This window comes from Pieris brassicae, chromosome 8 (genome assembly GCF_905147105.1).
Source record: "Pieris brassicae chromosome 8, ilPieBrab1.1, whole genome shotgun sequence".
NCBI lineage: Eukaryota > Metazoa > Arthropoda > Insecta > Lepidoptera > Pieridae > Pieris > Pieris brassicae.
The window spans coordinates 18195536-18311599 of NC_059672.1; the positions used below are offsets into that span (position 1 = coordinate 18195536).

At 33.6% G+C, this 116064-nt stretch overlaps 8 protein-coding genes across 17 annotated transcripts; 3 read left to right on the forward strand and 5 right to left on the reverse strand.

Annotated features, from left to right (window-relative positions):
- Positions 1-27849: 27849 nt before the first annotated feature.
- LOC123713370 (toll-like receptor 7) lies at positions 27850-32129 on the reverse strand. The gene has a single exon (XM_045666993.1). The coding sequence runs from the start codon at positions 31873-31875 to the stop codon at positions 28123-28125; it is 3753 nt and encodes a 1250-aa protein (XP_045522949.1). The 5' UTR covers positions 31876-32129; the 3' UTR covers positions 27850-28122.
- A 2614-nt stretch (positions 32130-34743) lies between these two features.
- Positions 34744-48236, reverse strand: LOC123713772 (UDP-N-acetylglucosamine--peptide N-acetylglucosaminyltransferase 110 kDa subunit). Of its 2 annotated transcripts, XM_045667612.1 has the most exons (10): positions 47905-48236; positions 47056-47266; positions 46084-46267; positions 42093-42161; positions 40601-40797; positions 38877-40515; positions 37852-38143; positions 37497-37677; positions 36633-36737; positions 34744-36400 (listed from the first exon to the last, which is right to left on the reverse strand). In XM_045667612.1, exons 1-10 carry the CDS (start codon positions 48038-48040, stop codon positions 36241-36243), a joined length of 3174 nt encoding a protein of 1057 aa, XP_045523568.1. In that variant the 5' UTR covers positions 48041-48236; the 3' UTR covers positions 34744-36240. The 2 variants fall into 2 exon arrangements, with proteins under 2 accessions (XP_045523568.1, XP_045523569.1); XM_045667613.1 differs by lacking the exons at positions 47056-47266; positions 47905-48236 and adding an exon at positions 41207-41309 and having other exon boundaries at positions 46084-46118.
- A 401-nt stretch (positions 48237-48637) lies between these two features.
- LOC123713773 (protein inturned) lies at positions 48638-61865 on the forward strand. The gene is made up of 13 exons (XM_045667614.1): positions 48638-49078; positions 49291-49463; positions 49658-49761; positions 49882-50775; positions 51635-51873; positions 52587-52677; positions 54308-54485; positions 55393-55618; positions 56177-56273; positions 57133-57215; positions 57291-57467; positions 58490-58633; positions 61576-61865. The coding sequence occupies exons 1-13, from the start codon at positions 48978-48980 to the stop codon at positions 61679-61681; spliced, it is 2613 nt and encodes an 870-aa protein (XP_045523570.1). The 5' UTR covers positions 48638-48977; the 3' UTR covers positions 61682-61865.
- An 824-nt stretch (positions 61866-62689) lies between these two features.
- Positions 62690-70628, forward strand: LOC123713463. 2 transcript variants are annotated; one of them, XM_045667134.1, is made up of 11 exons: positions 62690-63031; positions 64652-64795; positions 65123-65221; positions 65431-65646; positions 65968-66120; positions 66325-66550; positions 67456-67763; positions 68514-68637; positions 68908-68961; positions 70189-70242; positions 70493-70628. In XM_045667134.1, exons 1-11 carry the CDS (start codon positions 62816-62818, stop codon positions 70531-70533), a joined length of 1635 nt encoding a protein of 544 aa, XP_045523090.1. In that variant the 5' UTR covers positions 62690-62815; the 3' UTR covers positions 70534-70628. The 2 variants fall into 2 exon arrangements, with proteins under 2 accessions (XP_045523090.1, XP_045523091.1); XM_045667135.1 differs by lacking the exons at positions 67456-67763; positions 68908-68961; positions 70189-70242; positions 70493-70628 and having other exon boundaries at positions 68514-68587.
- LOC123713464 lies at positions 70539-71793 on the reverse strand. The gene has a single exon (XM_045667136.1). The coding sequence runs from the start codon at positions 71684-71686 to the stop codon at positions 70802-70804; it is 885 nt and encodes a 294-aa protein (XP_045523092.1). The 5' UTR covers positions 71687-71793; the 3' UTR covers positions 70539-70801.
- A 794-nt stretch (positions 71794-72587) lies between these two features.
- On the reverse strand, positions 72588-88931 carry LOC123713350 (exportin-4-like). Of its 2 annotated transcripts, none has more exons than XM_045666959.1 (15): positions 88638-88931; positions 88286-88564; positions 87077-87904; positions 86389-86555; positions 85596-85763; positions 83842-83948; positions 83039-83195; positions 81031-81190; positions 79641-79801; positions 78780-78910; positions 78411-78562; positions 77756-77925; positions 77012-77111; positions 75055-75237; positions 72588-74866 (listed from the first exon to the last, which is right to left on the reverse strand). In XM_045666959.1, exons 1-15 carry the CDS (start codon positions 88686-88688, stop codon positions 74393-74395), a joined length of 3288 nt encoding a protein of 1095 aa, XP_045522915.1. In that variant the 5' UTR covers positions 88689-88931; the 3' UTR covers positions 72588-74392. The 2 variants fall into 2 exon arrangements, with proteins under 2 accessions (XP_045522915.1, XP_045522917.1); XM_045666961.1 differs by having other exon boundaries at positions 74458-74646.
- A 1257-nt stretch (positions 88932-90188) lies between these two features.
- LOC123713410 (acetyl-CoA acetyltransferase, mitochondrial) lies at positions 90189-93269 on the reverse strand. Of its 5 annotated transcripts, none has more exons than XM_045667054.1 (4): positions 92803-93269; positions 92274-92459; positions 90932-91950; positions 90189-90474 (listed from the first exon to the last, which is right to left on the reverse strand). In XM_045667054.1, exons 1-4 carry the CDS (start codon positions 92857-92859, stop codon positions 90204-90206), a joined length of 1533 nt encoding a protein of 510 aa, XP_045523010.1. In that variant the 5' UTR covers positions 92860-93269; the 3' UTR covers positions 90189-90203. The 5 variants fall into 5 exon arrangements, with proteins under 5 accessions (XP_045523010.1, XP_045523011.1, XP_045523013.1 ...); XM_045667055.1 differs by lacking the exon at positions 92803-93269 and adding an exon at positions 92684-92792; XM_045667057.1 differs by lacking the exon at positions 92803-93269 and adding an exon at positions 92708-92730.
- Positions 93270-94555: 1286 nt separating this feature from the next.
- On the forward strand, positions 94556-110089 carry LOC123712985 (sodium-dependent transporter bedraggled). 3 transcript variants are annotated; one of them, XM_045666425.1, is made up of 15 exons: positions 94556-94674; positions 95000-95047; positions 95519-96566; positions 97280-97410; positions 99826-100107; positions 100639-100829; positions 101301-101438; positions 102613-102847; positions 103186-103403; positions 104368-104562; positions 105378-105590; positions 105771-105838; positions 107134-107260; positions 108084-108277; positions 108426-110089. In XM_045666425.1, the coding sequence occupies exons 3-15, from the start codon at positions 95566-95568 to the stop codon at positions 108799-108801; spliced, it is 3369 nt and encodes a 1122-aa protein (XP_045522381.1). In that variant the 5' UTR covers positions 94556-94674; positions 95000-95047; positions 95519-95565; the 3' UTR covers positions 108802-110089. The 3 variants fall into 3 exon arrangements, with proteins under 3 accessions (XP_045522381.1, XP_045522383.1, XP_045522382.1); XM_045666427.1 differs by lacking the exon at positions 94556-94674 and adding an exon at positions 94728-94746; XM_045666426.1 differs by lacking the exon at positions 94556-94674 and having other exon boundaries at positions 94765-95047.
- Positions 110090-116064: the final 5975 nt, after the last annotated feature.

Here is a 116064-nt window from a genome sequence, read left to right on the forward strand (position 1 = left end):
CAGATTTGTATGACACATATGTATGAGATAACAGAAAACAGAACAGTTTCTAATCGAAACCAAAGGTAAAGCTTGTATAGCAGCCGTAGCCAAGAATATAAGTGATTACTAAGCAAAGTAAAATCTCTCATCCTCTCAGTACAATACTCAGCCAGCAGATACAGTGACAAAGAAGCGCGGAATGTATGTCAACTGAGTATCTTGTTAAACAAAGTCGACAACCCGGCTGTCAGCATTTTCCACAATCCTATTGTATTTTAAAACTATGTGGTATTTCACCTGGAAATATAGTTACTCTGTCTTTAATTACAACGAACCCCAATTTCCCTTCTATACCTAAATAAAACTGATTCGCAAAATATATTTTTTAGGGAAAATCCCGAAGGCGACTGGACCAAGAGTATCATTTTTATTTATTTCTTGAACTTGAATATATTTAGGGAGAGAGAAAAAATAGTTTTATTCAATAATAAGGTTCTTATTTCTTAAAACGAACAGTCTTTATGGGTCAGCAGAATGTCCCATATGTTGGTATGTAGCTACTAAAAAGGTGGGCTGAGTAAAAACATATAAGGGGAAACAAAAGTCGACGGGGCAGCTAGACAATAGACTATGTTTAGTTCTTTGCTTAGCTTACGCACGATAAATATACAATTTTAATAATGAGATACTCTTTTTCTCTAATGTTTTCTTCTCTCTAATTTATCTGATTCACAGGATTCCTATAAATAATTATTCCTAACAATTGTGCACTTGAATTCACATCAAGAAAATCTTCTTCTTTTGCTTATCCGGTACATTTTTGACAGAGCGGTCGTGATCGCTATGTAGTAGTGGTATTAGAAGAGGCAGATGTGATGCGCTTCACCACGTTCCGCCATTGTGGCCTATTAGAGGTATTGCTACACTCATTGAGTGAACCTCCTTCGGCAGACTTGATCTGGTCAGACCAACGCGTAAGTGACTATAAGAAAATCTATTTGTGCCTAAACGGTGGCTGACACTATACCTAACGAAAGAGATTGATGATAGAAAAAGTACTTCAAAAGTTTCTTCAAACTCACAAAGGTTATAAATAATGTTTAAAAATATACCAATATCAAATATCGGGAAAATTACTGTAGTTTTAAAAAAGCATTACATGCAAATTAGGCGTAATATTTTCTATGCAGCCTATACTAAGTATCAGATGTGATAAATATAGAAACTCTACGACCTATTAACACCACATCCCGTTGACAATAAAGAACTTCGCAAAAATAAATAGGCTTCTAGGAAACGTCATAATCACCTCGAACATTGTAACTAAATTGTAACTCTCATTAACAAACTGCTGTCTGTGTAAGAAACTTCAGTTTTGAAATAGTTTTGTTATTGAATTACCTACATATTTTTTAAATATAACTACCGTAGTACATTCAAACTGACGAGAAACGCATTTAGTTTTTATTTTACAATTATTTGACGTTTCACATTCAAACACGCAATATTAAACGAATTTTAGTTCAAAGTTGGACTAAATATAGCACATTTTTCTATTGCTTAAATAATCATCGAACACCATTTTGCCATTTGTATGCCATTTTATAACTTTAGATATTCTTAAAAATCTTTCACATGACATGACATGACATTCGGTACAAATGAAACAAGTTTTTTAATTAATAATAATAATGTCTTAATTGGATCAATTTTATACTATATAAATTGTTAACAGATACAAATAAATGTTATGAATATTATTAATGCTATAAATCTATTTATATTAATGTTTATAGGTAGCCAACAGCTTATATAAAACTTAAAAAAAACCAAACGTAAAATCAGAATGCTATGAACGTCCTACCCTATTAAAGGATATAACATCAAGCCTGTATAAAAAATTAAACATCTAGTCATTGTTTATTAGCACAATACTCGCCACAATGAAGATAGCTGTTATTAGCTCAAACATTCAACCTACATGCCATTTTAGCGATTACTCATACATTCGTGCGAAAGTGGAACAATCATTTAGTTCTATAAAAGCACAAAAGATTTTATAAGCGCTAATTAATCAATACCATTGTTCGCTGTTTGTATTGGGATTTCTAGTTTGTCAGATGGATTAACACTATCGGTACATGACGAGATATTTGTGTAATTTTAGTATTACACTGGACGGTAAACAATTTGACAGTCGTAGAAACTACTAAGAATTACGCATACTGTAAATCGTAAATTCTGTCTAAATTTACTAGTCAAAAAATCCGCCGTTCAAAGTAACAGTTACTGATTGAAAATAATGACACTATTTGTATGAAACGTCTTAAAACTCTAAAGTCTACGTAATCCTAACTGTATAGTCGTATAAGTTAACTAACACAAATTATGTTGTACCATCAACAAGATTATACCAAGAAATAATTATAATATTTTACACATACGGGTACATTCAATTGTCCCTTATTTTGAAAGGGCCCAAAAAAACTAATCAAAATAAAATACATAAATTAATCACGTTATCACACTTGTATCAGAAATAGGTGATCTGAATTCAGTGTCGTGAAACATGCCGTCTATTTCTAGGTTCTAGACTTTTTGTTTTTCTGACGGCTCACAATGTTTTCTTCGTCAACAGTGATAAGTAATAAACGCTATTTTTATAATTGTGGACACAATATAAAAGAATTGGCTAAATTTTGATTGTCGAGGACAGTTCCACACGCCTTATTAGTTTATTTATAGTTTATTATATTAGAAGAATAGTTCAAACGTGATGTCGAAGTATTGTGGATGCTTACTGCGCCAAATAGGGGATAAAAAAATAAATCAAGACCCTTGTTTTAATGATAACAAATCTAAAGAAACGTAATATAATAACATAGTAAAAGTAATACATATAAAATATAATAAAATATCCACACGTCATCCATAACTTCACGAGCCGACTCATGTCGAACTATTCATTGTTATTAAAAATGCAGTTCAAACTAAAGGAGACAGATCCAATTAACGCGTACAAATGCGTCGGGCTATTTCCTTCGGCATGTGTCCTCAGTTTAAGTGAATGAATTATGGTACTGAGTAGATAATTGGCTGTGTTAATTTAAGTATCCTTCCAACACTTAATAGTGTTGAAAATGTCGTCATCTTAAATCGGCTTAAAAAAACATAAAATTTTGCATTGGAAATTGATTATTTTTAGTCGCCCTTTAGTGGTTAATAGAGTTTATTTTTATTATTATTATCTCTCTCAGTAGCTTCGATCGCATTTACATAATAGAGTGTTCAGAGAAGTTGTTTGGATGAATACCTGTAGCTTTCATCATCAGAATACGATTCCATCCATACCACTTCGACGTCCGTCATTCCACAACTGAGCGTTGTTTAAGTCTGTTTTTACCGCGCACCAGCACTATGTCGAACACACAGAAGTATTTCCAAACTAATTTGACTTTTCAACAAACCAATTCTTCAAAGGCCGGCAATGCACTCGTGAGCTCTCTGTCCTATAAAACAAATATATAAATTGATACATTAACATAAAAAATTGATGTATTTTTTACTTATTTACAAATAATCTAAAAACGTGATAACTCAAAAATCGCTCGATTACCAATAACCCTGTTATAAAAATACTTAATGTATAAAATAAGTAATGCAAAAGAAAACTAATTATAAGAAAAAACAGAATACTCACAATATATTTTTATATGGAAAGTTCCGCGAGAATTTGAAACGAATGCACAAACACATTCCTATAGAATACAAATAAACATTTTACCGTATATATTTGATCAACATATAAGGGTTCGTCAATAACTAAAATTGTTATAGAAATTTGTGAACAGGAATGCCAAATTACAACCATACCCAATTCTAATAAAAATATGATAATTTTATAGTCACTTGGGTAGAGTGGCGAATGTGATATTGGTATGTCCGTTGCTCATAATTCATTGGAAAGAATCCTGTTATTACAAAAGTTGAAAACTTCTCAACTTGAGCGCTTAAGCCTGAATTACATTACTTTTTGCAAACGTACCACTATTTATTAAGTTTTTCACTCTATTTTTTAGTATCTCATTATTACGTAAACTGTTTTTTTGATTGTATTTTATGAGAAACAGAATATAAATAATAAAAACTTAATTCGTGACAAACTTCATAAGCCGCTAGTCCCGACACTAGGAAGGCCCTGTGTTGTGGATAAGATAACAATTATTCCGTGGTATACGGCCTTTGCTTAAAACAATTTGTTTTAAAGTAATTTTAGTGTTAAACTATGTTTTATAAGACGTTAAGCATGACTGAATGTGTGAGTGTGTGAATGGGTTTGTATGCGCATGCATTTTAGAGTGTAGCTGAAAGTTGTTATGATCTGTATCTGTATTAGTTTTTGAAACCTCAAAGTCATGGTAAGATACGTAGTAAGGCTTCTGTAGATTCGAAATTCAATTTTTCAAAAAAAAATTGCCTAGCGTATATGTAATATGCCAGTTTGTTTCTGGACAATTTGACTGTCTTATAGATAGATAATAAAATTATTAAGTAAGGGGCCAATAAATGTAAAGAAGCTTTGGTATGACATAATACGTTAACATATATTGCGAAATTGGAATATAGGAAGGTAACTCGGTGAACAATAACTTGTGGCGATTAAAAATATAAGCAGTGTTGGTCTAGTAGCTTCAGTGTCCGACTCTTATTACTGAGGTCGTATGTGCTCATTAACAATCGCTCGTACGGTAAATGACATCAGCGTGAGGAAACAGGTATGCGATGGCATTGAACTGATTGTCTACTATATATTATACTACTCCTTGAAACGGATACAGAACCTGAGGTCCAGATGAAGAGTTGTAGGGCTAATGGTTTTTTTTTAAATATAACAATCAGACTTAGAAATATACTTTTGTTTTAGTAAAACTAAATATGAAGCTTCGATGGCTCAATCGATCTACACTAGGTTCATCCAATGCGTTTAACATTGTTTTGATTACAGGAGGAACATGATATCATATTTCAATTAATATTTTAAAGAAGTAAACTAAATCTCTATTTTCTACTTTACTTATCAAGTTACATTATATAGAATTAAATATAAACACGTTTATATATAAATAGTTAAGTACTAGATCTCAAAATGGTTTCCACACGCCAAGGGTGCCGTATTATGTTACATGAACCCTTAAAAGGGAGATACTGACCACGAAACACGACTATAAAGGTGGACATGATCTTGTCTTATCTATGGATCTTTCACGCTAACCGTGTCCCTAATAAACATAAAGAAACCTTACGACACCCTTTTATAAGCATTAAATAGAGTTTATAATAAAATGTAGATTCATTATATCTGAAGATGTGACTTGTAATAATATTTTGTTTATTTTTATGTTTGCTCTCAAAAATTACACATGTGAAAATGAGGACAATCAGATCATATTACAATATGTTATAGAAAGCATATCCACTTGTGAAAATGATATCAGAACTTAAGAAGTTGGAGCGCTAACCAGATCCATGCAACTTCCTAACAAGCTAGTATTAGCCCCCATTATCACAGCACACAACTCACGACGGGAATCTTGGTATTGTAGAAGTCGCCGAGCACCAGTAAATATATTATTATGTAGGAATAAAGAAAATAATAATAATCACAGCAAGGTTTCTAAAATAACTCGGCGGAAGGTGTTCAAAAAGGTTATTTTAACTCATAATCTCAAACGACCGGTCGCATGTTCGAAAACTTTTTATTTATTTTGGAATAAAATATAGATTATGTTACTCAAGTATAATAGAGTGTTCCAACGGTGGAATGCATTTTTCGAAATTAGTAGTTTTTGTGTTTATTCGTTATAAAAATACAAATCTTTCTGTTTTATAATCCTAGATATAGAAGTAGTATATGAATATAATATACGAACATTGTAATTTTTCTCGTCAAGAGTCAGCAATTACTCGCTTTTTGGGCGATACTCCAATTATACTGGAGCCTGAAAAACACTAGGTCAAGCATAACACGTGCTAAAAAAGGCCTTTTCACTTTACAATGTTACCAGCTGTCAAGCCTGCATTATAAGTTTAATTACTTTTTTAAATAAAACTTCAGAATTTGACGTAAAAATTTGATTTTCATAAAAATACAAATGCTATTTCGAGTATTTTACATTTGTCATTCACAAGACTGAATAGTGCATATATCTATTTAAAAAATAGGCAGGTGAACAATGCAATGCCAGTTACATATCATACGATGCGGTCCTAGGTTTGATTCTGCAAAACAATAAATATTATACATAAAATTTGAAACCACATTTTACTGCAAAATTACCAAGCACTACAAAATTCTCTCTCTTTAATCGACAGCTCATGTAGTCGAGCTACGCTCGCCAAAAAAGCCCGAGCTGAGCTGTAAAGGCCTTTAAGCTCAACAGCGAGATGAAAGATCAAAGAAATGGCAGTGTTCATGTGTTTCTTGGTCAGCGACGAAGCTCCAGGAGCGGACGGTTTTGGGGATGATAGGTCTTTCACTTACTCGGTCCAACTGGTTGGTGAAGGTCCACGATCAGTTTCTCCAAATTCTCATTTCCTCTGCGCAACTATTAAGTAAGTCTCCTAATGATTAGGCGACTGACACACAGCACGTGGTTATTTGTGCAGTAAAGTTTCAGCACATTAGTATTTCAGCACAGAAGCCCCTACCTATCTATTTACTTATATTAAATATATAATAATTAATAGGAGTGAACAGTATTATTATATCCGCTCAATTGGTGGGTAGAGGTATATATTGGGACATGGGGCAAACAAGAGGTTGTACATAATACACTTAAAACAACTTAAAAAATTAATTAATATAGTAATACAATTAGTAATGGAATTTATTATGAAACAACAATTCACACATTTAGCGGTAAATGATACGATGATAGGGACCATTCTCGACCTTTTTGGTAATTTTATTAAATACCTCATACAACCTCACAATTTATTTTACCTTTTCTCATTAAAATTGATTTCAGTTATTATAAACATAATATTTTACGCCATAACTATGTTGGCTTAAATACAGAAAGATTAATTTGATATATCATAACGTAAAAGTGGTAATTTAACAAAAAAAAGTATCATAATAATGCACTAAAAAAGGACATATTTTTATCGTCCCTATTGCCATTAACATATTCAGCTATCAACTAGTATCGGAATACTCGATATCAAATTATCGAGCGACGTTAAGTTTCAGCATCATCATCATACAGCAGTTATCTGGATGGATAAATCAGCCTCTAAGTAGCTCGACGTGCTACGGACCATCACTTACAATTCTATAAAGCGCAAAACCTCTCTGCATATTTTATAGCATATGCAACATGTTTTAAACGTAATCATATTTATTTTTCTATTTTAAGGAAAGTGCGAATATGCATTAATGTAAGAGTACAAGGAAAACCATTTTTCCATAATAACAAAATAAAATTAGTCAATAAATATAACACCCTTGCAAATTAATTTATACTAAACATCATTGTCGTGCTAGTTTGGTAAGATGAAAAGAATACCTACAACCGGGATAAATATTATAGCTAAGTTGAGTTATGTCGAAATCATAACAATTAAGATTAAGGATGCGATTATTTTTACTTTTACTTATACTTTTAGAGGTTCAGAAGTGTCGCACCATTATCACATCACTTATTAATTCGTGTTGGGTTTTTTTTATTCGTAAGAATTAAGATTAATACGCGCGCATAAGCTAAGCGAATTTCGCTTACAGCGAAAATTCGACTGAGAGGTCAAAAGGTAAATAGGGTAGGGCAGGGGATGGCCGGCGGGGGGTTATACGAGAACTAGATAGATATTTCTCTTCCTTTCGCACAAAACGGCAACGACTATTAACGGCAACGACTATTAACGGCAACTACTATTAACGGCAACGACTATTACCGATAAAGACTAATAACGGTAACGACTATTAACGGCAACGACTATTAACGGCAACGACTATTAACGGCAACGACTATTAACGGCAACGACTAATAACGGTAACGACTATTAACGGTAACGACTATTAACGGCAACGACTATTAACGGTAACGACTATTAACGGCAACGACTATTAACGGCAACGACTAATAACGGTAACGACTATTAACGGCAACGACTATTAACGGCAACGACTATTAAAGGCGACGTCGCCATTCCAGGTATTTCGGAACCGTTACTACTTAGGGACCTTCAAGAGAGAAGCGTACCACTACATTAGAGGCAACCGGCAGCCGGCAACGCACTTGCCTACCACCTGGTGTTGCTTGCATGCTTCCTGCTCCTGAAAATAAAATTAAGAGAAGTAAATAAATGAAGTGCTTTGCCAATTAAACACATTTTTGGATTTTGAGTTATTTAACACCTTCATCACGGGAGAACAAACTCCTCCGCAGACTATATTATCGTTATTACACAAAAATGATAATCATTCCTTATTCAACCCTTCTCAACAATTTAAATATAAATCCTGAAGTTTAGTTTAACATAATAGTTTTGCTAGCGATATTCTGAATAGCGAATTTAGTCAAACATTGTTGAAAGTTCGGTATCAGAGATACACTTCACGTTTCTAGGAAACTAGAATACATTTTAGTGTAATGTGTTTATCAGGAATACCACCTCCGTTCTCATAGTGACCAATTAAATTGTCTTTTACTGTAACGTCGGGATTCCATGCGTTGTTTTATTTCGTATAATGTTTTTTATATAAAACTAAGGTCATTCAGGCAGGAGTGTCATATAATGTTAAGTGATACCGCGGCCCATTGACACTCTCAATACCAGAGGGGTGCTTCCTGGCCTTTAAGAATTGGTACCTTGAACGACCTGAAGTCGAATTGGTTCGGGAATAATACAGTGGGCAGCTCGTTCAATTGTGGAATAGGGGAAAATCATGGTGATACGATCACTGCGCGAGCCTTCAAAAAAATTAGTGAAATTAGTCCATAATAAAGAAACTATAATTACATGTATATGTAAAATCTAATCACCCGATAAAAAACTATCGCCTTTAACGTTGACATTACTACCTCTATTTATGTGTTTGAGTGCAAAAAGCCCATCCCAATGGCTTCATAGATCATTCGTTATATGCAAATAGACGATTTCTTGTACGCTCAAATTCAAAGACAATTCTCTTTAAAACCATTTAGATTTTCTGTGTCGCAAATCGTAATTTTAAAATAGAGTAAGAAAAAAATATTTTTTTTATTAAAGCGCACACACATATATATTTAAAAGAAATATGATCACTATCACTTTAATCAAATATGGGCCCAAGTCAACTTTAAGTTGGTGTCGCCAGCAACAATGATTTTTCTACATACACTGAACAAAACTAAAATTTTATAAATATTAAAAAAAACAAAATAAAAAATCTAATAACCTCAGACAAACACAGAACATTAAATATGAGACAATGCAACTAAATTCCCAACCGACTGACATTCCAAAAGGTAACTTTTACATTTGATTTTGAAACACGTAATACCTTAGTGTCGCGGATTGTATACGGCATTTTTTATATCAATACAAAAGCTATGGTCTACATTTATATTAATATTGTATATGGCAACACTCATTACGAAATCGTAACCGAATATGAGTAAATAATTACTAATCTGTGGCAATATGTGACATATTACATAGATAGGTGCTGAGACATTAATCTTTGAAGTGATTTATTGCGCTTAACACAACCGGATATTAATTGCTGCCTATTTGATTGTGAACAATAGCTGCGAGTACAATAAATCACAGAATTAACTAAACAGTGGCGAGATTGTTGAAGTCCTATTTTCAACGGAAATGTTTCAGCACGTAACTGTCTTAAGCATAATTTTTACACGAATGTATAACTTGTTAATATACATGGACAATTGTATTGAAATATAATAAATGGAGCAATTGTTTGTTTTTATCGCTCTCGCGATAGTTTTACTATAAGAAAACATGACAAAATATTATTTAACAATTAGAGTCTGTATGAAGTGTGGACTCAGTTACCGCATTTAGACGCCCATTTGGTCCGCTGTGCGTAATTATGTCAGCCTATTTCCTTCGCAGACTTTACAAAGCGTCCTTACTGCTGCGAGGATTTCTATTTGTTGGGAGGCCGCAGCCGCGAATTCCAGGACTGCGTGGGTGACTGAATCCTCTGCGCTGAAACAGCATCTGCACAAGGGACTGTCTATCGTGGACCTAGGACAAAGATGTGTTTATTAAGAAGACAGTGGCCCGTAATTGTCCCTACCATTATTTTCAGATTAATTATTTAGATACTTAGAAGTCGCTTTGTCAATAGCAGGTTTGTTGCCACCACTGCATGGTGACATTCCAGTATTACTTTGTTGCTATTTAAGGCATGTAGAACTTATGAATAAATCGCCGAGACCGTGCCATTTAGATTCTAAATAATTCTGTTAATTCCCGGCACTGTTATAAAATCTTGTCTTTAAACGTAAATAATTAATACTAAATTATTTCCAACGTTTCGCGTGCTTTTCAGCGTGCTACAACTTAACAGCGTGCGTGGTCACGGTGACCGAAAACGAAAAATTTAAAATTTTGTATTATGTAAATCATTATAAGTTTTTAATAATAATACATAGCTTTAATCCGTTCAACAAGTGGTTTTCTTAATGTGTAAAAGCTATTTTAACAAAAGACAATAATGTACTTAATGGAATAATTTACATCCACAAACAAATTTGCAAAGAACGTATACAAGGCATCTGCCTAATCCATCTCTTTTAATCACTGTTTGACGGAAAGAGACGAAAGAGTAATTAAGTTAATGAATTAAATTACTCTGATTTAATTTCTATTGTAGAAAACAAAAATTGCTTGCTTTTCGTACACACGCTAAACGCCTCCGTTATTGTGGATGACTATACTCTAAAATCCAAATGTCCAGAAAAGTTAAATAGGCAAGCAACATTATACAGCGTATATATACAGCATTTTCGACAAAGATCTTCGAAATTCTCTTTTCATTTGGATTATTTTTCACAACTTACTCCTTTAACATCTCCTATGTTACTATCTCGGCAGTTATCAATCGCTGTGTGGTAATTGCGTTTCGCGGCGTTGAGACGCGACGAATTGGGCTAAATGCTTCAAACATTGGTATTCCAATAAATATATTGTAACTAAAGGATTTGTATGATTATGCCGTCATGTGAAATTCCTTAATATGAGAAATTCATGTTTAGACTTTAGACACACATTCTTCAAACATGTCGGCTCAACCGAATCTAATGTCATGTATAAATATTAGTTATAACGATCTATTTTGATAAATCGATACATTTATAGAGACTTGGCGCGGTCTACGATTTGCATATGTCAAAAAAGCATGGAATTTGTAACTTTTTTTTTACTGAATAATAGTTTTCGCGTTGGGAAAAATGATACATGAAATTTTGTGGAAAAACACGCGACTCTTAACCCTGAGATCGTGGGTTCGAATAACGGCTTGCATCAATCCATGCGTACGTAACACGGTGCAGGAAATCATTGTTAGGCTATAATACAGAATTACGGCATGAAAGGCACAGAAGGCTGATCACCTACTTTCCTCTGAATAACATGATCAAGAGACAAAGAGAGAAATCTGTCACCAAGACCAAAGGTTGTAACCGCTGTATTTTTGGTCAGTCACAAATAATCTGTTGCCTCTATTGTCATCAAAAAACATTTACACGCAAAACAAGTGTTTGATATTTTGCTTCTAATTTTTGCATAAATATTATTACCCTAATAATAATATTTATTTATTGGTTTTCCTTTCAAATCGAACTCGTACAAAACGATTGTTAAAATACTAAAGAACATCCAATTATAATTTTAACAAGAGGCGATCGGACTAAATAAGAGTCATTGTACCGTGAATAGCCTCAGAGTGATGACTCGACACTTTTTGCCCGCGGTATTACGTTGTATTACAGCGTACCAATGCAATTTAACTGACACCGTTAACTTGTAGGAGTCATTATACTATATTATTTCAAATAACTACTCGCATTTCTCCACTTCGTTTCGTTAGGCTTGATGCATATATCGTTTAGCTTTAAAAAAAATATCGTCACATTTTTCGGTTACGCATCACATTTTTCCGTTACGCTCTCCAACTTTTTCTTGTCCCTGCCACGATTGATTCGAAGAGATTCGAAGCCATTAATAACAAAAATATATAATAATTTCTGCACCGATATTTGCGCGCTTAATTAGAAAACTCAATTGCGTAACTGGATTAGGAATACAAGACCTCAGGTTTAGAGTCGCTCGCTTACAACTTACGCTATGGACTGTGGCTGCATAGTATTTGTATCCGAATTATTTCATTCAAAAGTTTTAATCGCAGGGTATGGAAAAAGTAATACAGATTTGACTGAGACTAGCACCTATTTGTATACAATATTCGCTTGCATATGTATTACATGTTGTTCGATGTCCATACTACGTATACTATGCCCATGTCAAACGAAATCGTTAAAGATCGTGATGTGCGTCAAAGTTTTTATAAAATTTAATTGTTTATTAACACATCACATATAATACAAATTTGTTTGCTATTTAAAAAATATGAATAACGCAAAATAAGCGCTTGTTGAATAAAATAAATGCTTGTCTTCCAAATTTTTAAACAACTTAAACACTTTATTTCTTCTAAAAATAATTCTTATATCAAATAATCACTTTTATTGCAATTGCACATAGTCTAAGTTCATGATGTAATTTGATACAGCCCCAATAAACGTCGTCACAGATATTTCGACCGCTGATTATTGCATTCATAAAATGTCAAAATGATGATAGTTCTATTTACATACATTTTAGAAGAATTTATTTAAACAATTCAATTTTTTTTTTGTTGTTCCGTAGACAAGTTTCTGAGTATGATTTACGTTGCGCTGCGCTTACCAATGCGAAACAATATTTTTTTATAGTTTTACCATTTTCACGGGGTTATGACGCTAACAACAAAGTCCTATTGAAAATGGTTATATTGTTTGGTAAACCACAAAATTAATAAGAAGCGGCCTCTCAGAGCTAAGTTTAAGGGTCTAACTTAAATTATGTTACACCGCAGAGCATTTACCATGAATCACCTGCCATTTGCCGGCTAACGAAATTAAGACTCATTCAATGAATAAGTTAGTGTCGAACATTTTGACATTCAATTTTCTCGGCAATACGTTTTGCCTTGAGCTATTCACCTATAATTCAAATGGACTGGAAACCTGAGCGAAGTATTAAGTGATTAATTTATATATCGTATTAGAATATAGCTATTATTCTATTACAGTACTCCGTAGATCCCTTTACAGTACACAATAAAAATAACCTTCTATAAGATTATAGAAACAAGGTAAAGATAAACAGATACGAAGTTTTCATATTGATACAATGCTTCAAACTCAAAATAACTTTATTAATATAGGTAACCAAGTACACTTATGAACGTCAGCTGAAAATATGCTAAATTGATACTAAATTACATTTACTACCAGCAGTCAACGGCGTAGAGCGGGCAAGAAGAACTGGCAAGAAACTCTCCGCCACTCTTTTGAACCGCCAAGTTTTGAGTCACGCAATTTGTTTGTAAGACAGAGAAGCCATAAATATTCGGATTGTTTATTTATTAAATCGGTAAACCATAAACAGGGCCCTATAATTAGAAAATGCACAGTCTATATTATTATATTATAATAAAGTGCCTTAGAAATTAGACACTATAAATATGCAATTACATAGTTCACTATAAGAAATATATTAGAGGCAAAATTCCATTTGATTGGGCTTTGAATTGCGTTCGCATCCACCATCTTCTTTAGATTTGGCCTCCAGCGACTTTTTCCTGTGCTCAGACCTCAAGAGAAATCTCGCTGGACAGAAATTTTTGATGATGAAGAGGTCGCCGAGCTAAAGCCTATTTTGAGGCTCAAACCAAATCGTACTATGAAAATGGTATTGAAAAAATTATGACCGCTATAATTGTTGTACCTATCGCTTTGTATGTGATATTTATAAATAGAATTGATATTAACTATATTATAAAAATATATACACAAATCAAATTTTCATTTCGCATCAGAACAAGACTTCAACGTGAAAAAATAGCCCACTAGCAAACCCTTCAGACAACAAAATGTACAATAATCTTTCTTACCTGAAAGTCATAAAAATCAACAATAAAAGCAGTATTTTTTCATCATTATCCACATTCATTTCGCACTTGCAAATAAAACACAACAGCCGGGGGCTGATCACTCGACCCAGTTGCAATCAGCGCGGCAGGTACCCTCGGCTTAACCTTTCGCTGTCAAATGACCTGATTTGTGTGAAATTAAAGCGACTCAATCAGATCTACGCCTTGCCTTATTTATATTATGGTTAGTGGTAGTTGCATGTGTTAATATGACATCGACATAACAGTATGAGAATAATAGAATAATATAAAACCTCCAATAAGGAGCGGAACACTTATTAATAACAACATTTTTGTTACGTACACAGGATTCGTTCAATTGTGATTGATCAACTTTAACCTCCAGTCTAACGACAGACTTAAGATACGTTACTTTTATCTGTTTGACAAATAACCATAATATAAAATCCAAAAGCTTTACGTGTAAAAATAAATACTAGATAATACATTATAAACTATACGTTATTTTTGCAAAATAATTTATTTTAAAAAAACTATACAAAGTACAACGGACGGCCATATCATTCAGCGATCTCTTGGCAACCGTAGTCATAAATATAGGTATAAGTTGGTAACTGGTTAGTTCATTATATATTACATCTAATTTAATTAAATTGATCAAAGTTACATTTAGCTTAAGCTGTCTTATTGCAATATTTAAAGAGTTAAAAATGTTGTAAGCAAATAAAAGGATTTTATTGCCCTCATCGAGTTGTAGCGGCTGAGTGCTCGATTGAATGTGGGAAGAGCTACTGTTTCATACCATCCTACGCATGTATGCATCAGCAAAATAGGTGGTCCAACTTCAGACATATTTATCTTGCCACTTTATTTGTCTTTCTGTCCATTTGGTCCACATTTGTGAGACAATTTTCTTTAGTATTCTTATGTTTTCCTTCATATAAGAAATAGTTTTCAAGGCCTCACTGTAAAAAGTGTTTTAACTGAACACATTGTTCGCCTTCAGTGTACGTCTCTCATCCCTGAAGTCATAGGTTCGAACCCAAACTGTGCACGAATAACTCTCTATGTGCGTGTTTAAGACGCGCACGTACGGTGAAGGAAAACATCGTCCATCAAAGAAGGATGATCACCTACTTGCCTATTATATACCACGAAACAGACATACAAATTCAAAATCATTTAGGTATTAATTTAGGTAACACAATGTGCAAAAAAAATATACATATTAAATATATTTATCTTCTAATTTTACATTTACTGCCAGTTATCAAATCAAGGGCGTAGAACGGACGAGAAGAATTGGCAACTCTCCGCCACACTTTTTTATCAGCAAGTTTTTTGTTTTAGACAACGTTTGTAAGTAGCTGCAACCATTACACCATGATCCACATGGCATCTTAAGTAATTATTATAGTTAATTTATAATAAAAGTAAAAACAAATATTTGTCGTCTATCAGCACTAGGCATGTTGAAATTTTGTTTACATTTCACATTTACACTCTCATGGCAACAACACGCAAATACATAGTCGAAATAACTAAATATGAGGCCCACCTTAAAAGGTTGTACCCCTCGGCTATATAGAAGTGAAAGCGTTAACAAACACATTCATTTGTTAATTAATAACAATAACCAAACACATTAGTACAAAGCAAATTCCAAATACCAAATATGCATTAACCCAAAGAAATTAATAAAGGGCTTTCCAATTAAAGCTCGGTAAGATATATTGCTTCAGTTATAAGCGGATAAGCAATAAAACACAATGGAGTTAGCGGCTGGACTAACCATATATATAACTATTCCATTTAGGAGTAGAAGACCCACAGAACATATATCACATAGTTGGTAAATACGTTTTTGTCAGAAGTTCTGAATGATTATTTTTTGGAGATTAGGAGAGTAGAAAACTGTTAATGATTTAATTCGAGGATTGGTTTATGGCATTATAATAATAACACTTTATTTACATGAGAAAAAAACAAAACAGAAGAAAAATCAAATTTTATAAAAAAATAAAATAAATCAGTGGCACTACATTACACAACTTAGGGCTTCGCCTGAGATTTCTGTATCTGCGTCATGATCATTTGTCTTATAGATAAGTAGGTGATCAACCTCCAGTTCCTGACACATGGCGTCGACGTTTGGGTCTAAGGCAAGCCGGTTTCTTCACGATGTTTTCCTTTACCGTTCGAGCGTGTGTTAAATGCGCTATATAAATAGAGTCAAGTCAGTCTATTGGTGTACAGTCAGGAATCGAATCTAATCAATCTAATATACATATACTAGGTAAAAACAATAAAGGATTTTTTGTACAACGTTGTTAGTTCTTTCCTAAATTTTGTCTTCGAGGTCTGCACGGCTACAAACATTCCGCATACGTCACAACAAATGACTTTTTAGTTTTTACCCATTTCTAAATAGCCTGGTTTTGAAATATAGTTAATTGTGTTAAATGGGTGAAACGCAACGTCATCATACTCTTTTCAATGGCAAAAATCTAATCAGCAGGAGGCTTATTTGATGACACTCGCACTGCCAGAAGGCTCGCTATGCGCTGCCTTAAATTATTAAAAATTAAAAACGAAAATTTCGTAAATAGTTTTAATCAACCTCTTCTATCTCTGCCCTTATTCTATGAAAAAATTACCTCTGATACATTTATACCCGCAGATATCGCCAACAGTGCGTTGCCAGTCTTTCTGCCCGCCTTCCACTGCGAGCGGAACGGACCCATTACGGACTCCGCTATACACGTAACGATGATTTTCATACATGTGCTTCCACCAAAGCAGACAGCGGAAGCTAGCACTACTGTCGGACTTTGACGTAAAGACGCTAAAGAAGGACATAGCCTACATTTGTCTCAGACCAAATTAGAAAAGGAAGTTTATTAATTTGTTTCTTCCTTACTGCACTTCTCATATCCTGTGGCGAATGGGTTTAATTATACATGAGATTCTTAACAGGTATCGACAGATCTGTTTCTCCGAACTAAATGGCCAACCACAGATATTAAATCTTGGCACAGGCTTTAGTGGTATTTGCCGAAATACGACAGTGCTGTAGATTTCGGAATCGATAGATTCTATTTCAAGCCAGTTTTCCCGTGGGACCGCGACTCATGCAATGTCAAATGTACTTGGAATAAATTCGGAAGTGTGTTTGTTTCCGTCAAAATCAGTACTTCTCAACTTTTTTTGTGGCATGCCCTTAGTCTTTCTAAAATTGTTATGGCCCCTATGTAACGTACATAATTTTTAATATAAATAAAATCACTTAAGAAACTTAAATTATAGGTTTTAAGTGAACTTACGCAGTAACAAAATTTTCAAAACATATAATAGAAAACTGAAAATCAAATTTCGAATAATTTTCGAATAGACTCTTTTACAATTAAATTGACCGAGTTGGGCGTGGGACCCACATGGGGAAACACTGGTCTATAGTAATATGGAACTATGGATAAAATATAAATGGATAATAAAAATGGATATTGAACACCCCTAAAGTTCTATAACTAAATATGACTACAATAAAAAATCCCAACATGGAAGTACGACTAACGCAAATTTAGATTTTGACGATTGACTGTTCGCCATCTCGACTTAGCGCGAACGCAATTACATCTCTAGTGGCCGTATCAGTGTTATCTGGTTTAGGACAACTGTGTAATGTCCATAAAGAAAAATAATCAAGCGTAGGTAATAGACAAATTTAATGGCTGCTTTAATACGGACAACTATTTAAGATTTCCACACTCAGCATTTGTTAACTTTACAGGAAATTATTAAATGCAATTGTTAAAAATAGCTGTATTCAAATATTGCCAGGTCAGATAAAATGTTCTCGTAATACTGGGTTTATTCATCTATATTTGTTACCCGTCTATTCTCAATGGATTCAATTTATTTAGAAATATTGCAATGAATTTAGCTCGACTTTTTCATACATATTTCGACTCACTATGTTTTATATCAAGACCTAATAAACCTAATGGTTTCAGACTGTTCAATATCTAGTTAGCTTTATAAAAGATTTGGGTGACGATTTAAAAATATTTAAGACGTAGGTATAAAATGAATGAGCAGTGTTGGCCTAGTGACTTCAGCGTGCGACTCTCATCCCTGCGGTCGAGGTTCGATCCCCGGCTGTGCACCCATTGATTTTCTTTCTATGTGCGTATTTGACATAAGCTAGCGAACGTTAAAGGAAAATATCGTGAGGAAACCGGCTTGCCTTAGACCCAAAAAGTCGACGGCGTGCGTCAGGGTCTGTGCTGATCAAATAATTGCCTGTTCGATTAACAAATGACCAAGAAACATATGCAAAAATCTGAGGCCCAGACCAAAAATGGTTGTTGCGCGTTTTTTTATAAAATGAATGCGTAACATTTTGTATAGGCATAATTGTAAACAGTAAATACTATGTGTATTTTGTATTAACCAAAAATCAAAAAGATTCACAAAAGACGAAGGGGCCACATCAGGGATGGAAACTAAGATCACCGATGTTGCAACGTGGATAGATAAAATATGGACTCCGCCCCTAGAGGGGACCATCCCGATCGATCCAGGAAAATGAGGACCACAAAAGCAATGCGCTGAAGATATCGTAAAAGTTTCTGTGGAGAAATGGATGGATGGAATGGAGGAAGCAAAAAACAGATCCAAATAGAAAGTTCAGAAGGAGACCTTTACCCAAAAGTGGTCCATATTGCAGACCACGAACTAATGGAAATAACAACTAAAACACATTTAATTTGTAATTTGTACAGTATGGAATGAAAGTGGCATTATTTATGTGACGGTAGAATCACTGAGAGCATCGTACAATCAAACAAGTCCTCCTAATACTATTGAACATTAGTCATATAATTACATTCAGTCTTACCGCAGTTGATTAAGCGTTTGAGTAAGAACCTCTCGTCTAATTGGCGTGTCTTCATACCTTGAGAAGTGCAAGGGAATTGCACTCCTCAGCTCTATAGCTCTCGAACGACTGCGCCGTGCCAAATTGGCTACGATATTTAATTGACATTGTCTAGTTCATTCATGGAATTACTGCAGCATACGGGTAGACTTCGTTCTTTATGTTTTAAACTTAAAAGTACTTGAAGTCGTTTATTAAGAATTACTGTTATTCCACAACTGAGCGTTTTCAAGGCACTTTTCGCCGCGCACCACTACTATTTGGAACCAGCTGTCCACTGACCGAATATTCGACTTAGGCTCCTCAAGGAAGCAGCATACCGATTGAAAAAGGCAAACAACGCACTTGTGCGCCGTCTGATAATGTCCAGATAGGCGGTATTACTGGTAGGCGGTAGTTATTTAGTAATTTTGTGCATAGAATTCTCCATAGAACCTTTATTTCTGTGATTTGCAAAAAAAAACATATTTTCACTGAAACGAACCCGTTATACCACCGGTTCACAAACTGGTTTTCATTCATATCAGGTCCTTGCACTCGTCTATGTTTACATAAAGCTCTATGACCCGTTTATTTTATGAAGCTACAATTTCGCTTTAATAAGCTATCTAAAAGGTAAGACATAAAAAGACTCAAGAGCTATTTAAAAAAAATACTGAATCAAAAGGTATACAAAATTAAATTTTACATTCTGGATGGATACAAGTTGATCCTGGTAAAATTAGGTTTATTCCCCGCGACGGCGCAAGCCGAGGTCCGAGTCTCACAGGACCTTCGCTAGTCGCGGGAAAAACGATCATTACGGCCAAGCTACACTCGCCAAAACACCCCGAGCTGAGCTGTAAAAGCCTTAAGCCAACGGCGAGATTTAATTTAAAAAAAGGTTTATAATTTAACTTTATTCTAGAATGAAAACTGTACGATTATATCTAAATAAACAACTACTAATTAAATTGGTAATTTTAAACATTATTATTTTATTCATAACAATCAAACAGTATTTACAATTTCCTTGGTGGTCTCTTCTAATAATAAGACACATGATTTAAAATTAATAATAAGAAAACACACAAATTAAAAAAAAGTTTTGGTCCCTGTGTCAGTGTATGTTTAACGCTGGCAGCATTTCCTCGCTGTAATTGGTTGATTTAAAAATGCCTACAAAATGATACTTACGCTAATAAAACAGATTACTTTTACTGCCTTTTAAGGCTATTGGACGTTACAAAAAACTGTTATAAATAAAACGCTCATTATTTCACTGACTAATTTCGATGTACCTCCGATAATGAAACCATAGAAACACGTCCTATTCTAATTCTACACCAAGATGCAATCAACAAAAAATCTTAACAGGATGCTAAAGTAATTATCATGGAGCCTAGGCTAAGTTGCTTGTCCTGACTTGTGGGTCAGCTTTATAAGAACTTGTTTATAACTCGGCCACTGAGATATTTTTTATTTACAAAACCAGTGTCGCTATAACCTTTTAGGGACGGGCCTAAGATTTCTGTTTCGTGATCATTTGTTTTTTTCTTGGCTTTATCACTTTGTGCCTGACGAATACGCCTGACCTGTACGCAATCGAATTTTTGAGTCTAAGACATGCCCATGTCTTCATTGGTTTTATGCATATTTGGGGAAACTGGAATTTGCTTTATACCTCAGAATGTTGTATCTGTTTCGACATTTCTAATAGACAAGTTTCCTCACGATGTTTTCCTTAACTGTACGCGAGCGAGTGTCATATGCGCAACTAGACAGAAAGTCGATTCGAACCTACCACCTCGAATGTCGCACGCAAATACGTAAAGGACAGCAAACAATTTTATCTATAATTCTCTCAGTATTTTAGTTTCAAAAAACAAACAACAATCAAAACGCAAATAATGAACACTTAAGTAGACGCGTATATATAGACTCGGATATATTTTATAGACGCGTGTGAAGGACTGTCCAGCGTTCGAATTACAGATTCGAAATTGATTTGTTTGAGAAAATTCATTTTTCATGCTGTGAAAAATAACCCCGATCACACTGATAAATAGAAAATCAATGTAGGGATTTGTCCCTTACCCGATATCAGTCATCTGTACATACAACAAACAAACATGAGTGGTTTCGAAGGGTTGATAGACAGGTAGACCCTTGAGGTCTACCTGTCTATCAGACAAGCTCTAACTCTGACCCATATTTTTCTCTCATGTCTGTTATCTGAGATGAGAGCATAGAAAATCTGCACATGTTGTATAAAACATTATATATTTATAGAACACTCAATCTTCAATAAACAGTTTTTTTATTTGACTTGGGCAAACGGGTAGGTGGCTCACCTGGTATTAAGTGATACCCGCAGCCCACAGACATTGCTTGAAGCAAGTGCTTTGCCGGCCTTTTAAGAATTGGTCTTTTCTTAAAGCACCCTAAGTCGAATTGGTTAGAAAATACTTCAGTAGGCAGCTGGTTCCACATAGTGGCGGTGCGCGGCAGAAAATGCCTTAAGAAACGCTCAGTTGTGGAACGACGCACTTCGAGGTGATAATGGTGGAATCTCGTATTCTGCCTTCAGGTCAGATGATGAAACATACGTTTAAATTCTGAATCTAGAAAGAATTATAACATAGGTAGAGAGATTGAGACAACCACTAGAGCTACTGCGGAATAATATACGTTATAATTACGTCGACAGCAAGAAAAGTAGACACGTCAAGAAAAATAAGTATAACTAAAAACATTAGTACTGACAAACACATCCATAAAAAATAGAGGTTTCGTAAAATTTAGAAATTCAAATTTTTTCAGACGGGTGATATATATTTGAAATGTTGCCAAGTTATCTTATCGTGGAAGTGTATCTATAAAACGTTTTCGCGAATTTCAACCCTTTAAAATAATTTCCGTGGAAAATTTTATTTGAGCTCGCAATTTTTGGCGATGAAAATGTACTTTCATTGAAACAGAAGAACACCTTGTGAATGAGAATTTTATATAACTAGAGTATAATTAAATTGGTAACTGTTTTCTTTTATTTTGCTTTTATCAGCAATGTTATGAGAGAAAGCTTTCTATATTCATGAATACAATCACGATGCGCGCCCATTTCCGCGGTTCAGCAGACTATGGTAACTACTATTTTCTTATTTTACATGTATTCTTAAAGAACATTTTTATAAAGATAAAGGGTTTCAGTTTATGTTTTGATACCTTAGACCTGATATTTTTGGGATGATGATTGGACAATAGTCCAATAGCTGGTAATAACCAGCGGAACCAAAAATAATAGATTTCAAATTACCCTGTATTTCAAAGAAAGAGTGTAATCGTCACTCCAAGGCTGGCAACGCACCTACTAAAAATGGGATATGATGACAGCCCTTTTTGGGCGTCCCGTAGGCTCGTTTGACCATATAAAAAAGTAGAAATGTAATATGTATATACATATATGATAAGACTTGTGCTAAATTGAGGTTTTCTTATAACGAACTATGAAATCAATAAAATAGAACACTCCGATAGCATATACTCCGAAAGGCACCAAAGAGTAACATTATTATTATTTACTATTTATATTGATTGGGAAAAGTTGGAGGAGGCCTTCTCCCGGACAGGAGCTGCATATTAGAGTACTATAATTATTTTTATTTACAAAATATACACACACTTAAAATAAATATATATTATATTTTAATAACGGAAACCAAGATACAGATATAAAAACAATAATTCTATTGATTAGATAATTACATGTTAAATTTGTTTTATTCGTTAATTAGTATATATACAAGACTTATGAATATTATTTTTATTAGAAATCACTTAATTTAATTGTGTTTTGTGCAGTTCAAACTAAAATCTTTTAAACATACTACAACAGTTTCTTGAAAATGATTTAATACGCAATTTACATTCATCCCAGCCGCTAGCCACCCACCAACTTCCAACATATTCACATCACATTTCACTACGATTATCATTCATACATTACACTTCGAGACAAAAGTCGTGTATATAAATCGCTCGGCACGTGGGTAACGGTTCGAGGTATTCATATTCTCATTGCCAATTATGGTGTAATCCTTAGTTTATGTTCGATTGAACATCGATTAATCTAATCGTCTGTATAAATGCTTTTCGTCTGGTTGGGTTATTATGACATGAATACCAATTTTTTTTATTGATAGCATAGGTTTTCTGGTGGCATGTTTACTGCAAAACATGAGTTTCGAACGAGAGGCTGTCAATTGAGAAACTTGAAGAATTTAATGGTATACCTAAGTTACGAAGTGTGGCACAGATGAGAAGAGAAAGAAGGTCACGTGTCCTAGCGACAGTTTGTTACTTTAGGATATCCTTATGATATAGAAAGTGCAGTAATGGCCGTTACAGGCCCTCTTTAATTTTCCAATAATAATGTCTTTATAACCAAAAATTCCTTAAAACAATTGTACCGACTCCAAAATGCATCAAAAGTGTTTGTTCCTGGATGCTTCAAATAATAGAGGATGTCATTTGCACTCTATATTTACTACTCACGTACAACAAAAGTATAGATAAACGCTATATATATAATGTTGTTAATGCTAAATGATAGCCATTCTTATAAAATGCTGGAGAGTGTGCCTGTGCATGGCTGTACTCTCGGGATAACTCCGAGGATTTAGGTATCGCCACGCTTATCAAACTAAGGAAACCTGAGTGAGCAAAATGTACAGTCTGGGCTCGTAGTATTAAATTTTTCTACTGATTGGTTTTGGCCAAGGGAATTAAATGTATTAACGTCAATGAATTAATTTAAATCCGGAGTATGAAGATCATATATGTATATTTAGGTAGTCGAATCGTTTGATACCATATCGTTTCACGGACGGAGCTATGTACTTACACAAAAATTAAGTTGTCCATCAGGGAAAAGTAAAAATAATTGATATTTATTTTCTGCGACAAAGTTACATGTCGCAATTCTCAGACCCGGGCACGAGTTGGGAGCTGACGCAAGTATTCATAACAACTGTGAATGTTCACTGTTCATTGTTAATTCTTAATACAATGCACGTCTGAGACACGCGCGAACTATCATTTATTCTCTTTTCCACCGAAAGTCTCTTAAAGATGCGTTTACAGCCGTACGAATAAATCTATACGTATCAAATGTTCATCAGAATTTGACAGCTGACGGGAATAACACTAACTTGCCTCTAATTTGCCTACTGTGTATAGGAGTAACATGAACTATATTCACATAACCTTTTAATAAACAAAATCAGTGTTACATATAACTATTCTACTATGCAGGCCTGTAAACTGTAATTGTCATGGGTTGTCCCATTTTTATGTCGATATCACTGGTACGGAATTTTTTTATAGAACAGAAGGAAAACAGGCAGGAGGCTCACTTCAAGTGATACCTCCCATGAACACATTGACAGAAGTGCGTTGACTGCCTTTTAAGAAATGCTACGCTATTTTCTTTATGGACCCTAAGTCACTTCCTTACCACAGCTTTACTTCGGAAATAATTCAGTGGGCAGCTGGTTCCACAAAGTGGTAGTGCGCGGCAAAACCTGCCTTAGAAAATACTAGTTATAGAACATTGAACGTTGAGGTGATACGGGTGGAATTTGTATAGAAAAGATTGTTGGTCCTTTACCTTTAGAACTGTTAAACCAATGTATTCATTATTTATTAATATCGTTATCTCTTGGTTTAATTATTTATAATAGGTTTATCTAAGTCTAACTATAATATAAAAGATCTGAGAAAGGCTTTTGTTTATTATAAATATGTACTTAAAAACCAAATCAGTCTAATTGCACTCTTAAGTACTATTTTGTCTCTTTCGGACAAACTATGTAAACGTGGTGATGGAAAGTGATTGATGATTGACATGCAGTAATTTGTACTTTCCTTGTAATCCGTATATTTAACCTCAGTTTCTCAAGTTCGAACACAACTTAAATTTCAAATCGATAAAGGTAGCTTTACATGTTTGTAATAAAATATTAAAACTCATAATGACAAAGCTTAACTGAGTGTTTGTAAACTTCTAGAGAAAAGTTGCACCCTCATCAATATTTGGCTTATACAAATACTCCAACACCACTCAAACAGTTTTATCTAAAACTTTAGCACAAGTGTGTTTTAGAAATAATTGAAGAGCCTTAATATTATCATTTGTCCATTGGGTATTTCTAATGTAGGCTGTTATTATTAAATGTAAAAATTAGGCTACAAATACACGCTACCGCTTATCAATTGCCAATCCTTCTCCACGGTGTCTTTTCAGCGAAATCTTTCTTCTTTCATCTATATGAGTCGTCTATTATAAGACCATATATCCAATAGCCAGATATAAAAAAGGTATTACAGAACCTGATACTTAATTAAATTATTCATTAACTAATAGTATTTGAAACTTCCACTGAAAATATTACATACACAATATGGTCCGTTTATGAACCATATGCGGCCAACGCATCATTTCGTAGTTTGGTCACACAGTTTGTAGGGGCGAGAACATAGAGAAGCTCATCGTGATTGGCAACACTGAAGGCATAAGATCACGTACCTAGACGTTCGCCAACGAGATGGACTGATGAACACAGACACGTCGTTTTCAAAACTATATACAGTTGTAAAAAAATTCGCGCCAGATGTTACTATACCTATAGAGAGAGAGAGATAGTCAAAGAATCTCTTTTTGACCTATTTTAGTTCCTTAATAATTAATATTCGTAAAGAAACGTATTTCTAAACACATGTTAACGTAATAAACGCATATACAGTAGACATTTCAGTAGCAATAAAAAACATTCGTGATTCTCTAGGGCGTGATATTTATAACACGATTTCTCATTATAGTTCCTAAACCTCATTTGCATAAAGACGACAATGGCGTAGCAATAAGATGGTTTATTATGTCATAAAGTTTACATCAGCAATCAATGTTGATATAGACTCCCATTCTTTATTATTACTCAAATGCATGTAATGGCTGTAAAGTTTATGGTAAAATTTTGTTTAATTAGGCCGGGAGTCGCGTTTGTTTGTTAACTGTGTAAAATTCTTGAGGATTAGATAAGATTCTTTATAGCAAATAGTGTTATCAAAGGTCTGGCACAGAGCTTCCTGAATTTTAAGGTATAAAGCTACAGTTGAAATATATGTGATATTTTTGTCGTGTTATGAAAATCAAAAAACATTTATTATATAGGTAACACAATGTACACTTATGAACGTCAAAAAAAAGAAACATATATTATATTGAAATATAAGAATTAACGTAAGGATTTTTAACGAACTGTTATTTTAGTAATTTAATACGATCTTTTATAAAACATATAATGTGAAAACAATAAAAATTATAAATAAATAAAAAAGAACCATTGGCGCTTCGAAGAAGCCTGCATTGTCTGGGCCTCAAATTTCTGTATCTGTTTCATGATCATTTGTCAATTCAATAGGCAAGTAGGATCAGCCTCCTGTGCCTGACACACGCCGTCGACTTTTTGGGTATAAAGCAAGCCGGTTTCCTTACGATGTTTGCTTTCGCACAGACAGAATGTCCATTGGTACACAGCCGGTGATCGAATCTACGATACAAGGATGAGAGTCGCACGCTGAAGCCACTACGCCAACACTGTTGCAAAGTGTATATATACAGTTCTACTATATAGTTCGAATAATATTAAGATCAGAATAATTTATCATTAGTTTCTTACCTAAAAATTCGGGACACCTAGAACGACTTTGAGACATCAGATGTTATGAGAAAAGTATTGTTTTTAAAAGTTTCAAAACCTTTCTCATATCTCCAGTTATAGGTAACACACTCCGTTGCGTCACTTTGGTAAGACCCGCGGCGCCACTCAACAGCTAACACAATAAAAACGTAACTCAAAATTAGCTTCTCGTTTTACAAGCAATAACATTAATAGAAGCACAGGGGGCGCTGTTGTCACGTTCAAAATTTTAACTCGACAATTTCGTTACGCACAGGGGCTTCAGAAATCATATCAGCTAATCTATTTTGAACGTTTATTCAATCAGGCAACCCTATCAATGTGTTAGTAACTGTAGGTCATTGTATATATTCGTAGAGTAAATTAAAAAAGTATCGTCCTAGATTAGGGGCAAGAAATATGAGCCAGTTATTATCATTTTCTTTGTTAACGTAAGCTTAGCTAAGGTGAAATAGAGTAAGTAGATTTTGAGACCACAATAGACACGCGTTCAGCCCTGGATACATCTATTTATACACGATTTACTGTAAATTTTAGGAAGCCATGCAAAGCCTTTCGTTTTAAGGGATTTATTTCTGGTTACTGAATAGATGGTACTCTAAAATAACGTCTAAATATTCCAGAAATTCTAGAGATTTTATTCTCGCGGGATGAAATTCAATAGTCATAATTTTTTCAATACTATACCACGAAACCGCTGTAATCTAGCTACAATCGTAAAAAAGGGATCTGATTCAAAATAAAACATGTATTGTCCCTTGTTACGTTATACGTACAATATACATTATTCAGTGTGTGCAACCTTGTATTGTTTGATGGAAAAGTACTTACAAAAAATAATATGAAAATCTATATACTTTTTCGAGCCTGAATAATTAGACTATATCGTGAGTGAAATGTGAAATTAATAAAAGACCCTTTCAAGTTATAAACATTTTATTAATCATCTATACAAACATCAGGCATAATCGAATAATCTACAATAATTTACAGTCTTTAAAATAATACTTACAACATTTCAAACAAAATTCAATAAATAAGCGAATCTTTAAATGCGAAATTTGGTATCGTTATTGTACAAAAGTTACACAATTATAAACACTATAAGGTCTATATACACCATCGGACGACATGATTCATTCCAAAACTTTCACAGTTAAGCGACATGCTCAACGAATGTCTACCGATATCTTGATACCGTTATAATGAGATCTTTCGTTATATACAACTACGTTTTAAACCAGGTACGTCTGAACTGTGTGTTGTAACACCACAGATTGCGGATTGTGCCGGCCTTGGAAATCATTAGACGAATAATCGGAATCAATAGTGGAATAAATGTGTTCGGATAAAGGACGATCGCATGGGGAACGCTCAGCGGAATTCGCCGATTTGCCGCAGAGCGTTTGACAAGTGCTATTTAATACCGACGCGTCCATTGTGTACGTATTGGAATTCCTTCCGTAATTGAGTCTTTTCAACTTATGCCCGCGCCGCTTACACGATGGCATCGCGTATCGTAACCTCTCCCAAAAACGTTTCTCTTTCCAAGTTATCTCTAAACCCGTTTTTAAATACGATTTTAATTCCGGATCTCGCGGCGCGAGCCCTACGGAGACAATTATTAATTTGTGTGGATTGTTTTGGAGTGCGCGTTGAAATGCTTGTCGGAATTCTATCTGAGACCATTCCGTTAGTATAAAGTTCTTTGTTAGAACAACTATAATACGCCGCGAGGCTTCGGTCGCCTCGACCACTAAGTCAGGGAACTGGGCGTAGGTTGCTTCAAATTGTGGAACATCTCTATAATGTAGACAGAGATGATACGACGGATAGCCGTTCTCAAGCTCCCGCGCTAAGGATTCTATAACGAATTCTTCGTCTTTTGGACTGTAACAAATATAAGCGTCATAAAGTTTATCGGCGTCGTTAAAAGCGCTTGCTAGGGGAAAGAGCTTAATACCGCAATTTGAGTATAACCACATTCTGCAAGCGTATCTAAATGTGAATACTAAAGCTAATATTAATAAAATAAGCATGAACCCGGTGAGAACCGAGGCCAGTAATGGTATGTTGTTAGAGACGAAGAAAGCGCTTATCACTGAGTTATCACTTATTTCACTACAAATCGTCACATTTAAACTCAATGGCTTCTTCGATAAACTAGATTTCTCATTGATGCACCAAAGATTACGGATATCCACAACCTTCTCTACATTCTGCGATATGTATGTGAGGAATCCTTGTAAATATTTACAATCACAAGACCATAAGTTATTGCCGACGAACAGAGTTTGTAACTTTTTGTTATTGTCCAAATGCCACAGGCCATAATTTACGAGTCTATTTCCGTCCAACCGTAAAACTTCTAAAGAACCCAAAAACGTAAATGTTACATTCGAAATGAACTCAATGGCGTTGTTCTGTAGGTATAATTCCCTTAAGTTGTTTAATTTAGAAAATTCAAGGCCTTCAAGGCGTTTTAATTTGTTATTGTCTAAATGCAGTATTTTGAGGTCACCCAGTTCACGAAATGTGTTATTTTGGACACTTATTATATTACTCGAATTTAAATAAATTACAATAGCCCTCCGCATCAATTCAAATAGAGTTTCATTAAGCTCATTATAAGAATTCCCGTCAAAGTAAATATGAGTGGCAGTTGCTGGCATATCGCGAGGTATTGTATTAGCTTTTTTCGCAGAACAATCAACTACATTCGTCGTCTTTGTCGAATCATGATAACAAGAACAGTCTTGCGGACACACCGATTTACAATTACAAAAGGTAAAATCACAACAAGTACAATCATCGGGACAATGGCTGTCATATTTACAAAGGAAATCTTTTATATGCAGAGAACTAACGGCTTGGTTTTTGACACCGCGGACATAAGATTCTTTACATACGACATTATTCAAATCCATCACGTACGGGTATTGTCGGGAAGTAACGGAATTTATAAGTAAAAGCCATTTCATTGTACAGTCGCATCGAAAAGGGTTAGCGCTTATATAAAACTGAGGTAATGTACGGTCATCAGATCGCGCGATACGCAAGCTGTTCGCATCTAATGTCTCGACTTTATTAGCATACATGTCAACACGTGTAAGATTAGTTTTCTCAAGAAACGTATCAGCCTCTATTGTTATTATTTCATTGTTGTTTACAAATAAAAGTTCAATACTATTTGGTAAAGACATGGCTGATAAAGACACTATACGATTATGGCTCGCGTCCAATGTCTTAACGCGTAGTTCGCTTTGAATTTTATAATAATTACCAAGAATTTCGATAAAGTTCGCATGAATATCAAGCCATTTCAAGTTCGGCGGGACGAAAGCGTAATCGAACCAGACTAAATGATTTTCGGATAAATTGAGCCATAGCAACTTTGTCAAAGACACAAATACTCCATTTATATCTGAAATGTAGTTAGTGTCAAGTCGCACGGCTTCCAACTGCGAGTTTCTTTGAAACGTTTCAGTCCCGATCGACTGTACTTTATTTTTCGCCAAATTAAGCACTTGTAGGCTAGGCATTCCCCAGAACATACCCGCAGTGAGATTTCCAATTTGATTTTCGATTAAACGCAAACCGGTTAACTGTGATAAATTTTGAAAAGAACTGTTCGTTATTTCCGTCAATAAATTTTCACCCAAATCTAACGACTTTAAAAATGGTAATTGTGATATTGCTTCCGGTACATTAGTAAACTTATTCGAACTTAAATCTAATTCCTTCAAATCGGAACAATTTTTAAACGCGTTTTCACTTACATATGATAATAAATTATTATTCAAATTTAATTTGTTCAATATGAACAATCCATTAAACATGTGATCTTCAATTGTTCGTAATTTGTTGAGCCCTAAATTCAATGTATGGAGATTGAAAAGTGGTGAAAACGCGTTATCATCAATAAAACTTATGGAGTTATTGATTAGGTTAAGATTTTGTAGAAAAAATAAATCTTTAAACATATTCTGAGCGATGCGGGCGATAGCATTATGAGACAGGTCGAGCACAATTAATCGTATTAGACCACTAAACGTTTCATCTTCTATGTGGTCGCCCTTTAATTTATTCACCGAAAGATCTAAAACAAGTAACTGATCCAACCTGTTAAATATTCTTTTGGGCAATATTTCCAGTTCATTGTTCCTCAAGTAAATTTCACGAATTTCTCTCGTATTTTGAAACAAGCCTTCTGGCAAATAATTTATAGCGTTATCGGAGAGGTTCACAACTTTTAACGATAGAAGGTCACTGAAAACTTCGGCGGGAAATTCGCCTATTTTATTGTTCTGCAAGTACAGTTGTGTCAGCCGTCGCAGATGTAATATTTCAGAGTCAGCTGGCAAAGACATGATATCGTTGTAGCTCAGATCGATAGTCTGCAACGTTGAACCACATTTGTGTCCAAATCCCAGCTCGTCAACAAACTTTATCTTATTGCGAGTGAGATTTAGAGAAATTATGTTTTCCAGAGCACAAAACAAATCAGATGGTATCTTTCTTATGTTATTAAAGCCGAGATCTAGAGTGTGAAGCTCCCTCAAGCCGTTAAAGGCGCCAAAGGACATCTCCAATTCCTTATTATGACCCCAATCATTATTCATGGTGCGTAACTGCAAGGTCTTTAAGCCGCGAAGTCCTTCGAACACGTTACCAGGCAGACGAAGAATTTTGCAACTCGTCACAGTGATCTCCGCTAAATCTTTCATTTTACTAAACTGATGATCCCTGATAGTGGTTTCGATTAGATCCGCGCCGCAGGTGATTGCAAGCTTTTCCGCGCCATCGGAGTGCATCGAACCGGGCAGTTCCCGATCCGAGGACAGCGTCCGTACATTGCACTTCACAACGTTCTCACCGGCCACTCGAAAACATGCATCTGCAGCGTCAGGCGGACCCGTGAGCGCCGCGCCCATCACTAAACAAAAGAATATCACGCTAATTATCATTTTAAGCCGCACTTTGTCCATTTCATTTTCACTTGTCAACTTGTTTTGATAAATAAAACTTTGGTCCGTTTGTCGCGAGCGATCATATTATAATACGCGGCACTATTTGTATGAGGATACGATATTGTTGAGCGTGTAATAATTATATTGCGCGAGTCTCATTGTGGCGTTATCCAGACGCGATCACCTCTCGGCGCCGGAACCGCGACTGCCGTGTTCGGTGAAACGCCATCAATGCGCGGCAGCCGGCTACTTGCTAGGGAATGAATCGCACCATCGCATTTCTATTACCCACTGCATAGATACGAATAAGCCCGCACATAGCTAGTTTATAGTGATAGCAAAAGCACTTACGTATATAACATGTCTCTCGCATACATATAATATTATTATATCGCATTTTATCGTTTTAACGAACGAAAACGAAACGACTCTTGTTGAATAAGCAGCTCACTTAATGACAGAAAATTGTCATTTACTTATCACATATAGAAAATGTAATATACCGTAAAATAAAAATGTAATATAAAATGTGTTTTATTTACTTGTCTGTTTTATTGGAACATTAGCGTAGATAACCATAAATGAAAAATAAGCTTCGTATAAAATAAACAAAACATATAAAACTTTCTAGTACCTCATTCTTTTGCGTAAAAGTTATTCTACCTAGAATTTATATTTTTGGATATTCAACTCACTTGTATTCTTTCACTATGGCCATTGAAGCATAATTTTAGCTAGATTTAAACTGTTCTCGCAATGTAGCGACATCTAGAGATAAGAATTGCATTCGTAAAGTACGCTGCGAAAATTTGATTCAATACAATAGAATACAAATAGGAAACCAAAGATTTTTATTACTGTACGTAGTATAATTGAAAGTTCTTTGATAATTTAAAATAAAACTTGGTTTGGTTACCTTTTATTTATTGAAGAATCATAACGTCACTTCTATTATATAAATAGCTCATGTCAAGCTATTGTTGTTTTCTTACGAAAATTTATAAAAGGAATATAGCCTCGCAAACACGTGTTTCTCTCATAAAAACTCTATTGTTCGGTTTACGCGCGTAGATATGAAAAATATTACACGAATTGAAATCCGTGAATTTGTTGAATTAATTGACATAACGATGCTTTCAATGTGTGAAGTCTCGCAATTATTTTACGCTAAAAGCACGCAGGTGGCCGGAAGTCAAACCCAGGGCTAATACACGTCAGGTTAATACAAGTCGCACTTCGACTTATGGATATTATTATTTAATAAAATAAATATTTTGGGGTTTCTGTTCACAATGTTGCGGTAACTGTCAACTGTCATTGAATTTCATACTGTTTATAGGTACTCACTGTTTTTTCATGAAAATAGTATGTGTTATGCTGCTTAAATTTATCTATTGCTTTTATTATAATAACAATTATCATTTTAAAGACAAACCAGAGCCATATCGTATTGAGTATTCACCATAATCTAAGAAAATCAACAGGCTGCGGACTTGTTAAAAGATTCGCGATTGGCATAAGATAAGAGATAATTTGAACTTGAGCATTTCATTAATTTCCATAAAAATACTTAATTGATTAAAATAAATAATTTCACTATGTTACTTAACAAGAATTATAATTGTCCATTCTCTTGATTGGAATCAAAAAATAAGTGGTTTGGTTTTTTAAAGAAAAGTATTGAACGCAGAAATACTTACTTTTAAAAATAAAATAACGTCTTTCAGAAAAATATCCTAGGTACGACATTTAAGGTACTTTCATTTGATGTCCCAGTCTTGGGTCTCCCTGTATATTTGCAGTGTACACAAACAAATGCGTGAGAAACAGCTAATAAGTGATACTTTTGTGCACACCATAAACATCGTAAATTTAAAAATTCTTCATTGTTTATTTCGAATAATTACATGCTTTTCAACTATTAATTTATTTAATTTCTATTTTTATACACTTCGTTGCAAGATACAATCAAAATAATTAAATAAAAAGTTCCTCCTATTTATTTAATTATTTTAAAGAATGGAACAAAACAAAGCAATTAAAACACGTGGTTAATGAAAAAAATAAGGATACATGGCTCACAATAATTTCAGTTGAATGTGTAGTATGAAGGTAGAAGGACGATAAAGGAGCTCGGCGGGTGGTAACAGGAAGCGAATACCTTAGCCTCACTGCAGACCTTTAAGGATTCGCCAAGAATTATGTGATGGGATTTCTGATGGGCTTTAAGGATTGAAGAGGATGAAATATGAGAGATGGACAACATGAGCATCACGTCGCTGACAAATAACAATGAACGCAATGTGGTCGTACATTCTTACCGAACTTACCGAAGTAAGTTACCGTAAGTAACGTACCGAATATAGAATTTTTGGAGACGATCCAATTTATTAAGCAATTCCTTATTTAGATCAGAAGACAGAATCAGCAGTCTGGAATTGGCAGGAGAGATTGTGACAGTGAGGTTCAATTTATACCCCCAAATTCTTTACTGTTCAGGTAACACTTACAGCCACCGTCCTTACAAACAGGAGGTTACCTGGCCCAATGACTACTCCCAATTACAATTAATCAATAACCGAGTCTTTTTTTACAGTTCGAGAAACTATCCCGTAATTTTATTCAGACGAGTAGCAAATATTTAAAAAACACTTTAAACATATAAAAGCGTAACTGTTCAAATGCTTCCGCGCCTTAAAGTACATGTGGAGACGGTCTTTGATTCTGGACTGACGGACTAGTAGATTGTTTCGGTTTAGCAGCCAGAGCTCATGATGGCTTTTTTTGACAGCTTCTACAGTGATACTATTGATATTCATTGTCCACTTTAATATCTACATATAATGAATTACCACATATAATAAAAGGAATACAATAAAAGACCAGTCATTATCACTCCTTTATTATACCTAGAACTGTTTCATCTAATATTTACAATCAGCAAAGTGAAGAATGTCTGCTAAACATTTGTAATTTAGTAAGCGGTACTTTTAAATCAAACAATTTAGAAATATTTTACTGCCTTACAAATTCTAAAATCATTTCGCAGTAATTTAGTTGAACAATTCATTGTTAACACTTGCTGCATAAATGAAACTGTTTTTCATTTAGTCCACCGATTATATCACATCTTTCTTATACAACATGTAACAATGCTTAACTAATTCAAACAATGAATTGTATGAAAACTAGAAAACTATTGCGCATTTACTTCTATTAACAACTTTTATATTCTTAACATATTAAAGAACACTACAAATTAATCTTTCATATATTCAGTCTTACATAGTTTGTTTGAATGAAGCTGTGTAGTCACTAGGTTATGAAAAGAATCGTTTATAATATAGATTAGAAAATATATTAAACTCGCCATATACCAAATTTTTGCCACAGCTAAAACAATATCATTATCTCAGTGCGAGATTCTAGTTACTGGTATACCCAAATATTTAATTTAGTCTTAGTTCTATCTAGGATTATAGTCAAAAGCCGAATATTTGTTTTATTAAATGTAGATTTTTATCCAAACACTGCGACATCATTCCTCAACACTAAAATAATTTACTTACCCTAACAGAGTCCAATTTTTATGAAACACCAAAAGAGAAATGAAATTAAAATGTATTGCATTTTGTAATGGCACACACTATAAAGGCCACATTTAATTATTGCTAAGACAATTTAATTGGGAAATTCTACAATTATTGAATTCAATGAAATTATTAAACCATCTCTTGCAGAAAAATATAAAAATTACTCACATTGAGAGATACTGTTATTACCAGCTGTATAATATATACAATACTGGAGATGTAAAGAAATAAATTACTAATCAATCTAGAATTTAGGAGTTCCCTTTTACAGGAGGCAAAAAAAATTGTCACTACAAAGTCATCAATATATACAATGTCAAATCAATTCCAACAATTATTGTTAACAGCTTTGTGCCTCACATTATACTGGGTTAATTAGGTCATAAAAATAATCTACATAATACTTTAAGAGAATTGAAAAAGTAGAGACATTAGCCTCTAAAAGAATCTTTAAATGTTATTCCTACCATTAGCAGGTTAAGGTAAAATAATGTTGGATAAGTAGATCTGTTAAACAACCAATCTACTTACAGACTCTATGTCTGTGTCTTCCATTCCAATCATTATTCTCACTGGAATATGGGTATTTTATGATACCAACTACAATAGCAGGAATAACATACCATTTCTGTAACACTTTTTTCTAGTGGTATTATGATATCTTAAGCCACTTATTCCAATATATATCACTTTACTAGAGTATCATTCTTAACAGTCACTATCACTAATCACTTCACTAACACCATCGTCGCTTCTTGGATGTCCCTTCACTGTCGCAGTGTTGTTCGGCCTATTGATCTATAGCCTGGACGTGATCAGGCCGTTCTCCTCTCGCATACCGGGCCCACATTCTGTTGTAAAGCATTTCTAGGCCCGTTGCGTATGCTTTGCAGTCGAACAGAGGGCTCTCCGATCGCGCCGTCCATACTTTTGCCCGGATCCCTTTTAGGCTGAAAAAGATAGATAAATAAAATAATTACTTTAGATTAACATAATATTGATAGACTTTTTTCACAAGCAAACAAACACAACAAGTTCACAGAGGTCCAATAGAAAAAAATAATTTTCACTGCTTCTAAATTCGTAATTATGAGTATTTCCATTATATAAAATGAAAATGTACTGAACTAGTTTTCAGCCTGTAAATGATTACGACAATTAAATATTATTTAAATTACTCACTATTCCCTGTCAGTTCCGAGTCGTACGGCAATGTCTTGGTACTCCTGGCGCGTTCTCGCTATTAATTCAGGACAACCGAGCGTATTTAATTGCGACGCTGCCACTCTGCAAACAACAGTATTCATTAAGTGTGTAGTTCTATTTCTTAGTTAATTTACAGAATGTACATGAACATTGGGATTAAGAGGAATATAAAATAAATTTTATTTAGCAGGAAAATTACATTAAATTAAAAAAGTCGCATCGATTCAAATACCTTTAGAAAATGTAAGTCACTTCGCTACTAAATTAACACTTACAACAAATTTCTAAACAAAATTAGTAGGATTTAACAGCAAATATATGAAGGCAAGGTATATAAAAAATGCTTATAGAACTATTGAATGAATGAATAACTAGGTACGCTGACTATTGAACTGTGATGACCATTAATACTGGATGGTTTTGCAAGGCGACAAACACCTATTTTTAAGGCGAGTATATTTTTAAGTACGTCACTATCAAGCGAGGACACAACTAATGGAGTAGAATTATATTTTTAACGTCCGATATAACAACCATATTCTCTGAAGTTATTTCGTCATTTTATCATTAATTGAGGCAGACAAAACTTCTAAGTATTTTTTAAACATTAAGAATGATTGAGTTTTGCGCATTTTTACTTTAACACATATTTTTTAGCAGCAAGTTACACGTTTGTAATCAATCTCTTTAGTGATATAAAACATTAACCAATAACATCCACATTCCAAATTCAAATCACTTTCACAATCGTAATTTAAAAACTTATTTAAGCCATTGTTCATAGGCAATCAATTGGATCATTTTGAGTATGAGAAAAAAAAATACTTAAACTTTCCTTACCGAGAAGCCAAAGTTTCTCCGGGCAATGTAACAACAGGCGTTCCTGTCCATAAAATGTCCATACTGGTTGTGTGTCCGTTACATAAAGGTGTGTCCAGACACACGTCAGCCAACTGTCCTCTTCGTACGTGCTCTTCTTTGGCCGCTACATTCGAGAATATTATCCTACCCGGTGGCAACCCTATAACCAAACATATTATGAACCTTTGCATATGACATTTTCAATATTAGTGTTCATTTAAGTTTACTTAGATTAAAGGGAAACAAATTTTCAACATCACCTTCCAAATCTAGAATATAAGAGAAAAACTGATTTGTTTAAAAATAATAAATCAATTATACTTATTTAACTTACCCAGTTGCTGAGCTGTGGACTGCAAATTAGGTTCACCGACAGCTGGAAATCTTAACAACCACAGCACACTGTTCGGCACATGCTTCAGAATGTACACCCACATGTGTAACGTCAGGGGGTCTATTTTGTACAGCTGGTTGAAATTGCAGTACACAACTGCGTCATCCGGCAAGCCATACTGCTGCCTGGTCGTGATTACTATCGATTGGGGCACTTCTTCGCCAGTTGCCGCTTTGTTGTTCGTCTGGGTTGTCGCCAATCCGTTTTGGAGGATCACTCCGTTGACTGACGTCTACAAAAAGATAGCAATATTGTACGGGGTCCTCGATATCCGGGAAATATGCATCATCATCATTGTGGTGTTACGAGAAACATACTTAGTATTTTAATTTAATAAGTGTACTATCTTTACAATTCAATTTATTATTATAATTTGAACAGGACACATTCGGTCTAACATTTTTATAAAAATAAACTAAGTTCAGTATTAATCCTGCAATTGTCATTCACATAAATTAACTTTTGCCATGTAATCACTCAAATTTGTGTGACACACATTTCTGTGTATTACTATTGTTTCGGCGACACACCGAATTGCGCGTCCGCAATGATTCAACTTACGTCATACCAAATAATTTTTTTTATTATTATTGAGACGTATACCGTATTAGTAATAAAAAAAAACATTTATCAATGTGCCTTTGGCTAAAGAAACTCTTATAAAAGGTCACAAAATATATTATGTTTACATTGTCAATCAACATACGTAATATCATAGATTGTTATCGTATTCCGGGTGTAAGATTCCATTGTTACCAATTCCTACAATGGAAATTTACGCTACGTTCCGCATCGGTTCACGATATACTATTATATTTTGACACAAAAAATGCAATTTTATTTTAATTAAATTTTACTCAGGATCATTAATTAAGAACTAATTGTAATTTTGAGCTATTTCGAGTCGATACACAAAAAATTTCATTCACCTTAAATTAATTAGTTAAAATAAGAAACTCAAGTACCTGTACTTGTCCGGAAGCAATCATAGTTTCAATCGGCGTGGTGGTGGGCAGCTCTGCTACTTTCATGGATATCTCGAGGGGCCGCGCTGCCCGAACGATTTCCTTAATCTCCTTAATATCAGTGTGCTCGACGAGAGGCGACAAATCGGTCGCATTGATCACGGCAACGTTATCCGCCAGAATTCCTAAGTTATGCGATTTCACCTTGTCACTTAGAATTAATCTCTCCTGCAAATGTGGGAACATCTGCTTATGGTCTCCAACAAAGTATGTGTGCGGCATATAAGCCAACTTCTCGCTGTATTGACTGGCCAATTCCAGAGGTGACGTCACAGCATCCGTCACCAAGTAGTCCATATAACTAGCCCCACTGGTGCCGGGGTATCCCAACCACATCACTTGCACCGGCGCCGGCCTCAATGCGAATATTTCATTCCTAGCTCCCTTTGTGTACCCATTCATATTCACGAGGATATGGATGCCGTCTCCGTATATTTTATCGGCCGCCTTTCCGTTGCATGGCAGCTGAGATAAATCAATAAAATGTTCAGCCTCGTGTGCGATCTTGGACCGGAAGGTAGTGCCGTCATCCGGACTAAGAGCGTAGCAAAATATCTCAACTTTAGACCGGTCATGCAACCCCGGCACAGACTGCATAAGGTGAGACGTTGGATGATTGCCAAAATCACTGCTCACGTAACCGATACGTAGACGGCCTTGTAACTCGCGGGGGAATTTGAATAGCGGTTTATGTAGAACTTGAACCTTCTCTAGGCATAAGTTCGCGTGACGGGCGGCTATGGCCTTCCTGAAATCATGCGACAGGGGATACAGCATGGAGTGATGCGGATGAACTGATGGCAGTCTATTCTTCTCTAACTGTTCAGCGACAATGCTGACTAATTTCTTCATCCGAGCCTCATAGTCGGTCCAATCGCAAACAATTTGCAGGCAATGCGCCAAGTTGCAATAGGCGTCAGGGAAGTCCGGTTTAAGTTTCAACGCCGTCCGGTAAGACTGGATGGCCTCGGGAATGTTCCCGGAGTCCTTGTGAATGCTGGCAAGGTTACTGTGTGCGTCGGCAAAGGCGGGATTTATTTGAATCGCTCGCGTGTAGCACTGCAACGCTCCGGCGACATCCTGCATCTCCTTGAGGGTGTTTCCCATGTTACTGTACGCATCAGCAAATGTTGGCTGAATACGGATAGCCTCCTTGTAATGCATGAGTGCCTCGTTTAGTTTTCCCTGCTGTTGTAAAACCGAGGCCAAATTGCTGTGGGCGGCGGCAAATTCTGGGAACACTTCTAACGCCTTTAAGTATAAGCGCGTAGCTTCTTCTATGTATCCTTGTTCTCGCTTGATGTTCGCCAAGTTGTTGAGCGAATCTGCGTGTGATGGACACAATCGGAGAGCTGTGTTGTAGCATTCTTCCGCATCGGCCACTTGACCCTTTTCTTTAAGCGCATTCGCTAAGTTACAATATGCGTCAGGGAAATTAGGTTGAAGTTCAATCGCTCTTCTGTATGTATCGACAGCTAAGTCGATAAGTCCCTGCTCGTAATAGACGCACGCTAAATTTCCGTGAACAACGGCATTGTTGGGAGATAGGTTAAGTGCTCGTAAGTATGCAGCTACAGCCCTGTTTAACAAAAAACGTGAGATAAAAAATGCCTTTGCGTGCAGAATTGCGTGCGTGGGCTGTACATAAATTTCAAGTTTATTACCTGTCAAATATTCTAGCTTCCTTGAGTACATTTCCAAGGTTTATGTATGCGTCCAAAAAGTTGGGGTCCAACGCCACTGCCTTTTCAAAATGGTGAATTGCCAACCAGATTTCACTTTGTGCGTTAAAAACGCAACCTAAGTTACTCCATGCTACTGCAAAGTCTGGCCTTGTTTCAATAGCTTTCAAGTAACATGCCTAAACACACAAAAGCAATATATCAGTATAGGATCGTCAAACGGATTTTTACCATGATGAATATTGAGATGCATTATACGCCAAATGTTCAACTACACCAGAGCAGTAGTTGAAATTGGGTGACATTTAACTTTAAAATTGCGATGATCACCGAATATCAACCACGACAATACCATTACGCAAAGTGCACCCTACTATCGAAGCTACGCTGACTGCGAGGACACATCAGTAGGAAATGCAAACGACGATAAATACAATAACTCCCAATCTACGACCAAAAAGAGAAAAAGATAAGTGAAGACGCTTCCACTTCCTATCCGATGGAAGATGGTCACGACAATGAACAATCAAATATCACGCGTTGTCCGAAACCTGTCATATCATTTCTGGCAAACCTTGTACACTTTACCTGCGTTACACAGAACGTTGTCATCGCAGCGTGATTGCGGAGTACCAACCATAACCCAGCTAGATACAGCGGCAGTCACACCTACTGTCTTACCAGACAACACCTTGTGAAAATATAACAGAATTAGTCGATTTTGAGTCAAACTAGTTCAGCCGATTCACGTCTATCATGTATCATTAATGTATACTTGAGGATCTTTTGCCAGCTCACACTGTCATTGAGCAGAGTCTTCGGGCAACATGTGGATGACCAAATAATATTGCAGAAATAAACAAAACACACTACGTCATACCACTAGTGAAAAAAACGCTACTTGATCCTCATTTGTATTAAGAAATCACTACAAAGCACAGTTCAAAGTATAACTAAAATGAAGTAAACAGGATTTTACCAATTATATTCATCTACATTTACTGTTATCATTAAAGTAATCTCCGTTATCCTATCATCTGCCATACAATGTTTATAATATTATACAGCTTAAAGAATATTAATTCAAACATTGTATGTAAGATTGGTGTAAATTTACGCAGATGCCGTCACAATATATCAACGGCAGTTATCGTCAGTTGATATTATTGCAACAGTTTGAAAATAATGAAAGGAGCGGGCAGGTGTCTCAAAAATATCAGCCCCCGTCCCCTTCCGCTGCCACAATAATGGTTTAAACAGTTGAACTATTAAAAAATCAATAAAGCTCGAAACAGTCGTTGAAACCATTACGTAAGCTACGCTCATGCAGGGTATAACGTAATACGTTTTACGCAATTGCAATGTTCGCTGATGGAACAGAGAGTACTCTAATTTAAAACGACACAAAGGCAAGAGACAAGAGAATCCTGTTAACTTCAGAGTAAACCAGAAAGCAAAGCAAAATGCTATTTACCTTTGCCTCGTCGAGACGTCCGAGAGCCTTGAGCAAATTGCCCAAATCGCTTCTAACGCAGTAAAGATCCTGGAACAATATTACATTATTGCATTTACCGTCGCTAAACATAATCAAATAGATAGTATTTGTTTCTATGCTTATTTTTTAATTTGTGAATAATATAGTGGATTTCATTTATTTGTTGGTTGTAACGACCATTTAGGTATAACGCCGTTCTTTGTCCCTTGAATTTAATGCATACCTTAAGTACAAAATTCATGTATTCGATATGCCTATTGCGTCTTTGGATGTAACGTCGAGTTTGAGTGAAGCGACAGTTTTACCAATGAATACTTATTCATATATGTGCAAATATTTTCAATAATAAATTATAAATAAATAAAATGCAATAATGCATATTATTTCAAATTAGTTTAAACATTAAAGTTTTTTAATTTGTTAATTATATTGTCTTAAATTCATATTATAATAGGATGTAGGGGTATGGACAAAAAACGACAGACATTGACTGTGATAGCCGTGTATTGGTTCATAAATTGTGTCGTGTGATAATATTAAATTTTGTATGATTTCCGTTATAACTGTGTTGAGGAGTAGTTTTCTTTAATTATTATTTTAAAGTTTAATTTTATTTTGTTGTGAACTTATCTGATATGTTTTTCTTTTTTTAAGCTTTGGGAAATGCCCTCTAGGTGTCCATTTATTGAATAATATATTAACAATTTGTTTATGTGGTAAACATTACCACATATAATATTGGAAGGAGAATCCTCTTGGCGCCCACATTAATTTATTTAAGTTTATTTTAATATATTTATAAGATATAAGATTTAGTTTAATATGTTTTACTCATTGTATCTTGCTAGATAATTTGATTTATTTAATATGAAAAAAAAAACCTAAACTACTTTTATTTTTTATCCAAACAAAGCATGAATCAAGCAGATTAAAATTATATTATATTGCCAATGGCAACACGCCCAGTTGTGAGTGATTATGGAACACGGAAATTAATGTTCTGACCTTGGTCGCTTTGTAACATTTATCTTAGTTAAACAATTTACAAGGTGTCTCATTGTTATGATAACAATCTTTACACTAATCTTTAGGATATTAACACTGATCGAATTATCGAGCTAAGTATTATTCTGTAAGTTCGTTGCCATAATAAACAACCAAAGATGTCAAAATTTTTGTGTTTAAGCAATTTTAATCTATATATTTAGGTAGAATTATTAACATGACCCTAAAAGCGAAAACTGCACTTTCAGGCTACATATGTCCTGACAAATTCAATAGACATCTTTATTTAATTCACCAAGAGACAGACCAGTCAAATTACTTCTTTAAACTACTCGATGCAAGTAATAAACTTTTCTATCAGTCAAAAATTAATATCAATATTTAGTAAATCAAACATGTTTGTAATTACAATACCGGAAACGATCGTGTATTTAAAAATACGAAACAATTCCACAGGCCGCATATAATCGTAAGATTGAAACAACTTCAAGGTGACATCGTTTCATGCCCTCAACGTACTCTGTCATACATAATAGTGTAGCGCCGTATATGTATTAGGCTGACAAAGACACAGTAGAAATAATTGATTTTAATCAGTTCGTATCACATGTTTACAATATCAATAAGACTCATTGACAGTCCTTTCATAATCGAGCGTTTTTTTTTAAAGTCTCGTATGTGTAGACGATGAATTAGACTCGCTTCGCAAAGGCAAATTAAGGACTATTCTTGTTTATTCAGTTTCCATCAACTGTTATATTAACATTAAGAATTATGACAGTCCATTGATAATCGAACGAAATATTTTTTTTAGATAATTTTGTCTTACTAACCTTGAATACTTATAGATAATTACTAATTGGTATTAAGAAATGTTATGTATACATAATATATGAATTATATTTAACCTAAATTCATTTTTAGAGATACGAGTTTACATAAGATGAGGTAATATAATATATATGTTTATCACAATCAACAAATTCTCTTAAAGACTTCTTGATTACTTTAGATACTAAAGGTCTTCTCACAAATGTAATGTAATTTCGACATGAAACTTCGTTACTTGATTATGTTTGCCCCCCCCCCCCCCCCCCAACACACTGTAACGAGTGTAATTTAGTATAAGATCTTATCGCTTACTGTGACTCCCGTTACGTCAGAAACGTTTGGATTTGATATGTACGGGAGTCATACTTAGCGGTAAATCTAAGAATCTTCTTCTTATTATTGCACTGATTCGTCTATCATCTTTTATAAAGGCTGTGATGATGGCATAAATCTGTGTAATTAATCTAATTTAGCCAAATATGTTGCTAATATTTGTTTAAACAAAACTTGTTTGTATTAGACATTGTAAACATTTGAGTCTTTATATTTATAATAATGAAAATAAGAGATGACATCACACTCATATCTTGTAAGGAATTATCTGATAAGATGATAAAAAAAACTGTTAGGTAATCTCAAGTATTAAATTCGACATTAATTATGACATATTCTACCATATAAAATATACAAATTAGTATACAGCCTCTAATTTCGAATAGTGTAGTGCCTGCGATAACTGATATAATATGTAAGCTATTTGAAATGGTATATAGCTATATACTCTACGGTATATAGCAATAAGTTATATTATAGAACATAAAGAAAATATAATTATATTTCAAATAATTATAATAAAGAAACTTTACTTAATTCGTCAAGATAAAATACAATATCTGTTGCAGCCAGTATTCAAATAATTGTGTTGATATTATAGACCACAGACAATAAATTATTATATATAGATTAAGATACAAACAGATTCACCTCGACTTATAAAATAATAATAGAAACAAAAAAAGACAAAGTTCGAGTATTCTATAACAGTTTCACAGAGAAATATTTATATACAGACATGACAGCAGAATGGTCAAGTACATACAATATAAAGGATGTCACCATAAAGAAAAAGAAGAAATCATTACTAATATTTATAGTGATTAAAATGATACTGAGGGTTCCAGATTAGATATGTGTATTACAACCGTTTCTGTGCCTGTTTAAAATAATTAATTTACATATTTTCATCAACTTATTACTTTACACTCTAGGTTGCAGATCATGTTACAATCACTTTCTTAAGTGATTGTTATTAGTTGGGCTTGTTGTGCTTAGAATGTAGTACTGTACTGTACTGTACTGTAGAACTAGTAACAACCATTACTAAATATTTTGTCATATACATTTAAAAGTAAAACAGATTTGTCAGCATTGTAGTAATAAAACCCTCAATGTTAATTAATATCTCAATGTATGAATATCGAAGCCTCTTTCGAAGTAGTACATATATAAAGTGTAAATTACATTATAAAAGTCATGAGTAATCACTGAACAATTTCGCAATAATAATATTATGTGCTTATCTATCAGTCTTGGTCAAGGTTCTGATATATTACAGTATATTGTTATTATAAAGTAGAGATAGGTATGTTTGTCATATTATAAAATACAATTACACAATAATGTTTAATTTTAAATTATAAACAAACATACACAAATAACAATTGCTATTAAGTCTTAAAAATATCCATATCAAAGGCCTTATCTTATCCTACAGATAAAGAAAATGTTTAATATCATAGTCCTAATAAAAATATATACCCCATATGTAGCAAGTCCATCCCTGGTCTATGAGTAGTTATATGGTCTGAAGTGATTATACGGTCTTTACTATCCGCCAATCATATAAATTAAATCAAGTTTTTTGCACTAATTTCCTTGAACACCTTTGTCCCTTTCCATCTTGTTGTGTTAACCCTGTTCTCAAATGAGACAGCTACTTTAATTAAAAGGGTGCAATTAGACCAATTCATTTATGAATAAGACAGAAAATCATCTAATGCATTTAAGGACTATAGTATATTTTTAAAGCAGGTTTATACACTTGACAAATAGAATAAAAATAATTATTACTTACAGCATTATATTGCAGAGCAGTCACATATGCTTGAACAGCTTGCTCCATGTCACCAGCTGCCACCAAAGCAGCTGCCAGGTTGATGTACCCATCAATAAAGTCGGGTTTCAGCCTTACGGCATGGCGATAGTTCTCCAATGCTTCTTGCAACTGACCTCTTTCTTTGTACACATTTCCCAGATTGCTGTAAAAAAATATTATTTACCTCCTTTGCTCCAAACATCCAGTAATAAGTAAATGTAAAATATTTGGATTTTTTTCATTCCTACAATTTATATTATGTAATAGAAATTATAAATAATTAATTTATAATTATATTATTATATACACACAAATTTCTCCATTTGATCTGATTTTATATTTCTGGAAATATGTGGAGATTTGTGCTAGAATTGGCAAGAAATTACAAATTTGCAGTATTTATAGCAGTATAGAATATCAATTCCAAAACTATTACTAAACAGGATCAAAATAAAAGTTTTAATTAAATGAAAAGAAAGAAGATAAATGATGGGACCTACAAGACACATGATTTGTTCAATGAACAACCAATAAAAAGGTAATTTTTTCTACAATATTAAGTGGGTGGGACTTAACAAGATCATAATGAAAACACTTCCTACAATAAATCTAATATTAATAAACATGACTTCATGACATTCAGGATCTTTTGTCTAAAAATAGTATTTGAGTATGGCCATGCCATACACCTCATCTAAGAATTTTTAATAATATAAATGTGTATGTGTGTATTTTGAAGATATATAGAAGTCCTTTTTTTCTATTTTAACCAATGAAAGGGGTAGACATACAAGTGGCTTTGGCAAACTAAATTTTTACATAATGAAATAACAAACTTTATAAGTCATCTAATATTTCAAAACTTAAAATCAAATAAAGTACTAAAACTTCTACATGTATTAAATTTATTTATCATGGAAGTCAAACCAAAAGTTAAAATCAACGGTTTACCTGTATGCTTCTGCTAGTAATGGGTTTTGTTTGATTGCCAGTGTGGAAAAGTGTGCAGACTTGTCCAACCTTCTACATTGGAAGTGTATGGATGACAGAAGCAACAAGACCCCAGTGTTTGTGGAGTCCTGCCTCCACATCTGCATACAATGCAATTCTGCACTGTCATAGTCACCAGCCTGGTATTCTCTATGTGCAAGCTCCAATAACCCTAATGTATAAGAAATTCAATTAATGAAACAAAATTAATATAATCCTATAACCCAAATGAGAACTACTACGAATCTTAATCATAATCAAATGTTTCAACTAAAATTAATACATTTTAGTAATTTACTATACATGTTAGGAGCATCTCAAAATTTCCTCTAAATACTAAATAGTTTGTAAATACTAAACTTTGCCACAAATCATGTTCAATAATATCATATATAATCATATTCAATTGTATTAACGCCACCGCGGCACCGGAACTGTCCAAAAAAACTTATTATTATTTGGTTAGGTTAGGTTAGTATATTAATATTCCTTACTTTTTGTTGAAAATTTTAAGAAAATACATAGGTTACTTTTTTATTCCATACAACAACGCACGTTTTTCATAACTTAATGTGTGCAATCTTGATGTACAAGTAACTGAGGTTTAACTAAATTCCATATTTATATTAAGTCACTCTTGATGGATCAGCTTTATAGTCAGTCTATGTAAATTCCGCAATGAAGCGCTGTTACGAACGACTGTCACGCAACACGCCATTAAATTGATGCCTAATAGTTATTAATAGATTGAAACTTTGCCTGAGCTTATTGAATAATTATTAAATCAATGATCAAATATATATTGCTTACCGACTGTCGAAATTTGTTGAATATCCGACATTTTTAAGATTACGGCATTTGCGGGAACACCGACAATCTGTTGGGACTGCGTCGTGACAGCTTGCGGCACGGCAACATTTGTTTGTGGCTGCATTTTAGTTATCATTATTTGAATTAACCACTAAATTGTTTATAAGAGTTTTTCACTTCACTTTATCATGAACATTTATAATATTATTATCACAATTTAATTTTTAAGGCAGTAATAATCCATGTAATACTGCAACAATGGTGTTTCATTATTGACAGCATTGAAACTAAACGAAATCATTATTCGGGTGACCATCAAAAATTAAAAAAAATACTTAGATGTTTAAATAAAAATATTTTTAATCGCAATCTGTAACAAACAAAAAACATTATTTTTATTATAATTAGTAACGCAATTTATTATTTAGTAATTTTAATGCTCGCATCTGAGTAGGCAGTCACGATGTGTCTGTAGCATATTAAAATATATCCTATTTTTACCCACAATGGTTTGTCTTATACAGTTAAAATTGATTATTATGTAGTAATATATGGAGTTTAATTATTGAAAGGCATAAAGTTAAAACTATTTCCATTAAAATTAAACGAAAGCATTAATTATATATATATCAACCAAAAAATTGGAAAATTATCTCATAACTGGTCATACTACGGGAAAATGATGTTATAGCGACGTTGCCGCTATGTGCAAGAGTCAAGACTGCAAGGCGCAAGCACGAAAAAAATATTGTTAAGTCGCCTGACTTTGGAGTTCGGGGGTACTATTTTGGCAACATCGCCATTTGCAAAATTGAAATAATCAAGTCCGATCACTAGATCATATTATCGTAAATCGTAATTCGAGAACTATGACTGAAAATGAATAAATAAACCTTTTAATAAGAGCATGATCGAAGGAAGATACATAAATGAATCTTAGCATTTACTTGATTTTCTACAAAACTTTGCAGCTGCACTAAAATATACAAACAAACTTTGAGAAAACGCATCGAGTTAATAATTTACTTGGAACCTAACAAAATTCATTTCTATTATTAAACTTTATACAAAATATGAATAATTATAAAAAAAGGTTACCATATGAAAGTCCCTGTGACTCTGATAATGATTGGACTGAATCTTCTGAAGACTCTAAATGTAGTGATTCTGAAAGGTATGGATTGTCACTGTGACTGAGATGATGATTTTTGTTTTTAAGACAAAGGATTTTTATATTGTTAAATACTTTTATTTATTGCTTTCCAAATACCAAGGCTGAATAAAAAGATTAAGCAACATTATTTATAATGAGTACTCAGACCAAAATAACAACACCCACTTTATTCATAGTATCTATTACTCTAGTAGTTAAAAATTTTTGTACAGTTCGGTACCAGAATGGGATTCAGGTGTGGCAGAAAATGGAGAACTAACTTACATCAAAATTAAACCTGGAGTTGATGGATCAGATGAAAATCATACCGCCTTACTTGATAATTGTGACACTTTCAAATTAAGAACTGACTTTAAAAGATCTTCAACTAGAAGGTCTACCAAAGGTAAACAAATTGATTATACTTTTCTAGAACTTTGGCATCACCATTTACGTAACTTTGTCCAAATCTCAAAATGATTTGTGATTTGACACTGTTGTTGACATAATGTTTTAATTTAAAGAAATAATAAAACAGTCTTACTAATAGTGGCTGGCCTTTTAGAAATAGTGTTATCTGAATATAAAACTCTTCTTCAGGTAGAATATTCAAAGCTTTAAAATCAAAAAAGGCAAGAAATAAAAGTATGACTGCTGCCAAAAAGAAAGACTCGGAAGAAAATAATAAAATAATTTTAATACAAGTGAGTATATTCATTCCTATTTAAATGTGTATTTCAATCATATGATATTTGTTAACTAATAGCTGTATTTTTTATTGTATAAATAATTATAATATCTATACATTTATTAACCTGTTTCAGGTCAGTAAAAGTATGATTTTCACAAGTGATAAAAACTGTCAGATTGAAAAATTATTTGGAATAAGTCTGGAGACACACAGAGATGGCAAAACATTAGTTGTTGCTGACTTTCTACCCGAGGCTAAGCCAATATATACACCCAAAGTAAAACTAGGTTATTATCTAACAAAAATAAATGGAATCGATGTTAATACATATAACATTAATAATATTCTTCAGAGGGTCAATGAAGATGTTGAGAATCCACGACTAATGTTTCAAGTTGTCTCAGAAGGGCTTAGCATTGATATTGAAAAGTTACTGAAAAGTGTACCAGAAAACTCTGTTACTCATATGCTTAAAGAATCACTATGTTCTGTACTGTACATTTGTTGTAATGACATGGAATTTCAGAATAATGATGACAAAGGTGTCCTATATTGTTATCCGAGACCGCTTAATAACAATTTTCTTTACAACACAAGAGGTGCCTATGTAACGCTCAACCATTTAGCCCCAAAATCACTCGGGACAAGTGAACCACTGGCATCAACACTATTACATAACTCTACACTTGTTAATGTTGCATACAAGTCTCACAATGGAGACTTGATGTTGATAGCAATGCCGAACTCCGCAATAGATGTGTTTTGTATCAAACGAATTATACAAGATATAGTAAGAACACTTGAGTTTTTATATGGGTCTTTAAAAACAAGTTTTACCAAACCAAAAAATGTGGAAAAGTTGGATGGGTTATTTTGTCGTATTTTTGCAACTTTGTTGTCTGGTAATAAAAGAAATGGGAATTTTCAAGAAGTAATTGGTGCTCATGCAGTGACCTTACCGTTGGAAGTGAAAATTCAGATTGATGATGCTATTACTGAATTAGAAGCTGCTGATTATAGAGAATGGGTATGAATTTTACTTTCTTTAGCTAGCAACCTGCCCAGGCTTAGCAACCGACCCGTAAACTTTGCATATTTAAATTTTCCTCATCGATAATTCTAGATATTAGTGAAAACCGCAATAAATTACGTGGCGTAGTTGTTTTATTTACCGCAAACATACAGACCGGTAGACACGGCTTTGACATGCTGACGTTGAATTTTCTATATTATGATGTGCTGCAATTTTATTCTAGAACTTATCTGACAGACAGCGTACCTAAGTTTCCGTTCGACCGTATTTGGCCCGACATTGCTTTCTATTGGTAAATGAATTTCGCGATCGTTTGAATCGATCTAGAGATTACTACTATAATGTTGGATTATATAAAATTATAAATGAATACTAGGGATACATTAAATAAATCTGATGATTCTGCCTTAAATGTTATTTAACTTAAAATAAATATTTTTTTTAATTTGTTTTATATATTTGGTTGGTTGTCTCTAAAGTTGGCTTACGGACCATAGTTTAACGTGACAACGTCATAAAACAACATTGATGAAATGATGGTATACTTAAGTCTTCGAGAGGAAGAGAGATAGATGCGGCGCGAGCGTACAATGAGCGTAACGGGACAATGTGTCATGCTTTTTCGTGCGTGCAGCCGGCGTTCATCTATTTAGCGTAAAAAATTAGTAGAACTCTGTGTTCCAATTCCACTTCAAAACGAAAATTTGTGTCGCTATTTTCTTTTATTATTTTGATCTTGTTTGACGACATTAATTTTATTTCTTATTTATTCTGAATCAAAAATGTGTCTGGGACATATGGAATAAACAGATATTACTTTGAGACATAATGCCTAAAATCTTTGTTTTTTCAGACAGATGACGTTGAAAACTTTCAAAGAATGTACACTGTCATTGGCGCTTGTCTTTTCTATTCTGGGCATTTACTATGTTCACATTTACAAGACAACGATTTAATAGAAATCACATCTTATCTTAAATTAAATGGCATTCTGCAATTGAGTGTTCAAAAAAACATTGAAAAGCTGGTTCTATGGAGAGAGGTGTTTATAAATGAACATAGAAATCAAAATAAATATGACCACGAGTATAGGTATGTTATAATATATAAACAATAAGTGCGTGCGTAGAAAGTACACACGTCAGAAGTGAAACTTCTTTGTAAATTAATTATTACTAAGGTTAAAGCCCCAATAGATGATCGTGTACCAGTATATGATCACTCCATGTTTTTGTATATCTATATTCATACTGTATACGTGCTTATGATAATTGTTATCTAATATGTAGCTACTAAACGAATACACCAACAAAATTTTTCTCGATCTCCCTTTTTCTCTCTCAATCTTTTTCACTATAACTCTCTCCACTACCAGGTGGGAGAGACTCTCTCGTTCCGTGGCACTGAGCGTGATTCTACGTTCGCTCTATCTCACGCTCTCTCGATCTTTCTAACTTCCTTGCTCCTTACTCTCAGTTCATGGCTATGTTCTTCATGCTACGTTCGCCCTTTCTCACTATCTCTCAATCGCTCTCCCCCTTTTGTTCGTCAAAAACGCTGCACATCTTCAAAACAAAAACCAACCAGTGGCGCACAACCCTTTAGGTCTGGGTCTCAGATTTTTGCACCTGGCTGTGGCTGTTACTAGGCAAGGCTAGGCAATGTCGGTTTCCTCATGATATTCTCCTTCTGTACGACCAAGTGTGAAGTCATAAATAGTCCATTGCCCTGGTAGCTGGTTCGACTGTTCTTAGAGGTAGACCAAGCTTGTACTTGTAATTTAATAAAAACGTAAACAATTTCAGGATACCGGATGGCAGATGGTTTCTCCTAATTGTTGGGAAGGGGAGTTTTATTTTGGCAACACTGATGGAGGCTGGTGGTTGTACCGAAGACGTGAGTAATGTATTTCCTTATTACTTGTAATCCGAACATTTGTATCGACCTAAAGATGTAAGGAAAGAGTTCTATAGATTTACACAGGATCTACGCGATAGTAACACAATGTACTTTGCAATGAGTATGAAGATCCATAATTTTATAGAACAGGAGGATAACGGGCATCACCTAAGTGAAAACGCCCAAGCACATTGCCAGAAGGCGCGCTAGTGCGTTGCCACCCTTTTATTAATTGGTGCGACCTTAAGTCAAATTGGTTCGGTAATATTTCAGTGGGCAGCTACTTCCACATAGTGGTGGTGCGCGGCAAATAAGGCCAATAGGCATAACTTTAATATATGTAGTAATGCCTTTTCAGGCAATAAGCGTAACCCTAACTGCCCCCATTAGTGTATGTAGTACTGCATTTGCGGGCAATAAGCGTTACCCCACCTTCCCCCTTTAATATATGTAGAAATGCATTTTCAGGCAATAAGCGTCAACTCACCTCCGCCCTTTAATATATGTAGAAATGCATTTTCAGGCAATAAGCGTAACCCTATCTCCCCCCATTAGTATATATACTACTGCATTTGCGGGCAATAAGCGTTACCCCACCTTCCCCCTTTAATATATGTAGAAATGCATTTTCAGGCCATAAGCCTAACCCTATCTCCCCCCAATTAGTGTATATACTACTGGATTTGCGGGTAGTAAGCGTTACGCCACCTTTCCCCTTTAATATATGTAGAAATGCATTTTCAGACAATAAGCTTAACCCTATCTTCCCCCATTAGTATATGTAGTACTGCATTTGCGGGCAATAAGCGTTACCCCACCTTCCCCCTTTAATATATGTAGAAATGCATTTTCAGGCAATAAGCCTAACCCTATCTCCCCCCAATTAGTGTATATACTACTGCATTTGCGGGCAATAAGCGTTACCCCACCTTCCCCCTTTAATATATGTAGAAATGCATTTTCAGGCCATAAGCCTAACCCTATCTCCCCCCAATTAGTGTATATACTACTGCATTTGCGGGTAATAAGCGTTACGCCACCTTTCCCCTTTAATATATGTAGAAATGCATTTTCAGGCAATAAGCGTAACCCTATCTGCCCCCATTAGTATATGTAGTACTGCATTTGCGGGGAATAAACGTTACCCCACGTTCCCCCTTTAATATATGTAGAAATGCATTTTCAGGCAATAAGTGTAACCCTGTCTCCCCCTATTACTATATATACTACTGCATTTGCGGGCAATAAGCGCTACCCCACCTTCCCCCTTTAATATATGTAGAAATGCATTTTCAGGCAATAAGCCTAACCCTATCTCCCCCCAATTAGTGTATATACTACTGCATTTGCGGGCAATAAGCGTTACGCCACCTTCCCCCTTTAATATATGTAGAAATGCATTTTCAGGCAATAAGCGTAACCCTATCTGCCCCCATTAGTATATGTAGTACTGCATTTGCGGGGAATAAACGTTACCCCACGTTCCCCCTTTAATATATGTAGATATGCATTTTCAGGCAATAAGCGTAAACCTATCTTCCCCCATTAGTATATGTAGTACTGCATTTGCGGGCAATAAGCGTTACCCCACCTTCCCCCTTTAATATATGTAGTAATGCCCTTTCAGGCAATAGGCGTTACCCCACCATCCCCTTTCTACGTAGAAGAATGCGAGAGCTGTGTCGAACTATTATTTGACGTCGGACTTGATAGATATTTATCTGCCTGGTTTAAATCCAACACTCAACCGCAGTTACAGTTATCGCCAGAAAAGTTGACGAAGCAGGGAAGAAAAAAGGATATTTGTAAGTACTATAAAAACCTATATAATGCGGGTTCGAATATGGGGTAAAAAACTAAAATTGTTATATGTACATACTATACACACAGTACACTTTTTTTCTTGAATTTATTTTTCCTCAAAATGTATGTATAAATGCAATATAACTAACTTTGTTTAATATGACATTTATTTAATATCGTTAGCATGGACAAGAATTAATAATAAATATATAAGAATAAATTAAGAAAAATTTACGACTCGTAGTAATTTCGAGTATTATTTCGAATATAGAAACCGGGCATTAGCCGTTTTAAATATTGATTATTTAAACTATATAATGTAAATATATTAAAAAACTAATAATTATCTCAAGAAGATCAGTGTTGGCCTAGTGGCTTCAGAGTGAGACTCTCATCACTGAGGTCGTAGGTTCGATCCCCGGCTGTGCACTAATGGATTTTCTTTCTATGTGCGCATATAACATTCGCTAGAATGGCGTAGTGAAACATCATGAAACCGGTATGCCTTAGAACCAAAAATTCGACGGTGTGCGTCAGGCACAGAAGGCTGATCACCTACTTGCCTATTTTTTTTTAATAATCATCTTTGATTTAAACAACTTCGTCTATATAAAACTAATTATGTAAAAGGCTCAAGTATAAGTCTTTTCTCCAACTTGGACCTCCTGGTTCTACCGGTGCCCCAGAGCTGGTCCTTTCCTCGCTTAACGAATACATTTAGGAAATGCTGCTAGCATTAATCCAAAACCACAAAGACCACTTCTAAGTTCTTCTATAAACCGTGGAAAATAGTGAGCTCGTATATCCTTGTTAAAGTTGAATTAAGTAAATAATGTAAAAATTGTACATTTAATTTATTTTTATTAATTATTTTGTAGATAAAATTCACACATTTTATATGAATTTCAGCATTAAAGTCAGATATTATCCGATCAGCGACATTAAAGCTGTCAAAATCACAACTCGATATAAAACGAAGGCACAATTCCTCAGAACAGATTAACACAGTCGACATACAAAGTGCCCACAGTACAAGCCATCATAATCTGTATTCACAATGGTATTCGAACAAATACCGGCATTCTAGTGTTGATGTCAGCTATTCCGAAGATTCGGGAAGTCTTAAGAGTACTAGGTGAGAATTATATAATTTTAAAATAGACTCAATCCCTTAAAACCCAATCTAATATACTCATCTCTTTTCATTACAGCGTAAACACAATTTGGCAGAAAGAGACGAATCAATACTAAGACTGATAAGAAACTTCATATGATTGTGGACTGTCTAGTCTATGAAATTTTTAGTCTATTGAAGTTCGTCTCTTTCTATTAAATTGCATTAAGCCTGTGTTAAAATGAGATGACGTGACTGAAGTTAAACTGTTAATTCTTTAATTATTCCGTCAATTCCATTCCATTTTTAAAATGTGTTACATGACAGTTATTTTCGACCATATTTCTATTCTTGCGACTATATTTTTTAAATGAAATAATTTTTCATATTTAACGCCGGCAACACACTGGCAATGCATCAAGCAGAGTAAGTGTCAAGAGGTGACTTCGTCACGTATCATCAGGCTTCAGCTTTTTGCCAATAGGCTTGTGGCAATTATTGTTTTACCGGGAACGGAATTTTAGGAAATTTAAACTATTTATATTAAAAAAAACTTTGAAACAATTTATCATATTCCAGCGAAATCAGCGATGATCGGATAATGGGGAGACGCGCGGACAGAGAACTAAAAAGTCGGAGAGAATCTTCAGGCTCAGATTCCGATTGGGACAAACAGGTAACTAATGCACTCAACTAGCTTTATTCGATTGTTAAACACGGGAGCAGCTTAATAAATGCTAAGAAACTTATTTTTCTATCCGTGACAGTTGCCCAAATTATTCCTCTGACAGATTGACATTGACAGGAGACAGTTTACATTTAATTGATACAGGTGTCAATATTACTTACTTGACTATTTATTCAGTACGAAGAGTTGAATTAAAAATTCAATTAGAATTCAGGAATTTGGCTTAAGGGTCTTGTTACCAGGCCACAAAATTTAAAAAAAGAACTTCAAAAACAGAAATGTATATAAAATGCTTCTAATTTTACACTTACTGCCAGTTCTCAAATCAAGGGCTTAGAACAGAAGAAAAAAGCTGGCAATAAACTCTCCGCTACTCTTTTTAATCGCTAAGTTTTTATTTTACACAACGTTTGTAAGGTGCTGCCATTACACCATGATCCACATGACATCTTAAGTAATTAATAATAATAAAATAAATTAAAAACAAAGATTTGTCCTCTATCGGCAGGAGCTTTGTATTAGGATTTTTAATGGGGATTAGTTTTCATCTGTTACAAACAAACAAATCAATCTATCAGGAGTCATACTGACAAATGACATATCATTGCTTGCTCTAAACGTCACTTAGTTTTGAATGTGAGTTGACAATAGTATTGTATATTGGCCGGATACAGATTAAGAAAAAGAATTAGTAGATTTAAAATTCGAATTGTTTACTAAAATTATACATTACACCGGACTCCTTATGAAGTTGTATTCAACGGGTATAAATAAATTGTCAATTGTCATCTTGGTTATACCAAAGCACGTAAATATAATTAAAAATATATTAATTATGATATTTCAGGACGGCAGCAGATCAAGCAACATTGACGTCACGGATATAAGAAAGTCCTTGCTCAGTGAGTTGGATAAAGTCGCTGTACATAGGTATATTTAACCAAAATGTTTTATTTAATTTTAAAACATACAATTTTTATATAATTTTGCCGCGTTATTTTTCAGAATAACAGCGGGCGAAGAGAATGTGTTTTTTCATTATATTAATATAGAATCTGAGCGCGGGATTCTGTTGGCTCCAGTCAGTTCTGTCATCGATAGTGGCGCCCTCTATGCCTATATACTAAACACGTTTCGTACGGCCTGTAAGAGGATACACGAACTGTTACAGCATGGCATCAGGTAATTTTTTTTTTTTGTAATTTTGTTATATACAGCCGACTGTCGATAGTGTGAATGAGGGACCCGAAATAAATTTCAAATAACCATTTGATACCCAAATATTCACAAGTTATTATTTCGAAAAGAAGCACGTTTTTGTGAGCGACTTTAGTCTATGGTTGTCCAAAGAGATTTAAAAACAATTGACAGGTGTGTACAATTGACACTGACACACAGGACTTCAATTACCGAATATTGGCGAACAAGATCCTATTAGTGTTTGTCTTCCATTATCATTTCCTATGATTGCAGCGAGATTCTGTTGAAGTACATATCCGTCTGTTTATGATATAATCGTGATATTTTTGTATTTTAAAAGATGACATTATTTTTAGAATACATGTTTTATTGGATTTATCTGCCATGAAATGCTTTGGGCATACATGTCATTTGTACGAAAAGAATGATATATATATATGTTCATATTCCAATTAGAAGCAGTGTTGGCCTAGTGGCTTCAGAGTGCGACTCTCATCCCAGAGGTCGTAGGTTCGACCCACGACTGTGTAACAATAGACTTTCTTTCTATGTGCGCATTTAACATTAGCTCGAACGGTGAAGGAAAACATCGTAAGGAAACCGGCTTGCCTTAGAACCAAAAGGTCGACAATGTGCGTCAGGCACAGAAGGCTGATCACCTACTTGCCTATTAGATTTATAAATGATCATGAAACAAATACAGAAACTGAGGCCCAGACCTAAAAAGGTTGTAGCGCCATTATATATTCCAATTACCGCCGAGACCAACTTGATTCGATGACCAAAACATTGATTTTCTTCTATTCAAAGTATTTTAAAGGGATTTTTTTTTCATCCAAAAATTTATAGAGATATCACAAAACTACTGCATCAATTTCGATGTCACTTGGTCTGTTAGTCGAATTTAAAATTATTTATTTTAGTCAACAAATGATATGGACAAACATACAAAAAATATTGGAAATTTGTTTCTGAAGTCGGTTAATGAAAGATGACATTTTCAGCTTTAAAAAGAACCACACACCTTCAGTGAACAAGATGTTGGTTGGGGTCAAAGAGCATGGCCTATTATTCGATGTACCCCACGAAGTGTTGAATGAATGTGGAGTCAAGAAATACCAGGAACCTTACTCCTTTTGGGTAATTGGGTAAGTTAACTGACAAAATTAATACTTTGAACTAACCAGTTTATGTCTCAAAAATCCTACGATTTTATGAGTCAAACTCAAACTTTATTCATATAGGTAACCAAGCTTATGAACGTCAACAGCAAAGATGTTAAATTGATTCTAAATTTACATTTACTACCAGACGCAAGTCAAGGGCGTAGAGCGGGCAAGAAGCTCTAGGCCACTGTTTTTGATCGCCAAGTTTTGAGTCATACAAATTGTTTCAAAGTCGTAGAGCGGGCAAGAAGCTCTCCGCCACTCTTTTTAATCGCCAAGTTTGGAGTCATACAAATTGTTTCAAAGTCGTAGAGCGGGCAAGAAGCTCTCCGCCACTCTTTTTAATCGCCAAGTTTGGAGTCATACAAATTGTTTCAAAGTCGTAGAGCGGGCAAGAAGCTCTCCGCCACTCTTTTTAATCGCCAAGTTTGGAGTCATACAAATTGTTTCAAAGTCGTAGAGCGGGCAAGAAGCTCTCCGCCACTCTTTTTAATCGCCAAGTTTGGAGTCATACAAATTGTTTCAAAGTCGTAGAGCGGGCAAGAAGCTCTCAGCCACTCTTTTTAATCGCCAAGTTTTGAGTCATACAAATTGTTTCAAAGTCGTAGAGCGGGCAAGAAGCTCTCCGCCACTCTTTTTAATCGCCAAGTTTTGAGTCATACAAATTGTTTCAAAGTCGTAGAGCGGGCAAGAAGCTCTCCGCCACTATTTTTTATCGCCAAGTTTTGAGTCATACAAATTGTTTCAAAATCGTAGAGCGGGCAAGAAGCTCTCAGCCACTATTTTTTATCGCCAAGTTTTGAGTCATACAAATTGTTTCAAAGTCGTAGAGCGGGCAAGAAGCTCTCCGCCACTATTTTTTATCGCCAAGTTTTGAGTCATACAAATTGTTTCAAAGTCGTAGAGCGGGCAAGAAGCTCTCCGCCACTATTTTTTATCGCCAAGTTTTGAGTCATACAAATTGTTTCAAAGTCGTAGAGCGGGCAAGAAGCTCTCCGCCACTATTTTTTATCGCCAAGTTTTGAGTCATACAAATTGTTTCAAAGTCGTAGAGCGGGCAAGAAGCTCTCCGCCACTATTTTTAATCGCCAAGTTTTGAGTCATACAAATTGTTTCAAAGTCGTAGAGCGGGCAAGAAGCTCTCCGCCACTATTTTTTATCGCCAAGTTTTGAGTCATACAAATTGTTTCAAAATCGTAGAGCGGGCAAGAAGCTCTCAGCCACTCTTTTTAATCGCCAAGTTTTGAGTCATACAAATTGTTTCAAAGTCGTAGAGCGGGCAAGAAGCTCTCCGCCACTCTTTTTAATCGCCAAGTTTGGAGTCATACAAATTGTTTCAAAGTCGTAGAGCGGGCAAGAAGCTCTCAGCCACTCTTTTTAATCGCCAAGTTTTGAGTCATACAAATTGTTTCAAAGTCGTAGAGCGGGCAAGAAGCTCTCCGCCACTCTTTTTAATCGCCAAGTTTTGTGTCATACAAATTGTTTCAAAGTCGTAGAGCGGGCAAGAAGCTCTCCGCCACTATTTTTTATCGCCAAGTTTTGAGTCATACAAATTGTTTCAAAATCGTAGAGCGGGCAAGAAGCTCTCAGCCACTATTTTTTATCGCCAAGTTTTGAGTCATACAAATTGTTTCAAAGTCGTAGAGCGGGCAAGAAGCTCTCCGCCACTATTTTTTATCGCCAAGTTTTGAGTCATACAAATTGTTTCAAAGTCGTAGAGCGGGCAAGAAGCTCTCCGCCACTATTTTTTATCGCCAAGTTTTGAGTCATACAAATTGTTTCAAAGTCGTAGAGCGGGCAAGAAGCTCTCCGCCACTATTTTTAATCGCCAAGTTTTGAGTCATACAAATTGTTTCAAAGTCGTAGAGCGGGCAAGAAGCTCTCCGCCACTATTTTTTATCGCCAAGTTTTGAGTCATACAAATTGTTTCAAAATCGTAGAGCGGGCAAGAAGCTCTCAGCCACTCTTTTTAATCGCCAAGTTTTGAGTCATACAAATTGTTTCAAAGTCGTAGAGCGGGCAAGAAGCTCTCCGCCACTATTTTTTATCGCCAAGTTTTGAGTCATACAAATTGTTTCAAAATCGTAGAGCGGGCAAGAAGCTCTCAGCCACTCTTTTTAATCGCCAAGTTTTGAGTCATACAAATTGTTTCAAAGTCGTAGAGCGGGCAAGAAGCTCTCAGCCACTCTTTTTAATCGCCAAGTTTTGTGTCATACAAATTGTTTCAAAGTCGTAGAGCGGGCAAGAAGCTCTCCGCCACTCTTTTTAATCGCCAAGTTTTGTGTCATACAAATTGTTTCAAAGTCGTAGAGCGGGCAAGAAGCTCTCAGCCACTCTTTTTAATCGCCAAGTTTTGTGTCATACAAATTGTTTCAAAGTCGTAGAGCGGGCAAGAAGCTCTCCGCCACTCTTTTTAATCGCCAAGTTTTGTGTCATACAAATTGTTTCAAAGTCGTAGAGCGGGCAAGAAGCTCTCCGCCACTCTTTTTAATCGCCAAGTTTTGTGTCATACAAATTGTTTCAAAGTCGTAGAGCGGGCAAGAAGCTCTCCGCCACTCTTTTTAATCGCCAAGTTTTGAGTCATACAAATTGTTTCAAAGTCGTAGAGCGGGAGACTGAGCTGAGCTGAGCTGAGTCTGGCTCCTTTTATTGTCAAAATAGTCGCCGAGTCAAAGTCAAAGCCAAAAATCATTTATATAGGTAACACAATGTACACTTATGAACCTAAAAATATAAATATAGACTCGTATATGAAATGCTTCTAATTTTACATTTACTACCAGTTCTCAGATCAAGAGCGTAGAACGGTAGAGAACTGGCAATAAACTCTCCGCCACACCTTTTAATCGCCATTTTTTTGTTTTACAAGTCAAAATCTCACTTTTTACCTAATTTGAATAACTTTAATATTTAATTGGTTTCAGTCGGGTTATCAGCGAACCGGAGCCTCGAGAGTTATACGTTTGTTATCATGACTCCGTCCCACAGGATCTCACGGAGATCGCCTATTTGCTGTCTTATGCTGGATGATTGCATGTATCTATTTGCATTTATCTGTTAGTGGAAGTAGATGGAGTAAGAGATAGAGAAAAAAATAGTCTTCGTCTTCCATATACATTTCCTTTGATTGCAGCGAATATTATGTTTAAGTACATTTCCGTCCGTTAATAATCGTGATATTTTTGTATTTTAAAAGATTAAATTATTTTTAGAATATGTGTTTTATTTAAATTATCCGCCCTAAAATGCTCAAAATACATGTCAATCGTACATAAAGAAGCATATATATATATATATATATTTATGCCGCGAGAAGCATCTCCAACCGCGATAGCCGCGGTATCCATTTTCGATTGGCGTCATATATATGTCGCAGTGAAGTAGTTAAATCAGAGAGTTAATTGAATCTCTAGACAGTTAATTAAATGTCAATATTCTATCAAGTCGCTAGCATTTTAATTGAAATAAAGCAGCGTCGAAAACGTTTAATTATCTGTCTGACCGAAAGCCAGCGTGTTGATTAATAATGTAAAACAAGACTCCGCCGTGATTATTTCGGCGTGATCCTGAAGAACTGAGTGCTTGGATATTCCATGTTTTGTTTTATTGGAAATTTATGTTATGTTAGGTCTTGTTGCCTAGGAACGTTTAGGAAACTCGTTAAACGTCTCGTTCACTCACATGTCTGACGGAACTTTAGCAACTTGATTGAATATCGATCTTTAATTAACTGTCTAGAGATTCAATGTCAACAGTAGGCGGTCCGTAAATGATGATGGGCAATGATAATGAATAATAAATACCTACATCTAAATTCTAAATTTTGAGTATGAAGAATACATACCTATATATATTTTCTATATAGAACAATTCGTTTGTTCGGTCTAATTAAACTTATCTTTGTTTAAAGAACTGTAGCTTAGCATAGTTTTCTAATTTAAGAACATTAACAAAGTTATTTATGGTTCTAGAGATAATCTGTCAGTTTCTCTATGATTTTAACAAAAGTCTAGATTTCAATATAGAGCTTCCTTGACACACCGCTGTAACTCCGCCATATTTCAAAATCCTATCAAAATTAAAATCTTTTCATACAAAATTAAAACATGCCGTTCATACATTTTTAATTTGTCAAACTATTTATGAGATTTATTTAATATACACATGAAAAATGACGAAAGTGAAAATGATGATTCGTCGAATTTCTCGTTCCATTTGGAAAAGAAGGGGCAGAGTTCGTATTTAAATAATATAAATAAATTAACCAGCTCTACGCTCGACCGCAATGAAATGGGCAAGGGAATGAATCAGGAAAAATTTTACGATTGCACCAGTGTTCCGCGGGTTTCGCACAAAGAAGACTTCTGTCATATTAAACTGGTAACTTTTATTATTCTTAATTTATGCAAATCTGCAAAATCACTACCCTAAGATAAATTATTTTGTTCGTATCTGACTGACACGATCAATATATACGATACATGTGTTTCACAATTAAACTGTTTCTCACTTGTAACTAGATAGTTCATAATAGTAGAGGAGCCCACGGTGCTAAATGGGGATTTACTCGAGCGTCGTAGACTCTTATTGAGTTGTAAAGCTTAGATAATAAGAACAAAAACATGTAAGATAATGTAAACCTTTTCATCGGTGGTAGAGCAGCTATAGATTTTCAAAAATATAAAAAAAAAACTTTTCGATGGACTTACTCGAGCGCGTCAGATATTGATAGCAGCCATGTCCTACGTATTTTTATTAATGTACGTACCTACTTATGTTAATCTGATTGTTTGCACGGTCGTACGCAAGGGTTGAAAATGAAAAAAAAATGTAATCGAGCGCGTCAGATTTTCTAAGGGGACGTTAAGTGCTAAAAAAAGCTCTCTAAAAGATATCTGACGATTTGGATGTGACGCAAACTCGCGGCTATTATTAGAATATGCAATATTCGCCATTTTGATATACTCAAGCGCGTCAGTTTAAGATATATGGTTCATCTTTATCTCCTAGACGTGCTGGCTCATAATCTGATGATTATCTGGAGGGATTCGCCTAATCAGACAATTAAAAAAAAATTCAAATCATTGAACTTAATTAATTGAGAAGCTCAGGAAATAGCAAGCGTGTGTTGTTCAAGTAGAACTTGTATTTATTATATATTTTTTTTTAACTCTTTAAAATATCATTAACCGGGCTACCTCGACGATATTCTAAACTATTTATACATTTTCTAATGTAAATTTTATTGATTTTTGCAAAGTAGTTTCACCACAAAATACGCACTTTAATATTCTCACAGTCAATATTTTTAAACTACTATAGTAATCATGCAGCCACACGTATTAAACTTCTTCGACGATTTTTCTTACTTTGGCTTGTGGAAATCGCCACATTATATATTTTTCATCATCCTTGAATTATTTCCTTCAAAATAAAAAAAAAACCAGCCCTCTCGAGAATGTCGAGATGAAGTTTTTTTCCAACTTTGCCGCCCGCCTTTTTTAACATTTATCTTAACGTCACTTGCAAATTGTCATATTAGTGAAATATGTACACTTTTGTATGTAATTATCTAACCCTACTTTAATCTGACGCGCTCGACAATATTTGATAATTTTTTTCCCTAATCTTATCCTTGACGGACGGCCATATATATGGGGCTCATATTTGGTGGAGGTACTTCACCGGATACAAGGTATCTGGTCCCTGTATATCTGCCAAGCTGTAGTAAATCCCGAAATACCCGCTTGGTCTCCCTTAGTATAAAAGACTTACCTACTACAATTATTCATTTGCATTACTTCACAAAGAGCTATCGCAAAGTCTATCATTAAAGCGGGTTATCTAAGCGTACACAAAGTAGGAAAATACATAGAATACGGTTGTTATAACCGTCAAAGGTTCATACAACATTATTTATTTATTTTAATTAATAAGAAAGCATTATAAATTAATGATGCACTATAATTAGTGAGTTCTGGAAAGACTTGTAAATTTCAGGACACAATACACAAATTAAAAGACAGCACGAAGAAATTACTTCATATATTGGAACAAATTAACGCGAAAACTCGTAAAAAACTCCGGATTTGTGACAATACCGTTGACGTTGATGGCGTTGCTCAACCTAAGTCCTTGTTAGGAGTAAGTTTTTCTACTCAGTTCCACAACATTATGCTCCGTATTATACAATGTCACTCAATTTTAAATCTAGCTTAATGTGCATTTTTTCTGTATGAAGTTTGACATTTTTGACAGCGCTCAAGATTGTGACTTATATGATCCTACATGATAGTATGTATGCGTACGTATGTTTAAAGTGAAATGTAACATTGTTTAATACTGATGAAAACAATAAAGGCACAAATATATAATCTAAAATGTCATATTTCAAGATACACCTAATAAATTTACTTTTAAACTTTAATTTAGAACGCATTACTTTTAATTAAAACGCTTTCATATTTGCAGATTTCAGCTTCTCAATTAAATGTATCAGATATAGTTCCAAATGAAGCCTTGGTCCGACTAGAACTCCAAACTAGGATTATGAAAAATATCACTATAGACGTACGTAATCTTATTTTTGTTTAATAAACAATTAAGAACCTCGGAAAAGTTTTTTTTTTTTATTTCTGCGCTGCGGTTTTATCTACTTATAAATACATCCAACCTTTAGAGGGTAGAGTTTATCGCACTAAGGGGCCTAGCGACGCTTAAATAATATAAAAATTGTGTTATAAAAAAATTATAGCATATTCATTTTAATCATTTTTAAGTATGAAGACGATGACTGCTCCATATACAAGAGGCTAACGAGAAAATGTAATTGTATGAATAATACAAACTACAATGACCTGGTGATTCATTTCAATGAGAACTCAAAATATACGACAAATAGTTTTGGCGAGATTGTAAAAAATTTGCGAATTTTGAAGAAGTTTCTATACATAGGTGGTGAACATACGAAGAATGCACTTATGTTTCTGAATGAGGTAAGGAGTTAAGATATAAATAAATTTCGTCCGGAAATTTTGCTTTCATTTTAATTTTTAAATCTTATCCTGGACAGTATTATAAGTGGTACTCCACTAACCATACGTTTTCTTAATTTTTAAACAAAATTTTGTAAGTATTTGCAGAAAGTAATCTTCATATATACCCAATGTCTATTTTAATGATAACTGTGTGTTTATCAACTAATAAGTGTTTCGCCCAATCGAACATAGTCTAGTAATTTACAAAATAAAATTATCTCAATTTGAATACCAAATTAATAATTATTTGTAACATTGTAATTTTATAATGTATGACAGGGTCTATTAGAGTCAAAGGTCCCGGAGAAGATTGAAATAATCAACGGATGTGCCAACGCAGACATTTGCGGCGTTTTCGACGAACATTCCATTGTTATTGTTTGCATATCGTGGCCTTGTAATAATGAGTACTTTGGCGATTCAAACAGTCAGGTTTGTTAACAATGATAGTTTGTTTTTAAATACCAAAATCAATTTATTATTCTTTACTTTCGGAGTATAAAATATAACGCATTTTCCACTTTTTCGTGTTGTATTCTTATAAACATTCTGCAAATATAAACCGGATATATAATGTTGATTTTGAGTTCTAGAACACTCGGTCAATAACAAACTTCATGCCCACTCTCTTTTAAGGCATTAACAGCGACGTTATTACATAAACTATCCGAATTCGAAGATGGCAGACGGTACTTGAACTTCAGTTCAAAGATAACAAACGATATAAAAAAGGTTTTACGAAAGAAATCGTCTCAGTTAGACGTTGAAATTATCGAAACGCTCCACGAAGTATTGAATTTATTAAGGCCGATTTTTGTGAAGAATCCAAATGTTTCTTACATCTGCAAACCGGCCAATGAAGGTAAAACACTTGTTAACAGAGCACAAAACACGCAATGTATAAGCCCTTATAGATATGGAAATGTATTTTGGGCAGAAGTTGAATATAGGAGAAAGATATTTCCAACTTTCACTGATTAGGTAATTATAGGCCGATGCACTTAAGAGGCAACTTGATAGCATGCTTTAGGGGATTAAAATTCTGGATTCTAAGATGTAAATAGGTTTCTTAGATCAGTAGGTACGGTTTGAAGAACTACACCACCACTACATTTATTGTTCTTTGTTAGGGAATGCCAATCATTTGTTTTCGGTTATACTGCAGTTCTAAAGATTTAAATGCTATTATATGATATCGCTTGCCTCAGGGGACAAAGACATTAAAGCAAATCTTTTTTTTTTATAAAAGAAGGTAAAGCTATTATTACTCAGATACTAAGTAAATTACATATGTATATCCAATGAATGCTGATTATTATTCCTATTTGACGATTAAACCATTGTTGTTATTTATTTAGTATAAATATTAAGGAAATATGTAACTAAATTTACACTACTGCAATTTATATGATTAGACTGAAGAGCCAAAGCGTTTTACAATTGTTTCACTGTTTACACATAATTACGTACCGCGCATTACGGTGGCACGAATAAAGACTTCTTGGTTTTATAAAACATTAGCAAAAAATCTTAACAAAATTACGTTTATAGCACCCAAAGAAGTCAAAAATGAGAAACGCAAAAAAGGCGTAACAGTCCTTTACGAGTTTGTTCCCCGGGGCAAGCGAAAGTGGATTACTGAGTCTAATGAATATAATTTTTGACATTAAAATTACGTATATTTCGATAATTTGTTGGGCAATCAAGTTGCATCTTTGATTTAGATATATTCACAAAAATCCAGCCGCGTTACATAGATTTTTTCAGGTATTGGCAGTAGAACAATAAAAGATTTGGTTGAATCCCGCAACCACATGACGCTAAATGAGATTTTTATGCATTTAGACTTACTAAGAAATTTCAGTAAAATAGATTTTGGTAAAGATGAGTTGGTTTTAAATTTGCCAGCATTGATACTGCTCTTTAAAGATTTATTAATGGAATATGATAATAGCGAAATGAATATATTGATTATGAATATGTTAACAAATCTTATGGCGAAACATATAAAAAACGCTGAAGATGAAAATGATCAAAAATCTAACTTGAACGCCATCAGCGATGTCACAACTAAGGTAACTCATTACAAAGAAACAATATTATTTTATGTTTCTTTCTTAATCTTTATATTGACACGTGCCTTCTGTGCCTGGCAGACACTGTTGATTTAGCATTTAGAAAGATACTCCATTAGCCGTGGTAGATCAACAGAATCATAGATTAGATATATCGTATATATCATCATCATCAAATGATGATAACTTGATCATTGATAAGGCTGTTTACATTGTATTAATGTTTCCAACAATGCAAAGAAATATGAAATATGTTACTGAACAGATTTCGTATTTATGAAACTTTGTAAATGCTTTAAGTAATTCTTTCGTGTTAAGTCTCTTAGTCTTAGCAGAGAGCAGACACAAATAATCGTCAGTTTAAGTGTTTTCATAAGCAGATTTCAAATGTTTTTTTGACGTGATAACGTCGTAATAAACCGATGAACGCCGGCTGCACGCACGAAAAAGCATGGCTCATTGTCCCGCTACGCTCATTGTACGCTTAAGCCCCATTTATCTCTCTTTTCCTCGAAGTATACAACCATTTCATCAATGTTTTGTTATGACGTCACGTTAAACTATCGTCCGTAAACCGAATTCACAGACACCTTTTTTTTTATTCTACCCAAAGAATATGCTTGGCCTCTTAAAATATTCGACGTCGTTTTATTCGTTGAGTAGATAGTTAGTTTTTGGAATATATTTTGATAAATGTTATTTAATAATATTTAAATATTATAAATACATTAGATAATGGGTTATTTACAGCCGATTGAAAAGAAAAACGAAGCTATTCAAATGCCACCGAAAAGGAACTCCAAAAAGGCCGGGAAAAGTATGAAAGGACTGGGCGCGTCCCCTGTGAAACTTATGAATAAGTCTAGACGGAAGAGTAAGTTAAACAGACTTCAAAATTGATTTTCATTAAGCTTCACAAGTCTGAAATTTTAAATAATAAATTATTGTACATCAATTTAAAGAAGAAGCTGTGCTCAAAATAGAAAAGAAACAATGAAAAGCCAGTATCATCTAACAATAATTTTATTTGAATCCCGTAGCTTCATAATTTTATTTTTGTTGTTTCCGTAGAAGGTTTTGTATGAGTTTCCCAAGTGATTTGATGACGCGTAAGTAGCTTGTAGCATTTATAATTAAAATTCAGTTACAGATTGGGAACCTGCTAATAGCGTCAATCGATCAAGAAAATTCAGTAAAGGTACATATTTTTACTGATGATTGATGTAGATGATTCATTGTATTCCTGTATCTGTTCCTTTCATTTGATCATAATAGCACTCAAACATAGAATTATCCAACGATGCGTACAGCCAAAGTTAGAACGGGCGACCTTAAGATTGAGAACTATAAACTTTACAGCCAACCACTCAATCATCTAACTCGCCACTTCTTAAATATAATTTTGACCTTGTCACTTAGAAACAATAAGCCAAGACCTAACAAAACGTTCATGTATCAATCAAATTAGACATACGAATTAAAACTTATGTTTAGCCTAAATTTGTTGTTATACCTGTATACATTGCATCCCAGTCCTTATTACAGTAGGGGAGCCCAAGCAGGGATTTAGGGATTTACTACAGCGTGGCAGATTAGTATACAGGGTGATACCTCGTACTCGTAAATATCAGAAATTCTCCAGCGCGTCAGATTAAGGCAGGGTGAATTAATTACATGCTAAAAAGTGTATATTACACGAATCTGACAATTTGCAAGTGACGTAAAGAAAATAATATGTTGTCAATCGTTTTTCTAATTTTGAACCCTTACGTACTACCACCCCCATTATCCAAATAATCACATTAACTTACATATATTATTAAAAAGGCGTAGGACATGGATGCTACCAATATCTGCCGCACTCGAGTATGTCCATGGCAGTTTTTTTTAAGTTTTTGAAAATTTATAACCGCTCCCTCACCGATAAAAAGGTATACATTATCTTACATTTTTTTCTTATTATTATATAAGCTTCGCAACCCAATAGGTATCTTTGACGCTTGAGTAAATCCCCATTTAGCATCGGCTCCCTTACCATTATACTATAACAGGCTTTCTAACATATTTTTTTTTTTTATAATTTTACAAAATATATCTAATAATACGAATATAGCTCTGAGTCAGTACACCATCTGTATTGATTAAGATATGCATTTAATTATAATTTACATAATCAAACGTATATATAAAATTGACTAGTCCCAAAGCCTAAATAATAAAATTATTTTAACTCAATTTAAAGAAGATGCTGTGGTAAAACTAGAAAAAGAAAAAAGACATTCTTTAGTTTAACAATAATTTTAGTTGAATCCCGTAGCTTCATAATTCTATTTTTGTTATTTCCGTAGAAAGTTTAATTTAAGTTTTCCAAGTGATGACGCTTAAGTAGCTCGTAGACTTCACATTTTAAATAATTAAAATCCAGTTACAGATTGGGAACCTTTTAATAACTTCAATCGATCAAGAAAATTCAGTAAAGGTAGGTACATATTTTTACTATAAACTACTATTATAGTCTATTTATTCCTTTCCTGTATCTGTTCCTTTGATTTGATTGTTTATATTTTAGCCAAGTACGCTCATTTTAAGGTCCTCGAGACGTGTTTGTTTCTTTACTATATTTTACCATACCAACCAATTAAATTTATTGTGGTTATACATCTCACAACTTTAGCCACGGTGTATATAAGATAGTTTATTGCTGTTTTATATCCTTATTTTATTTTCAGATATGAGATCTTCAATCATAGTGGTGCCAATAGAAAAATAACACATAGAAATAAATAAGTTTATTAAAATAAAAACTAGCAATATATGCTTGTTGCATTTGCTATATTATAAAACATTCAATAAAAAATGATTTCTGATACAAACATCCTTTTTTTCCATAACTTATTTATAGGAGTTATAAAACTCCCTTTTCCTCTAAAATATAATTATACAGAGATAAAAAAAATAATAGGCTGTTAAATGCTCAAGGGAATATGATACAGATACTGTTTTAAATTAATATCTGTTAGATCTTATGGCAATATTATTTAGTCAAATTCTCTACTATTATCCATTCTATTGTGGTAAGTCAAACTTCTTTTATTCTGAGGATGAGGAACATTTGATTTGAAAAGCATAGCTAATAAAATATAAAACCCACCAACAATTTTACTAAGAAAATCTAGGAAACCTAAAAGCATAGGAGTAGAGTTTTTAATTAATATAGATAATTCCCTCAATAAAGCTAAAATAAAATTACCAAGGAAATTAACAAAAGCTGTACTGCCTGTGAATATAGCAATAATGAATGCAAAAACAAAAGTGACAAACTCTTTTGCATTTCTTATTGTTAATGCACTTTTTAATGTTTCTTTAATTTCACTAATACTTTCATTTAAATTTTCTTTAACTTCGCTAACTTGGCTTACATTATTCTTAGGCTTTTTATTAGCTCCTGTTAGTATAGGTTCCAATTCTAAATATGAGTCTGTGATGGGCCTTATGCAATTTAATGATATTAATATTTCATCAACTCTGAATTTGATACTTTTTACTTGAAACCAGAATGGGCCGAATGGTTGATTATCTATTTCTGTCCACAAACATAGGCTAGGTGATACATTAACACTTATAGCATTTGAATCCGTTATACCAATCCAATGTAACAATGGAAACACAGAACGAAGTCTTTGAAGAGCTTCAATCATATCCCTTTTGATTTCTGCTTCAGCAGCACTTATAACAACGACATCACGATAACCAATTCGTTGATCTACAAGTCTTCTTTCAAGATAGCGGCCTAAGAAAATGCGAGAACGCAGTAAATCTTTAACATATTTTTTCACATTTAAAACAGCCATATCTTCAATTCTATCCAACTGTGTCGAATTTTCAGACGAATCTGCAGACGGACTTTGCACTGAAACACTCATTTTGTATGCTTTGCTTTTATAAAAAATAAAGTGCAAATTAATTCCTAAGATATTTCAACCATAACAAAGCTTAGAAGTATAAATAATTTTTGACAGCCGTCATATAATTGTGACACAGATGCAATAGAGTGACACTGACTGTAACAGCTACATTGGAATCAGTATTCAGTGATGCCAACTTGTATAGAATGTTCCCGCTAGGCAGTGATGCCAACTTCAAATAACGCTAAATATCGATGTAAAACCCCAGCACCACACAACGCAAGTAGTAATAGCTGTTAATTGTTATTACAACCTTATAGCTTTTTAATATTTCAGTTTATATTTGGTTGCTGATTGTGTTTGAGGATTAATATAAATTGTATAGATATATGTTTTTAAGAATAGGAAATCAATTTCTTGATTAAAGTACCCCCTAAATAAATGTACCTCCTAAAAAGCCCTGAACATTTTATTTCTCCCAAATTTGGTGGGAAAACTCCCTAGTTGGCATCACTGATGCGAATGATAGATAAATCAAACTAGTGATCATTTACAACAGATTATGTATTGGGTAGGTCCATTCTCTTTATAAGTTAAAATCACGATGTGTCTAAAAAACGGATTTAGTTCAGTTTTGTTTAAAATAGGAAGTCTGGTTTTAAATTTTATCTGATAATATTGAATTGAAGTTAATGAAGATTAAGAAAATATTTTTTTGTTAAGATTCTTTTATTTTCAAATACTACAAATTTTAATTACATATTCTAAAGGTACATCTTTCATAAATGACATTTGTTTATAGCATTAAAACACATTTTAGATGTTACAAATAATAGCGAATATATAAGAATAATAATTAATTATATATTCCTTTGTACATAATTCAATATATTTAATTCTTTTAAAAAATAACGCGTTTAGCTTAAACTTATAAAGAAATAAACGATATAAAATAAGTCTTAACCAAAAATTGTATTTCATATAAAATCTTCTTAATAGGAATTCATTAAGGCAAATACACTTAAGGGATATTACCATATATGTTAGGTTAGGTTACTCAAAATGTTTCGTAATGACATCAGCTGAGACAATTAATATATAAAGCATCCCAAACTATCACATTGAATCTAGAAAATGGTTAATTAGTGAATTAACTATGCTCTCAGAGCATACAATAAAATCTTATCTACTTTAAAATCATGAATAAACTTACAATGTGCCTTACTTTTATTACATTAGTAATTCAATAACAATGCTATACGTAAACAACTTCGTTCAACATAAAAAAAAAAATATTTCGACGCTTGCAGTGTTGTTTGCTTAGCGCAAAGTATCTTTGTCTAACACCTCAAGTAGAAATTCTTCACAATAAAAAATCGCACACATATTTTGTTTAAAAGTAATATTTTTATTCTATGGCAACATTGTTTTATCTTCAAAAGATTTTGTAAACTCTCTATACTATTGTTACTTGTATTCTATCTATATTTATAAAATAACATAACTATAATAAAATAGTAAAAATTATCCCACAAAATGGTTTTGCAATTATCTATTTAAATTTCAAATAATTAATAGCTAGACATCTAATAAAATTATTTTTTCTAGTTAACACATTACTAAATCTAAAACCGATATGCTGTATAAAAATCAATATATATTAAAAGGAACTTAATTACTTTGTTATTAATTATCTAGCAATTTATTTAACTGACATTCTTAATCATAAGCAAGACAGACGTAAATATTATGTTCGATTCATGTGATTTTAGTTTAAAAAAGCAATATTGTGTTTCGTAATATAGGGCACCTTTTCCAACCCTAAATCGTAATTTAAAAATATCATCTTTTTTTTACGACAAGTCATACCTAATATAAGTGAAATAGTTTTAATATAAATTATCCACAATACGTTAAACACTCTAAACGTAGAAAAGTCAATAATTAAGTACTAGAATTGACTACTAAAGATCTAGCCGTTATCTATCCGCCCTAAGCCATTCTAGATTTGTATATCCCACTACTCACAACCTTTATACCCACTTTCCTTAATTCGTTGATTAATTAGACATACAGATTTCCTCGGAAACCCTGTTTAGGCCAACAAAAAAGAAACTATACCCGTTGGTACGAAATTTCTTACTCTTTGCCAACTTAACCGTCTCGAATAAAACCTTTTTTAAGATAAAAGTAGTAATGTTTTGCGTATTTAAAGAGGAGGAAAATTCTCAAGTAATAATAGCTAAAGCCTTAATCTAACATTACGACGTGAAATTCACAATTCATAATCTGTAGACTATACTAAAACACAGCCCTTAGGAAGGACTAAACGTCACACTTACATATGTCAGCTGTCAATCAACTATAAAGTTAAAAGTTATATTTTATCTATGCACAAAGACCGAACTTTTTAATCTTCTTGTTCAAATAAAGTAAATCAGTCTCAATATATTCAACTTCTCTTTCACAAATTGTGTTTTGATAAAACATTAAGAACGTTGTTTTACTAAACACTACTCAAAGACTGATTCAATTCAACCGCTAAATCACTTTTATAAGTACAATAAATACTGCAAAAGCTTTCACCTATAAACTAACTAACCTAAATACTATCCAAAACGAATAAGCGAGACAATATTGTTGACTAATTTCCACTTATAACTGTCAACCGTTGTCAAAACCATTTTTTGAATCGAAACACACTCTGTATATAAAATTGACAAACTATTTAACAATAAGAAAACCGCGTACACTAGTTAGGAACTTATCAAAATTGTCCTGAAACCGAATTTTATGGGTTCGTAAACCGTCAAACAGAACTCCATTCGTCAAAACCGTGAAGGCCTCTTCTAACCGCGGAACATTTGCGGGGTCGTTGGCCGCGAAGGCATCGATTAGCTGCCGAGCTAAACCTTCCAGCAGAGCCGGTTTCACACACGTCAAGGCATAAATGGCTGCCCCGGCCGCTGGAATGGAATCTGGTGGAATTTCCATCTTTATTATCAACATTAGCAGAAGCTCCGCCAACGAAAGGAGAGACATAGCGTAGGGGTTGTCGGAGCCAAGTGTGCGGACTTTGTTGGCGATACCAGTGATGGTGTCGCAGCAAAGTGTCGACACATCGCACGATACAGCGGTCAGACCCACCCTTAGAGCGGACACTACCATCGCGAAATCTTCCACCGGAAGATTGGTGAGCTGGAAAGGACATTCCGCATTATTTAACAGTTTTTTTTTATTTAACGATTTCCCATTTTTATTTTAAAAAGCTTTCGCTGTAAGCAAAAACAATAACATATATCAAAGTCGTAGCGTCAAAAAAACACAAATTGACAGTGAGAATACGTACACGACAAAACACACTCGGAAAACCGGATATGACATACCTGATCGTGATTCTCCAAATCGCGTATCATCCGGTACGCGTGTAAGGCCAACGTCGGTAAGGACAAGAGTGGCGGTGTGACCAGAGGTAATAATAACCGTAAACCCCTTGCGCAAGTTGGCCCTACATTTCCTTCACCACTACGGGCTATTGCCCCAACTACTTCCATTATCGCGCATATGTCCTAGAATTGTCATTAAATATAATTAACCTGTGGCTTATAATAATAATATATCCATAATATACATAATTATATAAATAAAAAACAAAAAGTAAGTAGGCTACATAAGTTATTAGGCAACAGGCGGCCTTATCGCTAACAAGCGATTTCTTCCAGGCGATCCTAATATGGAACGAATAAAAAAAGAAACATTTACGGAGGGTACGAGAAGTGCATAATTAACTAAGTAAAAAACTCTAAATAACATGCAACAATAACTAAAATTAAATTAAATTAAATCCAAAGAATTAAATAATCATATGTGTAAGAGCTCTGCTAAGGGATAATTGACTCACAATTAATATATATAAGTAGTAGCTAATTACGAGGCAGAAGAAAAAATATCAAAAAGAAGATTTTTATATATTTTTAGACACTTGAGTCTCTGAGTGACTCGTATGACATAACATATATATATATATATACAGTGAAACCTGGTTAAGTGGGACCTGGTTAAATGAGAAACCTCTATTATCGAGAGCTGCAACGAAGTCTCGGTTCTTTTTTATTAAATTACCTCTGTTAATGGGACTTTTTGAATCTGGTTAAATAAGATTTGAATTTTAAGATTTTTTCGATGTTTACCTCTATAATTGAGACTCTGTAGCTCAATTACCTGTATAAGTGAGACGTATTAATAAGGTTTCAACACGTTTTGACGTGTTTGTTTACGTACATTTCTCGTCGTCTCACGCGCATGTTTTGATTGTCAGTACTACATATCTCATGTTTTGCTAGCAACTAGCAATCAAATACAAACAAACATAACCGATTACGATTACGCCATTTAAGTCATAAACTTTCATACCTACATAAAATTCATAACATCAAAAATACGCATTTTTATTAACATAACCTCTGCAAATGAGACAACTATAAATTTAAACCTGTTTAATTGGAAAACTGGATTATTGAAAATCCTCAATAATTGGTACATATGTCCCTTGGGATCCCAATTAACCAGGTTTCACTGTATATATATATATATATATATGTGTGTGTGTGTGTGTGTGTATATATATATGTCAGGGAATGCTCGGATAACCTTCTATTACTTGTCAGAATCAGATTCGATTTATTTTGTTATTATTTAATTGTTTCATTTTGAACATTATTACGACCAATCACAGCAAATGTTTCTAGAAGGATTGAGGCGCCATCTTGACTTCGGACAGTGCGCCCACGCAGGATAGCACTGATGGAGTATTCAGTGGACCATTGTGGAGATGAGAGATTGGACTGAATTGTGAGATCTATGCCCTTCACCAGCGGCTCGTTATAATTTAAGCTAAAGTATTATTTGTAGTACTAAAAGTAAGTAATCTAGATTAAATATTGTTCGATATTCGTCTTGTACCCTCGTGACACCCACTAAACACTAATGACGATCAATATCGATGGAGTGATGATATGTATTATCTGTGTGTGTGTTTAAAATCGAACTCCACAGCTGGATCTATGTATATGTGTTTTGTGAATTAGATAGTTTTTATTTTACGACTGGACTATAATCATAGCTTGTTTAGACTGAGAAAAATCTGTTGGATTAAAAAAAAAGGTTTTTTCTTAAATTTAGATATATATAAATATAGACTTTATATATTATTTGGCCTTATGTAATAAACTCGTAAGTTTATTTCTTTAAAAAAGTCTAGCAATAAATTGAGATAATTTATAAAGGATAACTATAAGCAAGGCGACCTTTATAGACTCGATAAGTCTGCTGCAATATTCTCACCTCATAAGCCTCTTCTTCAGCGTCTTGAGGGATGCTGGTGATTTTGCCAGAATTCCAGCTCATATATACTTCAAATGTCGTGTTGCATACTTCTAAGAACCTGGAATCAAAATCAAATAATTCAAAATTATAAAGTGATTTTATTTAAACATATACATTATACGCACATTAAAGAAAATTAAATCATATATAATAACACATATTTAGGCACCAAACTCTTAACGACTTAGCGATTATACTTCACATGCTATGCGCATACGCATTAATCTTCCAGGCGGTACAACCGTTTTCTCTTTACTCCAAATATTTAAAAAATGTGTTTATAAATGTGTGTATACTTATAAGTTTTTAAATTCTCTCAGACTCAGGCCCGTTACGCAATACGTATATCAATATTAAATCTAGTTTTCAAGACCCGTCAAACCATTATTTCTACATGAATTTTGACATAAGAGAGTATGATTGTAAAAGCTACGGGGGTAAATAAAAATAAACAAATCAGTGGCGCTAAAACCTTTTTAGGTCTGGGCCTCAGATTTCTGAATCTGTCTCATGACATCAATCTTATAGGCAAGTAGATGATAAGCCTTCTGTCAGACACGTCGACTTTTTAGATCTAAGATCGGTTTTCAAGCGAATGTTAAATGCGCACATAAAGAAAGTCCACAGCCGGGAATCGAACCTACGACCTCAGGGATCATGGTATAAAATCTTGGGAAACACTGGTACAAAGGCTAAACTCACCTGTTAACATTCTGTTTTTGTACGGAATGCAGCATTCTCTTTGCGCTCCTAGCGAGGAGGTTTATAGCTGGCAACACCACGCCCGGGTAATTGTGGTACTTGAACACTATTGCAGGGACCTTATCTAAAGCACCGAGCAGCATCATAAACTGCTCATCCACAGATCCTACCTATGAAATGAAAAAATGTTTCTATATGAAATTGGATATTTCATTAAGACTATCAATTTAGACATCTTAACACTTACGTGTACCCACTAATTTCTCAAAATAATATCAAGATGAACTAACGAAAAATGTCTATTCTAAGAGTTCAAGTTTCATCAAAACCGGTTCAATGGTTAGGACAACTACGGATTTCTGGAGGCAAACTGTGCTTAACGTATTGAGATCATATATCGATCATATTAAGTCAATTTGAAAAAAATATAATGTCAGATGCTGACATCTGTCAGATGTGACTACTATGACAGTTATGAATGGCTATCTACGCATTTCTGTCGGTTAACATATTGGGATATGCCAACTTAAAAAAAATACAACGAGAGATACTGACGTCAGATGTGACTATGAAACTTTGACATATTGACATATGCCAGTTGCAAAAAAGCAATGTGACTGACATGTCAGATGTGAGTATGACAATTAATACTCACTTCGTGGACTCCCTCGGTAACCCCAATAAAGCAATCAAGCGTATCAGCGAGCATATTCCGAACCGGTTCAGTATCAGAGTCCATATTTAGTATATTTTGTAATTTCTCAGTCAGAGCCACGGTACTTGTCAAAAGGCGGGAACGAGCTTCACCTAAAATATATTTTTTTTTTGTTTTTAATATTTAAAACAAATACAGTAATGTTACATAAGACAATTTACGATACGATTTCAACTTAAGCGCGTATACTGTCAAATGTCAAACTTCATAAAGAATGTACTGACAGCGCTTGTCAAGTTTGACGGCCAAAATACTGCTATTTATGTGTATGCTATTAAACAACTTACGACATTAATTAAGTAAAAATACCTTCAGAATATGTAGCAGCAATGGCGAAGGCTCTATGTAGCTCCCGCCTAACGTGACCGGGAAGATTGTTACCCGCGGCCTCCCACGCCACTAACGACAGGAACTCCTCGCAACTGGCTAAAGGACTTTCCCTGTAATTTATTCGATTATCCGATAATAATAATAAATCTTGATTGATAAAAGAATAATGGTTGTGACAAAATTGATCCAACGCTATTTGAATAATCATAATAATAATACACTCTGTATTTGACAGTGCAGTGTGGCTGAGACTAGTTATATGTGTGTGTTAAATGGAATCACAGAGTCAAGCCCCCTGTAGAACCGAAATCCAATTCGGCTGAATCTGGATAATTTGACTTTCTCAGAATCCATAGATCGAGAGATTTTATTATGAAGGGGAATTCCCTAAATGCAAAATCTATGAACTACTAGTCTCTTTAACTTACTCACCATAGACTACATGTTTTAGTCTATGCTCAATGTTCTTAATTTAAATATTTTGTTTAATTTATTTTGAACAAGATTTATATACTTTTTTGCACATTTATGTTTTTTTTTTTTAATTCAGTAAATAATTAAATAATAATAATTTAAAGTTTATACACACTAATAATGCTTTCTATTTTATTTTCTTCCGTGTGTGTCCGTCTCTTTTTACTGTCGCTTTTAATTTTGTTTTTATTTTTTATGTTTATAATTATAAATTATAAATCAGTGATTACACCGTTTCATTATCTTTCCCTTTTCATCACAGCATCAATTTTATTAGACGAAAAGAGACAATACTATGTGTGAAAAATTGTCAAATCATTTGTGATTTTAATTTACAATTCAACATATAGAAAAATGTTTACTCACTTGCGATGATTGTGCGCAAGAGTGGCCAGTAATTGTGTAGCGTGTGTTGCAGCAACAGGCTGAGATGAGAGATGTCGTAGAACGGCCGCTGCTCGTCGCGTTATTCTACTTATTGACCACACAGAACCTTGAGAACCAGTCCCAAAAGCGCTTTCTAGCACCTGGAAATTATTACGAAAATTTTACTTTGAATCTTCAACCCGACAAAACAAGACAATATTATTTTAAAGCTTTTGTTACTAAAATAGACTTTAAATACTTACTTTTCGTATTTAACGAACGGCCATTTTGACAAGAATGTAATTCTAGAAATGCCTTTATTAATTTAAATCCAATAATTTAAAATCAAGAACACTACTGTATAATATTTTTGAAGTGAAACTTCTTTTTCGGCGTTGTAAAAAAAATTACCGTCACATTGTTCGGTTACGCGTCACATTTTTCCGTTAGGCGTTAGGTTAGTCTTGTCCCTACCACGGTTGATTCAAATCCATTAATAACAAAGATATATAATAACGATAACAATCATAGTAATAAATTATAAATAAATTACAATTAATGAAATTCTGTAATAATCTTAGTAGTAATAAGGTTAAATGAAAGAATTGTATTATTTGTATTCATGTCTATGATAATAAAAACCTTTTGTTAAACGTTATCTAATTTAACTTCACTTAATCAATTTCTGTAAAGTTGCATATTTTTTTTGAAGTTTCACTTCTTACGTGTCTACACTAATACACGCACACATTTTTTTCTACAATTTAAACGTCATTATTAGCGATGTGCCGAACAGTATATAGATTTAAAGAAATTTATTCTCATTAAAAATGTGTTTAAAAAAAAGTATTAAAATAAAAGACTAGACCACGACTTCAACGTACGCTAATTTTTAATACTATTTATATTGAGAGGAGTGGAATGTTATGAATAGGTTAGATTTATTTATTTTTAGCTTTAAAGATAATTTCAGAAGTTTTCATGGTATTAATACAAAAAAGGTTATAGGCCAAGTTTTTTTTAGCTTGAGAAATTATTTGTTGTATTGAATGACCAAAAAATAATAATCAGGTAGCATTTGCAAACTGTGTAATCTGGTTGCATAAGCCTAAGTTATGTATACTATTTACATAGTTGAACACCAATAGAGGTCCAAGAACCGATCCTTGTGTGATCCTTAAGTACGATATAAATATTTTAAGTAGTGAATGACTAACGGTATCAAACGCTTGTTTAAGATATATTCGATTTTAAGTCCGATATATTTGAACATTTGTTAATTAATTACGTTAACTAATTTACATAATAATTTAACTACATTTACTCTCTTACTTAGGAAATGCTTTCGTTACCTGCACTCTTTTTGTCTTCTCTTCTTAACATCTCTTACCTCAGAATATTGCGAAGACTGTTGCATCAAGTATGAATTGGCCCATATCTTGAGCAACCATGAAATTGTGGCAGATAATTCAGGGCTGAAGACGGACCCTAGCCCAGCTTCTAAGGCCGCGTATTCGTACATACTTATACGGAGTATCTCACCCATTATTCTGAAAAACAGTATCGTTAACCTATAGAAAATATTATAGATATTTCCGTCCAATATCGTGATTCCCAAAATGTTTCAATGGATTGTAATGAAATTGCATAATAATTTGCGCTATCGAAAATTGCTTAAACAATAAATTTAGGGATTATTATTATTATTATTATGAGTCGTGTGTATGGCGAAACTAGGAGGCTTTTGTCAAGAGACAAGCTGATCAGTAGTAATAATACTAATGAATGTATAAAAAAATTTCATTTTTCATTTTTTACATCTCGTGGTTGCAAATCTGTAACAATTTTATACTTTTATACACATATAAAGATTTAGTAAATCACAATATATATAAATCTCCTGTCACGATGTTTGACCGCGATGGACTCGTAAACTACTTAACCGATTTTAAATTAAATTGGCACACCGTGAGCAGTCTGGTCCAACTTCTTAAGTTAGGATAGCTTAGATCTTTAATTATAGTCGCAAATTTATTTTGTTGCAAATTATTTGTCTATAATTAATTGACAGTCACAATTATCTGTTAACTCCAAAAGATTCTAACAGATGTCGATACTTTTCGACTGGGTTGAGTAAGTAATCAATAGATGGCACTGCTATGGTAAACCGGCAAACGTGTCATATAAGCTACAATTTAATATCATGATTACCAAGGCTATTCAGGCTGATTATTCAGGCTAAAGTATAAATTAAATTTATTTTGTAGTATACGAAAAACCTTGAAATTCAATTATTTCTTGAAATTTAATTTTTGGTGTTAGCATAGCGAACCAGGTGTTGCTTAGACCGAAGTGTAAATCAAATTCAAATTATAGTGTCGATAATACAGTGAAATTATTCTTTCGTGTCGCGGTATTAAGGCTAACTAAAACCACATTAAGGAGAAACGAAGTTCGCGGGGGCAGCTGGTACACATATAAAGATTTAGTAAATATTTTATAAATCTTTCTATATTTTTATTTTTTTAAGTTAAAGACTATTTCTTTACATATAACATAATGATTGATTTAAATGTTTTTTAGACATTTTAATTTAGTATAATAAATAGCAAACTTAACTTATAAATAAGTTTCTTTATTATATTATATATCGATCGGTGTTCTAAAATAATTTTAATTTATATAAGAATATCGCCTTCAATGTAAGACGGTGTCATATTATTTCGGGTTGATATTATAGAAATATTAAAAATAATCGTACAATTTTTTTTATTACAATACAGAAAAATGTGTCTAGCCCATGCCCCATTCGGTAGTCAGTAGTCTGTCTACTAGTGACCACTGTGTGTGTCCACAGGCATTATCACTTGCCTATATGATTTAGCTTTAGGGCTGTGCAGCGAAGAGAAATTAAGAAATAAACCAACGGTTTCAGAACAAAGTTCTTCGGGACATGGGACACCATAGTACATTAAAAATGAAAGCATCCACAAGGATCTTAATGTAGATACAGTCCTAAATACGGCGAAACGGTTTGCCTTAGCTCACATAAACAGACTACAGAGCCATGTGAATCCTGAGGCAATCCAACTTCTTGACACGACAGGAATATGACGCCTAAAGAGAATTAAACCTAGTGTAGTGAATGTGCAAGTGCGGTATCTTAGATATATAAACCTAGTGTCAAAACATTATAGACTCCTAAGACTGTTAGTGAACATTGCCCTAGTTTATGTATTGTAGAAAATTTATAAGTAATATTATGGAGTTACTTATTGTATAGACTAGATCGTAATTCTTGAAAAGTCACACTCTTTTTTGTAAACTTTATTGTAGGAAAAAAATACTATAGTAAGATAGTGTATGTATTTTTGTGAATCAATAATTTAAGAACATACTTAAGTATAGGATCGACATTGTCAGTACTGGAGCTTTCGCCGACCAAGTAGCGAAGTGAGGCATCGACATTCGCGTTCTCAGACATACTGTATTGCACTATCTCTGTTGGTATCATAACTGTTTCGCCCTCCACACAATCCACTGCTATGAAGTGACCTAAAATATTCAATTTTTAACCCTTAAACCCCAACTTTTTAGCATTTAGGGTTAAACAAACCTCAAAACTTCGGCCTCTTTTTTGTTTAATAGCAGTAATTGCAACGAAGAACATTCCAAAGTATTCAAAAAAAAAATTAACAAAATTGTGTCCAGTTAATTTTCTGGATATTTTTTTTCTCATTATGTATACGATAAATAAATAAAATTTTAAAAATTGATGGCTTTTGTATAATTTTAAAAGTATTATCTAGTCTATAGACAAATAGTTGAAGTCGTATATCAAAGTAAATTTGTATAATCTAGACCATCGTATTAGACAACATTTATGTTATGAAAGTTTTACGAAAACTTCAATTTCAACAATTATTTATTTATACTTTTTTACTATATACCATATTATACAAACAAAAAACAAAAAGGAAGTAGGTTACATAAGTTATTAGGCAACAGGCGGCCTTATCGCTAACAAGCGATTTATTCCAGGCTACCCTAATATGGGAGAGTAAAAAAAAACACCTACAGAGGGTACAAGAAGGAGAAGAATATGAATGCGACATTAAAATAAACCTAATTGTGGATGTTTCAATAGTCAACTACAATTTCATAGTTTTTAAGACATTTCCCCCTGTTATATTTTAAATACCTGTAATCATTAATATCCAATGCAGATCCTCAAACAGGGTGATGAGTTGCTCCCCTCCGCCCACAGACAATTTGCCCATGTGCATTAATTGCAACTGTGATTCGAGTCTGAAAAAGTGCGAAAAATCTATATAAAATTATGATATACATTTAGTACCTCAAAATGTTCCTGACTTCTGTCAAACGACGTTAGTGTTGATGTTAACAATTTCCTTGAACACCAAATGCTGGTGATTAAAATAGTGTCGAAGTTTTTTGCCAGTCCTAGCTCCACGACCTGGACTTGAGAACTGGCATTAAATTTAGACCTTTCTTTAAATACTGACGATAAAAATTACACCAATATCAATAAGTTACTTTTGATTTGATGCGTTTTAGAAGAAAAAATAAAATGTAATTCGTTAGATTTTTTCTGCAATTAAAACAGATCTTCATGGATGCTAAAGAGTTTACGTAATTTGTTGGTTTTTTTTTCTTAAATTAAAACTAAAGAGACTTTTTTTTGTAATAGGAAGCAAACGGGCAGGAGGCTCACCTGATGTTAAGTGGACCGCCTATGGACACCCACATTGCCAGATTGCTCGCAAGTGCGTTGCCGGCCTTTCAATATTAATTTATTTTTTTATTAATATTAAAAAAAATGACTTAATTAGTATAGTTTCACCCTATTAACTCTTTATTTTATTTTACCTATGTTTCGTAAATGAATAAAATCAATGGGGCAACAACCTTTTTAGGTCTGGGCCTCATATTTCTGTATCTGGTTCGTGATAATTTGTTTATCTATTAGGCAAGTAGGTGATCAGCCTTCTGTGCCTGACGCACGCCGTCGACTTTTCGGGTCTAATGCAAGGTTTCCTCACGAATTTTCCTTCACCGTTCGAGCTAATGTTAAATGCGCACATAGAAAGAAAATCCATTGGTGCACAGCCGGGGATCGAACCTACGACCTCAGGGATGAGAGTCGCACGCTGAAGCCATTAGGCTAACACTGCTCATGTTTCCTAAATGACACTGAACGCCTCGTAAACAGCTGGGCCAATTTGAATGAATTTTTTGTTTGCGTTTGGGTGACGCCCTGAATGATTAAGATTCACAAATCAGCCTGGCTGAAGGCGCTGCTGTGGGTAACTAGGTTATTTATCAATACATCAAACAAACAGCTGGTATACATACATCTTCTGTGTATGAGTTTGTAATTAAACTGTTAAAGGTCCAGACAGATTTTGATGAAACTTTTTGTATGTTCAAGTGGACTAGAGAATGATTTACATTATTTGATTTTTTAAGACAACGCCTCGGATCCGCTAGTGTATTATAAATCTTTGAATATATGTTTCTAACACATTGTGTTGAAATGAAAAAGACAATACTTTCATAATGTATTCGATATTTTGTATTGTCTTTTATTAACATAGCTTTTACACATTTAAAGAAAACAGTTTTTTACCGGAATTAAGCTATGTATTATTATCAACTTATAATTATTTTAGATAATTTAGAAGTTTCGCGTGCTTTATAGCGTGCGTGGTCATGGTGACTGAAGACAAAAGCTTTTGAGTGTCAAAAAGTATCACAGCTGTAGAGAAAATTATTAGAGAAAATCTGTATTTATTTCCCCGGAGTTGATATCGACTAAAAGATGAAAGGTTTATAATTATAAGTTTATAATAATACATACCTTAAATCCGGTAAAAAAACTATTTTCTCTATTCGATATTTGTTTAGACTTTAAATCGCAATTCTCACACTAACCTCTTACTTCTTTCAGTTAACAGTGTAAACAAAACATGGCAACAATGCGCAGGCGCCTTCCTAGCTATCGCCCCAATCGTCATCAGCACATTACTATGTAATTGTCTCTCGTCTTCGTGTATATCATCATTTATATCTTCGTTACAACCGTCACTGCTTTCTGTACCTCTTTAAGAATAATACAAATAAATCGCATAATAACCCATCAAAAAGGCATGCAAATGTCATATTAATTATCATAATCGTAATGTTAAGAATAGATATTTATAATTTTTCTCAAGATTCTAAAAAATACCTTGCCTTTTAAAATTGATTAAATTCATGTTATAAAATTCAATATCAATACGTTATATATAAAAATTAATTGCTGTTCGTTTATCTCGGAGAATGGCTCAAGGTTTAAACGATGAGAAATAAAAAAAGTACGGGAAAGTCCTATCTGGAAAAAAATTCGATGTATTTTGTCTTTATAAATAAATTGTTACTTGGTAGTCATATATGGTTTCAGACATTTGTGTTTCATAGCTGTAGTATAAGGTCCGATCCTTTTGGTCTGATTAAAAAAATTGTATAAAGTTTTGACACAAATATACGTTATGTTATAAGTAAAAAAAAATAAGGGGAATTCAAATCGGTATTCATTTGTTATATTTAACCGATTATAATTGGGCTACCGGTCTAAGTCTTAGTCACGGTTTCCTCATAATAACCCTTACTGATGGAATAACTATTTTTTTAATCCATTTGAACAATTATTTAGGTTGAATAAATTATAAGTATGTAACAAACTTACCTAGTTCCATCAGGCGGAGCTAATCGGCATTGTAAATATGTATTAAAGATCTCTATACAAGGTCCCATAAAGGCCTCGTTCGAAAACCCATCTGTTTCGTGGGTAAGAGAACTCCATGTGTGTAGGAATTTATTTAATGCCTCTCTCCAAACTGTGTCGTCGTTAATCTAAAAAAAAATTATAAATGTAGATTTCTACCAATTTTTATATATATTTGCGCCGATAGACAGAAAATCCATTGGTACAGTCGGCGATCGAACCTACGACCCTCAGGAATGAGTCGCACGAAGCTACTAGGCTAACACTGTTCATATATATACTAGTCTCTAATAATTTGGGTAGTTGATACTAATGTTCCTACTAATCTAAAATATTTTATTGTTTCGGCGCAAATCAAACATTGAAAATAGATTAAAGACCCAAATATATTTCCATAGTTTAATTATATTATCATAACTCTGTTATTGATTAAATTAGATCAGTGTTATTGCAGCATAGTAAATATGTACTTATCCGACTCAATTCATCACAGTGTAAACGCAATTTGACTAACATAGATGCAACAGTGCTGTAGGTAGCTGTACTTAGTTAAAATCCCAAAAGATATTTGCCAAGAAATCCCAAAAACTTTGACTATGCAAATAATAAGTTTCTATAATTTGTTAATGCAGGATAATTATTGACTTACCCCTTCCTCGATGATAGAACCTCTTATACAATGGCAAGTGTATGTTGTTAAATATTGCAAAAATGCCGGTGGGGATGCTGCTATCATAGGCGGAGTAAAAAATTGAACCAATCTGCAATAGATATCAGATATCCCAAGCATTTCCCTATCAAATGGTTGTATCAATGAGAGCATCCTCATAAAATTATTCACATAGTTGTCATAATATTGCTCTTTCAGATTATTCCCTGATAATATAATGCCACTTAAACGAGCCAATTGCACGAGACAGGTTAGTGATGGATTAGCCAACTCTGGATCCATCCGTACATGCACATGGATCTCAAAGAACAAAGCTATCAATTCTGGTTTCAATATAGTATCCTTCCAACGAAGATTCAAACGTAAGGCTGGTGCCCCATCACTTTGATATAAGGATTCAAAATCACCTATCAGCCTTTTAGAAAGCAATGGTGAAACATGAAACCAACACAGGATCGTTTCAACTATAGTTAGAAGTTGTTTCGTCAATAATGCCTGATCGCCTTCAGGGCGAACTCCAGAGCGGACAATTTGTTCCAAGACACTAACAGTAAATCTAAATATCCGCTTTAAATCTGTAGCCTCAAAGGATTTCTTAAGCCAATAGTGAACTTCCCATGTTATACCAACATCAGCAGATTTTACTGTGATGGCGTATTCTTGCATTATAGCCTGAATCATAGCACAGGCTAACTTCTGTTGACCAATAGGAGAGCCTAAAATAATTTTCTCTAATTCATCTAACAAAGCTTTTCTGTCTCTTCCAGAATCATTTATACTTCCTCTCTTTATTATCACTGCGATTGTCTAAAATTTAAAGTAAAAATTATTCAGCATTATATGATCAATTTTCAGGTATCCTATTATTTTATACAGTACATTAAAATTACCAGTGTAACAAATTTAGCTATATTTTATTATGTGACAACACTTACTATTTAGCCATACTCTGAGCATGACAATATATAAGATTCATATGACATTTTTATATTACATTGGTTACACATTGATAATGTAACATGCTTTTTAATGAAATTATTTAGAGATGATTATATTTTTTAAATTCTAATCTAGACCAGCCACTATAAAAAAATTATTAATAAAAAACTTTGATTTTAATACAGCTATTGTGATTAATATACATTCCTTTGAACATTTTGTCTTATAGTATGTATTCATATTATATACCTGAAGCAATTTATCTTTCAGAAAAGATGGTGTTTCCTTTCTAAGAAGGTAATTGACTAAATATTCTCGGAGAGATGAGATATCATTATCAGTTAGTAAATTCCATTCTCTGATGAGAGCAGTTTTTAATAAACCAGCTGCTTCAAACAAAACATAATCAGATGAAGATTTTTCTAAAATCTCACGGCACAATTGATATGGATTTTTTGAATTTCTAAATTCCAGAAATACACTTTCAGCTTGATGTCTTTGCATAGATGTAACCAAATTAGGTGGTGCCTGAAAAGTTTATTCATGTAAACACAGAATAGTTTTATTATTATCACTATACTCACATTTTTTTAATATTTACCATAAGCATTTGAGCAGCTGCTTCTAATGTCTGAATAACCGAATTATCCATTATGTTTACAATTTAGAAAATACAAATGTTATGAAACTGTAGGAATATACTATGAATGCATTATCAAAATTTACAGACGATATTATGCGATTTACACCATAAAAGATGAACAACCCAATATGTGAAAATATCACTCGTTAAATTTTATTCTGCAAAATATAATATATATATATATATTTAACAAATGTATCAAATAATTTCTATTATTTTCGCACTTTCGCAGTTGCGAGTTGCGGCTTTCAAGTTTCAAGTATTGCAGATGATGATTGACAATTGACATAAACTTTTAGTTTTGACAGTAACATAAAGCAACTTATAGAAAGTTCAATAGAACGAAAGCTATCATTTTTGATCATCTTGGCTCATTTATCTTAATATTATTTCATTTCTAATCCGATGTGGATATTCGTCCGAAGTCAAGATTTAATATATTTTGACAGTGAATTTCATCCAAACATAGACCGCGTTTTTCATTCGTTCATATTATAGACCGTATAGATTAGAAGATTGAAGGCACCTACTGGCTACTCTGTACATTGTACGATGTCAGACAACCGCGTATATAATATACTTTGATTTGACTTTTGTTAAATACTGAATGAATTCTAAATAAATGCATCCTCACTTAGTCATTTCCTTTAAGATAATTTTTTGTAATCGTCACAGTCTTGGGTTATGGAAGGTCTCTGTTCTCCAAAATTTCTAGGTTTCCGGATAAAATTCTACATAACGCAACATTCTTGATATAACCAATTTAACATCTTTGCATTTCTTGCGTGCACTTTGTTTAAAATATAATGTATTTAATCCGAAATCCCAGGTTTAATTATGTCGAGAAATTTTCAAAAGCAGGTTGCATACTATTGCAAAATTAGGATACTTCACTTAATTACTACTGATGTAAATTTTAGAGGTGAGAAGTTAATTTCTCAGCTCTAAAATTAAAACAATAATAATGACAAAAAACAATAGCTATTGTTAATACTTGTACAAACTAATAAAAAAGCCAATAAGGAAAATTGCAAAAATGCATAAATTGAATTATTATATTGTATTGTTTCTAAACACGATGAAATTAATCACATTATTATAACACATAATTATTTTATTGTTTTCACTCATTTAATCTTAAGATATTAACAATAGCTATTATTTTTTGTCATTATTATTGTTTTTTATTTTAGAGTTAAGAAATTAACTTCTTACCTCTAAAATTTACATCAGTAGTAATTAAATGAAGTATCCTAATTTTGCTATGGTATGCAATCTGCTTTTGAAATACTACGAATGTACGTTTTAGACGTGAAGAAGGCTATAATAAGTATAGACTAGGCATTGATTTTTTATGTTTGACCACAGCAAGTTATAAAGTATCAGGCAGTGTTTTAAGGTTCATTTATGAAAATTGGATGTTGGAAACACCATAAACAAAAAGTAACTAATACAAAAAATTTAATTCTACATATTGCAATTGAAATAATACTACTACTAGTAGCATAGTTTAAGCAATGAACATTATTTTTCATTTTCAATCCTTTGTAGCCTTATTTCTAACAGGTCTTGATTTAATCTGTGCATACATAAAAACTGCCCATTCAAAAACAAAACTGGTATATCATGCCTATAAAGACGCAGCCACCTCACATTTTCTTTTTCCGTTATATATATTTTCTCAATTTTTATTCTATGCATAAAAGATTCTAATTCATCCATAACAATGTCACAAAGAGGACATGGATCTTTAGTGTAGAATGTTAGAACAGGCAATCCATCAACAGCTTCAGGTCTGAAAATTATTGAATAAAATAAAAATGCCACAATACATTTGGTGATTTAATCATAAACTTATTTGTCATAACATTCATATAAAATTAAAAAGAAAGAGCATGCTTAACAATGTTATTTAGTTAATACTTAGGCTACCCTGATTAGAGTTATGTTACTTTAATTGCTGCAATAGCTAATTAGCAAATTACAAAGGCACTTAGAGGTTCTTTAAGATATATTAATTAATGCAAAAACTCATTTACACAACCACTTGACACTAGGAAAAATATATAAATTGTTTGGTTTTAAATAAATTTGTGTTTATTATATTCTTATGTACTTCAAATTTTAAACATTTCTTGATAAATAAAAAATCTAAGTGCTTAGCTTGCTTAGCAAACATGCACATATAAACTCATACCTAAATATATACAATTCCAAAACCAATATATTAGCAACTTGTTTTATTCACTTACAATTTCTCAATCATGATAGATGATGCCCCACCACCACCATTACAAATAGATGCTACACCCTTTTCTCCTTTCTTGAGGGCATGGCATAAATGAACAACAATTCTAGCACCTGACATTCCAATTGGGTGTCCTAAACTAACTGCCCCACCATGGACATTAATCTTAGATGGATCCAATCCCAATAGTTTTTGATTGGCAACAACAACAGTACTGAACGCCTCATTTATTTCCCAAAGGGCAACATCATCTTTATTTACACCTGTTTTTTCTAATAGTTTAGGGATAGCAACAGCTGGAGCAATAGGGAAATCAATTGGATCACATTCACCATCAGCAAAACCAACAACTTTTGCAATTGGTTTTACATTCAGCCTTTTGGCTGCATCCGCAGTCATTAATACTAATGCAGCTGCACCGTCGTTCAAAGTAGAAGCATTCCCAGCTGTTACTGTACCATTATCTTTTTGGAATACTGTAGCAAGCTTAGTAAATTTGTCAAAGTTCACTCTCTTGTATTCTTCGTCTTCAGAGAATATGACTGGCGGAGCACCTCTTTTCTGGGGAACAGAAACAGGAACTAGTTCATCAGCAAAGGCTTTACTTTCATAGGCAGCTGCACTTCTTTTGTAACTGTTAATAGCATATTCATCCTGTTGTTCCTTTGTGATTTCCAATTTCTTTGCAGTATTTTCTGCACAGTTACCCATATGGAATTTATTGTACACATCAGTAAGTCCATCAAATACTATACCATCTATTAGCTGCATACCCCCATATGTAGTTTCACCTCTTTTTAAATAGAAAGGCACATTTGACATTGATTCCATCCCACCTGCCAAAATTACATCTTGGGCACCAGTTTGTAGACCTTGAGCAGCTAGCATCACGGATTTCATTCCAGAAGCACAAACTTTATTAACTGTAGTACAGATAGTACTCTTAGGTAGTCCAGCAAATAGGACTGCCTGCCTTGCTGGAGCTTGGCCCAAAGATGCAGAACAAACATTCCCTATGTATACCTGTAATTAAAATTATCAAATTACTCCATTATATTGAATAGTGTTGAAGACTTTGGTTATCCAAAATTATTTAGGTAGGTGATTAAGTAATTAATTAGTCAAAGAAATAAAAACAGGCCAGAATTAATAATTTTTATAGAACTTCAAAAATAATGATTTTTCCCATATTAAAATTGTTAACAATTTCGTCATTTCATCTAAAGAGTTTTATTATCTTATCAACGTGACATAAGTGGGCAAACATGCCATATGTATTCAAAAAACGAAATATCAGGTCGCATACCTAACGGGAAACGCGTTACGTAGAAAGTGCGTAGACTAACCTCTTTAATTTCTTCTTTGGGAATACCGGCTCTTTCAACCGCTGCTTTAACTGCAACTGCTCCCAATTCGGAGGCGGAAAGACTTGCAAGACTCCCTCTAAAAGATCCCATTGGAGTCCTAACGGCTGATGCAATCACAACCTCATTTAATGCTATTTTCGTGGAATAATTCGCCATGGCTAAAATCTAAAAGAAAAATATTTCTAATTACTTATAATATATTTTTCATAAATAAAATTAATAAATGAACGAAAATAGACAAACGGTAAGTAGTAGACAGCACGTAACAAACACATAATTTTTTTATAGTTAATAATAATTTAATGTCTTTTGTAATAAAACAGGTAGGTCCTGTAAAACAATAAGTTGTAATGATTACTGAATATATTTTTATTTCTATATATTATTACCTGTAATACACAAACGATACCTACGATGGTTTCAACTCGACTAATGAAAAACGATTTCTTATTGCACAGTTTCTTGACTTTTTTACGGTATCATCACAAAGAAATAACTCAATACAAACCTTGTTCAATGAACGCATTTTGATGCTAATCATCCTATTGCCATTGTAAAACAACATTGTGCGACAAATTATAATAATATAAATTTGCACGACAAACGCGACTACTTGCTTACTGTACCAGATAACAAATCTCAGAATAATAATTATGAAAACAGTCTTATCAACGAAATGTAGAGAATTTAATTATTTTGATCTTTATAATAACCGCAGGGAATTGAACCTTACCCTAATAAACGAAAGTGTCAATTTACTAAAATTACTAGTTTTCGGACGTGATCTTTGACCTTTCTATTATTATACAAGTATATTCATAACCAGCTCATATTGTTAAGCAGTGTGTAATGTACCCAGGGTTTGTTTAAATTTTGTTCAAATCATAAGAGGATTCACACTTCACAGTCGAGATAGAACCGTAGTTGTAATTAATAATTATAAACTGCGTGGGGACTATCAATAATCAAATCCTATATATTTTTGACGTACGGAAGCCGCAAATAAGTGCTATATATGTACCCGAGTTTTTCTATTTAAAAAATAGTAATATACATAACAGTTAATCTTCTAAACATAATGAGTTGTATTATTCTATTTCTTAATAGTATAGAGTTAAAAATATATAAAAAAATGCTCTATAATGCTTGTTGTTGTTGTTTGCACTATTTTTATTTATTAATACAATACTTATTCTGTTAATCTCAGTTATATATTAACTAAAGTATTCTAGAAAGTCAATCAAACTTAAGTTTAGTTTCAAAATCTGTCAAAGCATTTGCTGTATGAGTTTTGACATATTTGAAGGCGCTCAAGACGAGATTGTGTCTTGAGATACAAGTTTAAAGTTAGAAATTAGAATGTGGAGTTAAGAGACTGAGACCTGTATTCCAGAACGTCAATCAAACTTAAATCTGGTTCAAGAGATGTCAAAACTTTTTATATGAAGTTTGATAAATTTGTCAGCTCTCATGACGAAAGTTTATTAGAGACTCAAATATAGAAGAGGAAGTGAGAAATGAGATCGCCAGCAGCTCAGTGTTGCGAAATCTTTCAGAATGTCCCCCCTAGGACCAACATCAAATACTCATAACAAACAGTTAAATTTTGTTTGACAGGTAATTAGCAAATATGAATTTAAAAATACATGCAAGTAGTATAAAACAGCTGTTATGCGGGTGCATTTTCCACATTTAAATACATTAATTAATTTCAAAATAACATTAAGGAATATTCTTAACTTTTCTTTCATTAAATGTATATTTTTTTAATTCTCTTGGTACATATGTTTTGTTTTTTCTATTTATTAAACTTTAAATTAATTATTAAACTTCTACTTTTCTAGCTATTATTTATAACCACGTTTTGAGTTGAAATTTGTTTGGTGGGGTTTGGCTTAATATACATTTTACAGGAACGTACGTTTAAAAAAACCATAATAAAGTTTTCCTCTAAAACCCCTTGGGGTTTGGGAGAATTACTATAGGTGGGGTGGGTATACTTGTAAATACTATACCATAATATATTTTAATAGTAAAGGAAAAAAAGCCTTTATTACATTATTATGATTACTTCTTACTACAACTATTTGCCTAGGGCACTCCATTCTACCCGTAGATCACAATGATCTGTTATTTATACTCATGACAGGTTTAAGTTTGTTCATCTGTGCAACTCACTAATCAATTAGTCAAAATGGCCTAAAAGTGTAGACACCAGGACATAAACTTAAAAAAAAAATTGTCAGAAGTCACAACTTTGAAGTTTGAAAATCCCTTGTTGAAATGTAATTTAAACAAGTAAAATAATTAATCACCTTCTACAATCTACTAGCTCCATCGAGCTATATTTTTATTTTGGTCAAACTGATCTATACATCATGTATGTAATTTAAGTCATTTAATCTTATTTTAATTTTAAGTGTCCGAGTATTGATAAATATTGAATCTTAAGGTATTTTTCTGTGAGTTGTTTACGCATCGTGGCAGATGATGATTTTGAATCATTGAAAGCTATTTGAAAATCATACATTTAGATTAGATTTACAGAAACTGAATATTTATAACTTTATGTTATAAGTTAAAATTCATAATATGGTACTGAAATAAGTACTCACCTAAGCTATTATTATATGATTCCGATTCAATAAATTGTAGATAAGATGTTATCTTAGTAGTGTTCAGTAATACGTTGTGTGTATTTACAGAAGTTTAACATGTATGTATGACAGGAGCACCTTAGTACTTAACTTGCGGTGAGTATTATTATAATTTTTATTAATATATAATTACTTTATAGTGCTTAAAAACTGCATGGTCTATAAAAGTAACATTTATGTCATCTCACAATATGCTTTTTTGCATTTAACAATTTTTTTTAATATTTTGTATTCCATGTTTTCTTAATATTTATTTAACATTTAAATACTTGTTTTGATTTGATAAATGAAAGGAGCCTTGAAATTTCTAGATATATGTATGTTTCTTTAGTGTTAAATTTTCTACCTATATGCTAACACAGCACAAGGCAATTCACATACTAATGAGTGTAATTAGTGTCATCCTTGTTTACTTGCCTGGAATTACCTAGGCAGAAACATAGCATTTTAACAAAAGATATCATGTTTAAGTGGGCAATACCATTCAAATTATGTATGATTTTTCTTATGAAATGAGTTATTCCTAAAAAAAAAATATCTTCTTTGTAATAATTTTGTTTGTTACAGGGTTTTTATCACAAAATGCCAGCTATAACCTAGAAAGAGGAATTAAAATGGATTTGGTTAACATGGAGGAGGGTCATTATGAGCCAAGGGAGAGTATCCCTGGGAGTAGTGTCGAAAGTGATGCTTCCAGCAGTCTCTTTGAAAGCTATGATACAAGTGATCAGATGACTGATACAGACAAGCAATCTGATGATGATGATGACCTTAAGGAAGATTTACAAAAAAACATCCCTGAATGTTATAAGTCTGATTCAAATTTTACATCACATACATCACAAGATATCACAAATGATGAGGAATTTCAAGCAACAGCTTTATGTCAATTTATGGATATATTAAATGATCTGGATGAAGTTTTGGACAAGTCTCTACTGGCTTGCCTTGATGATGGTACAAAATCTCTAGATAGTGATGAAGAAGATCTCATATGCAAGATTAAAGAATTTATAGGCGATAGAGAACAGACCGAGCCTTCAGAATCACATAGTTCCATAGATAATACACAAGTGATATGCTATGGAGAAAGTTTAACAAATGCTGAGACTGTACTAGATATACCCGTTAAGGCTCAAGTAAATGTAGGTCGCTCTAAAAGCTTTTCGGATATAGAAGAGACTGTACAATTACCTATCTTAGAGAGAGCTAGTACAACAAATGATACATTACGTAACTCCATGAGAAGGTTGGACCCTATATTGCTGCCAGCAATATCAACTCAGGAGCCTTCGGGAGAGGCTATCACTTTGCCTGTTATATTATTCTTAGAACACCATGTTAACTTGCGCCCGACCAGTGCCCCAATTCAGCTGCAAGTTACAGCTGCAAATTTGAGTCAAGGTAGTGCATCAGGGCCTCTCATAGTGGGCCGTAGAACTTTATTAATGAATAGAACATTATCTCTGCCATCACCGGGAGAAAGTGAGATAACTGCTGAATGGACAGGGCATAATACAACTCGTAGTGCTGCAAGTGTATCTAGTTCTTCAAGTGATTCTTCAAATGGCATGCCTCCAATTAATCAAAGCCCATTTATCGGCACAGATGAAAGGTTAGTATAAATTGCTTCTTTAGTCAATTATTATATATATTAATACTACTTCATATGTACACACAATACATGTTTTTGTTCATTTTGATCTATTTATCATTTGTGTATTATTTCTGTGTACATATAATTATTATTACATCTTTCTTATTTTAAAAAGTAATGATTTAAAGCTAAAGTATTTATATACATTTGCATACAATTTATTAATATAAATGTATCACATCACATGTTTTGTCTAGACATATTACAAAAAAAATGTTACGAAATTGATTTCTTACATAATTTTCAAACAAAGAATGTGTTATTCCATTTGATGACATGTTCGCTTAGCTTAAGCAGATTAGCCATGTAAAGTTTATTGTATGGTAACTGTTGTAGGTTTTCCTGTAAATACTGTAATTGTTATCTGTGTTTTTTTACGTCTTTTACATGAGTTTTTTCTTTTAGTATAAATATGTAAATCTTTGGTTAATAATAGTTCCATGCCTCTAGCAATGTATTGAGTTTTAAGGATCAAAATAATTGCTAAATTTAGAACTATTACCATCTACCCTTATGAATAAATATATATGTATGCATGTGTGGACTCAGTTTCCGCACTTAGACTCTCAGTAGGTCCATTGTGCGTAGAATAAATATGTATATAAGAATAATTCGTGAATTATTGATGTTTTTTTGATGTTTAATAATCTTTTAACTGTGATTCCATATAGAATCGAAGATATTGAGGAGACGCCTCTAGGAGTGTGGCCACACCGTATGAGTGCAATGCTGGCTTGTCTCAGCTGTACCATTGGTATATTTAACATATCGAGATTTGCTATGTTCAGTGTACATTATGGAGGTATGAATTATATATTCTTACATTTTTCATAAGATCCACCATTAGAAGTTTACAAATTTACCATAGGCAATTGGCAAGATTTGATTTGATTTTAGCATTTCAGATTATTTCTTAGTGACGAAATCCTATACAAAGGTTTATTTTTTGACTGTTTGGCAAAAAATTTAATTCAATTAGGTTTAGACAGGTCAGACGTTACTAACAAGAATACTACTTTATCGTAGATACGACTAATCTAGTGGGATTAGTCAAGATCAAGATGCCTTAACAGTAGTGTATGAAGGAAGCCGAAAACTTAATTTGTATGAAAATGATAGACATTCGACAGACACTACTGTTAATGCATCTTGAATAAGCCCTGGCCATTTATATCACGACTGACGTATGATTATATATTTAAAAACACTTTGTTTCATACTGTTTAATAGCCTATTATTTACATTGTAATTAAAATTACACATAGCACGGAATAGATAAGTTTGTTTGGTCGTGTTTTGTACAAGGGCAAGATTTAGTGTCGTCTCTTTCACTCCCAAATGTGCAAATTCTATTAAGTTTGATTTAATCATGGGACACTTCGCTATACTTGCGGAATTTATGTTTTACTTTATATGTGGTTCGGCCCAAGTTTAAGCGCGAAACTGACGAAAGCGTTACACTCTTTTGTGTCAAATATATTCTATACCGCGCTACTGAATTTACATCATAAACTGACGTTGCCTGAAATTAAACGTGAATAAATGTCATAATTAAACGCATTTTATAGTTTAAAGTGCAATTTCTTTTATGATAGGCATTGTTTTTAAATTGCGTAATTCGTAAAAGTTGCGTGACAAATTTATCAATCATAGTTAATTTATCGATTTCACTTTCGAAACTTTTCTAAATAGATGTACTTATGTTGACATTATTCTTAGTATTATAACTGTATTATTCTTTGCGGATGGATATCGTATACATATTAAATCAGTTTTATTTTAACTCTGCTGGTGAACCCATGTTTATAGGTTTAATGTAACCTTGAGTAATGATAGTAGAGTCTGAATAGTGGGATGTCGCTGACGAAGACTATCAAAATGAAGTCTGACATAAACTTTTGACGTGACGTAAATAAATCGATAAACGCCGGCTGCATGCACGAAAACGCATGACACATTGTCCCGTTACGCTCATTGTACGCTTGCGCCGCATCTCTCTACCACTCGAAGACTTAAGTGCAATCATTTCATCAATATAATGTTCTGACGTTGTCACGTTTAACCGACTTTACAGACAAACTATTGTACGTAAACCGAATTTACAGACAATAATGTTTTTTGAACGGTAATTAGGTGATTTTGCGTGACTTAACGTTAGGTTATCAAAAAACCTCCATACTAACCTATTCAAAAGGGACTTATGCCCATCTTACCATACATGCTACCTTGCCGGGAACACTAATATGTAATTTGAAAAAAAAAAAATCCTCCAAACCACTCATCGTTATGATATTTATTTCTTTTAAAAACAACTTAAATATTTACATGTTTATAATTGTACAAATTAATACTTGAGTGTGGATTTCAAATGCAAACAAAGATAAAGAGAAAATAAAATGAGAACAATGCAAGTAAATTCCCAACCCAACCGGCTGCCATTCTAAAAGATAACTTTTACATTTTATGTTGAAAGTAATGTATGGAGGTCGCGGATTGGAGCTGGCAGGTTGTTTCGGAATTTTATCGAAAATTACCACGTAATGACTCTGTTTTATGTTTTGGCAACAAGTTCAGGCGTAAGGATTACGTGTGCCGATTCCAAGTAAGATCTGCCCCCAGTTTAGTTCGTAGTTGGTGGGGCTGTTGTCGTTTTCCGTCTCTCTTGCACACGTAGTTATGACACAATGGGGGAATGTCCATCTCTCTTCCACCCGTGACTGCCACGTCGCCAAGCGGCAATATGGCTCGTAGAAAGTTCTTCAAAGCGCACATAAGAACTATGGGTCCTACGTCCGAATTCGTTGGTTAAGGGACCAGTTAATTTATCCCTCATGTATGGTACGCTTGACTTGTGTCTGCGCATTACTATACAGTTTTCCCCCCCCCCCCCCCCGGTAATTAACGCGGTAGATCTATAACGCGTAGATTTCTTAAATTATATTACATTAGTGTGAAATTTATGATTTATTAATGTTGTGTAGTTTTGCACCAATTTCATTTGTGTTGTAATAATTTTTTTTTAATTGTTCAAATAACGGTTTCCTATCACGCGGTCCAGGTCTACGGCGTTATATATACGAGGTTGACGTGTATTCACATTTGTTTATTAATCCCATAATATTAACGAATGTTTTGAAAGTATTTCTTTCAAATAATCCTCTTTCATATATTAAACATTATAAAAAATAATCGTTTACATTAAATTTATTATTTTCAGCAAGCTTCATAATACAATTCCTAATACTATCATTTCTCATCGGGATACCGTTGTTCACGTTACACCTATGTTTGGGCCAAGTCTTGGAATCGGGTCCAATAGATATGTGGAAGATATCGCCAATATTCCAAGGTGTTGGAATCTCGTTGTTATTGACGCAAGCAGTTATTGGAATATATAGTATTATTGGATTGTCTTGGATTTTCGTTTACTTCAGGGATTCGTTTATAAACGCTGAGGATAAATACAAATGGGCGCTACCACACGATTTTAACTTTGATGGTAAGTCTTTTTATATACACAGTCCCAAAGAGCGCTCACACTCTTGACTTAGGGTCTTACACGCATACCAATTCCTAAAAGACCGCCAACGCACTTGCGATGTGTCAGTTAATGGAAGGTCATATCACTTAGCCTTCTGCTTCTTAAAATAAAAAAAACGTACTTCCATATGTCAAAATTCATGACATACGAGAGTCAAACTTAGCGATGAGATTCGACTCTGGAGCTAACACTTGTTAAATGTGAGGTCTTAGGAAAAAGTACCATGGTTTCACGTCACAAGCCATATATCAAATGGTCACGTGACAAGGCGTGATCTGATATATTCTCTTCTGACAGTCTTACAATATTAAAAACAAATTATACTCGATTAAAACTGCTTAACTCAATCACTTCACTTGTGATTTGAAATAATGGATTGTTTGGAATATAAATCCAGTTGACTAATCGAAATAAAGCTAAATATCTTTTTTTTTTATTTTTTATTAAAACGTAATAAAAACTTATAAACCGGTTTGTTGAATTTTTCAGATCCGATACACCGAAATATGACCCGAAGTATTCATCTCACAATCCCTCAGTACTTCCAAAGTGAGGTGTTACAACGCAATCACAATAATAATAGTTTTGGAACTATCAAATTCCAAGTTGCTTTTAACCTTGCTGTTGTGTGGATGGTTGTATTCGTATCGCTAAGTAAAGGACTTCATTCATACGGAAAGGTAAATATGAGTTTGACGTATCGATTTTGACAGCGGCAAAATAGTTGTGTCAATTGTCTTTAAAGTCCTGTCAAAGTCTTCTTATGTTCCATATATACAGTCAAAACCGTTTACGATGCTATTGTTTAGAACAACATACCGGTTATATTGATTATATAAGGTCCCGGCTGATTTCTATGTATTAGGTACTTAATAACAACGTCATCGATTTTTACGATCAAATATGAGTAGTTGGGGTCACCAACCATACAATAAAAGTTTCTGGGATAGCCCGTAGGAAGGAAAAATAAACTTCTTAAGGTCTTGAATTAGCACAGAAGAAACAAAGTTACAAACGAAATGAGATGAAAGCAAATAAGAAAAGAGAAAGCTTAGTTTATGTGTGTGTGTGAAAATGTTTCTCATTTTCGTGACCACAATGTATGTATGTAGCACTATGAATTAATAAAAAAATATAATTTTACACTTCAGGCGGTGTACGCGTTAATATTCCTGCCGATTTGTGGAACACTAGTCCTCTGTACAAAGCTGCTGACACTGATACCTTACGACTCTGTGACGAATATCTTCGCGCAAACTGAATGGAGTGAATTTTTTCTCGCCAACCATGTAAGTATAAAACTTGTAGATTAAAAAGCTGTTATAAAAAATTACGAACTTTGTTAAAATTTCTTACCCGTGTAATAAGGTTATGGATACGCAATTTTAGTGTTACGTAACGCATAGTTCAAGTACCTCCCCTGCAACGCGTCGTAACGCTTTACAAGACCCCCTCCCCCCAAATTCGTTGAAGTTTTCCCTTATAGAGAAAATGATTAGTTGAAGTTTTCCCTTATGGAGAAAATAATTAGTTGAAGTTTTCCCTCATGGAGAAAATAATTAGTTGTAGTTTTCCCTTATGGAGAAAATAATTAGTTGAAGTTTTTCCTTATGGAGAAAAAAATTAGTTGAAGTTTTCCACCATGGAGAAAATAATTATTTGAAGTGTTTCCTTATGGAGAAAATAATTAGTTGAAGTTTTTCCTTATGGAGAAAATAATTAGTTGAAGTTTTTCCTTATGGAGAAAATAATTAGTTGAAGTTTTTCCTTATGGAGAAAATAATTAGTTGAAGTTTTTCCTTATGGAGAAAATAATTAGTTGAAGTTTTCCCTTATGGAGAAAATAATTAGTTGAAGTTTTTCCTTATGGAGGGTACGACAAATACACAAATTAAACATTCTTCTGTTTAATTGTGTTTGTGACGTAAAATAAACTAAGCAGTATTTGATTGAGGTACACTGTAAGCAGCTCTACAAGTCTCAAATACGACCACATATGGAATACTGTTCAAAGCTCTGGGCAATCTTTTATTGATCGGCTTGAGTCTCTCTCTCTACGCATAGACATTACTTCTCTATGCGTATTCTAAGTGTAGTGAAGAGTGTTCTGGAGAGTTGTTTGGGTTGATCCCTCCTGCCTCATTTTGTCACCGGACGAGTCGTATGAATTCACAAGACATTTTCATTTGCGAACTAACGAATTTTGGAATCCGGTGGCTCACAGTAAGTTACCAACGTTAAACTGTTAAAAAAAAACGCCGGCAACGCATCCACTAAAATAGATGCTATGGCTGCGGTGACTGCCCAAAAAAACGCGTCCAGTAGGCTCGATTGCTCCACTATCCTATAAAAAAACGATAGATATTTAAATTAAATTCTTTTATCACATCGCAAACGCAATTTGACGGAAAGAGACTACAGAGTAGTTAGGGTGCAATTAGCTTATTTGTTTTTTGTTTCAAGAGCTGGGCAGCCGCGGCCCAGGAGACATTCCTGACTTGGGGTCTGCTGGGTGCCTGTGTGATGCAACTAACGGCCCATAAAGATCCCAAACACAAAAGCGCGTCGATGTTGCAAAGGGAAAGCGCGTGTGTGGTCGCCTTTACAATCGCTGTATTATTACTGGCCTCGTTTCTAGCGAACACGTGCATACAAGTGTTGAAAAGCCACGGATACAACTATATTCCTAGCAGTTTTGGTGAGTAACAAGATGCTTCTATATTTTTTATATTGTCTTTGGATTACCAACTTACTTCCTAATGGAAGTACAAAAAAAGTAATGTTGTCTTTAGATTAGATAGTATAAAAAAGGAATATTGTCTTTGGGTTAACTTGTACTAAAAAAATATTGTCTTTGGGTTAGTAAGTACAAAAAAAAGTATTGTTGTCTTTGGATTAGCGAGTACAAAAAAATATATTGTCTTTTGGTTAGTGAGTACAAAGTAACTTCAAAAATATATAAAAAAAATATTACTTGAATAATAATACTAAGAAAACTTTTTTCCAATAAACTTTTTATAAAATATTCGTTTACAGAGACAGAAACATCATCACAATTTATTTGGCCCACTTCTGAACCACTACCTGGCAACACTGCGTATACACCCGTGCGGTATATGAGTCAATATGGCAGCCTCGTTGGTGTAACCGTTTGGCGACCTGGAAACTTTCAGAGGACTTTCAGCGGCTGGCAACCCTTGCAGCTTCCCATGCAAATAGTACCAGCTACATTGGCAGTGTTGCCATCTAATGTGGTATGTTTTTAATTAACCTCAACCGTTATGAAGATGTTTTAGACTAATAAGAATTATGTTAGGGTAATAATATTTCTTTTATCTCTCCTACAATATTTAAGTAGTAATTTGTAAGAAAAACCTTTGTTAAAGGAAATTGCTACCTACCATAGTTTCACACCTAGTCTGTACCTATACTTGTGACATTATTAGCTTATTTATAGAACAGATTAAAATACGATTAACTATCAATTCCTAGTACGTTATTATTTGAATAAAGAATGTCTTTATTATGATTGCTAGGAAGTGGTCAATTCTTATAATCTATGACAAATTCTTTTGGCGCCAAACCTGAAATGCATTATACATAATTACTCGCAGAACACCTTCACACGCGTCTCACGTACCATGTCCTGTAGACACGTCTTAAACACAAAAATATAATAAAAAAAAACATAAGCAAATATTAAAAATATTATATTTATGTAGTTGAATATATTTTACTGTAAAATGTTTAATAATAATTTAATTATAATAATATTATTTAATCGTTCTTTGTTAAACGATTTTCACATGAACACCAACTATGCAATCGTATCTTGCATAGTTGGTTGCAATCGTATCTTGCATAGTTGGTTGCAATCGTATCTTGCATAGTTGGTTGCAATCGTATCTTGCATAGTTGGTTGCAAACGTTGCTATCGTTTTGTATCGTGCAGCCCGGACTTGTTAACAGGACTATTAGAAATATCCATAGCGCTAAATGACCTGCATCATTAGCACACACACACACTCAAGTTCATACACTATAACTCTCTCTTTCACTCTCACACAACCATTCGAATTAGGTTAGTTGTATATAATATTTTTATTAACTTTTCCTTTCGTAAATGTTTATTATATATTCCATTTTTGGCTGTATTTTTAGTATCAATGTTCTTTTTAATATGAATTTGAAATAAAATACATTTTCAATTAATTCCAGGTGTCACCAGCCTGGGCAGTGATATTTTACTTTATACTGATAATGTTCGGTATAGCGCAACAACTAGCAATATGGCATTGCGTGATCTCTGGAATTGTTGCCATAAATCGGGAGGCACTCCGGGTGTGGGAGACTAGTATTACGTTTTTTAGTTGTGTCTTTGGACTTGCTATGGGACTGTTGCTGTCTACTGATGTAAGTTATTATTTATTCGATTTTAGAATAATACCCATTATTTTGTTTTAAAAAAAAAATAATGGCGCTACAACCTTTTTGGTCTCAATTTTCTGAATCTGTTTCATGATCATTTATAAATCGAATAGCCAAGTAGGTGATCAGCCTTCTGTGCCTGACGCACGCCTTCGACTTTTTGGGTCTAAGACAAGGTTTTCTCACGATATTTTCCTTCACCGTTCGAGCTAATGTTAAATGCGCACATAGAAAGAAAATCTATTGGTGCACAGGCGGGGATCGAACCTACGACCTCAGGGATGAGAGTCACACGCTGAAGCCACTAGGCTAACACTGCTCTGCTCTTTTTTTGTCTTAAGAATCATAAATATGTTTTTTTTAATATATTGATAAGAGGAAATATTTGTATTATTGTTTGTTTGAAATGATATCGTTTACTGAACCGATTTCAACAGTACAATATAATATTGTTATGCTAATATATACCTAGGTAACAATTTATAATATTTACGTTGAAAGAAAACCATTTTTTTACCGGATTGAAGCTATGTATTATTATAAACTTATAATTATTTTACATAATTTTAAATTTAATTTTTTCCGTGGTCACGCTAGCTTAAATCCGGTTAAACAATTGTTTTCTTTCAATGTGTAAAAGCTACGCTAACCAAAGACAATACTAATATTTACTTCCGAAATATTTATGAAAATACTGTTAGTGTTGGTGTCGTGACGTGCATGTTTTTTCAAGGAAACAATAATAATTTTAATTAGCTTGTTTATAATATATATATTTTAATTTATTATACGAATTTCAGGCCGGCGTCCGTATAGTCCACTTCATAGACTACGTATGGGTGGGGGCGTGGTGGCAGTGTGTATTGCAAGTGTCGCTAGCGATAGGCGTGTTCGTGGTACGAGGGCGGCCGTACTCCCCGGATATCGTGGTAGCAGCCCTCTTTAAGCCAGCCTCGAAGATTTCTGCATTGCTTTCTTTCACTTGGACTGTTATATTACCCGTGTCACTCACTGTAAGTATTGTTGGAGGTATGCACAGCCCTGCCATTAAGCACCTTAATGACGTCATCTATCGAGCAGATGATTGGGTAGTTTTTTTTAAATAGATGTCAACATTTTATTTTCATATCACAAATAATAGTCATTTTGGTAAATCGGGAATTTATTATAATAATTAATTTTCCTATTTCCAGGCTTTATGTGTTATGGACTTCCGTGTGGGTCAACACAAACTGTTATACAGTTGGCGCAAACCAGCTGGGTGAGTTATTTTATATCATTTTTAATTTTTTGATAATTTTTAAATTCTTTGATAATTTTTATTCTTTGATAGTTTTTTAATTCTTTGATCATTTTTAATTCATAACCATTTTAAATTCTTTGATAATTTTTAAATTCTTTGATAATTTTTAAATTCTTTGGTAATTTTTAAATTCTTTGATAATTTTTAAATTCTTTGATCATTTTAATTTATGATAATTTTAATTTCTCTATCATTTTTATATCTTTGATAATTTTTAAATTCTTTGATAATTTTTATTCTTTGATAGTTTTTTAATTCTTTGATCATTTTTAATCCTTAACCATTTTAAATTCTTTGATAATTTTTAAATTCTTTGGTAATTTTAAATTCTTTGATAATTTTTATTCCTTAATCATTTTTGTTTCTGAATCATTTTTAATTCTTTGATCATTTTAATTTATGATAATTTTAATTTCTCTATCATTTTTATATCTTTGATAATTTTTAAATTCTTTGATAATTTTTAAATTCTTTGGTAATTTTTAAATGCTTTGATAATTTTTATTCTTTGATAGTTTTTTTAATTCTTTGATCATTTTTAATCCTTAACCATTTTAAATTCTTTGATAATTTTTAAATTCTTTGATAATTTTTATTCCTTAATCATTTTTGTTTCTGAATCATTTTTAATTCTTTGATCATTTTAATTTATGATAATTTTAATTTCTCTATCATTTTTATATCTTTGATAATTTTTAAATTCTTTGGTAATTTTTAAATTCTTTGATAATTTTTATTCCTTGATAGTTTTTTAATTCTTTGATCATTTTTAATCCTTAACCATTTTAAATTCTTTGATAATTTTTTAAATTCTTTGGTAATTTAAATTCTTTGATAATTTTTATTACTTAATCATTTTTGTTTCTGAATCATTTTTAATTCTTTGATCATTTTAATTTATGATAATTTTAATTTCTCTATCATTTTTATATCTTTGATAATTTTTAAATTCTTTTATAATTTTTATTCCTTAATCATTTTTAATTCTTTGATCATTTTCATTTATGATAATTTTTGTTTCTGAATCAATTTTAATTCTTTGATACTTCGATCATTTTTATTTTCTAGACACTTCTGTCTGATACGTGTCAATTTTAGGTTTGTGCTGTTTGTTTATGTTGTTGTGTTTATGTATAGTATTCTGCTAACCATTTTGTCTATATAAAGTTCTATATTTTTCAGCACTCAAGACGAGGTTATGACTTGCCGTATGCTCTAATTATTCCTACTTAACATATAATATATTTTTATAGATATTGGCCGCTTTGGTGCCGACAGCTGGCAGTGTTCATACAACAAACAGTTCTGTTGTTGGTGCCGGCTGCAGCTGTTCTGCAAACGTGTCGTTACATCAATAAAGGACCACCGGATATATTAGAGGTAAGTCTTTTTAATTTCAACTGTAATTTATCCTTTAGCTGATAAACAAGAAAAGAGTCTTTACTTTTAACACCTTTTGTCTTCAGTCACCGTGACCACGCACGCTGAAAAGCACGCGAAACGTCGGAAAATGTTATATTTAAAATTATGTAAAATAATTGTTAGTTTATAATAATATAAATATCTTTAATCCGGTTAAAAAAATGTTTTCATTCAATGTGTTAAACCTATGTTAACACATACAATACTAAGATTGTCTTTTTCGAGGTCATACATACTTATACACCGTTACAGTTACTCGTACACCATTCATTATACATACATGCACACCGCTATACATCCTCACACACTCCCACACACCCTTATACGTACATACACAATACAACAATACTACAGATATTAAAGGAACTATAAAACCTGGATTTCTTTAATAAATTTGTTCATACAACAATAACTATTGCCGCCATATTAATACTCTGTAAAACAGGTCTATAAGTGAAACTGGTAACCATGGTAACGGTTCTTTTGTTATTTTTTTACGCTACAAGGAATACGCCGGTCGTGATTGTTTGGATGAAGAGGTAAGAATGGCTTCAAATGTAATGTTTGACATTTAAAATACATTATTCTAGTCGTTTGAAAATTGTTCACATTATGTCCAAGGTCAAAAGGAATGGCAAAAGAAAATTATGCAAATTTACTTTAGCTAGCCGTTTCGCAAAAGGTCGAACGTACGCGACTTAACCGTTATGGCTCGGTAATTTAAAATGAACTAAAATTTTAAAAAAAACTCGCCAAAAATTCATGTTAAAATAATTTTCAGCGCGTCCAAAACCTGTACCGTCCCCGAATGGGTTCCCCCCACGAGTCTCGCCCCCCTGCGCCGCTTCCCCCACCCACCTCCCGTCCCGCGCCTCCTGATCCCCCTCCTAAGTACACCCCTCCCCCGTCGTACTCAACGGCCACGGGAGCCCGACTGCTTAACACATTGCGCAGGAGTTTCAGGACGTTGAGAAGGTGAGTTCGATGTATAGCTTTTGATCTCTAAAACTGAGCCCAAATTTATTTAATTAACTAATAATAGTATTAGTTTCTTGTTGAACCGATCAAACACAAAGACAACAAAAAATGGAGAAACTAATGTTATGTATGTAAATTATTTCAGGATTACATCACAACGCACTGATTTATCGGAAGAAACGACACAACTACCCACTTCACTAAGTGAAACTGTCGAACGACAACCCACACAAACACACAACACACACATGCTCACCGACGAGACGGACTCACACAGGCCGTCCTCTTCGCACTCGTTAACCCTCACGCGCGATCTACTCCGACGGTCTTTTATCAAAACCGATCAAAATATACGCTCGAGCCTGAGACGGAGCTTCAAATACGGCATTAATAACACCTTGACTACGAGTCATGAGCAGTTGGTGAGGGATGTGGAACCCATATCGAATACAGTGGCCATGTCCGCCATGTTGGGAGAATCGGAGACGTCGCATAATAGAAGTATCGCCTCTGTGATATAACCCGCCTTAAAAATCAGCTTGGGATTTTTAAACTATTTTGTATAGCGCTATCTCTTTCGCACGAGTGTCGTTTCGTGAGTGTGAGAGAGAGATAACGCTTTACAACCAAGAGTTGGCATCTTTGAAAATATTGTATAGCGCTATCTCTTTCGCACGAGTGTCGTTTCGAGAGTGTGAGAGAGAAATAACGCTTTACAACCAAGAGTTGGGATCTTTGAAAATATTGTATAGTGCTATCTCTTTCGCACGAGTGTCGTTTCGTGAGTGTGAGAGAGAGACAACTGTACAAAGGTCAATGTTGACAAGCAATAATTCATCACATAAGAATCCTTATTGCATTTATATTTTTTAATAAATTCAATAATTTTATGGTACAATGTTATATTAAATAATATATAGGATAATTAAAATGTTGTCGTAACTTACATCACAGTAAGAAGTTTTACATATAATTTTAACTGTATAATAATTATAGAATATTTCCTAACCGTATGTTTTAAGTTAATCAAAAGTATTATTTAGAGTGAATCTCCCTTGCTCCACTTCCGCCATAAATATTGGAAATTGATAATAATTCAGAGCTTAATTAGGATAAATGTTATCGTTAGATATACTTCTATGTTTTTAATAGGTTTTAAGATTGAGCATAATAAATGATTATTTTCGTAATTATCGGATTTATTAAGTACAATATTGTTAGTACATGTCACTGCCATGATACATTTGTTATTTTGCTTATAAGATTTTTTTAAATAAATGTCCAAATTTTGAAATATAAACATCACGGCGGCAACAAATATTATATTTACTTTCTATGGATAACTTTCAAATCCCCGGGAACTAATACTCACATATTGATATTTTTATTCAACACTAATAATGGAATTGCTTCCTAATACAGTTAACCCCTCTATAACGTAGTACCCCGTAGTAGGTCACAGTAAACCTAGGAACTAAACTAAACTATTCAAAAACTAGAAAATCGAATTCAATAAAGTTTTTTGGTTTATACGTTTCGTTACGGTACGCAAAACTAATTATGGACTTGACTATACTATGTATTTCTGTAATAAATAAATTTGACAATACATAAATAATTTAGTAGCAGGGAAGTACATCGCGTTATAGCGGGGATTACGTTTCCTTTAAGCATTCACAAGTTAAAGTTATCTCTAGTCATATTCCACAATCATTATTTCAATATTTGCGCACGATTTATTTGCTCGTATTTTTTTTTATTACATTCCATACTTATACAATGTACTTACGTAATAAACTTTTTTACTTACGTGTTCTTTTATTTTCTTCACATAATAATTTGATTAAAAAAACACTTATTAATATGGTAATAGAGGTCGGTGGGGAAGGTTGGCCGATAAATGCTTGTTATATGAGAGATAGTGAGGCGGTTGAAGGTCTTTACTCTTTATGAGGTCCCTGACAAAATATATTTACTTAGCGGATCCGACAATTGTGTTCCTGTACACACGTGCCAGATACAAAAAATCTAATAATGTAAATCATTCTCGATTCGTCTTGAACACACAAAAAAATATGAAAAGCCGTCCACCCGTAATGATTACGAACACATGCACAGAAGATTTATATGTATGGTATATATACAGCTGTAGCTGTTTATTTGGTCTATAGATGAATAACCGAGATACTGACTGCAGCGACATCTGCCGGGCTGATTTGTGAGACTAAACTATCCAGGGCGCCACTCAACGAATGCAAAAATTCATTCAAATCGTTCTAGCCGTTAAAGATAAGTTCAGTGGCACACATGTACAGTAGAATTTTATATACATATATAAATAAGCTAAAGCCAGCTCTTTTTTAGATTTGATAAAAAAACTTATGCAAAAACCTATTTGATGTAATATATTTTTTTCGCCGGTTAAAATCCAGCGGTCGCATCAATTCGATCCGATTTTCAATATCGAAACCTAAAATAATACAATTTTTACATTAAAACTAACTTAGGTAGCATAGACAAGGCAACAATGGTATCGAATCAATAAGGTTTAGTTATTATTATATCAGCTAAAACGCCAAGCTTTTATAGCTTTCCTACCTACATTTAAAACCAAATCCTTCAATATAGGGAAAGCATTGTTAAAGGCTGTCAATCTACTGCTGGCATTGTAACCGTACCCGTTTGTGTAATGTTCTTAACATGAAAACAAGAAACCCTAACAAATGGTTTAACGATATTTGAGCGTGATTAGTAGTACAAGCATAGCATCATTAGAATTCGTGTTGTGGAAAGTCGATGCATTTGAACTGTTATATTGACGAATATTTGATGAAATATTGCTCCATGAAAAATCTAAACTAAGCTAATTAAAGTCTTATCCACTGCGAGTGGAACGGGCCCATTACGGACTTCGCTATACTCGTAACGATGATTTTCATACATGTGCTTCCACCAAAGCGGAGACGAGCGGAGCGGAAAGCTAGAAAGAGTCACATGCGAGGTTAACGAGTTTCCCACGGAATCCGTACGAAACTCACTGAACTAGTTTTATTATATTTCATACAATTACTTCCACTGCAAAAGAGTAAAGCAGAGCGGAGCAAGCGAGTAAAGCGTAGTCCGCTGCGAATGCTCTTGAAAACTAGTTTTAAAGAAGTCGTCTTGCAAATTTTATTTATTGTATAAGTGTTCTTAATATAAAGGCAGTTGATGTGGTGGAAACACAAACTGTGCACAGTTTTTCTATCCACCAGGACGTCGAACATAATTAAATCCTTAACACACACATATATATACATATATATATATATATATATATATATACTAAAGCCAGTGACATATAAACTGTAAATTTAAATTTATAACAATCAAACCATTCAAACGATTTAAAATTGCACGTAAAACGTCATAAACAAATCTAAACACTGACGCGCCATAGATAGCCGATGCAAGAAGCCTGTTCTTGTCGAGAATTCTCATTCACATACAGGTGAGCTCCTATATTCGAATATGTTTTAATGACGTATATAGCAAAATTTTTGTTATGCATAATTTATAATTGTTTGACTTATGTAGTATTTTTTAAATTTAAATTTAATATTGTTTCTTGTTATATTAGTAAGAAGTGTAGCTGGTATCGAGTTTATTAAATTTGGAATAATGTAATCTAATGTTTTTTTCCCATATAAATTATTGTATTTGGGTAATAGAAATTCGTTTTTTTTTAATTTTCTACGTGTTGAGTAGTGATAGTGAGTTTTAATTGTTTTGAGCTAATTTTCTGTAAAGTAGTTTTCATTTAATAATCCTAGTTGCACTTTCTCGTGTATAGGTATAATTTTGAAAAATGCAAATTGCTTTCTGTAGTCCTCTTTATATTGTGATTTTAATTTTATGGGAGCAATTGTTTTTAAAATACGTATTTGTATTGCAAATATTTAATTTAGATAAGTTTTGCATGTTCTCCCATAGCTTGAAAGTCCATATGTTATAATGGATTCGGCTCGTGCTTTGTATAATAGTAGCAGAGTTTTAAGAGGTATTTTATTTTTTATTAAAGTGAATTTGGCGAGTATCGCTCTTAGCCTATCACAGACAGAATTAATATGCATTTTCCAGGACATTCGGTCATCTATTGTAAGCCCCAGGTACTTATGGTTATGAACTAATTCTAAGGCGTTGCAGTTGCAGCTTTTGGGGTACAAGTTATGAGAATGTGCACATGTGTGGTTGTGTAAGATTAAGATGTGTGTACGTGAGCTTAGATTGTGACTGGATCGGATATGCATGAACTTTGTTTTGTTAGGATTTAGTACTCGTCTTACGTCGTCGTTAGCCAATGTATCGAAATCAGATTGTAGCTTTGTTTCTGCTTCTTGGGTGTTAGGCCCTGCGGCTACTAGGCATGTATCATCTGCAAATTGGAATATCCGACAATACTTTATTATGTTAGGTAATGTGTTGACTGAGCCCTGAGCCGTACCTTCTGTAATAGATATTGGAAAACTTTCTTCGTTGCACACTTTAACACGATAAGTTCTGTCTTGCAGATAGTTTTCACACCACTTGAGTAGGTTTCCTCGTACTCCGCAGTCATTTAAGTTCTGTAGGATTACGCTGTGCTTTAATGTGTCGAATGCCTTACCCTAGTCAATAAAGACTACTATGATGTTTTTTATTTAAATGTTTATAAATGTGGTCTGTGAATGCAGATAGCAATTGTGTGGTATTTTTATTTTGTGGGAATCCATATTGTTTGTTAGAAAGAATATTGTGTTTTTTATAATAATTTTGAATTTGTCCACATATGTATTTTTCTATTATTTTGTTAATTGTTGGCAATATAGTTATTGGACGATAATTATTATAGATTTTTTTGCTACCATTTTTGTATATTGGTCGTACTATGCCTGTTTTTAGTAAGTTAGGATATTTTCCAGTGTAAATGCTCGTATTAATAAGGTTAGCTATGGCTACGTTGATTTTATTACATAATGTTTTAATATCTATAGCTCGTATTTAATCTGCACCTGGAGACTTTCTGTCGTTTAATGATTTAATTATCTTTGCAACTGATTTAGGGTCTGCGTACTGAAATCTCATACTAGTATTTTCTGCACGCTGGTAAGAGCTTTTATCTAACAGTGGATTTACACAGTTGGTTGCTATATTACTAATACTATTGTGGAAGGAAGTTGCAAAATTATTTGCAATATCTTTGCATGTAATATTTTGGTTTGCAAATGCGTTTTGTATAGCTACGTCCATGGATGTTTTAATTTTTCCTGTTAGTTGGTTTAATATGTCCCATAGATTTTTTAGATTATTTTTATTAGATTCTATATTGGTTCTAATTGTTTTATTTTTAGTTATATTTATTAATTTATTGACATAATGTCTGGTTTTGTTATATTTTTGTTTGAGTATTAAGTTGATTGGATCTTTTATATATTGAGTAAAAAGTTTATCTCTGTACTGACATGGTTTAATAATTCTATTATTAATCCAATGGTTACTATTTCGAAGAGAGTTAGATTTAAGTTTAACTGTAAATTCAGATTTTTTATATGCTTGAGTTAAGTTATTTTGTATGAAGTTGTATATACCAATCGGACACTTCATTTCTATTGTCGGCTTCCAATCAATTTGCTCTAGAAGGATCGTTAATTTATTATTATCAATTAATGTTTTATATGTTGGAACATCCTGTGGCTGTGTTTTAGTGCAAGCAAGCACGGTCGTTTTGTGCCAACCGCTGCCGTGTATAGGTCGTGAGTTTGGGATCGAGCGTATATGTGGTCTATGCATGATTTTGTAATGGTTCCTTTGTATAGTTCCGCCCTAGTGTAAGTTGTGATCCCACACATAAGGCCTAAACTGTGTAATGTGTTGCAATATTTATGTTTTATAGAATGTCTAGCTTTAGATTTATATTAACGTTTCCCAATAGATACAAGTCAATATTTTTCTGACAGTTGTTCTTAATAATATTATGAAGTTCGTCAATAAACAGGTTCTTGCTTAGGCTAGGTGGGCGGTAAATAGCACAAATGTGTGCAGTGTATTTTGTCTGAGTTGTGATGGTAAAAAGTATATTCTCGAAATGTTGGCTTTTTACAATTTGCATATTAAATTTATGTTTCTTTGTTACATATACTAAGATACCTCCACCTTTCCTACCATTTCTGAGTGCCGAAAACATATGGTATCCATCTTAATTATACAGACTTTATACAGATTCTATCAGAAATGTTTACCTCTGTAAGCACAATAACGTCAACAACGCCAGCCGCATATATACATTGCTCGAGACTAGCAAAGTATTTTATGATAGACCTTATGTTTATGTGTACACACAATAGATTTAAATGTCTACTGGGAATTTTACTCACAAAATCATTTATGTTTATACATTTTTCTAATTCACAAATATCACTAGTTAAACTATACATCTTAATAATAATAATTTATATGCATTTAATTGCCATTCTGTCTTTTTTTAACACTTGTATATCCAACACTGATCTTAGGTTTTGTATTTTAGTGTTTTCATTCTTTCTTGCACGCACCATACCGTTTTTAAACCATACGTATTTATATCCTTGTTTATTCTTTAATTCCTGTTTGGCTTCCCATAAAATGCTTTTGTTGTATTTAGTCATTGCTTCCCCGATGAATACTATTTTGTTATTGTTGGGTTCATAGGGGCAAACATCGGCCACCATAGTTTTAATGGTTTTTGCAGCTTTAATCCACTTTTCTTGGGTTGCTTTATCATTAAGTTTTACTTGTATAATGCCCGGTTGGTCGTTTTTACCTTGGTATCGCATTGTGTTACGGATTCCGTCGAAGGGCTGTTTAAGTTTTAATGCTACATTTTAAACAAATTTTCTCACGTTTTCTTCACTCGCAGGGGGGACGATTGCTATTTCTATAGAATTAGCAAGTTTCTCCTGTTCCATCTCATGGATACGCTGCTCCAATGCACCTACCCTCTATTCCAGATTGTTGTTTTTGTGTATTAGTTCTGTGTTTTTTCTTTCTAAAACTTTTATGGTGTTCTTTCTTCTTTCTAAACTTCTTTATAGTTTTTTCTACTTCCTTGGAAATTTTCTGTATTAGCCTCTTAGTGTCCATAGGTATATCCTCCTCTGCATCCTCTGTTAGATACAAGGAGGAGTTTCGCTTCGGGGATTCTTGTTGGATAATCGTTGTACATTCGATAAATCTCCTTTTGCGGGCCTTCTTTAAATGTGATAATTGATCCAAAATCTTGATTTCCGCCGGAAATGCTTCTTTTAATAGTGGTAAGATTTTATTTATCATCATTATCATCTTCACTAGAAGAATCTCAAATAGTGAAATTCACAAAAATGTCTTGATGCTACGAACGACTCTCCAATACTCAAATCCACGCTCGCAAAAGGACGCACAACCTCGCTGGATGGAGCGAGAACTAGGCAAAAATTGAACGGAGTAGTCGGTTCATTTTTCGCTTCCCGCTCCGCCTAGTTGACCTCGTTGCCAGTGGACGGCAAAATAAATTAGTTTAAAAACTCTTTTGCGGAAGGCAAAAAACTATTATCATTTCGTACTCATATCAAACTCCGTTCCGCCGGTCAACTATTTCTCGGACAACACTTACGCAGTGGTAAGCGGGCATAATGAGGAATTATGTTGTAAAGCACCGTGACGTACATGACGGCCCTGTCTTAGACCGCCGAGTTGTGGTCAAGCCAAATTTGCATAATTTGATTGCAAGAAATATTGTTGTTGTCTAATTT

What these genes read in the sequence shown, in the direction of transcription:
- LOC123713370 (XM_045666993.1), bottom strand. Translation starts at nt 31,875, where the DNA reads ATGGACAAAGTGCGGCTTAAAATGATAATTAGCGTGATATTCTTTTGT.
- LOC123713772 (XM_045667612.1), bottom strand. Translation starts at nt 48,040, where the DNA reads ATGATAACTAAAATGCAGCCACAAACAAATGTTGCCGTGCCGCAAGCT. An exon ending in TCAACAAATTTCGACAGTCG is followed by an intron (nt 47,267 to 47,904) that starts GTAAGCAATATA and finishes CTTATACATTAG; the next exon opens with GGTTATTGGAGCTTGCACAT. An exon ending in CTCGGAACTGACAGGGAATA is followed by an intron (nt 36,401 to 36,632) that starts GTGAGTAATTTA and finishes TATCTTTTTCAG; the next exon opens with CCTAAAAGGGATCCGGGCAA.
- LOC123713773 (XM_045667614.1), top strand. Translation starts at nt 48,978, where the DNA reads ATGAATAATTATAAAAAAAGGTTACCATATGAAAGTCCCTGTGACTCT. An exon ending in ATAAAATAATTTTAATACAA is followed by an intron (nt 49,762 to 49,881) that starts GTGAGTATATTC and finishes AACCTGTTTCAG; the next exon opens with GTCAGTAAAAGTATGATTTT. An exon ending in GATAAAGTCGCTGTACATAG is followed by an intron (nt 57,216 to 57,290) that starts GTATATTTAACC and finishes GTTATTTTTCAG; the next exon opens with AATAACAGCGGGCGAAGAGA.
- LOC123713463 (XM_045667134.1), top strand. Translation starts at nt 62,816, where the DNA reads ATGAAAAATGACGAAAGTGAAAATGATGATTCGTCGAATTTCTCGTTC. An exon ending in CACTTATGTTTCTGAATGAG is followed by an intron (nt 65,647 to 65,967) that starts GTAAGGAGTTAA and finishes AATGTATGACAG; the next exon opens with GGTCTATTAGAGTCAAAGGT. An exon ending in ATCAAGAAAATTCAGTAAAG is followed by an intron (nt 68,962 to 70,188) that starts GTACATATTTTT and finishes ATTAAAATCCAG; the next exon opens with TTACAGATTGGGAACCTTTT.
- LOC123713464 (XM_045667136.1), bottom strand. Translation starts at nt 71,686, where the DNA reads ATGAGTGTTTCAGTGCAAAGTCCGTCTGCAGATTCGTCTGAAAATTCG.
- LOC123713350 (XM_045666959.1), bottom strand. Translation starts at nt 88,688, where the DNA reads ATGGATAATTCGGTTATTCAGACATTAGAAGCAGCTGCTCAAATGCTT. An exon ending in CAGCTGCTCAAATGCTTATG is followed by an intron (nt 88,565 to 88,637) that starts GTAAATATTAAA and finishes TAAACTTTTCAG; the next exon opens with GCACCACCTAATTTGGTTAC. An exon ending in AGTCTTCGCAATATTCTGAG is followed by an intron (nt 79,802 to 81,030) that starts GTAAGAGATGTT and finishes AATAATTTCCAG; the next exon opens with GTGCTAGAAAGCGCTTTTGG.
- LOC123713410 (XM_045667054.1), bottom strand. Translation starts at nt 92,859, where the DNA reads ATGTTGTTTTACAATGGCAATAGGATGATTAGCATCAAAATGCGTTCA. An exon ending in CCAAAGAAGAAATTAAAGAG is followed by an intron (nt 91,951 to 92,273) that starts GTTAGTCTACGC and finishes TTTTAATTACAG; the next exon opens with GTATACATAGGGAATGTTTG. An exon ending in TCTATCATGATTGAGAAATT is followed by an intron (nt 90,475 to 90,931) that starts GTAAGTGAATAA and finishes AATAATTTTCAG; the next exon opens with ACCTGAAGCTGTTGATGGAT.
- LOC123712985 (XM_045666425.1), top strand. Translation starts at nt 95,566, where the DNA reads ATGGATTTGGTTAACATGGAGGAGGGTCATTATGAGCCAAGGGAGAGT. An exon ending in GTTCAGTGTACATTATGGAG is followed by an intron (nt 97,411 to 99,825) that starts GTATGAATTATA and finishes TATTATTTTCAG; the next exon opens with CAAGCTTCATAATACAATTC. An exon ending in ACACGATTTTAACTTTGATG is followed by an intron (nt 100,108 to 100,638) that starts GTAAGTCTTTTT and finishes TGAATTTTTCAG; the next exon opens with ATCCGATACACCGAAATATG.